The sequence below is a fragment of the Anguilla rostrata genome, chromosome 13 (genome assembly GCF_018555375.3).
Source record: "Anguilla rostrata isolate EN2019 chromosome 13, ASM1855537v3, whole genome shotgun sequence".
Taxonomy (NCBI): Eukaryota; Metazoa; Chordata; class Actinopteri; order Anguilliformes; family Anguillidae; genus Anguilla; species Anguilla rostrata.
The window spans coordinates 36,109,758-36,219,228 of record NC_057945.1 but is presented as its reverse complement, the minus strand read 5'-3'; the positions used below and the strand labels follow the sequence as shown (position 1 = coordinate 36,219,228).

Sequence of the window (109,471 nt, the reverse complement as noted above, 5' to 3'; positions counted from 1 at the left end):
AAAAAAAATATTCTGTATTCTTGATTATTGACACATTTATGTAGAAAGCATTTGTATTGCTGTTTCAATGCAGGATTACCAATACTGCTTAATGGCACTAGGTTTTTCCAATTAAGTCCAGTTTAAGGGGTCCCCTTTCTCTTACTTTACCCATTTATGATGTAAGATGACACACATGTGTGATTGGAATGTTCTTAACCAAACATTCTAATGCTGATGTCACAGTCGCTACTGGAAACTGAAAGCAGTGGAGTTCTAGAACACTGACCTCTTCGAAACACAAAACTTCCTTTTTTTTTGCTGTCTAGCAAATGCCTTTTGCCATTTCTTTTCTGGAAGACCTTGTATCTGCTGTTCAGAGAAGACTGGCACACAGGGGGGGGGGCGAGTAAACTTTCGCGAGACCAACACCACGGCGTTCCCTTCGCCAGATGCGGAATGTCTGCAAGGTCAATGGAGGGTGACACATCTGTTCCCTCATCCTCTTCCCAATTTTTCATCCCGCATCGGAATGCACAGTCGTCACTGCCGGCTGATTCCCCCCACCCCGCTCCAGTGACCTGTTAAGGTCGACTTTACGAAGCTTGTCTCTACAGCTGTGCCACACGCAGGAAGCGCTCGTCCTGTCTAGCAGAGACTCTCTATCAAACAGCGCAGTCGCTCCGAAAACAAAGCGCTTTTCTGATGGGGGGAGGCAGTCGCACGTGATGTCATTAACGGCTATTGGGATCTCTTAGCAAGACAGAGAATGAAAATTGCACATTTAAGCCAACACCGTACATCCCCCCCCCCCGTTAACAAATATAGCTCACCACTGCACCTCCAGTGAGGATAAGACTGAGACTCCTCTAATTGCTCCTATTTTAAATGTGCCTGTAATATGCAGTGCTCCTGGCACATCCATCTTAGAGATGGAAAAAGGATCGTTTTATTGTACCTCCCAATGGGCTGCACACTTTAGCAATAAATGCATACGAGGTGAAAGACTGATGCTCGGGTCCACCTGACGCATAAAGATTCATGTTCTGCAACGTTGTAATTCTCATGTCAAAGTACAGTCAGATTGTCACTGTGCACAAAGGGTTTTCTCACACGAAACACACACGCACACACACTTTCACTTTAACAATGTTTTTTTCTCACAATATTTTGAGAAAATACCTACCCCCTCACCCCCCACCCAAAGACATATTAAGCAATCATACATTTTTCAGACGTTTTTATATACTTCTTTCCCCACATACAAAAGCCCAAACACAAGTCTGTAAACATGTGAGAAGTCTGAACACAGAGTACAGCTGCAGAACACAAAAATCAAACAAACAGAGGAATACAATGATACTTTTTTTGTCATGTTTGTTTTCAAACCGCAATGCAAAATGTGGGTTTTCAAAGTGATTCAAATGAATGGGAGGGAAGAGGATTTGAATGTATAATTAATACTGCTTTATCCAAAGAAACACTCCCAACTAAACCAGAATTTCCAGTGTTCAAATGTGCATTCACACTGCTTTACTTAATGTGAACTTTTACATACCAACTCTTAATGAGTAAAATCTCTAATAGGGAAGGGTATGTTTAATGTTATTGGACTATTTACCCATTTATATTTATGAAAACCAGTTAAAAATACATGTAATTTCCTATGTCAGGTATTGACTGAATTGTATAAATCTAAACCGTGAGAAAATAAGTCATTCTTACTGGGAGAGAAAATGTAATTTATAAAATTTATACTTTTTCAATCTAAAAAGTACTTTTCTTGGAAATATAAAAATCCTGATTTAATCAATAAAAACTGTAGTATAAACTTAATTAATTTGTGCATAGATTTCTTTTGCTGTAAGTATGGGGGATTGGGGGGGGGGGTAGTACAATTCTGTGAATCTAAATCACAGATAACACACACAAACATCAGTTTCAAAAATAAATTTCAAAACAAAACAGAATTCAAGACTTAAAAGATATGCACCGCACTGTCTAGTTACACAAGGAACCCCAATAGTCTTAAGTGCAAATATGTCACACTTTTGTAAACGGTTAAAAAAAAAGGAGCAATGTACAAGTTCAATAAGGCTACACTGTCAAAACGGTAACATCACAGAGGGAAAACAACTTCACATCTCACCATACACTTAAAACAACTTCAACTTACCACACTGTTTGGCCAAGTCCTCAAACAACTTATAGCAGACATACAGAACCGCAAAGAGCAGCGCTAAGTGTTCCTGCTGGTCTTTTACAGTCGTCAGTTAAGATCTGCAGGTATGCATAAAAATTTAAGTGAAGACAGGGACTTTAAAAAAAAACAACATTTTTTTAAAAGAACATTTTTGTAGCTAATCCTTTTTTTGGTCACATTTATGCGATCCTCTCATTTCAACTGCGAAATAAGGTGAAAGGAAAACAATTCTAGCTTGTGCATTCATTACGATGCAAATTGTTGTAGGGACGTTCAGGCACATAATAGTGAAGGAGTGTGTGCAGGAACTGTACATACACGCACACTCAAAACGGGAGCTATGGCTGCTATCGGAAATATTCCTGCAAGAAAGGGTTTCACTGGGGGTGCACCTGTGCCTGTGCAAAGCTTCCAGTGATACGCTGGCAGCTGCTGTTCAGCTTTACAGTACCTGACACTGGCAAGAGTCCACGAAAACGCAACACGGCACTTTAGCAACGACGGAACCCGCCTGAAGTACCTGGATGTTTTTTCAAAAATACGAGCCTACGGCTAACAACACCTAGCGTAACACTGGCAGCCTGGCCCGCGAGAAGACTGCATTCACAAATACAGAAGTCACAGGCGTTCTTTGAATCCGAGGAGCACGCCTGCATGATGTTGTAGCGTCGTTGACTTAACACAAGGGATCTCAAACTGAAATCCTGGAGGTTGTGTGTCTGCTGGTTTTCGACGTGTCCCTGGCTCTTGAGTGCTTAACGCGAGTCAGTGATTGGCTACAAGGGTCTGCACACCTCGTGCTGCCAACTGAAGGGAAGCCACGAAAACCAGCAGCCCTCCAAGGACTGGAGTTTGAGACCCCTGACTTTACACGACCATACCAGCCGAGTCCCCAGGTTGGCCTCATCAGTCCATTCTTCTCTGCGCTCGGGCCAGACCCCTCCAACAAACACCGAAAATGTTGGAATCTGCCGATACCCGTTCGGCGCGGTCAGGACTGGAATAAAGTTCTTGGAGAGCACGCAGAGCTGCGGCTCCTCGCTTCGCTTCATTGGCCTGTCGTGTCTAGTTTATGGCAGCAGACGTAAGGCATCATGCAATCATGGCTGTGTCGCTCACAATGCTGCTCTGAGGAGAACGATCAGTTATTTCCTCTGTGGGAAACGTAAAATCGATCCATATATCCACTGCGCTCATGAGCCTGTATTAAATTTCTTACTTCTATTTGGCAGCAAAAACGACTCTTAGAAGAATATAGCCCTACGGGGATATAAGTGCTTTTACCTGAGATATTGCACATTAATATATTAAGTGAGTTTTGTTTGCTTTTTTCCCCCCCATAAAATATAAATCACCACTTTAACATGAGTCATTACTGCCGGGCCTTGGCAAAAATAGTGAATTTAAAACAACAACAAAAAAAATAAATAAAATAAAAACGAATAGCGTGTAAGAGAGTCCCAGTCGCTGTCAGAAACATGGATTTCTGCATGAAGCGACCCCGAACGGACCAGAGTAACCCACCGCGCCCAGCAGACCACAGACAGGCCCTCAATTCCACCCGTGAAGACGGTGGGCCGTCGGTTAAAAAAATCCGGCCGGGTCACGAACGATGACTTCAACCAGTCCAATAGGAACAGCTCTTCGCTCAAGCAGACCCCAAACCACAATTCGCCCAGGGTTTAAAATTCCAGTTACCACGGGATACGAGTCTACTCCAGTTCGCCCCGATTGGTCAAACGACATGAGAGATAACTGCCATCACAGCGACTGAGTGATGTCATCTACGTCAAAGGCAAATTGGAGAAAATGAGTTTTCCTACCAGACCTCTTAATTCAGGAAAGGACTATTCTAAACAATATATCTACTCATTTAAACATTGACATTTCACCACCTTTTTCAGGTTATTCAAACAGGATAAGTGCTCTTCGAGAATTTTTTTCTTTCATTATGTGTCTATAAATAACCTGGTATATACACTACTTCACTTCCATAATGCCCATGGTTACGCACCACCAACCTGAGCTCCGTTTGGAAAAACAAACCCAAGTAAATGTAGCCATCGCCAGAAATGTGCAATACAGAGTACGGCAAAGCTTAATTTGGTTTAAAAAACAACAACAACAACAAAAAACAAAACATGGAGCGGCAAAAAAACTAAGTCAACACCAACAGAAGCTATAAACAAACTTGTGAAACTCAGTTGAGCAAGTGCAGCGAGACAAACTCGCATCTTCATTCGAACCCTTCCCGACTTTTAATTCCTCACAACACTGTGTCTGTGATGGAAGTTTTTTTTTCTTCTTGCCTATTCAGCTCACGAAAGTGATTTTGCTACGCACGCCACATGAACGTAATACACTGAACGGGATAAGCATCTGTTATGACGAAAAGTACATGACATAAGTTAATCATAACAAGCTGGATAACACCAAAGAACGTCACAACGGCATCCAAGTGGCGTATGAAAAAGCAAGCTAGGGTTGCCATTTACGTCACATTAAGACATTGCGAAGGAGGTTAAGGTAGCTGGTTAATTGCACAAAAACAATGCATATCTGTTAAAAACGATATACCTGCGTGGAAATAGCCATCGTAGTAAATGTAATGCCTTGATCAAGACAGGCTCCTTTTCCTACTTAGAAATTATGGCCGAATCAAAACTCAGCTCCTAACTGCCGGCAGTCAGCTTTCTTGTCTGATTGGCTGGCAGTGGACAGATCTGCGCACGGGCCATCTGCGATCGTACGATCAACATCACATTGGACCAAATCGACCCTTCCTGGATGTCCCACAGAGATCTAGTAGCATCAGAAACATCAGAAATTTCCTTCTGATTTGCATAAGGCCCGTGTGAAATTTTAAGAAAAACAGGAGGAGAGGTGGAGGTAAAGTAAATAATGATTCCAAACCCCCAGCCCCCAGACCCACCCAGATTTCACAGAATATTTTTGAGAGGTTTGAAGCTAAGATCAGCCGGACGCGACCTCTCAGTCTGAGCTCCCCACGGACGTCTCGGACAAATCTTCCCGGAGTGACATCACTGCGGCAGAGCATAACCAAATAACTGTTGTGACTCTCTGACTTTGATCCCTCCCCCCTTTTTTTTTTTTAGCCCAATCACAAGGCCCGATTTGGCGTACACACTGAGATTGGCGCACGTGTCCGTGACAGTGGGACGGGATGGACGGGAGGGACGCGGGTCAGCATTGGGGGGACCGTTCCTGGGGGCCGTTCCTGGTCTCCGGGCTCTTGCTCTAGGTCTTCTGCGGATCCGGGGAGAGGGGCCCGGGCGTGCTGGAGCCGTCCAGGCTGTGAATGGGCAGCTGGAACTGAGTGTTGAGGACAGAGGGGAACTGTAGAGCACAGAAGAGCGTTACTCCGTCAGTACCGACTCCTCCGCTATTTTCACCCCAGCTCCACCAATCACAGCAGCAAGGCGCTGTCACCAGGAATTATGGGCCCCGTGAAAACAACTCACTTTGGGCCCCACCACTCCAGGCCACCCCATCCCTGCACAATTACAGCGCATTTGTTTGAGGGGCCCTGCAGTGCATCAGTAAAATAGCTGGGCTTATTATGTAAAAATGAGAAAGTTGTGTAAGTTGCTCTGGGAAATCTAAATGCCTGCAATGTACTGTAATGTAATGTAATGACTTAGGCGCGGAGTTGTGTAAAACACAGAAACAGACAGTAATAGACAAGGTGTGATAGTGTGGTGTATGAGTATAGATGCCTGGCCTGTAACTTGAAAGCTTAACCCCTAGATTGGGTACTGCAACTGTACCATTGAATTGAAGGCCTCACCTTAGCCATTTACGAAAATATCCAGCTGGCCAACATGGATGACATGCATCACCCTGTAACAGTGCAGTTGTCCTTTAAGCCAATATACAATGATGTATTAATGAGAGGACTGAGGCACAGCACTGGCTGCACAGGTGAGACTCACCTGGAACAGGGTGTGTGAATGTGCAGGTGGGACTCACCTGGGACAGGGTGTGCAGCTGTACAGGCGGGACTCACCTGGAACAGGGTGTGTGAATGTGCAGGTGGGACTCACCTGGAACAGGGTGTGTGAATGTGCAGGTGGGACTCACCTGGAACAGGGTGTGAGTGTGACTCACCTGGAAAAGGGTGTGCGTGCGACTCACCTGGAACAGGGTGTGTGTGTGACTCACCTGGAACAGGGTGTGTGTGTGACTCACCTGGAACAGGGTGCGAGTGTGACTCACCTGGAACAGGGTGTGCGTGTGACTCACCTGGAACAGGGTGTGCGTGTGACTCACCTGGAACAGGGTGTGCGTGCGACTCACCTGGAACAGGGTCTGTGTGTGACTCACCTGGAACAGGGTGTGTGTGTGACTCACCTGGAACAGGGTGTGTGTGTGACTCACCTGGAACAGGGTGTGCCTCACCTGGAACGGGGTGTGCAGCTGTACAGGCGGGACTCACCTGGAACAGGGTGTGTGAATGTGCAGGTGGGACTCACCTGGAACAGGGTGTGTGAATGTGCAGGTGGGACTCACCTGGAACAGGGTGTGAGTGTGTGACTCACCTGGAACAGGGTGTGCGTGTGACTCACCTGGAACATAGTGTGTGTGTGTCACTCACCTGGAACAGGGTGTGAGTGTGTGACTCACCTGGAACAGGGTGTGAGTGTGACTCACCTGGAACAGGGTGTGCGTGTGACTCACCTGGAACAGGGTGTGCGTGTGACTCACCTGGAACAGGGTGTGAGTGTGACTCACCTGGAACAGGGTGTGTGTGTGACTCACCTGGAACAGGGTGTGTGTGTGACTCACCTGGAACAGGGTGTGCCTCACCTGGAACGGGGTGTGTGTGTGACTCACCTGGAACAGGGTGTGCGTGCCCTGGCGCCGGGCTGGACTCAGCGGGGCCACAGGACTGAGCGTGCTCCAGAAGTGGATGTTGGACAAGAGAGGGCTGGGAGTGAGCAGGAGGGTAGGTGTCTGTACGTGCACACACACACACACACACGCACGCATACACACACACACAAATGCACGCACGCACACACACACAAACGCACACGCACACACACAAACACACACACGCACACACACACACACACACACAATCGCACGCACACACACACACATACACACACACATGCATGCATACACACACACACAAATGCACGCACGCACACACAGACACACACACACATGCACGCATACACACACACAAATGCACGCACGCACACACACACAAACACACACACACAAACGCACACACACACACGCACCCACACATACACACATGAAAGAGAACATTTAATAAGCTTGTCAATACACTGGTGTAAGTTTGCTCAATTGACTCTTTCTATGCACAACAAAACAGGGGGGCTGAATGGGGGGGTACAAGAAATATCTCCCAATATTTTATATGGACACAATATACACTACTTTATTTATGAGGCATGTATTCAGAAATAATAATTTTAGTGACTGTGCTCATGGTTCAATTCTCATCAATTAGCAGACAGAGCAAAACAAGCCACCAAGTATTCCCTCTTATTTTTAAACTGAGGACTGCATGTCTTATGATAATGAAATCAGTGATGTATAATTAAAATGTCACTTTCTTTTAGTGTGCACATTCATTTGCACACTGTCAGTCAAGATGCAGGTTCTGAAGTAGCTGTGATGACACGTGGAATCTGTCTTCGTTAGTTTTGCTGATAAAGTTTTTAATTAGTATATCAGGGGAATATCGTCACGGGTGGGACACAAGCTGAAAAACGAGCTGCAGATATCAATTTTAATAAATCAGATCAGGCAATTTTATCACGGAAATTAAGCGCTATGTGGATATTACCCTTCGGCAAGGTACTTCATCCCAACTGCTTCAGTAAATATCCAGCAGTAGAAATGGATTGTATTAAAAGACTGTAGTCTGCCTGCAAGTGACTCTGAATAAAAGCATCGATTAAAAGCCCAATTGTAAATGGAGATGGGGATGCTCGTATTGACTACAGACACATTTTTCAACCACAATTTTTCAGTTGTACATTCGGGGGATATAACTCGTGTAACTATGTAATCCTAACTCAATTTACTTGCTGTAAGTACTTAGTCAAACAGTAATTTACATCATTAATTTGTTGCGACGTTATATTTTCTTCCCCAATAATATTCCCTGTGTTCTCTCTCTGGCAGCTCTCTGAGGCCCCCTTGTGGCCGACCAGGGGAAAGGGGAAATGTTTTGGGGAGTTTTGGGTTTTGGGACGCTTGTGTGCGTTCCCTCAGCATTACATTTACATTACATTACAGGAATTTAGCAGACACTCTTATCCAGAGCAACTTACACACCATTTTACATTGCATCCATTTATACAACTGGATATATAATGAAGCAATGCAGGTTAAGCACCTTGCTCAAGGGTACAACGGCAGTGTCCTACCCAGGAATCAAACCTTTGGGTTACAAGACCAGTTCCTTACCCATTATACCGCACTGCCTCAGCGGGACACTGACCTGCAGGATGGCGGGAGTGAGGGAGGCGGTCGGGAGGGAGGGGCTGGACAGGTTCATGGGGCTCAGGTCCGAGCCCGTCACCACCAGCGCGGGGGCAAGCTCCAGCCCCCTGGGCTTTTTCGACTTCCCGTGATGGGCGCCGCCTCCGGCGCTTCGGGGGAACACAGAGTTCCCCGCCTCGCGCTCCGACGATGTTGCATTCTGGGATGCGGGAGCCGGTTGAACCTAAAAGAGGAGGGGCAGGGGATTGCAATGTGTGAGTTGAGTGCATCACAGTGGCTAATCATCTGCTGGCTAAAGTACCAGGATGTTCATTACTTCCTAATTTTATTTATTTTCATCAGACACAAACCATACAAAGTTTGCGGCAGATTAAAAATAAATTTTTCATAAAAAGTAGGCAGAAGGCAGGAACGCTGCTCTAGGTGAATGGCCTTGTAAACTGAACTGGGCTCTACAAAGGTGCTCTTTGGAGGGGCTATTTAATGTTCAGAAGAAGAAAAAAATCCAAAGCACTCTTCTGATTGGTTAGAAGCTAAAAGCCTTATATGGCATGTCACTTTAGGACAATTAAAGATGTCTTCTAACACACCAACGCATTTCGGTATTTTCCTTCATCAGAGTGTGTCCAGTTTGTTAGTAGGCATTTTTAATTGTCCTAGAGTGTTCATACTCATGTTCAGGGGAAAAAAACTAACTTGTCCCAATGCATTTTCCTTGTAGACTTTAATCCTAGGTAGCTCGTATGAGAGTTTGAGAGCCAGGAAGAGAGAGACAGTGTCCTTCTCAACACAGCTGACCTGCAGCTGGATCTCAGAGGGCTGCGATGAGATGGACTCCATGTCGCTGTCAATCACCAGATCCTGGGAGGAGTCGGGCGCTGTGCTGGGGGTGGGGGAGCGGGAGGGGGAGGGCACGTGGGTGGAGATCCCCTCCAGGTGGAGGCCCGGTGACAGTCCCGCGGCGGACGTGTCCTCCCCAAAAGCACCGAAGGTTCGGGGCAGGCGGCACTGCTTCACCGCGGCGTCCTCCGAGGGGGGCGGGGCTTGAAGCGGGTGCGCTTGCTGTGGGCGTGGCTTCGCCTCGGAGGACTCCCGAGCAACAGATTCGGGAGCGACCGGCGGCGGTGGCGTGGTCCTCTTGGCCGGCGAGCTCCCGAACCTGATGACGGAGGGCGCCGGGTCTTGGCTGGCCCTCCTCTCGCCCGGGTGCTCTGCCTTGGCGGGCCTGAAGAGCTGGGCCCCGGCCTGCAGGGAGGTGAGGGTGAAGGTGGTGTACAGGCCCGAGTGGATGTAGTCGTTCCGGCTGGGGGGCTTCCCGGAGCCGTGCCCGCCCCCTGTGCCCGCTGTGCCCGCCGTGCCCGCCTCCTCGCCCCCGGCTCCGCCCTCCTTGTCCCGCTGAGTCGGGCCCCTCTCAGAGCCCAGCGGCTCCCCGCCCCCCTCCGCCCTCGCCGCGGCCTCTCCGCTCAGGACGTCTGGGTAGGACACAAAGCGGTACACAAACTTCTGCCCGTTTACCTTCCTGATGATGTTCTGTGGGCAAAACCAGGAGAAATAAACAGTGGTTAGATTAGCTGGCCGCTGTGCTTCACAACCAAAAAACACAGTGTAAATAAACCTAAAAACCGGTTTTAGGGCGTCTGAAGACACTTAATTTTCTTATGTCACAGAACTTTCATGCTTTGTCGCACAGTGTTGATTGGACAGCCAAATGGAACACCGAAATTCATTGTCATGGATACGCCATTAAGATGCGGCAACTTCCCTCTCCTGAGTGCAAACAGCAAAACAAGAATTTCCGTATCTTCGCTTCGACAGAGCTGAGCTCCAGCAAACCTACCATTACGCGTGCTGTTCACTGGGTTTGAGGTATGAGGGGAGAGCAGGAACGCGAAAAACCTCACAGCTCCAAAAGTGGGTCACGTCCAATACCACATCCTGAACACACCCTCGCCCTCGCCCCCGTCCCTGGCCTGCCCGGACACGCTTCCGCCACTGTGCCAAAATATCTGCCCATCGCAGGCGTGTGAATGACACACATCCTCTCCTGGCAGTGGGACCTGACGCAGATAAATCTGCACATTACAGGACGCTGTGTCAGACCCTGGAAGCCCTCATTCAAATGCCCTGCTGGCAGATAATCCTGGGATAAGCTCCTGCAGAGCCCATCAAATTTTTTTATGACCAGGGATAATAAAATGTGGGTAAGACAAATCACGACATCACCTTACACACAGAAGGCCGTGGATGTGGCCCTCGCTGAATCTGCCCGGCGACAGCTGATCGGCTGAGTCTGACATTGACGGATTGGTCAGAGCCTCTAAAGTAATTATGGATGACTCCTAGCCTGGGCTAACGGCTTATCTTTTCCAAATTCTCATACCATTATTCTTGCCCAAAAAAAACTGTTTTATTTTGTTCTACCAGGGGGGGGATGGGGTACTTACTTAAAATAAGCACCTTTTCCAGAATTGCCACGAGCCGATAATTAATTTAAACTGAAAGATAACGAGAGAGAATTGATACCTGTCTGGTCTGAGTCTGTCAGGCTTGCGCTAGTGTGGGGTGTGTTTTTCACAAAAGCGCGTTCTGGCTATGATTTCATGCTGCCTGCGCACATTTGCAGGACGTATTGTCCACCGTGCTCAGTTAACATTGTTCGATTAGCCATTACCAACAAATCCGCTGATTGGTGGAGCTCCCTTGCGTGAGGCCAAGCCGTTGGTTGTCACAGTGGCAGTACAGCTCACCTTGTCATAATAGTAGCGCAGGGCACAGCTCACCTCGTCATAATAGCAGCGCATGACACAGCTCACCTTGTTATTACAGTAGCGCACGACACAGCTCACCTCGTCATAATAGCAGCGCAGAGCACAACTCACCTCGTCATAATAGCAGCGCAGAGCACAACTCACCTTTTCATAATAGTAGCGCAGGGCGCGGCTGAGCTTGTTATTACAGTAGCGCACGACACAGCTCACCCCGTCATAATAGCAGCGCAGAGCACAGCTCACCTTGTCATAATAGTAGCGCAGGGCGCGGCTGAGCTTGTCGTAGTTCATGCTGGGCTTGTTCTTGCGAGCACCCCACAGCCTGGCCACCTCCTCAGCCTGCAGCAGCTTGAACTCGCCGTCTTCGCTGGTCCAGCAGATCAGCTGCTCGTTGCCGGGGTCCAGCAGGAGCTGCAGCAGGAACTGCCACAGAGTCACCGAGCTGTCCATGCCACTGGAGGGGGTGGGGAGAAGGGTTTTTATTACTCATTGATTCATTTAGTGTGGGTGGGGGCCAACCCTATTTTTACGTGTTTTTTTGATCCACAAGTTAGAAGAAATACTACAAAGTACTCCACTTTTTTACATGTGAGCAGCGATGTCTTATGGGGGGGGGGGGGGGGTGAGTGACAGGGGCCCTTTTTATCCATCAGTTATTTACAAAATATTTTATTTACAATGTACTAATAAAATGAATGGGTTGTTTTTTGTTTTCTTGGGGTGCCCTGGGGATGTGGGGGGCCCAATGTGAGATCTTTTCATGGGGCCCCAAATTCATGGCGGGGCCGCAGCATGTGATGCCTGGTTCCGCTCGTTACCACCACCACATTGTTGAAGTGACCCTCTGAATTTGCACTTGCTCTGAGGCCATTTTGCTTTCTGGAGCCTTCTAGAGATCATTCATGCAGCTGCTGTGTTTCTTCCCCAGAATAAATTTTAAAAAGTCAGTCTGTAATGTCCACAGAAGATTATAAACCTCAGGACAACAGCCTGGAACAGTGGCTCCCAAACTCAGAGGATTGCAAAACAAAATTGCTTCCTGACGGTTAAAAAAAACTTCCAATGCGTATAATTTACACCAGTCAAATTACACCCTGCGCTGGTTACTCCGTACTGCACTCGACAGGCATAAATTCTGCCGAAGAGCTCAGACCTGCCGCGCCGACTCCAGCTAAATGTGCGAATTAAAAACGAGCCTCAAAGCGGGCAAAAGTGAGCAGATCCACTGCAACGTGCAATTAACATCAGACCATGTCCGGAGCTACCACTTGGAAAAAGGTCAGAGCCGCGGCCATCGCGAACGTACCCCCATTGCGTACAAAACAAAGGATGGGCGGGAAATTAACCACAGTTATCTGTCCCCGTCACAAATAACCCAGGCAGCAGGCGATGTGAAAGCGACAGACTCTGGGATCTGTCTGACCCAAGCCCGTACTTTCCATTCTGTCTACGACAAGTCAGATTCATTCCGAGCGGGATAATGTGTGATATTATTTCAAAGCAGACTTAATTCAGACCAAATCTCACTTTTTTTTTTTTTGGTCCCATTAAAAATAAAGGCTAGTTTAGCTTAGCCCTGGACTAAATTGAGTTTTGAATGAAGAATATCCATTCAAAATTGTAATTAGTCTAGGACTAGTCTTAATCTGTGTCAGTGAAACTGGTCCAAAGATACAGTCAATAAACAGGTTTTGGCCTTATATAATGAACAGTGCACTGCACACCATTGAACAGTAGGACATTTCAGCTTTTAGCCCAGAATGCATGTTAAAATCGGAATGCGTCTCAAAAAGCCGTGGCGCTATATTGGGCTTTGGTGTGAACACTGATCCGTAGAAGGAGCCCTGCTTCCTGTTTCACTGCGGGTATATTGGTGTGTGTGTGTGTGTGTGTGTGCGCGTGTGTGTGTGTGTGTAAGAGGCTCGAATTAAAATAAATCTGCCTGACTCATCCCATATCCAGCTGGAATGCTGGGTGCAAAAAAACAGCCCCCACACACAATCTGACAGGGCATAATGCTGTCGCCACAGGAGCAGAACTGTCCATAATGCCTGTTCAATTAACTTTTTTTTTTCTTCCTTTTTTTTTTATGAAATCACTTCTGAAAAGGCATTGTATGAAGTGCATTATTATTCTCAGCTCAGGAGACTTAAGTTAAGGAATACAGCACTGAGTATATAGCTTGAGTATGCCTATAAAAATACATTGGCAATCTTTATCTCTGAGCTTCAGGGAAACCATGTTAACTCTACAACTCTACAAGAGCTGAATCTGTATTCTGAATTTGCTGTACAATTTTCTGTACATTTGCTGAATTTACAGTACAGTCAGCTTTGATAAGCAAACTAAGGTCCAATGTTTGTTCAAATGTTTCTTTTTATTTCTTTTTTTAAAACCGTCACAACAGAGCAAAGGCCTACGTGACTAATAAAAACATTTGTTCCCCAACTTTATTTGAACTTCATGAATTATGACTAATAAATTAATAACACTGCAAAATAATTGCGCGTGACGTTTGGATTGAGTTTTGGAACAATAATAAACCAGTGTTAAGATCTAAAGAAATTAAGAGCTAGATGTGCTATTAGTATAACATATTCTATTCTGACTCAAAATTCATTATGAAATCTACAGAATCTGGAATTCATGTCGGACTGTCGTTTGACTGTCTTCTAACCAACAATGATTGCAATATTTTAGATAACCTTTTACATGCATTATTGGTTGTTCTGTTATATCATACGTAGTTCTATAATCAGTGACTCTTCATAAAAACATACACAGTAGTTAGGTAGTTGAACGTTGCCCGAATAATTTAACAGCCACTTTCTCTCACAAAACTCCATTGTTTATTGCCAACCTGTAGGCTACAGTAACTTGACATGAAAATGGGCCACGAAGGTTGCGTACGAAACCAAATTTGCTTTTCCTGATGCCATTCAGATTGGAAGCTAGGTTTTTCTTTTTTTTTAATGTATCTTTAAGGGCATTTTAACAAACTGTTTTCCAGACAACAGTATTGCAACTGCTTTGACTGTTGTTCCATTCAAGTAAGGCTGACATTAGGCTATTCATTTGCATTCGAGAAATAATCGATACGAATCGATACGATTTTCTACAGTTCTGTCAGTCATTCTGGATTAGGGCGTTTGCTAAAGTGATTGCAGTTCCGTAAATGTAATGTAAATAGAAACAGTGCACACGTTGTGATACTCACCACACCAGCCTAGCCAAGATCCTTACTGAATATGGAATCCGGAGTTCCACTGCATAAATAAAAAGTCATGCTAAAATAACCGCGCAAAGCAATAGGCTACTGTAGACGTAAAGAGCACTTAAGATTGACAGCTAAAAATTAAAACGTTTTGTGTTGTCCTCTTAAAACAGAGAAAAATGACGTTTCAAACTGCAGGAAATTAAGGCCATATTGAGATCACTTCCTTTTTGTTTGCATCTCTGGGTGGGATTTCGTCGCTGGTTAGCTGGCTAGTTCCCGCTGTAGCCCTTCCAGGTCTAAAAAAAAAAAATCATAATCCTGGAATCGCCACTCGGCAGGCCTGCCCAGACGACTACATTTAAAAAACCGAATATTTCACATGGATAGCTGCAGTTACAAACGGTTGCAATAAGACTGCAAAATATAAGCTATCTTTCTAAATAGTTCTTAACAAAATGACACTAAACTAACTAGCTGCACGCAGACAAACTCGACACTCTCCAAGCATGCGTGCGTGGGAAGCGTTTAGTCTACTGTATGAAAGAGAAAAACAGCTAACAAGCTACGTTAGCTATGGTGTTTCATTTGCTCGCTAGTTGAATGTGTTATCATCGGAGCTAAAAACGTGAGGCGCGTTTGCTTTAATAATCGTGAAGCAAGTCCATATTTAATGTTTCATTAATATGCCTTTTTTCTTCAACTTTTACATTTCATTCTATCAGAGCGGTTCCGCCTGTTGTGAAGCCGTGGTCTCCCCCCGGGTCCTAAATTCTGACAAATTGAGCAGTGTATTTATTGTAAAATGCATAAATCCCGGATGGGTTTATCAGATTGGCTACTCATTCATTGTCAACATAACGTTTGTAAACAAGCTGTTGTGGTCATTTCCAGATTAAGTTAGATGCTTAGCGCATAGGGTTTCATGTCGATACGCAAGAAATATTCTGTCATGTGTTAAGTTATCAATTTAGGTTAACTTAACTGAAATATGAGGCCAAGTACTTAACGGGGCTAATTAAATAATCGAGACAGTGGCATGGATGCAGCCACACTCGAATGTGTCTGCTATCTGTTATGTTTGTCCACATGTTTTTAGTATGAAACAAAAAAAATTTCGGTCGCTTGTCGGCCTATATTTACAATTCTTGCTAAATATATGTATATATTTTGTCAGCCATTAACTACTGGTAATTCAGCCTTTGCAACTGACTTGGAGTTCCATATTGTCTCACGGTTTTTGTATCGTGGAATGACAGAACGTAATGTCAGATTGGAAAGAACACTTCCCCATAACGAAAAGTATTCCATAACAGAAAGAAAAATATTTTTGAGGGAAATAATTCTGATAATTCTAATACTGATATTTAAACTGCCACAGTATTGTACACTTTTGGAATATTTCCAGCAGATGGCGCTATTTGCTTGCATTTGTACTGATCTAAACTTTGTGTCTGTATAGTTCAAAGAAAAGTAAAACATTTTCTTAAATAACTACTGACGCATCGAAGCAGACATTCAAAAGCGTTTAAAACGGCTGAAGCCAGTAATATGTTCAGACCCTATAAACCCGGTGATTGTGATGGTGTCATCTGCTTCTTTTTGCGTTGATGTAAATCTAGATTACCTTCTTGATAACAGTATATGTGAAATAAGCATCATGTATCGTAATATAGAGCATCTACATGTAGGTAGTATGATAGGGATAGCAAAATAGGGATGTACTCCTGAATCATGACGTGCACACTGTCCTGTGTAGACTACGTAGGCAGTTCATGTCACGGTAACTAACCGTTTATCACACCAACCAGGCAGAACTGACGGATGTCTTGAAATGTCACGCCTGTTCCCGGGTACCGATGTCTCCGATGACATATAAGAACAAGAATTAAAACTTCTGCCTCTAATAGCGGGTGGAATTCATTATAGATAACAAGATAACCGCTTCCGTTGGCTTGAGGTATTCAGCAAGAGAGGCAAATTGTTTTGCAGCTGTGTATATTAGCAATGCAAACAGATATGGGAGTGAGGTATTCAATGTGGCAAACAGACTATCCCATTTTTTTGGCATTTGGCAGGCCCATTTATCCAGAGCAGTTCACACACTCACACACTTACAGTCTTTGCATACCATCCTTTTTATACAGCTGAAGCGTATTTACTGAAGCGGCTCACATGAAGTACTTTGCTGTAGGGCACAACGGCAGAACCCCACCTGGGTACAACTCTGGAATCACAAGGCCAGCTCCCTCAACGTTATACTGCAGAGGCGTCAATTTAAAGATGGAAACAGAAACAAGAGTATGTATGCATTATAAATAAATACATAAATAAATGACAAGACTGCAGATAAAATTACTAGAAGCAACCCCCTGGGAGATAAATAACCTAAATAACCCCCCCCCCACACACACACACACACACACCCAGTCAGGTGGTTAGATAATGGGTGGACTCCAATCTGAAGCAGGAGTTTTAATATTCAAAATCTTCTTAAATTGTGTTTAATGTTTCATGAAGTAGTCAGGATGACATTCTCAAAACATCCTTGTGCTTTACCCTTTAAGGAGTAGTATTTCTTGGAATGCTTCTTCTAAATTCTTTTAAAAAGTAAGTGTTCTAGAACTCCATTGTTTTCAGTTACCAGTAGTAATTGTAACATCAGCATTAGAATATTCAGGTAAGAACATTCTAATCACATTGTGATCTTACACCTTAAAGGGTTACCTGCTTTTTTTAAAAGAGGTTTTAAAATATACTTCTCTGGCCTAGAGAATCATCAGTGTCCTATTCTGGATACATAAACTATGAATAAAAACATGTATTTTGATTTGTTGACATTACATACAGGTGGTTAATTAAAAAAAATAATTACTTGGCCAATGTCGGGCAGTGCAGTGTTGTATTTCTTATATAGCAAACAGGACTTCATTCATTCATTCATTCACTGTAGATGATTATAGGTCAGTAATCCCATAGGCTGAAGCAGAATAATGTTCTTTTTGCCTTCTTTGTCTGTTTGCGCTCTTTCAACACACTTGTTCCTCCTGGTTATGGTTATACACTTTGTTGTACGTCGCTCTGGATAAGAGCGTCTGCTAAATGCCTGTAATGTAATGTAATGTTTGGTGGTTGGGGGGGGGGGGGGGTGGTATGTAATAGGCATGTAACCTCTAGATATTTAAGAACTAAGAAATAAATGCTTGTGTGAACATAAAAGACAACTGTCCCCCTTCCGTCTTATTGACCGCGAGTATTAAAGTGTAGTCTGTTAATGACTAGTTTTCAAACAATCCCTCCTAAGCACTGATCTGTGATAGAGGCAGTCTGAGAAGAACCGTTATTAATAGCCAAGTCATGCAAGATTGAATTACTGCACGACTCGTCAGAGAACTTTCCTTTACGCGGAACACGAGAGTTCCACACCTGATCTTTAGTTCCAAACTGAAAGCACGCGCTGCATGAGAACTGTGTTCCGCGTATCAGAGCTCGACTTTGGAACGGGGAAATGGGACGCATACCGTGTTCATTTAAAGAGTAACAAAGTGGAAAGCACATCTGGATCTTATCCAGAGCGATTTGCACAACTTTTTACACAGCGTTTTACACTGCATCCATTTATACAGCTGGATATATACTGAAGCAATTCAGTTGAACGACACTGAGTCGTTCTACTTTTATCATACACATTACTACATACAGGCATTGAGACGCTCTTATCCAGAGCGACTTGCACAACTTTTTACACAGCATTTTACATTGCATCCATTTATACAGCTGGATATGTACTGAAGCAATTCAGGTTAAGTACCTTGCTCAAGGGTACAACGGCAGTGTCCTATCCAGGAATCGAACCTTTGACCTTTCGGTTACAAGCCCAGTTCCTCACCCACTGTGCTACACATAGCAGACTCCGGTATTCCAGATTGTACATAGCTGGATGTTTACCAAAGCAATTCCAAGCTAAGAGCCTTGGATGGCGGTACAACTTAAGTGCAGTTCCAGGGAATCCAGCCTGCAATGTTTTGGTTTCAACTCTCCGAGCCACTATATGGCAGGCCTGGCTTTTTACTCGCTTTCTTACAATTGAAGACTTAACAGCACCGTATAGTAGGGTGACCAAGCCATTTATTAGATTTGAAAAGACGAAAAAGAGGGTGGGTGGACGTTATGAACATAATACTAGGTTATTTGTTTATATAAGGTCTACTGAATGAGTAAAACCTAACCAGACATTGTAGTAATTTAAAAATCCCACCTGGGCGAATATTTTCGGTCTCAAAATCAACGGAATGAAACGTCTGGGAAAAAGAGGATGTCTGGTCAGCCAACTGTGTAGCCGAGAAGGGTGATGTCAGAGGCGCGTAGCATCAGCAATTCAGGAAGTAATCTGAGTCCTACATGTACCTCTGCAGATTATCTCATGTTCATCACAGTAAGTCTAGATTTACAGCACTTTCCTGAAGACGTAAAGCTGACTGGGCAGCAGCCGATTGGCTGGAGGACCAAACTTTGACCTGCAAGCATGTTCAAAGCTGTTTTGCCACAATCTGACAATGCCTGCCTTTGCCTAAAACTCTGCCCTGTCCTTTTTCCACTACATGCACCTTGTTACTCATACCTCTGCAAAAGCATAAAAAAGGCAATGCTTGACAACCAAAGATCATCAATCCTGTTTTGAGGGTGGCTCGTCTGATGCTGAGCAGTCAAGTCTCCAAATAATTCTCCCACATTTATCATCGCGCCGCTTTGGCATATTTCAACAGCAGATTCAGTGTTCGAATATGCTCGCACTGGCAATGTGCAAGCCCACCACATTGCTGTACGGGCAGAATCATTTCCAAGACACCCAAATAGGTCAGAATACAATAGATCTGCTTCAGAGACCCCTTGGCGCTGTTGTCTGGCAGTGGAACAATAGTCTGAAGTTGTTCTATTGTTCCCAGGGTTCAGTCAGCCAAGACAGTGCAGAGAATTATTCAAGTTTCCCTCCCTAGGAAATACAGAATAGCTCTGGGAGAGATGTATTGGAAGAATCGCACTAACACAGTATCTTTGCCCACTTTCTAAGGGTGAAATGTTTAATGTTCAACGTATGCAAAGAATGCCACAGGCCCGTAATTTCAATGTTTGGTTTATTGTAATTTACCATCGTGTACATAGGAAAATAGTCTTTTTTTCTGTTATTCAAAAATATATAACCTATACTTCATTATGGTGATATTTTGGATGGCTTCACTGATGAAAATGACAATTCTTGGTTTCTTGTAAAGGCAATGTGATGCATTGACATGTGCCAGCCAAAGTGACAAAGCCAATATTTTTTTTAAAATAAATAAAAGGGGAAAAAAACATTGCAAAGTTCTGCCCTGCTTGGGGCAGGATGTTTATTCCTCACATCCTCCAGAATAATGGTAACTTTAAAATGGATGGTGGCTCAAGAGGTCCATGGAACCCTTATTCCGTTCTGTGACAATGTAGTAATGCTGGGTTAAAGAGATAATATACTCTATCTCTGCATGAAGTTAGGATTACATGATACTGACTAGGAAACTAATTGCCATTGACCGGTATTCTCAGCACTTTGGGGCTGAAATCCATTGTTTTTAAAAAAGAAATGGCAATTTGTAGCTTAAAAATGGCAAGACAAGGTAGATTCCAATACCTGCAGAAAAACAAAAAACAAACAAACAAAAAAACCCCACATTTTTTAGCCTGACTACCCCAACCCCGAAGAAATAATTAATAATTTTTACATACATAACAGTGATTTCATTTTCTCAGGAGATTTTTTAGAATGACCTAAAAATAGCGATAACAGCATATATTTCAAACACATTCTGTGTGTTAGACACATATTCTTTCCTTTAGGAAAAAACCAAACTGATGATATTTTTCTTCAGATGAAATCTTACTGAAATATACTTTACCCTTCAGTGTAACCAACAGGTTTTGGCTTTTTCATTCATAAAGCACGTTATTAGCATACGGATCAGTGAAACTGACCAAACACTGTTTGAAATTGTAAATCAAAGTTGAGGGGGAAGAAAACATATAAGCATATATTGCTTTGACTGTGTCTGAGCCATAGCCAAGGAAGGCCTATGAAAAGTTTGTAAAATAGCTTTATACTTGGTAAAACAACAATGGGATAGCTTCATATCAAAAGGAGACAATCAGCTGCCTTTTTCAAGTATAAATGCATAGCTCTTTACACATGCTTTGGCTATGCCTCAGGATGTTACAAATGACATGGTAGCAAACAGAATTAGCACAAAGACTCGAATAGCTGCATTCACATAATGTAGCTTACTCAACTTTTAGGGATTTAGGGTACAATAACCTACGCCCCTTATATGAGCAATAGGGTCTCATCTCGGGGTTACAATGGCCAGAACGAACAGCTGTCGTGCTCATTCACAAGGCTGCTTAAGAGAGTACTGGGAACCAGGTAAAAAATCACAGCTGACTGCCCTGCCCTAGCTAATAACAGGCAGGAACAGGCAGACCGAAAGCACCAAGAATAGCCAAAAAAAAAGAAAAAAAAACCCCCAAAAAACTGGACAATCTGCTCTTGGGTAAAATTGAAGGCACTGAGGAAACTCAGCAGAAATGTATGGGTCGGTAGTGCTCTTCGTGGCCGGGCTGGGCCAGGGTGGTGGGGGAGGGGCCGGGGGAGGGGCCAAGGGAGAGGGGGAGGGGGGTGGGTGGGTGTGGGTGGGGTAGGGGGCTGTCAGCAGCTGGCCCGGACCAGCCTTCCAGGCCTCGGGCTCCGGTGCACCTTGGTGTGTTTGGACAGGTGGTCGCTCCGAGCGAACTTCTTGTCGCACATGGGACAGGTGTAGGGCTTGACCCCCGAGTGGGACCGGCGGTGGCGGGACAGCTCGTCGGAGCGGGAGAACCTGCGGAGGGGGGAGAGGAACCGCGAAATGTCAACACCCGCGGTGCGCACACAGCGCTCCACATCAGCCTCCATGTCCACTCAGCTCATCCGCTTAAAAAAAAAAACACCAAAGTGCCCCCAATGAGAAAATAACTTCATAACTTGTGTGTTTTACAGCTCGATAAAAGATACTAACTTCAATGACCCGATTCAACAATATTCTTCTATATATTTATTTGAAAATATTGGAGGTCATTTTTAGATTAATATAACGATAGCAGGTAGGATTATTGCTTATTTTATTTGCAGAAACAGTATACGTTTGGCTCCAGCATGCATTTACAATTCGGCTGATTTAGGGCGACCTACCAGTAGTGTCCTAAATACAACTAAAACCTTTTCCAGAGGCTCGTTTTAAAAAACAAATGATTTACATTTCAAACAAAAATTGGGAAGCACGCCACCAATTACTTTTTCAGCAGACCCACATTGTTATACAACAACACCGCATCCTATAGAAGTCGGCTTGCTGTAAATCAGCTCATACTGTAAGTGCAGTGTTAGATAGAGCACACCACACACGTTAATATGAGATCATATTCCTGCTTGCCTTTTTACTTACTTACTTACTTACTTACAGCCTGGGCTGGCTAGGTCTTCTGGTTCTCTAGAGTACCACTGTAACCCTGCACCCAGACCCAGACATGGTTCTATATATAGGGGAAATAGTCATATAGCACGTATAATGCTGGCATATATATGATATCTGGTCGCAGAGGTTACAGTGTAGGTGCCTGCTGGGTGAGTCAGGCTGGTAGGGCACTGTGCTAGTGCATGGTTGGGGCCCAGATTGTGGAGACCTACTGGGCCCCGGAATTCAGACCACGGGCCCCAAATCTGGGCCGTGCCAGTGCTGACCATGGCGCTGCCTGCAGGGCAGTACCCAGCTGGTGCGAACGTCGACCAGGAAAAAATGGAGGGGGGAGGGGTCATTGGGATCGAGCAGTGGCAACCCCCTACCGGTCGACCGGATGCCCACAGTCTGTCCTGTCAGGCTGTAAGTGAAGCGTCCTGCTCTTGCTTGTGTCTGTGCGAGGCTGACTTGCGGACGATGGTGCCACGGCTAGAAGGGGCAGCTGGCATCACGTGCTTCAGAGGAGAGCACACGCTGGTCTGTGCTCTCCCAGATCGATAGCGGACCTCAGCAGTTCAGCGCTGAAGACGATTGGGACTGCGCGCTCCAAATTTGGGGAATGACAGGGAATAGCATTCAAAGGTTAAGCAACGGAAAGGGCACAATATGAAGTTGTGCAACTTTGAGCTGGTGCTCTGCAGTTGGGACTGTCTGGCCTCTGCCTTTTTAAAAATTTCTAATTCATCAGAGATTTGGAGTTTAGCTCCCCCCCCTTTTTTTTCTTCATATCTACCCGACGGTTTGCATTTGCTCTTCATTTCAGTGAAAATATGCAAAAATTATTTTGAAATACTATTTGCAAATAAAATACAAAATGGTGCCTTTAGCAGCCTGTGCAGCAGTGTCATGTGTGCCAGCATGACGTACACCAGTGGTACATGCGCCAGCGTCACGTGCACCAGCGGCACGTGCGCCAGCGCCACGTGCACCAGTGTCAAATGCGCCTGCGTTACATGCGCCAGCATCACGTGCACAAGCGTCAGCAATATGTGCACCAGCATCACAAGCACCAGCGTCACGTGCACCTGCGGTACATGCACCTGTGGTACATGCACCAGCGTCACATGCGCCTGCGTTACGTGCGCCAGCGTCACGTGCACAAGCGTCAGCAATATGTGCACCAGGATCATGTGCGCCAGCAGTACATGCACCAGCGGGACGTGCGCCAGCATCACAAGCACCAGCGGTACGTGCGCCAGCGACTCACCTCCAGCCGCAGTCAGGCCAGGCGCAGGTGTAGGGCTTCTCCCCGGTGTGTCGGCGGAAGTGGGCCTTCAGGTGGCTGCTCTTGGTGTACATCTTCTCACAGCCAGGGTGGGAGCACTTGTGGATGCGCTGGGTCTCCGACGGCGCCTTGGCGGTGCGCGGCGGAATGGCTTTGACCAGACCGCCGCCGCCGGCGCCCGCGCCGCCGGGCACCCCCAGCGTCCGCACCGCGATGGGCAGGGGCGCTATCTTCACATACTTTTGGTCCGGACCGCCAGGCTCGCCGGCCAACGGTACGAGCGTGGCGGGGGACATCTGCTGCAGCAGGGTAAAGTTCTGGCTCCCGCCCACGCCCAGCACCAAGTGCGCCACCCTGAACCCGCCGCCGCTGCCGCCGCCGCCCGTCTGAGGGGGGGGCTGGGGGGGCGGGGGGCTCAGCTGCAGGGGCTGAATCTGCAGCACCACGGGAGCTCCCACGAGCACTTGGGGCGCTGAGGTAGCGGGCGGGGTAGCGCTCTGCTGCGAAGCGGGGGCTTCTGGGACAGAACCCGCCTCCGGCTGTTCGAGTCCGTCGGGCGCGGCGGGAGCGGCCGCGGGGGCGGCTTCCGGCCCGTCGTCCGGGTCCGAAAGACCGTCGTCCGTGACCTGCTCCATCTTCTCCCTCAGGAACTCCTCGATCTCCTCCAGCGTCGGGGAGAAGTTGCTGGGGAGCCGGGATCTGAAGTCCGGCAGCCTGACGGTCGCCCCCCCGCTGGGCCTGTCCTCGCCCCCCGCTCCCGTGGACGTGAGATAGAGGCGCAGGAGGCTCCCATCCTCCCCCGGGCCAGGGCTGACGCTGGACCCCGCGTCCTGGGACACGGGACTGGGACAGGAGCCCGAGCTGGACCCCGAGCTGCACTCGCTCTCCTCCCCCTCCAAAAAGGCCAGCGCCCCCAGCCCACTGTCCTTAAAGGGCAGCACCGCGCTCCTGTAGGTACATGCCAGCGGCGCTCTTGCCAGGGTCCTCATCGAGTCATTGCCATTGGTCAGGACTTCTCGGCCACTTACTGAGACCATTGGCATCCAGTCGGGAGTCCACTACGTGGTGGTGGGGGGGGGGGGGGGTCAGGCCTTGTATATTTTAAGAGGCAAAACTCCACCCCCCTCAAAAAAACAAAAACAAAAAAGGAAGCAGATATGACACAGCAGATTACCTGCAAAGGAGAGCGCATCATTAGTCATTGCACAAAACTTTTGTAACTCATGATGATTTACTTATTTATTTGCACTCGTTTTTTCCTATTTGGTCACAGCATTACAATTTAATAATGGGCTACACCAGGACACAAACTGCATAGAACTCTTACTTACACAGCAAAGGTATAGCACATAAAGAGATTTGGCGATAAACAAAAACTCATGATAAAAAGAAAAACGGAATTCCTAAATAAACGCTTGGAGAACCACGAGCGCGGACCAGACCGCGTGAAAACACCACCACCTTTGCAACGTGACAAAACTATGTGTATTTACTTCGACCCGCCCCTCTCCTCGTGTCATTGGTCCGTATAATGACCAGTACCGATTTACAAGTCTCTAATTGGTGCCTCGTGCTGCCAGTCGTCGGTCAACTTTAAATACTGTCAGTCTTTAAAAAAATACGAGCATATGTCTTCGATACAGTTCGAGTTTAAATAACTCATAGATAGAAATGTTTTTTTTTTAAACTGGTTGTGAGACTACTGAAGTTGGATAACGCAAGCCATCAAGACAAGTGTACGGTCCCACACGAGGAAAATCGAAAACGCATAGATAAAATATTTGTTTGGGGTTGATTCGTTCTCAGTTTCATTTTGAATACATATTAGCAGGTTATTCCAGTGAATCGGGTTGCTAATTTATGCAGCGATGCACTGTGCACTACGGTCGCTGAAATGACAGTGAACAAATAAACAAAGGTATTTCATTTTTGAAGCTACGTCTCAGTAATTGTTGATTACAGTATATTTCAAACACAATTCTAATAAAGACTGAGTCACGAATTTGCTAAGCTATGGAACTAACAAGCCAGTATCCAATTCCACACTACTGTCACAAGTAGCGAGATACATTACAAAGCTTCGCATGATCAAGACTCGCGCCGCTAGGACGCTTGCCAACTAGTTGGCTGGCTTGCAACGTCTGCACAGTTATGACACGATAGCTAGCAGATGTTTGCTAGCTACCAGGCTACATGGCCCAAGTATCGTGCGGACCTCTTTTCGTAGTTTGGGAGGTACACAATTAGCTAGCTAATTTTGTGAAAGTAAAAACATAAAATATTTCACAATTGGTCATCAACATTGGCTAACTGACGTATACTGCATGTGCGAAGCAACGACCAATTTCAGATATGCACATGGGTAAAGTACAGAGTTGCATACACAAACTAGCAAGCTGGCGAACTTGACATAGTAGGCTGGCTAGCTAGGTAACATAAATTAATGTTGTACCATTTTGTCGGACCAGTAAACTAGCTAAGTAGCCATCAGGAAAAGACAATGTCGACTTACCTTAATAAGGCTTTCTTAATCATATCTTTCGATGTTTTCTGTTTTCTGTTATTGTTATTGAAAAGGAAACGTCGTTCCACAGTTCTATGTTGGCATTCTATCACGATGCAGGGCCCATCACATGACTGCAATACATTGTGGCCAGGGGCTCGGATCCAATTGCACCCTTATGATTGGTCATTGAAGGGGAGGCTCGACCTGCTGTGTGAGGTCCTATTGGTTTTCTTCAAAAAGGCACGCAAAATGGCTTATGACTACGTCACCTGTTCTGTTTTCTCTTTCCCTCGCGTGCTACTTGTATTATTATTTCGCTTAATAATTGCGGCCATCAGATGCGCGCGAGAGAAGGCATCAAGCCGGAATACACCTTAAAAGAAATGAAACCGGCAAGTACCGTGGCCAGGGAAATGATACAATAGGCCTTTACGGCGCACCTTTCTATATTTATTTATTTACTTATTTACTTACTTACTAACTTGTTTCAACCTCGGGGAGTCAAGAGTATTTTTATGAGAAAGGAAAAATATGTAATTTCCCACTGTTTTGTGTTCTACTGCGCGTCATCTCCTTCATACACGTAGAATTAAAGTATGCAAAATGTGCATTTAACCATTTTTGTAAATTTGTAACTTTTTTTTATTCTAAATTTTAAAGCATATTCAAATCTTTCAAGCATCCATACATCCTATGATTTCACAAATCAGTAAAAAAAATAATCGACAAAACAATATAATGTACTGCAGAAACTGCAGTGGCGAGTATGTCCATGAAACAGTGAATTTTAATAAACTGTGTAAGCCAAGAAGAACAACCATGCCAAATACAGGCCATGTAATCCATTTCAAGCCTTCGCCTGCGTTTAATGGGCCTACAATTCCGACAAAACAGATGGAACCGATAAATTGCTGCCGGGAGTTGGGAAGCCTTTGGCCGCAATTCGATCCACATGTCCTTAAATTTGACTAACCATTAAAAGCAACAGTCTGGCCAGTTTAGTGATCATTAAAACTAATACCGCTCTGAGTTTGGAAAGGAAAATGTAATGATTGTTTTTTTTTTTTGTTTGTTTTTTTTTTAACTTATAAGTCAAAGTTAAGGACAAATATTTATTTAATCATGGCCAGAGGCTCGCGAGTTTCCTGCAACACTTTATTGGTTACATCTGTTTTGTAGGGCTTGTCATGTCGGCGTGGAATAATGGTAAGGAAACTGAAACTTCCCAAGGTAGGCAACTACTGCTGTACCAGTGAGCAAGGTACGTAACCTGAAAAGCTTCAGTAGCCTACACATCCTGCTGTACAGATGGATGCGCAAAAATGCTAAAGTTGCGCAATTTGCTCTGGGCAAAGAGTGCGTCGAAGTGCCTGTAATGCAAATGTAACACGCGACTTTGATCTGAGCTGGGTTGAAAGCGTATAGATGTTAAATAAACTTGCAATAAATCCCAGTGTGCCGAAGTTAATCCAAATTGTTTACACGTAGTTTCCTTCGTTGTTTTTGGGCCCACTGTAGGCCTACTATCAGATGTGCAGATGATCTCTTTACTGGAATTCTAAAGCCCCCCCCCCCCCCCCCCCCCGAGTCATTATTTCCCCTTCAGACGTTTTTTTTCTTCTTCAATTTTTTTTTTCATCGCAGAGCCAACTGTAGTTTTGTCTTTGAACTAGCCACCCTCCAGCCTCAAGTCCAGGCCCCATAGATATAGTCAGTGTAACAATATAGTCAGTTTATTGTAAAAATAAGAGTACGATAGCTATATGCATCATCTTTCCTCACTCCAATCCGCAATATTGCCAGCTCACTAAGAAAACAGTGTGGATTTACCCTGTAAAGAACCTGCTCTGAAGGAATTCTTTATAGATTTAATGTCAATAAACGGATCATTAAAGTAAATGCATTTTGTTTGCAGTGCTGGTCTGTCTCATGCTACTTGTCAGCTGGTTACTTGTATTATTTAGCCGCAAAGTAAACACCATCATCCAAGATGATATATATATATATAGCTCTGTTCATAAGAAAATAAAAATTAGCTGCAAGTTCCAAAAATAAGCAATAAGCACATGAAAGCAATTAAATCTGAAGGCCTTATTTAAAAGAGCCCGGAGCATTAACTCTCATGTGGCCAAGAACTGAATTATAAAAGCTCTTGGCCCAAACAAACATGTTTTATCATGACCCTACTATTATTGTGAAGAATGTTGGGCTGCATTTAATTGTATTTGCAACAATATTTTTTTTCCCACCACCTTTGATACAATAGGGTTTTAAACACGGCCTATAGTTTCCCATTTCTTCCGGGGAGAGCCTGATTAACTTCACTCTGATTTGCTTGCTAGAATTCCACAATCTAAGTTAGGACGACCCGGGCCAAAGCACTTCCTCTGTACTCTGGGTAGCCAGAGCATCTGGCCTGCAGGCAAAAGAGTTCACTCTTAACAGTGTTGAATTAGGCAAAGTACTCTGCTCAGTGATACAACAACCAGGCCCATCTGGATTTTATACAGCAACGAATCTCCTGACCTCAGGTCCACTTAACCAGCGCATCACACCTCATCCGGTCACTAGGGAGTCCCTCCACAATATGGCATATCTGTATGGAAGATTCTGATCAGTATTTCGCCTATAGGACTTGCATTACTTTAAAGTCTTATCCAGAGAAACTTATGCAACTTTTTACTTAGCATTTACATTATCCAGTATCCAGTTATACGGCTGGATTAATACTGAAGCAATGCAGGTTAAGTACATTGCTCAAGGGTACAACGACAGTGTTCTACTGGGGAATTGAACCTGCGACCTTTAAGTTACAAAACCAACTCCTTACCCATTTCACTATGCTGGTATATTTGGTATTTTGGTATTTTGCACACAGGTATTTTGCAGTGGGCTCAGGGCTTTCTGAAATGGCGAGATTTGCAGCGCAGCAACGCATACGTGTGTGTCTTCGAGACGGGCCCCACTGTATGCCTTCGCACTTCGGCCTGTCCTTCTTCCCCCCTCCGTGACATCACACTTTTTCAGATCCAGGAGAGGCGGAGCTTAAAGCTCTGAAGCCAGGCTTTGAGGAGGGCACAACTGCGAGCAGTCTCTGAAGATGTGAATCACCTCCACGTCACACCTGTTCCAGTTTGAAAAATTACAGCCTGCAACAAATTCTCATTAAAATACCACCTTCTGATTTAATCTATGGCTCAACAAGGTACGCAAACATGTGCAGCATGCAAATAATAGCCAAGCTGCTCCTACAAATGAAGATTATATTTATTTTCTCTCAACATATTACACCTATTACAAGGGCTGTGGAATGTGTGTGCATTACTAACGCACGTATTCACAGGTACAACATACCGAGAGATAAATGGATAACGTATAAATGAACACATGTGGCAAACATTTTTTCCACTCAAAACAGTGTCCTAGAAATGCTAAGCAAATAAAGCTAGCGCTGACCCAGAAAGTCAAGAGCCCTGCTTTGAGCGCCATCTGGTGGCCAAAGTGTCACTGGCGGCCAAAAACACTGAGATGTTCTCCGTGACAGCAATGAAAACACAACTGACCACCCATAAACTTCTGCTTGACTGAATATGAAATTAATAGATTTCACATGTTAATAGATCATAAAACACAGATTTGGTAAATATGCCCAAATAAATACAGAAGCAGCCTTAAAACAATACAAAAATAAAATCATAAATAAAAAAGTTTGCAAGAAACTTTTCCCAGACTGTCAGTGTTAAACATATATGGGGCATTGTGGCACATTCACAAACTGGATATAAACAGATCTTTTGCTCACAAACACAGTCTTTGAAGACCCAAGTGGCTTTGGTTTTTATATGTCATATTGACCCTGATGAGGCACATTCAGAAATGTTAATGAATATTCCTTCCTCTTCACAGTTGACCATTATGTTAATATATTATTATTATTTTTTAATAATCTTTAAGCATTAATTTGAAACATAAACTACATTGAAATATAAACGTTTTTCAGAAGAGCAAAGAACAATAAACAAAGTCCCTGATTTTATTAGACATAAGTAATGAAAATGATTGATTAAAAAAATGCAATTCTGCAACTGTGCAAACGGAGTTCAGCTACGTGAAGAAAGGCGAGCTACTGAGCACGTCTCAGAATAGATTTAATTAATATTCAAATGACTCTACATGGAATGAGGGGCCGTGTGCACCATGAGCAGTGGCCACCTCTTCCTGTTACGCCATTTTCACAGAATCATTGAGTGTTTATGGCTCACAGGCAATATTACTCCACTTGCAAACAACTGCCAGTACATTTGGTCCAAATGTCCTTCGTGTTGAGATTGTACAAAAAGGTTATTTTAAAAATAGTGGCAAGGACAAAAAGTCATGGAGCTGTTTAAAAGCATTTGATAACTTGAAATTGTTTGAATTTTTTTCCCTTATGTACCTCTGACACTGAGAACATTCTCTTAAACAGTAGCTCCTTATTTAAAAAAAAAATAAGCAGTCAAAAGTTCACTTTGACCCATTCGATGAGAAATCTTCACAAAAAGATTGAGCACTTTCAGATAAGTCATAAAATACTACAGTTGACTTTTACGAACTACATGCATGCACTTCTTAGAACCAGTGACATCTCATCATCAATACACAGTTTTGCACATTTCATACCCTAGCTGCCACATACAACACACACACAAATAACAAATAATCTTCATCATTCAATAATTTTATGAGCTATCTACCCTTTCAGATGGTTTGGTTAACTTTGTTTGATTGCCAGGCTTGACTAGGCCTTGTTGTTTCAAACAGCAGTCATACTATATAAGGCATTACGTCACCTGAACAGCTGAAATATCATATGATTGCATCACCACATTTGGCTAGCAGCAGTATAAAATTTTCAGCCTCTCCAATGACCTCATCATTTATTGCTTATGGATCACTTTGGCACTTTGACTTTGGTTGTATTTCCTTCTACAGTAATCCTTTCATTTGTTTATAATTTTAAAAGCCTGCTTCGATGCAGTAGTTAGTTTCTTACCTCAGTCTATAAAAAAAGATGCATAATGATAATACCCTTCTCTGAGATTTACCAAAGGCACTCCTGAGACAGTAAAGCCATTACACCCACAACAGCGCATTCATAACTGCATTTACAGACCAATGAAAATTCAGAGGAAGCCAGTCGAGGGAGAGGTTGCAGACGTTAAACTTTCGCTGCGTTATTAATAAATAACCAGACGAGGAACGTGAGCGGGCGAAAGCGCTTCTCGTGCTGTATTAATTTGTACGAAATTCAGGAACATTTCCGTCAGTGTACCGCGATCGCCATCTGAAGCAGATATGTTCAGATGCAGCTGTGGGCTATGATGAGAGGCACACTGGCTTCTACGTGTAAAACATTTTACTGCATATACAAATATTGTGTGTGTGTGTGTGTGATAATGGACTGGCCCCCTTATCAAGCTCGCCAGTTGTGAGTCTGATGACTTATCGTCAGCGCTGTTTGTTAGCTAAACCTGTATGGGCGCGCTTACGTAAGTCACTCTGCACAAGAGCGTTGGCTATATTCCTAAATGTAAATCGTAATGTAAATGTTGATGGATTGTGCTACAGCACATGTATTCACTTCACCCTACCCCTCAATCAATCGTAACGGACCTCTCTCTCTCTCTCTTACAAATAGGAGAGTTCATGATAGGAGAGTTCATGATCATTGAGAAAAGCAGCATAACTAAAGATAAATTAAAAAAAAAAAAAAAAACACACGACCACTCTTATTGAACCCTGGTCCTGTCAGTCAGGCAGAAACCCTCTCAATGGAGAAATGTACAGCAGTGTTCAGCAGCGCTTACCGTTTCACCTTTCATTGTACATCATGAGCTCGGCAGACCGACACCCTTTACAGTAAGATTTAGGCCTACATGTCTTTCATTTTACGCATCATCTTTTTGTGCAACTGGATAGTTCCTGAGGCAGTTATTGGCTGCATTCAATACACTAAACAATTTTTGGCAAGCATTGTAAAGGATAACTACACAGACTTCAACGGAAAGCTACAAAATGCACACAATATTGCAGAGAGCGTACCTGGCTTCGGTGAAACTTATGAAAGACTAGATCTAGCTGAGGGTGTAAGATCACAAATATGTCATTTGAATGTTTGTTACAGAACATTCTAATGCTGATGTCTCACAATCACTGCTGGTAACGGAAAGCGATGGGGTTCTAGAACACTGACTCAGAATTTTGAAAAGCATTCAAAAGGGCCTGCTCTTCCGTGGGTTAAGACCAGCATCCATTTAACCACTCATCAGCGATGGTCACCTCAAAATGAGTCATGCAGCTTTTTGGGGAAACCAGAAAGTTGCAAAAAAAAGTTGGTGATAGTGAACTGCTCGTACAAGCAGAAAATACGTGCCATTTCCTGCTGTCACAGTCCCTGAGAGCAAATATTTTAGCTTTATCCTGCCCCACGACCCTCCCTCCAACACGATGATGTCTCCAAATTTGGAGAGATTAATGTGTCATATTCCACATTTTTAAAATGATATAGTGCTCCTATAACGTCCAAACATCGCACTTGCTTTACTGCCAAAAAAAAGTTATATCTATGAGGGCATGTTTTTTTAAGCAGGCTTCTGCAATGGCGTGTAGACAGTGTAGTACGCTCCGAACTCCAGGTTCCGGATGGGTTCGAACCAGAGGTGTCGCCATGATGTCATATCCCTGAGAGAAAGATATTTCCTAACGGAGAGAGAGCCCAGCTCTGTCCGAGATCCCTGAATAAGGCTGCGCACCAGGCAAACCCATCCCACTGGCTTCTGCTTTTCCACACCCTTTTCCTTATCTGTTACACAAAAGAATTTCAGCTTTGTAATGTAAACACTGCACAGTCAACTAAATCCACTTCTTTTCTTCCTTTCTTTTTTTTTTAAATCAAAAAAGGAAATATAGTTCGGTGCTGGACTGGGCGATAGTGGACTGACTCCCCGCTGCCGTATCAAGTTCTTTCGTCCAGAAAGCCTTTCCGGGCCCGGGCCTGGGCCTGGGTCTGGTCCGGTCCGACCCCACGGCGCTCCAGGTCGGCCCTGTCGAAGATGACCCTGCTGGAGATGCAGATGGCCAGCAGGCTGAAGGCGGAGGCGCAGGCCATGTAGGTGGCCACGCTGCGGGTGACCTGCACCACGTAGCCCAGGAGCAGCGAGGGCAGCAGCTGCGACAGCAGGTAGGCGCTGTCCAGGATGGCCAGGTCCAGGCCCATCCCGCGCGGAGGCTCCGACGGTAACCCGCGGGGGGGCGTGGCCAGCGGGACGTCCAGAGGCAGCGACACGTACAGGCCCAGCGTGGGGGCGGCGGCCAGCCCCGAAGCCGGAGACCCCAACCCCGGCATCCCGCCGGGATGCCCATTGCTGCAGTGCTGCTTGATGCCACCAGGGGGCAGCATCAACGTCCTCTCTGCTATTTCTAGGTCCTCGGTCGCTTGTGAATTGGAACGAGGGAAAAATGCCTGGAAGAAGGAAAAGCAGCAAACATGTTTTGTTTGTCAAATAAACTGGACCATTCCACACTTCCGCGTGCTTTAAATAAGACCTCGGGCTGGTCTCTGACAAAATTATCCCAGTTTTTAAAAACAATTAAGAATTTAATAAGAATTAAATAACACGCATACCTAAAAATGCAATAGACAATGTAGTCTCATTACAATTTCTGGTTAAAAAAAATGCATAGTAATAAAATGTGGTTAAAGGACTTTAGATTTACATACCCAACACAACAAAACTTAAACCTTAATGATGAAAGTCAAAAACTCCTCAAAAATAACACCCCTCTTGTGATGTTTAAACAAAGTTGCAAAGTATGCAGAATAAGGGTGAATCTGAATTTTAATCAAATTCTTACCCAAATTCTTGGCCAAAACAGGTCAAACCTGGCAGGCGCAAAAAAAAAACTGCATACTTTAACAGCTCCCCACCCACAGCCCAGAGTGACTCACTGAGCTTTGTTCACTAACCCCCCACCCCCACCCCCACCCCCACCCCACCCCTCCTAACTGTCCACATATACAGCTGGAAATTCACTGACAAAATGACTGGATATGTACCTCATTCAATACAACTATAACTGTACTATAATTGTATATAGTACAGGCCCACCCAGAGTTTCATACTGCAATACTCTGCAGACAAGCCCCAGTCTCCTGACCACAGCCGGAAAGTCCAGAGGTCGAAAAGCAGAAGTCCTGCGTCCTCGTGTTTCTCCCACCCATGAACTCAGCCAGCTGATTTCAATGCTTAGTTCTACGTCCCCGGCTGAAGAACCGCGCCAATTAGCAAATCCAGACGATCGTAACAAAACACAGGAGAGGACTTTTACTTTGCAAAACCTGGATTTTTTCACCCGACCAGTACTCCACAGCTCGACGTCGCCGCCGGCAACTAACGGCTCGGTCAAAAGTCAGCCGCTTCCCCGTCGCCTGGCAACGGGAGCGGGAGCAGGAGTACCCACCTGCATGTCGGCGTGGTAGAGGCAGGTGAGGGTGTAGGGCAGGATCTGCAGGGTGCTGAAGGTGTAGCCGGTGGCGGCGGCCATGACGGTGACGAGCGGGAGGCTGCGGGTGAGGCTCATCACCAGGGTGGCCAGCGCCAGGACGGCCATGCTGCTCAGGTACACCGCCCTCATGCCCACCGACCGCACCAGCCGGTCCATCAGCAGGGAGAAGACCACCGAGGTGGAGCACTGCAGGAACAGGCCCAGGCTCCCCATCCGTATCCCTGGCGACAGGCACGTCACTCAAAAACGTCAGGTTCAGGCTGAGCATCTGCGTTCACACTGAGCGTGCACCTGCACGTCTGCTGGTACCTACTGGTTCTGGTTCAACAGCCTGTGCCTAATTTTGAGAGTACTTAAAGTTTCTTTCACTAAAGAAAAGTATGACTGCAGTTTGACCTGTAATTTTATTGCATCAGGGACTCTAAAGATGTTGACTGCGTGCGTGTCTTCTACATGAGAACACATTTTCAAAATGTCAGATTTAATTTAACAGATTATAACAGACATGCCCAATTTACAGAACCACACCCTAAAAATCACAGTCAGTCCTTTTCACACAGTCACACCTGATTTTAACAGCCACACTGGATACACAGAACCAAACCCCGTCCACAAGACCACACCCGACACACAGAACCACATTAACAGACTTGCACGCCCCAACAAAGCACTAAACCCTATCCATAGGACCACAGCCCACACACACAGAGCTAAACCCTATCCATAGGACCACAGAGCTAAATCCTATCCATAGGACTACAGCCGACACACAAAGCTAAACCCTATAGGTCTATAGGACCCCAGCCTGCACACAGAGCTAAACCCTATCCATAGGACCACAGCCCACACACACAGAGCTAAACCCTATCCATAGGACCCGAGCCCACACACAGAGCTAAACCCTATCCATAGGACCCGAGCCCACACACAGAGCTAAACCCTATCCATAGGACCCGAGCCCACACACAGAGCTAAACCCTATGCATAGGACCCAAGCCCGCACACAGCGCCAGGCCTAATTTTAAGGGTCTTACCCTCTTCGTAGCGCAGCCTCTCCATAGAGCCCGGGGCGGCGGTGGGCACCCCCTGGTAGAGCCCCTCGCCCACGAAGTCCGTGTAGAAGAGCAGGAAGGTCATGAGCGCCATCCAGCTGCACACCTCGGCCAGGAAGAGGCGCCAGATGACCAGGGGCAGCTGGCGGTACGCGCGGTACAGCCGGGGCAGTGCGGAGAGGCACCCCCCCAGGGCCAGGCGCAGGTGCTTGGCATGGGGCGGGGCGGGGCGGAGGCAGCACGCGGCGGGGGGGCCCACGGCGGCGGCGGCCGGCCGCTTCTTGGACACGTCCCCTCCTCCCCGCTCTTCGGAGATGAAGGCGGTGCTCAGCATGCAGAGGAGGAAGATGAGGGTGAGCAGGGCGTAGATGAAGGCCTGCTGGCCGCCCGCGTAGTCGGCCAGGGCGCCGGCGTTCCAGTCGACGGCGGGCAGCAGGTAGCCCACGCAGCCGCCGAGGCTGACCATCAGCGCGTAGACGGAGAAGGCCCGGCGGCTCTCCTCCTCGCCGGGGAACAGGTCCGACAGCAGGGCCTCCAGCGGCGTGAAGCAGGCCTGGCCGCAGAACTCGATCAGGCTAACGCCCGCCACCAGCAGCAGCACCTCCAGGCAGCGGCGGCGCGGCGCCACCAGGGCGGCCAGGCTGGACGCGCGGGGGATCAGCCACAGGCTGAGCAGCACGCCCGCGCCCAGCGCCCAGATGAAGGGCCGTCGCCGCCCGAAGCGCCCGCTCCACCGGTCGCTGGCGCTGCCGATCATGGGCACGAACACCAGCCCCAGCACCGGGCCCAGACCTGCCGCCAAAACACAAGGAGATCAGGGCTCAGGAGCTGGCCGTTCATGACCCCAAACGCCATTTTACATCACATCACATTACGTTACAGACAGACTCTCATCCAGAGGGACTTACACAGGTTTTGCTTCTTTTTTCTTTTGACACAGTATCCATTTTATAGAGCTGGATACATACTAAAGCAACACAGGTTACTGTAAGTACCTTGCTCAAGGGTACAAAGCCACAAAGCACTCCTCTGTTTAAACTCACCCAGGACCAAAGCCACAAAGCTGGTTAAACTCACCCAGGACCAAAGCCACAAAGCTGGCTAAACTTACCCAGGACCAAAGCCACGAAGCTGGTTAAACTCACCCAGGACCAAAGTCACAAAGCTGGTTAAACCTACCCAGGACCAAAGCCACAAAGCTGGTTAAACTCACCCAGGACCAAAGTCACAAAGCTGGTTAAACTCACCCAGGACCAAAGTCACAAAGCTGGTTAAACTCACCCAGGACCAAAGCCACGAAGCTGGTTAAACTCACCCAGGACCAAAGCCACGAAGCTGGTTAAACTCACCCAGGACCAAAGCCACGAAGCTGCTTAAACTCACCCAGGACCAAAGTCACAAAGCTGGTAAAACTCACCCAGGACCAAAGTCACAAAGCTGGATAAACTCACCCAGGACCAAGGTCACAAAGCTGGTTAAACTCACCCAGGACCAAAGCCGAGCTGGTTAAACTCACCAGGACCAAGTCACAAGCTGCTTAAACTCACCCAGGACCAAAGTCACAAAGCTGGTAAAACTCACCCAGGACCAAAGTCACAAAGCTGGATAAACTCACCCAGGACCAAGGTCACAAAGCTGGTTAAACTCACCCAGGACCAAAGCCACAAAGCTGGTTAAACTCACCCAGGACCAAAGCCACGAAGCTGGTTAAACTCACCCAGGACCAAGGTCACGAAGCTGGTTAAACTCACCCAGGACCAAAGTCACAAAGCTGGTTAAACTCACCCAGGACCATGGTCATGAAGCGCTCCTCCATCCCGGCTTCCAGCAGCAGCGGTGGTATGTAGATAGTCCCGGTGGACATGCATATCTCCAGGCCACAGGACAGAGCGTTGACCAGAAACAGCTGAGCAACCCTGGTCCACATGACCAAAGGCGCTCCTTCTGTGTTTCCGACTCTCCGCCTCTCTCTCTCCACACTCCCCACCACCCCCAAGCTCACAGTGTCCGAAAGGCCGATTGTCCACTCTCCGGAATGCACTCCCACGGCTTCTCCTCAACTTCAACGGCCAGCTGAAGAAATAATGAGAAAAAATTATTACTTTGCACGAAGCGCTTTTTTCCGGCCAGGTCAGATCGTTCTGTCGACGGAGAGTCAAAGTGCTTCCTGTGTGCAGAGAGCTGGAGCCCACTCTCTTGCCCCTGTGATTTGTTTCTTTCTTCTGGGTTCCTATGGTTACCTTACCAGCTTCCTAAGGATAATTCTGTACAGCATAAATGCAAGTGTGCAAAGGAAAACATGGGAAAACGACACCATTAAGACTACAAACTTGACAAGATAGCCCATACTAATAAAGCGTATACATACCCCTGTATGAATTATATGCATAACCAGTACTTACGATAAGTCTATCATTTGACTGAGTCCAGCAGATTTACGGATGTGGTGTTGCATTTCATTATGAAGAACAAAATGAAACAAGTGTGTTCGTTGCACAGAACACTAAAAAATATCAGCTCAGTTAATGTTCCGTTTTTAAATCTTACATTGGTTTATAGTCCAACTTTACAGGCTGCAAAAATGGTTTTACAAGCCCCTAAACTTCTAAAACCACAATGCGCTTCATATGCACCGGGAACGTGATTAGCTTTTAAAATTTCCCTTGTGAATAAATTACAAGTACCACTCAGCAATATTGCATGAAAATTGCAATTTCATAAATCTATTAATACTTCACACAAAATAACCATCCATTTCCACATCCAGAGGAAAAAGCTTAACAGACACAAAAAAAAGTTTTGTGTGTGTAATCTTCACTTCCTTTAAAGATCTTCCACAAGTTTGCTTTCACTTGCAAGGCTTGTGAGTTTCATGAGCATTTTAAAAATGACACGACAGTACCATGAGAACTCACTGCAGCTTGCGTAAGTACAACGGCACATTTGAGACGATCGCAGTGTGAGTTCAATCTCATTAAACCAGACATTTCTGAGAAGGAATAAAAATGCAGTTTTGAAATTGAATGTCAAATTAGATATTTAAATACACATTTCTTTTTAGGATAAGTCCTTTTTTTAGTACCCGGCCGGAACCAACTGTTAACAATAAAATCACATTGAAATTTTAATGATTAAGACATCTTTGACATTTATGTGAAATGTAAAAAAAAAAACATTTCCTTATATAACTGTAGTCCACTGCACATTGTTCAGTGATTTTTCCAATTTATTGTTCAACGATTCTTTTTTTCCATTTACGCTCACAATAGAGGGGGTAACTTGTTTTTCAGTCCACCTCCTAGAGCTCTTCTCTTTTTACAGTGACAGCAGAAATGGTAATGAGGGAAAGAAAACCAGAAAGACCACAATTTAACAAAAAGATGTAGATCACCGGAGAACGCATTTGAAATGGCTTTCCAGCTACAGAATGTGAAAAGGTTGTCGGGGTCAGTATCTGGCAGAACCGGATACTGAAATTCCCACAACGCAGAGTCCACACCAACGCAGACTCATTAAATCCTGCTCTGACTCACTATTTCAATACATGGGGTGGGGGGAATGGGATGGGGGATGGGATGCATTCTGCACAAACTTGAAATCAGACGCAGGCTCCCTAGAGCAAGACGAAGACGTCAATATCGAAAAGACTTATATCACCAGTTCCAGAAAATCAGGACAAAAACAGCTTTCGCTGCGAGTACCTTGTGACCCCAAACTCCACCTTTTTTTTTTAAAGGTTAACCATAGAACATCCTGGAACAGTGAAAGTTTCCGTCCCGATCTCTGTCGCCGTTTCTACAACACAGGGCTTAAGACCCATCCAGAAATTGAGAGTCGCCATGATATGACAACCAGAAAAAATTAGACAGGATCTACGAAACACTTACTCAAACAATTGGATCACCCTAACATAAATCACATACATTTTTATAAACTAGAGGACCTGCTGACAATTAATCAACCTGCTAGCACCTTAGTTTCGCTAGCTGCTTGGATAGAATCAGTCATTTGGCACGCTCGCTGCCCTTGTCAAGCGCCTGGGGCTATGCAATCAGATTTAACAGGCTTGATTTGAGGTAGATACAAGGCAGGCTCCAACTTGTATGGTCCAGTGACAGGAGTTAACCATTACAGGGCTGAATATATTGACTCCAGCAAACATAAAACATACGGTAATTTTTTTTCCAAATAGTGGTAGTGGTAGAGGTAATTTTTTGCAAGGAAGTGCTTCCTGGAAAGAGTCTATTTCTGTACGAAACAGCTGCGGTGAACTTTCACCTTACAACACGCAAACCTAGGTGTGCCCTCTTATCTTACCTTAGGCTGTACCTCAAAGTAATAAGACACACATTCACTTGGAAATTGCATATAAAGTAGTTAATCTGTTTGTCAGCTGTACTCCATCTGTTCACATGCACTCAAAAGACTGCATGCAGGCAAAACACTAAAACTAACAGGCAGCGCACAAGAACCAAAATGGAATACACTACACATATTTTAAAGTCCATTATCAATATGGCAACACTTCTTAATAATACACAAATTAGTACCACTTTCAGACACAGCAATGTATTTTAAACAATAAAGTGTATCAATACTGAGACATAAGATTGGTAGGAAATTACTGTAAATTCAGTTACCGGTATTTTGCCGTACAACTTAACGGCAGCCCAAAGAGTGCTTCTCGGATACACAAATAAGTGGCAAATTTACCTTCTTCTGCCCTTGAAAACATGGTCTGTAAGATAAGAGTTCCTTATTTATCTTCAAAAAAAATTGTCGAATGTCATTAATATCACGATTAATAAATTCATATGTTTCAAACTACCTGTTGTACATTTTACAACAGTTCTGACATAGCATCCCTGGAATGAAGGAAATTGAAAGGAATAACCAACTGGTCAGTTTGGATGCTTTCTGCATTCCTTTTTTTAAAAATAACCTTTAACTTCCTGTCTTTATTGTGCACCCTTTTCTATTATTTGAGTTAAAATTATTCTTTAGCACTGCTGAAGGAGCAAATTGCAGTAAGTGCTGGTGATAATTTACAGAATCTAAGGTGTAAGATCACACATATGAGATTAGAATGTTAACTGAATGTCAACTTTACATTCTAATGCCGATGTCACAATCATTACTGGCAGTTGAAAGCAATGACGTTATAGAACACTGACTTGGAATTTTGAAAAAAAAAAGAAATTCCACTCTTCAGAGGGTCACATAGAGGTCACCAAATTACCTTTACTGGAGTTGGATGCAACTTCTCATGCAGTTATGACACTGCTATCCCCTTACTTCTCTGAACAATTTATCTTGGCTGCATGTCATGGTGGAAACAACATTAATATAATTGAATGATTGATCTCTGAACGATGGGCAGTTGTTTGTATGTGGGCATAACAAACAATTTATGATTGTTTTTTTCCATGTTTTTGCGCTAAGGTAAGGTATCTAGTTGAAGACTGTTTAGACCTATTACATCTGTAACATACTACACCCACCCATCGCCAACACTAAAAAGCATGAATGAAAATTGCAACTTATAGTTAATTTTATCCACTTTCACCTATCCAAAATACTATTTGCATTTTAAAAAGTATAAATGGATACTATGGAAAAAAATGAAAAGAAAAGAAAAAGCTATGTAACTCACTCTGAATATGAGTGCCTTCTAAAATGTAGGCCTAATCTATGAAGGTAACATTCACTCCAAAAAGATTTATCAAGTGCCAGTCCCACAATTCAAATAGTAGACTTTTGTATGAATTCCAACACGTGAATTAATTATACTTTCATTATACAAAATGTTTATTTTCGCTCAATTCTGCAGCCCAGTTTTATCAGATTGCAAGGGTGCTTTTATTTGTTACCTGGTTACCTTGTTACCTGGTTACAGGCCGAGAAGACTATACGACAGAAGCCTCTTTGGCTTCCTAGGACTTTGCTATTCCATAAAAATGGAGTAAAAATATTAATAAATAATTGTAGGAATTTGGTCTTTCTTTTTGTATAGTAAAACTTTGGGTCAATAGCAATTTATTAACAAAGCAAAAAAATTTTAAAAACTTCCTTCGCAGTACTGGGTGAAAGCGAGGCAGGTCAATGAGTTGTTCGGGCTCCAGCATTTTCCCCCTTTCCCCGAACAAAATGCAAATAACGGTGACGGGAAACCAAATGGTCACGGTTATCTCTGTATGCATGCATGCTTGTTCCCATCTGACACTCTCACACCCCCCTCTCTGGTGGGTCTATCCTAAATCAACAGCCACGTACACTGAGGCCGATTACCTTAACCAAATGATCACGGTCACCTCTACGTGTGACGTAAGTCTGCCGCCCATTTGGTTCTGGTAGGCCCCCAACCACTCCCATTTGAATTCAATTCACACCTCACAGCAAGAAGGTCCGGGTTTGAATCCTGGCCCGGGCCTTTGTGTGTGGAGTTTGCATGTTCTCCACGCGTCCGCGTGAGTTCCCTCCGGGTACTCCGGTTTCCTCCCACAGTCCAAAAACATGCAGGTAGGCTAACTGGAGACTCTAAATTGCCCATAGGTATGAGTGTGTGAGTGAATGGTGTGTGTGCCCTGCGATAGATTGGCGGTCTGTCCAGGGTGTATTCCTGCCTCTCGCCCAATGCACGCTGGGATAGGCTCCAGCACCCCCTGCGACCCTGCCCAGGATAAGCGGGTATAGACAATTGATGGATGGCTCTCCAGCAAGTTTCTCAGTCCTGGTCAACGTCCAGGCTTGCTGAGGCAGATTAGATCAACCTAAATATTCAGTTGTACGGATGAATACTGTGTGAAGTGTAGGCACTATCACCAGGGGTATTTCTATCTACAAAGCAAGTAGCAAACCCCTTGTCCTGTGGAGACATCATGGTAATTTGTACTTCTTGATGATTTCATGATTTAAACCTTTACACAAAGAAACTACATACAAACATTTAATGCCTACAGTCTTGTTGATTTTACCGTTTATTTTAACGTATGTACATAGTAGTAGGCAGGCTCAATTACACCAGGCAAGATCAATAGAGCACAGAAAAATATTTGTATCCAAAACAAATACGTATTTGACCCAGGTCTGGTTGGTTATTTAGCCATCGCTACACAGCGATGCCAGAAAGGTTCAGGCAACTCAGTTGACACCCTGACTACATACGCACAACGATAGAATTCAGAGAAGATGAGACTTCCTCTGTTCTTTTTTAGACTCAAGCGTGATTCACAAGCAGAAGCAGAAATCTGCGTGGTATTGTACAGAGTGTTCAGCACTGTTCAAGAAGCAGGGACACCACAATGTGGTGACGTACGTGATAACAGACAGCGTATGCAAAATGAAGAACTTGCTTAAGATCCCTTTCTTAAGCACCCTCCGCCCTTTCAAATGTGACGCAGATCGCCAAGAGGCCCAGTGAACATTTTCACGAATCCCTGAAAGCAAAACACCCTATTGGCTCAAAGTTGGCCGTCCCCTCCGTGAATCCGAAACACGCGTGCCCTCAGTTCACTCGAAGAATGGCAGAATTCAGATTCGAGATTAAATGCCTCGAACTTCCTTTTTCATACCAGACAGCCTGTCACCACAAGACTGCAAACCCTCCTTTTTTGACAGCGACGGTGATCATTTCGCACACGTCTACTTGAATTACAACGACACTCTTAAAAAATATTGCTCAGTGAACTTAAAGAAAGTGCAATCAAGAGCAGAGGGGACAATAGGTCTCACACAAAGTAGGCACGGATAAAAAAACGGTATCCAGGCCGTATTGGTGCCAGTCGATAATAAGGTTAAAATAGACTGGTATCAGACTCACGCTGAGAGCGTAGTGAACCCACAAAAAACTCCCACTGCAATTCCCACTGCAATATCCATTTTAAACAAGGACAAATAAGACTGTCACTACATTTTTAATGTACCTTTGCACAACTATTATTCATTTATGGAATTGTTTGTGTTTTTAATGTAATTTTATGTGAGCCCTTCACGGGCGTATGTTTTTATGTTGTTTGTGAGCCCCTAACCCGAGACAATTTTCTAACACTGTGTGATAGACAATAAAGTTTTTAAAAAAATAAAATAAAATAAATCCGCCAGACAGGTAACACAGCGAATGCAGGTCTGCCCAACCATGGAGATCTGCTGTCCGAAGCAGCTCAAGGAGATCTCTATCTTTTGAATGAGGAGTGCTTTGTTAGGGTCGGAGTGGAAACCTACAGGGCTGTAGATCTCCAGGAACAGGGTTGGGAAGCCCTGCTGTAAATTAATTGAAAATGTCATGGTAAAAAAAAGTATCCTAATCACATTGATCTGAACGTCTTATTTATCATTTTTTAATTTATCACTTTTACCATTTTGCAGACTTGGTAGGTCTCTGGGTTCAATTCTTTGCTTAACAATAAAGTAAGCAAACTGAGGTATTTTATTATACAAATAAAAATGTAAATTTTTCCTTCAAAAGTTGACATTTATGTCCGTCTTCTATGAACGTGGGAATTTGGTTGCCATTTGTACGTGTTAAAATGTAAAACATACGCCATATTCGTCACCACAAACACAAACTATTTAAAGCATTACCAGTCTCACGTATACAGCGAAGGACCTTTAATCTGCCCAGTGGCTATAACTGCTATTTTGAGAATCATTTAAATTTCACGTAAGTAGTAAGTATGCTAATTTCAGTTGTATAGCAGACACTTGAGCTGCCATGGCTATGAAATTTGGATTGATGAGTAATAGCTGGGCAAATCGCTGAGTGAAAAAAAACAATTACTACAAAAATACCAGCCTATTTAATCCACAGCTTTCTTTAAACTTTTCCAGTGTGATTACACATGACACTAGTTGGCAAGGTGGCAGTCTTACCCTCTGTCTTGTTGTGATACTCCTGACCTGACTCCACGAATCAACAAATCGTGGTCTTTCGGTGTTAGTGCTGGGATAAAACAAAAACCTGCACCCTTTTGGTTGAAAGAGGACACTCCTGGTTGAGAATAAGGAATTTCTACTGACACGCAACATATTAAATTGAACGCGTAAAACCGAATTGTACCTCGACTGAACTGAACTGAGGGGGAGCCAAATTGAACTAAATCAGAGGTGAATTCGAATCATATTGAGTCGGAGCCAAACCAAATCGAATCAATGCATTTGTAAGTGTATCTTTCCTGTATTGTATCGCAGACCACATGTCGGGATGCGTACTGAATCTTCTGAGAGGAAAAGATTCACACCTCTAATATAATACTGTGGTGTGGGGGATGGCTGGTTTAAGCAGCCACACCTGCCCTGGGTCAAGCTAATTAGACCTGGCTAATTAGATAATTGGTTAGGAATTAGATAATTGGCCAGGCTAATTGGACCCGGGAACAGGGGTGGCTGCACCAGTGCGTAGTGAGGCAATCAGTGCGCACAGGTTAAATCTGCCATCCCCACCCACACAAAGGAGCCTCTCTGTCATGACAGTGTTTTACATCTGCTCCTTGGCTGAGACATCTTGCTACCCTTGTGAATAAACGTGGACTGGTTTTAACATCGTCTCCCTGTGTCTCTGTGCTGGAGGGCCCCTTGGAAAGCCACTTCGGTGGCCCGTGGCAGGCTTGTTTGCCACAAATACGCTTTTTTTTTTTTTTTTTCATTGTAAAATGTGCTGCTGACAGTACATGTCACAGTAGATTTTATTCAAACAACTATTCCAGTAAAAAAACAAAAACATTTTCAGTCAATTTGACAGCAGAACATCAGGAATGTAACAATCATAAATTTCATTCATTGTGATTGTCACATTTCACATTAACAAATACATTGACTTATAAATTTTACATTTCAAGAACCGCCACACCCCCCCTAATGCTTAATTAAAAAGTAGGTAACTAAATTATTCTGAGATAAAAAATAAATAAATAAATACACATAGACCTGTCCTAACCTTTAGACCAGTGGTCTCCAACCCTGGTCCTGGAGAGCCACAGGGCCTGCTGGTTTTCATAGTGACTCTGCACCTCATGAATCAATTGGAGCAGTCGATTACACAGTTAACTCAACTCACCTGGTCTCGTCTTGTGTCTCAACCGGGTGCTGATTTTAAGGTGAAAACAAAAAACCAGCAGACCCCTGTAGCTCTCCCGGACCAGGGTTGGCTGGAGCGGAGGCCGCTGCTTCAGACGCTCTCAGTTCCGTTGCGCAGAGCGCCTCTCAGGAGCGTGCCTTCCTTTCCCGCAGACGCGCAGTCCTGACTGCAGAGGAAACCGGCGGTGACTCAGTGCTCCCGCCGTTTGGAAAGGCAGAAAGGCGGCCCCAGGGCTGGCTTAAAGACGCTGCGCGGAGCTGTGAGAACACAGGTGGGGAGCCAGCACCAGGGCTCAGCCAATGGGGAGCCGGCACTGACGACAGACTCTGACGTTCGGAACTTGAATTTCGACATTCTCGCTCCCACGCCCTCACGCAGCGTCCCGTTGTGGATTTGGCCGACGCAGGAGCGCAAAGCTGCCCATTAAGCCTGCAGGTAGAAAGGTGGTGCCTGTTTTGTCCTTTTTTTTTCCTTCTTTTTTTATTTTTAAACACTTAGTGCACATTTAATCTTAGTATCACCTTCCGAGATCAACAGGGTCAACAGCCTGAATCTGTCCGTCAGGAAATTCCAGCTCATTCTTCTTTGATATACAGTGTTCGCCACCCAATATCTTAAACAGCGCCAATAACGGTGTCAGCTGGAAACACTATTCTTCAGCTCTCGAGCCCATAAATACGCAAAATATGATAGATTTTTGGTTGTTGTTCTTTCATTTTTTTAAATTTTATTTCAGATAATCAGAGACTTTCCAAGGGCAGCTTTCAGTAGGACCCTCCAGTTTTCAAAAACCTCCAGGGCAAAACAAGCTGCCTGGCGGGGTCAGTGTTTACTACCGACAGCAGGAGCCTTCAATTGAGAAATCTAGACCCTAATCCCTTGTGTAATGTCATGTCGACACTGGATTTAGCATTGCCACATATCACCGAGAGCATATAAATAACCGACTGGGATACTTCGTGCACTTCCAGATCAAATGATCGAAAGGAACGCTGGCGGATTACAGCTCATAACACCGTGCGTGAAACAGCAAAAGAGCAGCTAACCAAAACAACACTGACACTGATCTGAGAAGAAGTGGCCTCTCGAGCCGATTTCCACTCACAACCACCGAGAGATTCATTGTCATAACGGGGAGAAACACTCGTAACGTGCGTGATAAGTACGCGCGCTACAAACATTAACGCTCCCAGCCTGTACATGAACTATATGAACTGCAAATTTAAAAACAAAACAAAAAAAACATTTAAATTCTTAAAGGAGACTCACAGGAAGCTGCACTCGGTTGCACGGAAACAGGCTTCACACCAACACGATATGGCACTGACATCTCGTTTCCTTTCAGTACCCACAACTCCTCCCCCCCCCCCACCCCCCTACAGTGCGATTGTGGCAACCCAAACACCAGCACTTACTCCACAAACACATCATTCTTTTTTTTTCAGTTTTTTACAACTGATTAATTTTCTTAATTTTCATAACCACCTGTGCATTTATCTGACCAGGTTAGACAGGGAGAAAGCCTCAGTGTGTCAACATAAGCACACGGTCAGTGAAAATGCTCTAAGCAAATAGCCTCAATAATAATTTCGCCAACGGACACAGAACATAGTTTAGGCTTGATGTGATTATGGCTCAGAACTGGCCCGACCCAATAAATGACATAAGCAGCTGTTTAGAACCCCACAGCTGCCAGGGGGCCCCCCTAATTTATATATATATATATATATATATTATAGTGGGTGGTTAGATTGGGGGGCCCCCAAAATCAAATTCTGTTTCGGGCCCCTCCTAGGCCTGACACTGTCAAGGCTATAAAAACAGCAAATGCAATGGGACCGAACTCTACCCCCTATTTTGATCCTTAGTAATGAATTTAATTTAATTCCTAGAGACACTGAAGAATACAAACGGCACTTTGTATCCAAGTAAAAACAACAGGCAGGGACTTGTGATAATACTGCTATCATGTTTCAGAAATGCTGAATTAATTGTATGTGTTATATGGGCACCCTCAGCGAAGATATCTGTGTAAAATATCTGAAAGATGGTTGTCCTCTTTTCACAACAATAACTGCAAAAAACTGACCTGGCCTTCTTTGCATTCTGGCTGAATCAAGGCAGCAAACTAGTACAGTTGAGGAAGTATTAAATGTCTTCCGAGAGTCACATGACTGATTCCCACAAGCATAAAGCAGCCAATCGATAAGCCTTTGGAAATATCAGTGGCTCTTTTGTTTACTCAGACAGCTGTAAACCCGAGAACCCATATCCAGGTAGGACACCTGTTGAGACTGGGTTACCATGGCAGCGACAAAGACTGTTTTTGAAAATGAGAGGAAAACACTGCAGATGAGTTGGTCACAGCATGAATGAATATGTGTTAAACAGACAAAAGAGGCATTTGATTTCCAAAAAAACAAAAAAAAAAAACAGCTGCTTCGTTGTACACAACATTTCACGGGCAGATTTAGACAGACAGGCTGGCGTATTGTGCTGGAAAGTCCCGCCGGACCGGATCAAGCTGGAGCCAGCTTGAAGCCAGGCTCCAGATCACACTGACTGGGCTAGCTTCAGCACAGCATTAGCTCAAGCTAATTTAGCAGGGCTGGTTTCACACATCCAACAGCTCTCGATCCAACTTAAAGACGGACACTGAGCATAAGGAACTAACAAGTTACAGTCGTCATAAACACACCAAAGGGTGTGCGTGTGGACGGCTGTTTCTGAGAGTGCAAGTGACAGGCAGAATGCAGCCCAACGGTTTTCGTTCAGCGCGTATGAGCAAGGCAAGAGTAAGCTCAGGAGGCTTTCCACTTTCATCCATCCATCCATCCATCCATTATCTAACCTGCTTATTCCTGGTCAGGGTCGAGGGGAGGCTGGAACCTATCCCAGCATGCATTGGACAAGAGTTAGGAACACACCATTGGAGGGGCACACACACCATTCCCTCGTGCACTCACACCTACGGGCAATTTAGAGTCTCCAATTGGCCTAACTTGCATGTCTTTGGACTGTGGGAGGAAACCGGAGTACCCAGAGGAAACCCACACTGACACATGCAAACTCCACACAGAAAGGTTTGAATCTTGCTCTGAGGCAGTTAGGCTTGCTCATTCCTTAGAACCTAATATACAGAAGCAAACAGCCCAATATTACATTCATAACACCTGCCCACCTCAACATCTTTTTTGAACACCAAAATATGGTCACCCTACTTAACATTTATTCTCTTATATTTATTTGTGTTGGTAAGACACACAGGCCAACCGAGACAAGAAAAGGCTCAGATGATGAAGAAGTACATTGTTTGTGAAAGGCTGTACATATGTAAACATTTATGCACATTGTGTGTGTGTGTGTGTGTGTGTGTGTGTTTGTGGTTTGTGAGTGCCTGAGTGTGTGTGTGTGTGAGTGTGTGTGTTTATGTATTTGTGTGTATGTGCGTGTGTGTATGTGTATGTGTGCGTGCGAGTGTGTGTATGTGCGTGTGTGTATGCGTGCGTGCGTGTGTGTGTGTGTGTGCCTCCCTGTGAGTAAGATGTATAACTCTCAGGCAAATCATCCTACTGTAGCAGAACTCCAGTCTATTATTTCCGTTCTAAGGAAATAATTATGAGCCTACATCAAGCTGTTTAACAGGTTTTATACAGTTACTCAGTCAACAGACATTGTGTGAGTCAGCAATGACATTAGCCAGTTCATCACAGAATGGATTAAAATGACTGTGGCACAACTGTAACTAAGTGCTGGGCTTGGTTTGGCTACGCCTGTGGTACACGAGAACGTATGCAATAGCTTACAGAGATTAGATCAGCAGTTTTCTGAATCAGCTGATAGCAAACATAACCAAAGCTCAGGTGGCTACTGGATTACATGTGATGTTCAGTTTCACACATTCTCTGTGTGAGGCTGACCGGTCTCCTTTCTGCCTGTCTGGGACTGGGTACAGTCCACTGTGAGTGTGTGTGTGAGCATGTGAGTGAGTGAGTGAGGGAGTGAGAGAGAAAGAGTGAGTGAGTGAGCATGTGAGTGAGTGAGTGAGAGAGAGAGTGAGTGAGTCAGTGAGTGAATAAGTGAGCATGTGAGTGAGTGCGAGTGAGCATGTGAGTGTGAGTGAGTGAGTGAGTGAATAAGTATGTGAGAGAGTGAATGGGTGAATGGATGAGTGAGTAGGGGAGTGATTGAGTGAGTGAGTGAATGAGTGAGTGAAAGTGAGTGAGTGAATGGATGAGTGAGTAGGTGAGTGATTGAGTGAATGAGTGAGTGAGAGTGAGTTTGTCAGAGTGAGTGAGTAAGTGAATGAGTGATTTTCTTAGAGTGCGTGAGTTAAAGTGAGTTAGATCTTCAGAGAGAGTGAGCTTGTAAGAGTGAGTGAGTGAGTTTTTTAGAGTGCCTGGGTGTGCGCGAATGGCCGTTTGGATGCAGGATTTTAGGAATTTTAACTTGTGAGAAATGATCACAACTTGGGTTTCCAATCAAACGTGATTTGATGTTAACCAGAGTAAATGATGATCACGATGCGTAAGTACTCCGGTTAAAGCAAGGCAGGGCAAACACCCAGAAGAGTTACAGCTGTTGCTGTCTGTATAATGAATCAGCTGATGCAATGGTTGAGAGATCGCACGCTGTTATTTGTAGGCCACACCAACATACAAGAACCTTCCGGGAGACTTCCGAGAGATGTAATCAAATTAATCAATATTCCCTGGCCTACAGAAGCGTGGTTCAGCAAGCGACTGAGTTGATTTAAAGTATTTTCAGGGTTTATTTAGGTTTCAGCATGCTAAAGACTTTTAAAAACTTCCTTAATACCACTTCTCATTATTTAATAACAAGTTCACTGTAAAAAAAAAATCAGAGCAAAGAAAACCGATTTCCAAAAAAGTTTTCAAAAACAAAAATGAAATGAATTTTTTTTGTGGTTCTTGTTACAAGAGCTACTGTTGCATATTCATATTTGAGTTTCTAGTTTTCCAACAGAAGACGTGGCATAGGAGACTAGTAAGCAATACTATTTATCTCACCAGAGAGTAAACAGCCCACCTAGTACTAGAAACCTAACAAATTTAGGTCTGCTAGCTAATGTTAGCAACCAGTGAGTCGACAATGGCATTACAGCCACACTGTTTAACCAAAAAATTATAACTTCATGGGTTTACTGAACAAAGCATGTATATAACTAGGTGGACAGATAGGTAGATAAAAACCATAAAGCATTAATTTTTTTTGTTTGCTGTCAAACCCTAACCCCACAGCTGCCGTTTCCATATACTGATCTCTTGCAAGGCGAGGGAACGCTCTCTGACATAATTCTACATTCACCTGCCTCTCAAAAGTCTCATGTGACCGCTTGCGTAGATGTTGCGTCGTGTTTTGTGAGTTTGTCAGTGTCGGAACTTGCCTCGGAGGCAGATTAAAATGTAACCATGAGCTTCACCCTAACACCGTGGGACTACTTTTGAAAACGTAGGATAACATGGAAATGAGGGGTAAATGTGAAGTAGCCTACGTAGCTTAGCTTTCAGAATAGACTGTATTTAGTTTTACATGTCTGTATTGGGCTATGGGGAAATATTAACCCGATAATATAAAATGTTATGTGAACTTCACCATCAGTTTATTTATACTGTGAAACCGATCGACCGGAATCACGTTGATATTATTAGGTTAATATCCACTGGGGGGCAAATAAAATAACTTGTATGTATAACAATAACATTAACATGGCAGCTTTAACTTGTCCTAAATTAATTTTGCTACTATATAAAGAAAAAAAGCAACATGTTTTTTTTAAAATGGTAAATAAATATAAAAATGGTACAATAGGAGCAATGTCCGATTCTTCAACTACTCGCCTTTGAACTTGGGCCACCTCTGATTCTAGTGCTGGACTTCTCTTGCCTCCCGAGAAGGGTGTAGAGGGTCTCAAATCACGCTCTTAAAAATAAATTAAAAAATAACACAGATAAAATGTACGGTATAAATAATAGGTGAAATTCTGATTTACAATGCAGCCATAAGAAAGTAATTTTATACAGCGACATCGGTGGAAATCAATTGAGCATGCGTCTCCAAAGCCACTTTTCGATGGTAGCTTCGTTTACACCACAAATGATCCTGTTTCCCCCGAGAAATGGTCATTGCGCAGTAGTTTAAAAAAAAAAATTAATTAATTATTTTTTTAATCAAAGCAGCAAGCTCTTGAGGAACATTACAATTGACAGCTGAATGAGGAAAAAACCTCACCAGGTCTAAGGTGGACTGACGTTCAAGATGCAACATTTACCGTGCTCTATAGATCCTTAACGGACGGTTTTAAGTTTTTAACCGCATGGTTCGGATTAAGAAGAATTTCAGCAAACGACAGGACGATGGAGATGGTTCAGCTTTAAGAGAAAATGCTCATAGCGGCTGCGACTAAAAATGTAACGTGCCTGACACTTAGCAGCTTCACTTCTTCCGTGTTGACAACCGACATTGCAGAAGAGGCGTGCAGCGAAGCCAGACGAGGTGACGGTAGCGTAGCAGCTATTTAGGAACGGGGCTGAATTTCTGACTAAGTTTACTAGAAGTGACGCTGTAGATGCGCTTTCAAATATTTATAACTAGCCTACTCTGTCAAGTATACAGCTGGAGAATGGCACAATGTCGCGCCGGATATGGCAATATACTTCACAAAGGTACAGTAGACTAAATGCTTAATGAAAGTATATTAGAAAACATTTATAGCATAATCCAGATTAATGTACGTGCATAAAGATCGTCCTGTTACATTTAATTTGGGTCTATGACTTGCTTACCATACCATGGCAGATTTCCCAGCAGCACTACTTAAACTCATTGTGGGAATGTATCCAAGATGACAAAAAAACAAAAGCATGTGCTAAGCAACAGTGGTAGGCTACTGCTCTTACTCATCTCGGGATCTCATATTTACCATATTATATATAATTCATATTTACCGTTAAAACCTAAAAGTGAAACATTTAGAGCTGCTGAATGATAAAAAAGTTAGACGATAAGAGAGCTGTCAACAAGCTAGCAGACTATGACAGGGCAGCTCGTAAACTGTGGTTAAGCCAAAACAGCAGCACCTTGTGGTTCAGCTTGGTATAGCACACAGACTTACAACATGGAGAAACCACCTAGGTACAAGTGGAGAGGACGTTTATTTCAGCATCATAAAGCTTTGGAATGTTATTCTGTGAGGAACTGTAACACAGTGTGTGCTCTATTAACGGTCATGACATGACAGCTTAGATTACCAGAGAAAATTCACGGAGAGAGAAAACGCGTTCATCACAAAACAACTATGTTAAGCAGTATAAAAAGTAGGTTGCTTTTATTAGAAGCTGGGAAACCATTAATCATCATCAACATCACTGTCATCATTAATACCATGAACCACTGTATTGCCTTCCCCACATCTTCTCCAAAACATGCACCACAGTTCAGCAGTTAACTCCTTTTAGACATTGTTGACAAAAGGCTTCTTTTTCAGTACCCTTACCAGCAGGACGCACAATGGGCATAGTTACATTGCCAGCACACAAAGATTACTGTAATTTGTTCCACTTTTTCTTTCTTGTCAAAATGAAAACAACTGCCGTTTAGAAAGAAAAATCCCATACTAAGCACAATGTTTATGTTTTCACTTAAAAGCGGTATAAAACGTATTCCCTTAATCAAAACAAATGCCTCTTCACGACTCCCTGACCCGTTTTTCTTAAGGTTACTCTCAAGGACATTTAGCGATGATTTTTTTTTTTCCTTTTCCTTTTCTTGGGAAATAGTCAAGAGGTATCCCATGAACTAGCTTAGCGTCTACACAAAAGAAAACATTGACATTCATCACAACTGTGTACATGTCTTTACAATGAATTTACCCCACCAATTCTGAATCTGTCAGACTTGGGTGAAAGGAACTCTACATTTAAAAAGTGTTCATATACATCATCCCTCCATTTGATGATTGCAATCAGGGAAACTGTTTTCACTTGTAAATTTACTCACATGGTTTCACAAATCACCATTTTGCCCTAATTGGAAATTGATTTGACATCAACCATTTATCATCTTTTCGTGATATTTCATCACATTTCCAGACGGATAAAAAAAAGAAGAAAAAAAAAGACACTCGAGGCCAGGGACTGGTTTTGGTCTTTACCACTTTAACTTGTGGTCTTAAATCTCAAGTCTCGGTCTTGAAAAATTTAGTTTCGTTTCTTGGTTTTGAAAAAAAGCGTTTGGTCTCGGTCACATTCAGCGCTGAATAAAAACGTGCGTCCGATACGATGCGCCGCCTGTTAGTGTCAAAATCTAAAAGCAGCTCAGCGTCGGACTCAAAGTCACCGTGGTTCGGACACAGCGGCCTTCCTTCCCGCCAACGACGTGCGCCAAAGGCCATCTAATTCCCCCCATTTGATTGCAGCAGCAGCAGCAGCAGCTAAACGTCCGCGGACTGTCACGCGCCACCAATAAGCGAAGCGGTTCGTTGCGACCGAGCATTCGCCCCAAAGAGACCTCGCGCAGACTTCACGATCCCGGCACTAGACTAATCTATTTAAAGGACAGATTCTGCTGCGAGCTTCAGAATACACAAGGACTGGTTTTACACGTGGAAAACCAAAGGAAGTGCAATAGCGCGTGAGCGTCACGGTAAATGATGATAATGCTACACAACGTGCAGTGCTATTTTGCTGCAGCGCTCGACAAAATCAAATGGGCAAAAACTGGACACGGACGTTGCTGCTTTGGCGCACAATATAAAACATTGCACAAGCAAACTGAAAATAGCAGGCTCATCAACAGAGATCGCAGGATAGGGCCGGCACAGGACGTCCCATCAGTTACACTTGTGGGCTCAACTGACTAAAAAAGCAGGTACTTATTTTTTGGGTAAGGAGGCTAGGTCTTAAAGACAGCACCCCCCTCACCCTAAAAAAAAAAAGTCCATCATACATAGCCTATGCAACGCCTACAAGAAAAGCACACCGGCATGACTTTCAGTAAGAGGAAAGGGGGGGGGGGGCGCGCTACAAAATGCTTTTTATTGGACAGTCACTGGAACACTTATACCTCTGTAGCAAAGCAACTGTAGGAAAAGAACAGATCTAGGTATAAAGGAAACGCCTCTATTTCCAGTACAGCCTCACACAGTCCTCCCCCTCATCTTATAACCGTCTAACTGACACGCGCGAACGTACTAATGTACACACTGCCCATTTGAAATGGACGCAAATGTGAGCAATTGTTGTCCAGTTGCATGTCACATACAACTATGAAACACAAAAACCACAGGATACAATTTTTGGGTCATTTCATTTTAACAATAATTACAAGATTCTTGGTTGCTGCTGTTTTTTTTTGTTTTTTTTTTTGTAATTCCACACTTTGCGCTTTCTGTAATCAAGTAAACTTGACAGTGAAATTTGAATTCAAATATACCAATGCACAAAAAAAAAACAACTGTGTGACCGCAACTGACCATAGATGTACAGTACAGCAAACATGTACTGGATTGCAGCAAGTCATCTCGTCCTTGGCTAAAGCACAAATCTTCTCAGCGTTGAAAGAACATTGCGTTAGCCGAGTTCATCCCACAGGGGGCGCTAGACACAATCTCCGAGCTCTGAATCTTGCAGAAAGAGGTACAAACTGGCCAGCTCTTAGTTGCTGGCATCACTCTCCATGTAACATGAAGGATGGTTCTGCCACCACGCACCCGGTCCACCCCACACCTGGGTCTACCACCGCTTAAATCTCTCCAGGTCTCCACCACGTCGGCCAGGGTAGGTCATTCTTCTGTCACGTCGCCGTTTGCCAGACAAGACACAAATTAAGGCATTGACAATGAAACCGATCGTCAGAGAGAAGGAAAGAGAGGAAGAGAGAGAGAGAGAGAGAGAGAGAGAGACAGAAGCTTTTCAGAATTAGCAGCTTTTAACTAAGGACAATATACAGGCATAGTAAAACATTTTTACAAAGATAATTCCACTTCACACCACCATCTTGGAGATGCTTGTCGCGTGTGGAAAACATAACCAGAAGAAAAAAGGCGATAGTTGAACTCACAACACGCAGTAAGAGTAATTTAAAACATTCCCACAAAGGCTTTAAAATTGAGTTTTCCACCAGTGTGTCACCGAGACAGAGACCGGGGGAGAAAGCGTCAAAGGGGAGACCATTAGGGTGGGACAGAAGCGTGGGGCAGAACCTTTTATGACTGACCCGTTCAACCTCCCTTTCCAAATTCTTTAGTAAAGAGATATGATTTAGGTTTTTTTTTTCTTTAAAATCAAGATACATTTTATTTTTTTCATAAAAAACAAACATTACAAAAAATCTGAATTGAAGAAAATTGAAAACAAAAAACAAACAAAAAAAAAACAAAACAAAAGAAACCAAGCAAAACAAAAGGACTTTTGTGAAATCAAACAAAATAAACGATGCCTGGCACAAAGGCTTGAACCATGATAGATGCCTGCCATGTTTGGGACAGCACCAAAGGCCCCTCCTTATTTATTTTGTATTCATTAAATGATCCATTACCTTACAACTCTTTACTGTGTGCATGCGTGTGTGTGTGTGTGTGTGAGTGTGTGTACACAAACACACAGTCCGTTTTAAACAATTATCCGGAGCAAGAATGAAAGTCTGAAAAAATCGGCAGTATGAAATTAAACACGAGGAATTACATTTGGATGTTGGGATGTCGGATACTGGAAGCACACAAACCGAATGGGCGGTTTGTTAATGCTCAGCACGTCCCAACAAAACCCCTCCCTCAGAGAAAGCGCCCAGAGGGGCCTTTCAATGCACCCGTGCCCCTCAACTCGATTGGCCATGATCGACACACAGAACATCAGCAGGCTGGCTTAAGCAAGTCCCCTGCAAAGCCTCCACCATCTTTGTCTGGAAACGTAAGCAGCTACAACAGTCCAAAATCATTTACTGAAAAAATAAAAGAAGAAAAATGTTTTTTTTTTTTTTTTTTAAATGGCAGCACTGCCCCCTTGTGGATAAACATGATATTTCGTGCCATAAGGCCACTGCTCGAGCAGGCCTGTACAGTGGACTGTTATGGTAACCCATACTTAATCACCACACATTACAGGTCGAGTACAGGTCATTCTAACAGCTCTTTCCTCTCCCTCACAATAACACTAAAATACTGCACTGTGTACACGTGCACAGGCATGTCCCCTGCGCAATGACGCGATATGAGCTCTCAAATACAGGAATGTAGCTTCAGCTTAACAACACAGGTGAGTAAAGGTGAGTATTCAATTTAATTCCATGATGTGTGGACAATTCATAAATGTTTAAATAAAGTTATGATTTCTTTCTGATATTGAAGCAGGATTTTCACCCCTTTGAAAGGGCAAAAACCAAGTACCGTCAGCCGCACTAGTAGAACAGCCAAACAAAAACTCTCATGCATGCAGATGCATACACACACACACACACACACACACACACACAGCATCGTCTGAAAACATATCTGTTCGTCCACAGTGAATTAGGGGAACCGACTGAAGGTGGATAGTGTTTTACAAAAGATAAACAAACAGCTTCACGATGGAATAGTTTTTCTCCACCGCTCAATTTCTACCGAGGCGTCCGTCGGGACCGCGAACAGCACTGAATCATTTTTCCATGGATAACGCTGCTCAAGCTTCTCTCTGACACTCGAGCCAGCTTAACAGTGTCGTTACAATCACTGGGGCGGCCGCCAGGGCTTTTCGACACGTGGCCTTTTCCCTAATCAACCTGCTAGTAGGACGGCTGCAGCTTAAAAAAAGAAAAAAGAAAAAAGAAGTCAGTCATCAGCCTTCGACTGGGAGATTTACTGAAGCTCCTTGCCAGCCCTAACTGAGGCGAAGACTGACACCAGCTAGCGTTGGTCTTAATATTGGACCGCCTACTGGAAATTTGTTCTAATCCATTCACTCATCTTTTTATACAAATTGGGCTACAACTTCAAAATCACTGTGGAGAGGGGGAAAGAAGAAAAAAAAACTAAAATCTGAGACCTCAGATAAGCAGCTGCCCTTGTCAGACACAGGTGTGCTTGTGATCCTACATCTGTAAAATAGGCTCTGTTCTTATTTTCTGTTCACCATTTACTCGTTCTACCACACACACACGCATGCACACACACAAGCACGCAAGCACGCCACACACGCATGGATGCATGCGCACAAACACACGCACACACTCAAAAGTCCTTAAAGAAAGGCTATATAAAAGCAAAAAAATGAAGTAAAATGTCCAAACCATTGAGCCAGGCCAACACGGAAACTGAAATCTTCTAACGCTAAAGAAAAAAAAAAGGAAAAAAAAAAAAAGAAGAGGAGAAGGGAGGAAAAAAAAAAAAAGACCTAAAGACTAAAAGGTAAAACAGAGCGAGGGGTTTTGCTGCCTGGGACCGGCTAGTCTTCCCCAGAGGGTGCTTCCTCTTCCGATACGTCGTCCTCTTCCTCGGGCGCCTCCTCTGTCTTCTTGGGGGGAGGGGTCTCTCTCTTCTCCACCTCGTCCTCCTCCTCTTCCTCGGGGGCGCTGTCGGGGTCCCCCTCCTCTTTGGGCGAGGACTTCTCCAGGGCCTTGGCCGCACTGGGGCGGCCCTTTCCCTTGCCTTTCATGGGGCTGGGGGTCACTGCAGAAGAAGGGGGGGGGGGGCGGAAAGATATCCGTTTTACACAAATGGTGGATTTCGGGAGCTGGAGTTATGCTTTACCCCTCTAAAGCCAGGGGTTTCAACAAGGGGGTGCGCAGGTGGGGATGGGGGGTGATTGGTAGGTTACTAATTTACATTCGATATATATATTCTTGAAAGTGTGTTTTCATGGATGATTTGAATGTTAGTCGATTGGGGGAAAAGAACATTGGGATCTTGTTATTTAAAAGCCTTTAATATGTGTGAAATTTACTTCCCCCCCCCACTGCCTTTTTCCCCCAATGTGAATCAAGAACAAAAAAGTATTCATCTACCACAATGAATCCCAACCCTGTTCCTGGAGATCTGCCATCCTGAAGCTTTTCATTTTAACGGTAATTTGGCACACCTGATCCTACTAATTACCAGCTCAACAAGATCTTTAGCCCAGGGCAGCCCAACCCCGATTCTCAAGACCAACCGTCCTGTAGGTTTTCACTCCGACCCTAAAAAAGCACACCTCATTCAACAGCTAGAGATCTACCGTCCTGTAGGTTTTCACTCCAACCCTAACAAAGCTCACCTCATTCAACAGCTAGAGATCTACCGTCCTGTAGGTTTTCACTCCAACCCTAACAAAGCACACCTCATTCAACAGCTAGAGATCTACCGTCCTGTAGGTTTTCACTCCAACCCTAACAAAGCACACCTCATTCAACAGCTAGAGATCTACCGTCCTGTAGGTTTTCACTCCGACCCTAACAAAGCACACCTCATTCAACAGCTAGAGATCTACCGTCCTGTAGGTTTTCACTCCAACCCTAACAAAGCACACCTCATTCAACAGCTAGAGATCTACCGTCCTGTAGGTTTTCACTCCGACCCTAACAAAGCACACCTCATTCAACAGCTAGAGATCTACCATCCTGTAGGTTTTCACTCCAACCCTAACAAAGCACACCTCATTCAACAGCTAGAGATCTACCGTCCTGTAGGTTTTCACTCCAACCCTAAAAAAGCTCACCTCATTCAGCAGCTAGAGATCTACCGTCCTGTAGGTTTTCACTCCAACCCTAACAAAGCACACCTCATTCAACAGCTAGAGATCTACCGTCCTGTAGGTTTTCACTCCAACCCTAACAAAGCCACACCTCATTCAACAGCTAGAGATCTACCGTCCTGTAGGTTTTCACTCCAACCCTAAAAAAGCACACCTCATTCAACAGTTAGAGATCTACCGTCCTGTAGGTTTTCACTCCAACCCTAAAAAAGCACACCTCATTCAACAGCTAGAGATCTACCGTCCTGTAGGTTTTCACTCCAACCCTAACAAAGCACACCTCATTCTACAGCTAGAGATCTACCGTCCTGTAGGTTTTCACTCCAACCCTAACAAAGCACACCTCATTCAACAGCTAGAGATCTACCATCCTGTAGGTTTTCACTCCAACCCTAACAAAGCACACCTCATTCAACAGCTAGAGATCTACCGTCCTGTAGGTTTTCACTCCAACCCTAACAAAGCACACCTCATTCAACAGCTAGAGATCTACCGTCCTGTAGGTTTTCACTCCAACCCTAACAAAGCACACCTCATTCAACAGCAAGAGATCTACCGTCCTGTAGGTTTTCACTCCAACCCTAACAAAGCACACCTCATTCAACAGCAAGAGATCTACCGTCCTGTAGGTTTTCACTCCAACCCTAACAAAGCACACCTCATTCAACAGCAAGAGATCTACCGTCCTGTAGGTTTTCACTCCAACCCTAACAAAGCACACCTCATTCAACAGCTAGAGATCTACCGTCCTGTAGGTTTTCACTCCAACCCTAAAAAAGCACACCTCATTCAACAGCAAGAGATCTACCGTCCTGTAGGTTTTCACTCCAACCCTAACAAAGCACACCTCATTCAACGCATTACATTACATTACAGGCATTTAGCAGACGCTCTTATCCAGAGTGACTTACACAAATTTTTTTTTTTTTCTGACCCATGATACTACACTGCTGCCCCTAGAGCAAGGCCAAGAGCAGAGCTGCCCAACCCTGTTCCAGGACATCTGCACTCCTGTAGGTTTTGAACCCACCAACCCTAATCGATCACTACACAGGAGAAGCCTCCTGGTCAGGCAGAGGTAAGCCTGGTCAGAAACGGGCAGTACCTGTGGCCTTTAGTCTGGGCTTGGGGGACTTCTTCTCCTTCCTCTCGGGCCTACTTCTCCTGATCACCTTCTTGCTCCTCTTCTTGGAGTGGCCGTAGTCGCTGTCATCGTCGTCGTCCACCATGAAGTCCTCGTCGCTGCCCTCCGACTCTGCAGAAGAGAGCGGAGACTCTGTGCAGCTCGTCTAGGCCACGCCCCTTTAAAGCGGAACTGAAGCCACCATTTTGAATTTGACAATTCCCTGTGCGCCCGTTCTAAATCTCTCATGCAGTCATACATACATACATGCTGTGCATTTTGCCATTAAGAGACCACCAATGTTGTGCAAACAAACCAAACTTCATGAATTTCTCTCTCCCCCCCCCCCCCATTTTGCAGATTCACACTTCCTCCTGAACATTACCATAATGCGACTTTGCGTTGCGAAACTCAACTGTCCCGTGTACCACACAGACCCAAGTTAACCTTGACCGCAGATAAACCGCATTGCGCAACGCTAGCTCAGCGATGCCGTTTCCCTCCTGTTCAGAACCGATCACGGTCTTTGAAATTCCCCCCCCCCTACGGTAGCAAAGGAAGGGTTTTGGAAAAAAAGAAAAAAAGACGTTGTCAAAGCAGAGGGGGCGGGGCTTACGGTCCAGGAGGGCCTGCTCGTCATCCTCGCGGTCCTCGTCCTCGCTGCCCCCGTCCCCCAGCAGCATCTCCCTCTGTTTGGACACGGCCTTGGAGGCGGCCTGCCGGACCTGCCGCACCTTCTTGCTCACCTCGCGATCGTCGTCGCTGTCGTCTGCAGGAGAGCCCGTACGCAAAATAAACACCAGCTAGGAGAGACCAGTCTAGAGTGCACACACCCCTGCCAAGACGCAAAATAAACACCCGCTAGGAGAGACCAGTCTAGAGTGCACACACCCCTGCCAAGACGCAAAATAAACACCAGCTAGGAGAGACTAGTCTAGAGTGCACACACCCTCCCGTCAAGATGCAAAATAAACACCTGCTAGGAGAGACCAGTCTACAGTTCAGAACCCCCCCCCCAGCTAAGATGTAAAATAAACACTTGCTAGGACAGACTAGTCTAGCGTTCAGACACACGGCCACCCCTTGGCCAAAAAAAAGGCCAAGAATTCTTCTACCATAATGCTCAGATAATATAGATCCATTTGAAAGGAGTCACGTTGTGTTCATTGAGATATTCTCCACACTAGACTCCCATTGACATACACCTGAGATTTGATCCAGTGAAACACATTGCGTAATACGCTGCAGGGCCAGCATGATTCAGAGCCAAAACTGCAGAGGCGAACACAGTAGCCACACAGGTGATAAAGCCACACAGGTGATAAAGCCCAGCTGTGGGTATGAGGCACCTGTGCGAGGGACGAGCGAACAGTACCTGCATCTCGTTTCCTCTTCAGTGACCTCCTGCTCACTTTCTTCCCCTTCTTGCCCCTTTTGGTGTCGTAGTCGCTGCCCCCTTCCTCCTCTTCCTCCTCGCCAAAGTCATTGTCTTCATCACTACCGAAGTCATCTGAAACGAGAGGAACGGGAGACGGTGAGCCGCGAATCTCGTCTTTTCTGCGCGCTCAACGTGGAGAAACGGTTTCCTGTCAGAAAGGGGTACGCTCTTGTCTACAAGCCCGGGTCTTTTTGACACACTTGCTTCGGGCAAGCCAAATTAAAACTCCACACACCACACATTTACTTTGACAATTTAGGCACGAAGCAGATTATCCTATCCTGAGTAGGGCAGGGCGATATATCACAACAGTAATTATCAAATTAAATGACGGTCTTCGCCACCATATGGTGTGTTACCATTCTTTTCCTCAAGATCAGGGCTGCAACCAGTTGTATCTGCAATGATTTCTCATTGAAGACCACCAGTAACTTCTAAGTGCCTGGTGATTAGCAAGGCTCACCCAATCCCTTGATCAGACAGAGGTGATTGCACTCCAGCGCCGTAGACTCTTGTCATGGTCAACAAAGAGCATCACTCTTAAGACAAATAATTCCAAGGCATGAGAAAATGCACAACTTACCAGCAGAATCATTTTTGGATTTTGAAAGTTTGTCATCAGAATCATCGCTGAAAAAAAGAGAAACACAAAGTCTGTATGTGCAATAATCTGCTTTAGTGCTAGTCAAAAATAAATACATTTTTTAAAATTCTCTCAAAATTTCATACATTTATACTTACTCAAATTAACAGCCAGGTACTGTTAGTATAAATGAACGCTGGTGATACTGATGCAATAAACTGCCCAATAGGACATTAAATGATGAAGTCATTCAATAATGTTGAAATAAAAGGCCATGATGCAAGACCTTCATATCTGTTAAAGGAACATGAAGTGTAACGTTTTAGACCACAAATGCCCCAAATTCACCTATACTAGTCCTTTAAAGATTCAGGTAGCCGTAAACATCTGCAAATGTCCCAAATTTAAAAAAATAATAATAATCCAATACCACAGAAAGTTGACTATTCAGAGACTTGAGCTGTACAGCAACAAGAGCTGTTCCCCTCACAAACACTCAAGACTGTTGAATTTCCTCCGAGTTTTGCCCTTGGGTGCTACTCACACTGAAGCCATTATTCAGACTGTTCGTTCCCTTTACCTCCTTCCTCAAAAAAAAGAAAAAAAAAAAAAAAAAAACATGCTGCAAACAGCCCGAGAAGGACGTGGAACACAGAAACACATGAGGGGGAGAACAGGCCATTCAACTCCCATGCACTCTCACCCGTTTACATATAATACCTATAAGCTAGAGTGTCTCACGCAGCATCATAATTCTGGACTTAAAAACCTTGAGTTTTTTGCCCCCATTACTTAACCAGGCAGGCTATATTACACACAATGACAGCTCTCTCTTCTGTGCAAAGAAATACGTCACAACAGGCCTGCTGAGTTTACCTTATGCCAAGTCGGTAATAATACTGAACCGAGACTGTTTTGTAGGCGTTGACATTACTAAGCTTATTTTTCTAATACTTGTTGTCGATGTGTTTTACCCAGACCAGGGTCAAATACGTATTTGTTTTGGATTCAAACACTTTTATGTGCCCTATTGATCTTGCCCGGTGTAAGTGAGCCTGCCAATATGAACAGAAGGTAGGGTTTGCACTTTTTGAGAGCATTTCATTGGTTCCAATACACCACACAAGATAAGTAAAGCGTAGAAAAGTATTTGAATCCAAAACAAATATGTATTTGACCCAGGGTCTGGTTTTACTACACATTTACTACCATCCTGGCTCGGCCTTTTCTTACTGCAACACAGCAGAGGAGACACGACCGCTCCGAGATCTCAAATAGCAGTCCTGCCTAAAATTAATTATTTTAATTTCAATTCCCACATGCAGACCCCATTATGTTCAACTACACTGAATCATTAATGTAAATAAGGAAGAGGGGTCCTGACTCCAATTATTGCAGGACTACACTTCCCACAGTCCCTCGATCCCTGCCGTTATTGTGTTCTACCCTCCCTGAGGCAATTCCGAATCCACTCTTGAAATACCTTGGCTGCACTGCTACTTGCAACTTCTACATCAAGTCTCTCACATGCTGCTTTATCATCAGATATCTTTTGTCCAAATACTGTATATATATTATCACAAGCCTTGTTAGAATAAAAATACAATTTTTCTGTATGGGTTGAAATAATCCACTGTGTAGGGATCATCAGCTTGCAAAATTAAACACCAGCCACCAGCCAAATGCAGGTCATTTTTATTTGTGGCTGGTAAGCTTGTCTACTCTACCAGCCACTTTGGCAGGTAACCCACCCACCACTCTGAAGCCCTGTTCTAGTCTAAATATCTAGTTGTCTACTAAACAGTTCAAATTGGTTAGTGAATTTTGGGATGCACCAGCCACTGTGGCCAGTGGATGAAAGAGTCGGTGTCCTGCCCTGACTGAGGGGAAGCCTCCCGTTGCGTCCCGACGTCCCGCCCCCTCACCTGTCCTCCTGAGAGTTCTTCCCCGGCCTCTTCTTGTGCTTCACTTCTCGCGGGGTCGCGCGCATCTTTTTGGCTCTCTCCGAGTCTCTGCCATACTCCTCGTCTGCAGAGCGAGACACACACACAAAGTCTGACGGCCGGGCCGTAAACTTACAGCGCTCCTTGCCCCGCCAGAGACGGAACAAGGACGGCAGGACCGCACGCAAACGCAGCGCTCTGGTTACCGCTCTGGTTACGCTCACCGCCGCTACGCTAGCTCGTGGGCTCCGTCGGGTCTCGCGAGACGCGAGAAAGGGCAGCCGAAAATAACACTCAGAATCAAAGCGGCGTGAGCGCCCGCTAAGGGACTGATCCGAGGGCAGAGGAGCGCACAGCAAGAGGAGAAATCTTTTTTAAAAAAATAAAACACCAGATATGGGAGTAGAGGAAGGAAATGTAACTGGTTCTAAATCAACCGCTTCATTTTGAAGTTTACCTTGTTGCACAATGGCATCAAAATATCATATATTCTCTAAAATATTCACATTTTGAACCATCATTTAAAGCAGTGCATTTTTCAAATATGGCTGCTGAGACAATATGAACTTTTTTCATTTGAATTTAATTTTTTTTTTAAACACACAGACACATTGAAATATAAACTTTCAAAGTGCTGGAAATAACACTACAACGTCAAGTATTAGATAACCATTTAAGCACCGTGAGTTTTGTAGCCAATACCGTTACACCCCTAAAATTTGTATTTGCACAGGCAACCCAATTAATGACACACTGCGAAGTGGACCTTGGCTCACCTGCATCGTCGGACTCATTGAACTGCGAGTAATTCACCACCTTCCTGTTCCTGTAGAAACACAAAAAGAAATCCGCCATCAGGAGAAGGAAAAAAAAAAAAATAAATAATAATAATAATAATAATAATTTTAAAAAAAGACTGCACCAAAACACCTTTTTGAGGGCCGAGGATTTATTTTTTTTGCCACAGCTTTCGCCGTGTGCAGTACAACTCATCTGATGACAACTGAACCCAGGTAACGTTTGCAGAAGATTGTATGACATAGCCACGACACTGTAGCCTATATAAAATAATGCTTAGGGAACTGGGCTTGTTAGGACTGCAGGTTCTAGTCCCCGCCTACACACACCGTCACTGCATCTGTGCAGCACCAGTAAAATACCCACCTGCACAAATGAATTTTATGTTTTTTAAAAAAGGAATCTGCGTCGGTCGCCCTGGATAAGAGTGCCCCCAAATTGCTAAAATGCAATATAATGAAATGCACACCTATGGTTCACCATGACAACAAAACAAGATGCACACGGTCTAGTCGCTGAATGACTGTAATGTGGCTAACAGCAGAACTGACAGGATATCCCCTGGCCTGGCGTGTGCACACCGGACATGCAGGACCAATTCAGCAGAAACGTATTATTTGCCTGCCCGTGTTGCCCCCTCTTCATTTCCATCATTCTTGCATCACGTTTGCAGCTGCATCGTGCGCAGACAGGTAATGCGGCTATGAAAGATGGATTCGTGACCCGCTGCCAGCTGTGCGCTCAGATTTCCCTTGATTATACAGACAGGCAGTTCCCCCCCCTGAGAATTGCTCTTTTAGACTCCAGACTTGGAAAGTGTTACGTCCTTTTGAACTGTCATATCACATGCGCTTTCCCTGAGGATCTGGAAGGATTTTATTTATTTATTTTGTAATACGGGTCTTGGATCATACACCTGTTCTTAGAAAAACAAGCGCTGTCGCCTGGAAACAATTTTATTTATTGAGCCAATCAGATTGGTGAAAAGATAACAATCGCCCCTGGCAGCTGCCTGACCAGTGATGGCTGCACTTGTTGAGATGAATGAGAAGCAAAAAAAAAAAAGCCAAATCAGCACTGAAATAAACAGCATGTAGGGTCACTTAAAAATGATTTCAGAAGCGGAACCAAAAAGCCAGTAGGCCTAATCTGGCTAAAAGACACCCTCCAAAATTGCCATGTTGAGAATTATTATTATTATAGTTATTATTATCGTTATGATTATTCAAAACATTTCAAAGTCATTCATGCATCAGCAGAGCAGCATTACTGAAAAAGAAATGCTAAGTTATCAGGGTGCATTAACCTTATTTTTTCAGATACTGTCAAGGGATGAAAATAAGAAATAATTTTGCATTCAGACACTCATTTTTTCTACTCAAATAATATCCAGAAACACAATTTACAACACTTGTACCGGCATCAAATAAAAGGCAAACCAACCAAAAGCAGTTTGTGATTCATCGGCCCAATCAGCGCACACCAGACGTTTCTCATTACAGAATGGACAAGCAACTAACAAGCAAAACCGATCCTCTGCATTTCGGGGAATAATAATATATACGGATGCTCATCAAGCCCACAACGCGCCCAGGAATACGCCTGGCGACACAAATCAGGTTCGACTCGGAGCGCCAGAGTTCCTCGTGGCAACAACGCGGGGGAGTTTAGACCTCACGGGCACTTTGGAGAGGTACAGGTGAACAGCCAGGCTGACTGAAACACGTACTGTTACTTTATTAAAGGGCTGCGCGATATACCGCAACGGTCATTTTCGAACGCAATAAAGGTCGTTGCCACCATTACTGTTCTTTTCTTTATAATTACACCTGATGCGGTACTATAAACACATATCGATGCACCTTAGGCGATACAGTGTTATATATATACATATATATAATAATATATATATTATATATAGCTATATATATATATATATATATATATATATATATATACATAATATAAAATATTTTTTATACCCGTTGCAGAAGAGGAAAAGTAAGGTAATACACCATATCATGGGGAAGACCGTTATTGCATTCAATAATTATCATGTCACCCACGTTATTATTATATTAAACCGGGACCGAGCCCATCACAATCACCACTTGGCTCCGGTTCGTTTTCATCTGCAGTCCCCAAGCAAGAAAAAACATTAAAGTACCAATCACAACACAAATAATTCTTGACAATAAAACAAGAAAAAAATAATTACAAAAAAAAGACAACCCATTTGATAATATTACAATAACCACACACAGATAAAATACTAATGGCTGCATGTCTAATTTGCCTGGAGCCATTTTTTTCATTTGTGCAGCAAACTTTACTTCTGGGGTTTTCAACCTTTCTGGCCCAGGAACCCCACCCCCCCCCCACCCCGATTCAAAGGCATGGAGGGGACCCCCATCAAAAGTCAAGTGTTTTAATATTTAAAATAATTTCCCCTGATGAAGGACTGGAGACAAAAATGGCATGTATTTTATGCTGGAAACTAGAAACAGATTTTCCGTGCGAGTGCTGTGTCTCTCTTTACACTTATTATTTGCTGTATTTAAGGTGGCATCTCATGGATTTGTCGCCCCCCCACCAACGTGTTCAAAATTTATATATATTCGCTACATATAAAGTCTGGTACCTTCATGGAACCCCTGCTGAAAACCCAAGGTACAGTTCATTAATTCACCACTATTTATAGAACCACGTCTGAGATGACATGGCACTCTATAACCACAAAGAAACCCATAAAATTACACAGAATAGGCAAACAAAGGAAATGAAACAACACACAGCACTTGATGAAGAGTTTTTTCTTTGTTTTTTTTTTTTTTAATGAAGGGCAATGCAATTAAAGTGATTGTAATCATACCCTGAGAGTTGATTACACACAGAAATGTGTTTGGAGCGTACATGAATGTATTATGAATTCATTGTGTGTTAGGTCTGAAATCCTAAAATCAGGTTGCTTAAAGGTGGTGACACAGGGTGTGATGAATGTATGCGTTAGACGCATTTATGAGTTTGCTCTGTAGTCCACCACATGACAAACTCATGACATTGTATGTTAAACATTCCTAACACTACTTAATTGTATCATTAAGAAAAGGTGAAGCAAATTTTAAGTGAATAATTATGACACAACAATCAAATCCCATCAGACCTCTTGTGTTAGATATAACGGTCTTCACACCAAAAGGAAATGCTTTCCATTCACAAATTCAGAACCAGCCAGTATTCCCCTTTATCTTGTGGCTTAAGCAATTTAATGTTGAAATAAAAAGTGCTTTCACAGGATCTGTGAATGAGTAGAAATGATTTCTTTTTAACATTTTCAGACTGCTGGCTATGGGGGAAAAAAAGAAATCTGTTCTAGAGAATCCCCTTTCTCTGCCCCAGTGTATGAGAAAATCCAGCTTTCAGTATACGCTTTATTATTTCCATTCTACCCGAAACTACAACGGGGTGATAACTGAACCAATTACATTCATATTCTTCATTCAATAAAATGGTTCATTTTTAAAAATATTTTCACCAGCACTGCAGCTAGCCAACTAGCCAACAGCAAGGCAAGCTCACTGCCATTGGCTCAAAAACACGATGCATCCAAAATTCCTTACAGATGTCCGCAGCGTTCGTAAAACGGAAGAACACTGCTGCCAAATTAAGCCCCCCCCACAAGATGGTCTGTAAGGAGTTAGACACTCAGAGGGGACTGGCGCAGTGTGGCCATCTGATTCATCTCGTTTCAGCGAAGGCCTCATAATCAGGACTCTGGATGACGATGAAGGATAACAGACTTCAGAAGGACGAAGGTCCAGCCAGAGTGACCCACAGCTGCAATGCTTCCTCAAACGATTTATACAGTCTGAATACAACAATGAATGAATTATTTTATTAATTTAAAAACATCACCGATTAGGTCATTTTTTTTGCGACGACAGAATTCAAGATGGCGGACACTGCAGGCCCAATTCTGACAAAGCAGAAAGCCAGTTATTAGTGCAAGTTGAGCCGTCACACACCCAGACAAAGCGTAATGGCGTTGGGGCACAGGTAATGTTCTGCCTGTATGTGGTATACAACAGGGCAAACTGCAGGGCCTTCACAATCTTTTACACCCCCTCAGCACTTACTGCACACGGCGCTACTGAACGCACGCCGGCCGTAAAAAACGAACGGGACGAGTCGCAGACGACATCCGGGGCGAGAAGCTGCCGCTTACGTACCGGCTCGTTTCCACATAACGGCTCTCTATGGGGTACACCAGCAACAAGCTCGCTCTCCCTCGATGAGCGCAAGCTTTGCATTTTTTCGCACTGGGAGCTGAGCGGAATACTTTCCGCATCCTGCTGGGGTCCGTTTTGATAAAGGTTCAGGACGACATAGGGGCGACATAGCTCAGGAGGTAAGAGCGGTTGTCTGACAGTCGGAGGGTTGCCGGTTCAAACCCCGCCCTGGGCATGTCGAAGTGTCCTTGAGCAAGACACCTAACCCCTAACTGCTCTGGCGAATGAGAGGCATCAATTGTAAAGCGCTTTGGATAAAAGCGCTATATAAATGCAGTCCATTTACCATTTACCATCTAAAGGTCACGGGGCGCACAAATTGGTCGCCCAGATGCCAATATTCTGGCCCAGACATCCAAAAAACGCAACTTATCGATGCCCCCCAGACTGCCAGAGCCATTCTCTCGTCCGTGGTTTTTGAAGCAAACCTGCCGGACTGCAATTGTTGGTCATTAATCTAGAGTGACCTTCACTTGGTTCTCATTTGATTAAATAGGCAGGCAAAAACCGCTGACTGAACAACGCACCAATTAGCATTTTTACAGAAGAGAAGGGCTGAAATTTCTGATATTCCCCTTTCAAACCGACGCTACGTCAGGCGTGACAGCAGCCGTCCACTCACCTAAATTATTATCATTAGCATTAAGAGAAACCCTTGTAAAGAAATATCTCACTGCGTTAATATTTTCAAATGTGCCATTCATCCGGACTAATCTTTGCCAATGTAAGCTAGATAACACAATGGTTGTTCAAAAGCATTATAAGACTGCTAGGTAGCATTTTAGAAACAGAATGTAATGTTACTTAAGTAGTTCTCCATGTTTCCCCTGCTGAAAATTCCAGCTAAGACCACCAGGGATTCTTAGCTGGTCACAGCTGGTCAAAGCTGGTTAAACCAGCTTAGGCTGGTTTAAGATGGAATTTTCAGCAGGGTTTGTAAAACATTATCTAACTTGCCTAAGCTTACAGTGTAGGCCTACCTTGCCAATGGCTGGAGGAATTGCTCTTGTGAAAACAAAAAGCTTAACAGCTCCTTGTATGTTAATTTCAGTTGATGGAAATTCTAGCTAAGAAATTTACATGCCAATTGATCTCTCATTTACTCAAGATGCCCGACAATCGCACACTGAATAGTGGAGAGCAACCAAAGTGAAGTTTATCAAAATGTTTTTTGTAAGTGCTCATAAAATAAAGAGCATGTTTATGAAGTTGCAAGTAAAACCCAAGTTTGTCATGCCACTGTTTCACAAAAGCAAAAAACTATATTTTCAATTAAATAATTGAATTTATGATTTTATAAAATCAAACTGCTGCACAATTCCTTTTAATACAGAACAACACTCACTCAGCACATAAAAGACTTGGCAAGTTTGTAACACATTTTTGTAGAAATGGCACACAGATAAACACATATAATTCCTGTATACCCGGGCTAGCAAAAATTTGGCTGGACTACCAGATGTGATTGCATGGAAGCACAAAATACGAGCACACTGACTTCTGGTCTGCCCACCCATGGCTCATAAAATGTAAAGACCTAGCCTACAATTTACCAGTTTCCATGATATCAAGGTCCCATCCTGAGAAGCCACATTCGCCCTCAAGATGCAGTAAAGGTGTGAGATCAAAAATATGCGATTAGAATGTTGTTCTTAACTGAACATTCTAATGTTCTAATGCTGATGTAACAACCGAAAGCAATGGAGTTCTAGAACACTGATAAACAAAAAACATTCCAGAAGGCATATTCTTCAAAGGGTTAAATAATAGCGTTTAGGGCTCCACCCAGGATTTCCTTACAGCAGTGAACAAGCGGGAAATTCAATTTCTTTTTTGTCACAAAAAATTTGGCAATTCCAACACAATTCCATTTTAGAAAGTACTGTTCCAGTGCGGGAACAAATGAAGCAACAGACAAGCACAAGAGTACAACGAGGACAGTTTTCCAGACAAGTACACAGACAGGTAATTAGATAACCAGCAATTATGTACATCTACTCCTTGGATCATTTGCATAATGACAATCAAACTCGCAATGTGCAATCTTACACAATTTTAAGTTAATGAAGGCTGAGCTGATGACAAGTCACCTGTTTTAAATTTACAGAAGTTTCATAAATTGAAAATGACAAATAAATAAAAGGAAATGTACCAATGGTTCACCTTACAGACATCATCCTCAGCTACCTGAAAGGTAATGCAACACAACAGCAGTAGAAATACAGCCACAGGACGGCCAGGGGACGTGTGAAAACCAAGTGTGAGATGAGCCGTTTCAGCGTTGGCGAGGCCTGATCTCAACCATTTCTTTCTGTATACGGGATTTTCATTCTAATCCGGAGCAAATGGCACACGTTGCAAAGCAGGTCCAAAAACAACATCTGATACACGACATGCCAAAGAGCTTGTACCCCCTACTAAGGTACCTAGTGATAGCCAGTGAATGAGCTCGAATTTCCTGAACTCACCCGGAACTGTGTGAACGGAGGACGTGCCGAGTGAAACAGATCGCGGCTTCATGTGACGGTCAACTAACTTAATCGGGGGCATGGTTACAAGCGGCTGCGTCTTTACTGTAATTTGAACCTTGAGATCTCTGATAAATTGATCCATTAGCTGGTAATTGGGCCGTGAAGAACGTTTAAAAAAAGGAAGAAGAAAAAAAGAAAATTAGAATCCGAGTCATAAAATGTTCCAATATTATTATTTTTTTTTAAATGTCACGGCAGTGCTTTAAAAAAGATAGTCATTTTAAAGACTGCACCTTCAGGTAATACGTGCGTGGTTAGAGGATGTAATTAAAGACGAACAAATGCAGTTTTATCAAAGGAAGTATTGGGGACGAATAAAACAAAATCTGGGAACGTACACAAGGGTCCCAGATTTGGAATGTTGGATCCCGTTTCCCCTGTCCAGAGACTCGACTAAGCTATGACGTAAAGCTGATCATAGAGAGCTCCAACCAGTCCGCTAGCTGCAACGCCAATTAAATGCCTTAGGTAAGCATCCCACACATTTCAAAACTTTAGTAGGGTGGCGGTATGTGTGCTAAAGTTAGTTATAACCGGTTAATGTACTTTGAACATACGCAAACAGACTTGACAATTGAGCATTGTTGCAGCAAAACAATGCTTTGTGTACCTAGTTAGCCAACTAAATTGTCAGTTGAAAAGCGTGGCTACCTATGCATCTAACTACGCAATTTACCACTGGTACTTAATGATATCACATTTGTCACATAGCTTGAGCTAATAGGCAACCATCGTTGTTGACTGTAATGAATCCAATTAACAACGTCAGACTTTAAACATATACCACCGCAGCGCCAAGCCAGCAGATAATTCCGAGCATTTCTCTTACAAACGCAGCCCACATAGGATAGAGCAAGGAGGGGGTGTGGTAATTTCACAGATCCCCGCCCCCCTCTGACATCATTCCAATACTGTGTTAGCCTGCTAATTTACTGCTTCCAACGTGAAAGGTCTGCTGCTTACCCACCACCCCCCACATTAGCCAGCTAGCGAGCTACCTGGTTATTCACCAATATTTTATTGTTCCAATCTTCCAAATCAAACGCGTACCAACAAGTAAAACCTGAAAGCGTGTTAAAGGTTAAAACAAACGTTAACGTTGCATCCACTAAAAGGCAAACGGGCACAGCACAACCCCATCGCTGAACCAATGACGACCATATCCAGTCTGGGATTTTATTACTGCTTCTTGGAGGCTGCCTAGGATGAATGGGTAGCCATATTTTTTTTTATTTTAGTTCGCCACTGCTTATGAAAGTAAGCTTCGTTTTTTGTAATTGCCAGATACCGCTAAACAGAAATGAAACCCAGACGCAGCAGCCCATATGATGCCCATGTATTAGCCAGTCTGCAAATGGATGCACGTTCGAAGCGCGCGCGAAAGGACGTGCAGCTAGCCAGAAAGCTAGCCTTCGATAGCAAGCTAACCATCACACTGCAAAGATCACTGTTAGCAAACGGGTGTAGTAAAAACACGAAATTACAACCTTTTCACTCTGCTAAAACTATGTTACCCAAGAGCAGAATATGGCAGCAGTACGGTGCGTTTTGTTGATTCACAGCGTGCATGCAGTTGCAGCTACCAAGAAAACATTCAGCAAACATACCTTACTGGTCTTGACATTTTGCAGAAATACTGTAGAGGTTAAAAAATGTAAAAAGGGAAAAATCCAAGGAAAATAAAAATTAAAACGTTCAATTTTGCTATTATGGACGTGATGCAACGTCACATAAAATCGCCCAATTCCACGCGTAAAACAAAAAAAATAAAAGGAAGAAATGTGCTTTAAAAGGAATTTTAGTTTAATTTTACCCTCAGCTACACAAAATGGTGAATAAAACAAACTGAAACTGCAGGTTCTGCACAACCTACCCGCTTGGCATTGGGCGGACGTTCTGCTGGAAGGACCGCCCACACTCCTAACTCATTGGACAGCCGTGTAACGAGAACAAAGCGATTGGATAGTTCGAATCATCATGTGCCTTTACATTGGCGTCAGCGTTTGCTTGTCAGACGCACTGGTTCCACCCACAATCACCCTCCCCCTACGCGGATAGGTTGAGTTTACACTGCTAAGAAAACAAAAAGAGGCCCATATTGGATTCAGGCTGCAGCAGTTTTATGTTCAAAATGAACAAATTGTTTAAGTTTCACCTATACTGTAAACATGGCATTTTTACCACGGACAGTTCTGCTGTGCTTGAATGAATTTGCATTTATAGCCATTTAATCTGTGGAGCATTTTGGTATGGGAGGGGTTGCTAAGTAATTCTCCCCCCCCAAAAAAAACACTACATTACCTGTGTTGACAACCAGCTGCATACACTTTCAGGTATTTTGTGTTTCAAGAAGACATCATTGTAACATTCTCAAGTACAGAATAATTTTGCTGTGTTTAGCCCTGCCATACTAAGGCCTGCTATAAAATGAAAATCATTTAGAAAATCTAGCTGCCTATAGATCCATTACCTTATTGGTTATTTGTGTTTATATGCTATTCAGTATGTTGAATCCACATGCATTGGAAAGACACATTTGAACAAAATAAGTTGGGAGTAGTTTCCATCTCCCTTTTTTCCTGACAGAATAAAATGTATTAAAAAAGGCAAACAATCTACTCCTCTGATTATAACATACAGCATGCACAATATTGTACATTTCATTCTTTTGCGCATAGCACAGCTGTTGCTGGAAAATTTGAGAGTTTGAGATAAGTAGTACTCACATAATTACTAACAGACCAATGATTTTATCACCCTGTTTATTTTGCATCCTTTTAAAACAGCAATTGTTACAGTAGCAGTTAAGCATTTGAACTGTAAATTGGAAGATGGCCAATTTTGAGATTATTGGCAAAACGGCATGCAACACTGAAATGCAGAGTAATAATCCCAATAAAACTGTCAGACTTCCTCTTCAGAAAACATGTTCAAAGTCGGTAGCTAACTTATTGTGATTTTATTTCTCAAGAGGCAGAGTCAAATGTCAGAGAGTGTTGGGCTTTATTCTAATATTAGCTTTGATTGTCCTACAGTGAAACAGAAGGGAATTTCAGGTATGTTGCCAAACTTTATTTATCCAAGCCTGAATTTATGGCTGAGCAGTTGCAGCGGACAGAGGCCGAGAGGTCGAAGAAAGTATTCTGACACATCCTGTCTCAGACAGCTAGCCACATTTTAAACAGATCTGGTTTGTCCAAAGGTGGTTTGGTGAAAGTGACAAGAAGGCCATTTTTGTCATTTTGTCATCCTGTTCCAGCGAATCCCAGAGGTCACATTAACACAGGTCAGAGCATTTTTCGCGAGAGTTCTGAATCTGTGAAAATGTACATTGATCGATTCAGTCCTGAGTTAAGATATGTCTATATTGATCTGAAAAAACCTGTGCAGATATGTAATACTCTGAGAGCACAATCACCTGGGAAAACAGATCGATTGACGTGGCTTGTATTAATCTACCCTAAATACAGAACACACAAAATGTAGAATCTCGGGCTATCTGCAGCAACAGTATTTATTGATTAGCTGATTTCACACACAGAAGTTGCACACCTTTTGGTTTTAATTCTGAACGTTATTACAAATACAAAACAAGCACACCCAATCAGGTGAAGGCTGAACATTCGGGGACAGTTGTGGCAACGTGATTCTGCAATGTGATGCATTCAACACATGTGCAACAGTTGGCTAGCTACTTCATTACATAATACTTGGCAAATTTTCCAACGTGCAACTTAATGACCAAAAATGTAGACGCCTACATCACCGGCATTATGCTAATCCCACACGGCTATCTTCACTCCTCATATTCCTGTCTGATATCACATACTGAATGTTGATGTAAAAATCTGTGCCAGGATTTCATTGAATGCAGAAAATGTAATAAAAAAAATGTAAAAAATAGAATAATCAGGTAATATATACTGTACTGGAGGCAGAACACTAATAACATCACTGTACAAGCTGCTGTTTTTTATTTTTATTTTTAGACCACAAGCGTCTATACGTCCCTATACCAGCCCTCATATAAAGTTGTAAGCACGCCAGAAACTTCTGTAAATATCTAAAATATCTTCTCACAAAAAAAAAGTCCAATCCAAAATGCACACTTTAATTGAAATTATATTTAAAAATTTACAGAAAGTGAACTATCAATTTCAGCTGGTTGGGACAGTGCCACCAAGTTAACAGTTGGTGCCAAAATCACCCATTGGCCATTTGAAATACCCCTCTGACAGTGTGCCAAGTTCTGCAAAGTTTTGCCAGGCATTTATGCCTGAACTCGAGTAAAAAAAAAAAGGTCGCAAAAGACAGAATAATGTATTAATAAAACCAGCAAATACAAAAAGTCTGCATACCTGTGTTGCTTAGTACTCTTATGAACAAAGAAGGCACTTCCCAAGACAGCTATGATATGAACAGGCACAGGGCTAAAATAATTTTAGGTTCATTAACTCAAGTGTGAATTCAATGAAAATAACAATACGGTTTAGCTAAGCTGAAAAGTGTGCTTTTATCTTGTGACAAATAACTTTTAAATGGACAGTGGAAATAAAGGAAATTAAAATTCCATCCTGTCAGGTTGTGTACACTGCCTCTGTTTGCTGTGTGAAAAACTGCCAGGCAGTCTGAGGCAGATAGAATTGTATTTGGCAAGAGCTCAGATACCTGCGATTGGCAGTTGTGAAGCTGTCACTTTTAATCTTGCAGCAGGCATGCAGTCTATATATATGAACCCTCACTGGTGAAGTGAAGGGCACGGTAGCCGCCGTGGTGAAACACTGTGGGATGAATGAATGAATGAATGAATGAATGAATTAATTAATCATTGCATTTATACAGCACTTTTCCAGATGCTCAAAGTGCTTCACAGAGATGAGTGGAAACTCACCTCACCCACCACCAATGTGGTCAATTACAATCAAGTACTAACCAAGCCCACACTTCCTCAGCTTCAGCCATTCGGTGGGAGCAGGGTGCATGATGGGATGGCTGCTGGCGAATGGGTAAGGGCTTTCTTGACTGAAATTTGAATTTTGATGGGAAATGTGTATACCATTAAATTGAGGAATCTCCGTGGATATGTTCATATAGCAAGAAAACCTGAAGTGGGTAATTAGTGGATAATTATGGGTAATTATTATTACAAGAAACCACCTAAATATTCTGTTTTTACTGCTTAACTGTATCTTACTGCAGCATAATGCAGACTGAGCCTTTCACTCTTTTACTGTATTTGGTCTGCAATTTTCCTTCAAACTGTGTGTGCATTGCCTGAGTATAAATGCCACAGAAATCATACACTCTTAGAAGAAAGGGTTTCAAAAGGCTCCCCTGTGTCTCCACAGTGGAACCCTATCTAGCTCAAGGGTTCTTTAGTGGGCAAAATGATTCAATATGGGAGATTTCACACTTTTCACACCTACCACAGAGGGGTCCTTAAAGAACTAAAAAGGCTTCCTCTATGGAGACAAGCCAAAGAAACTATTTTTTCAGAGAGTGTGTATTGGGTTATGGCAAAATATCAAAGAATAGGCCACGTAATAAAAGGAAATATCACAATTATTTATTATGACTTTTGAGTAAAAAAGATGCACCAACGTACAGTGGATCTTGTTTGTAAGCACAGGAATAACTTCTGTACAGATAAACAGTTACCTTTTCAACTTGTAAATGTTATAATTACAGTTAACTAAATGCTTTCAATAGTTTTTGTTTTTTTCTTTCGGGTTGGCAGTATTTAATGCATGTATTTCATGCATATGTAATTGAATAACTTGGATCTACAAATGAAATTCTGCAAAAATGCCAATAGTTTACATGCAATAATGAATACCTCAATTCCTCTGAATATTCTTTGGCACAGACAAAAAATTGCAGAATGTGCCACAGGCAATTATTTGACCTTTTCTTTTATTATAATAAATGTCATAATACAATCAGTTTTCATTTTAACTCTGTGTACCTTCCTGTACAGCCAATATCTCTATACCTCACTAGCTCACAAAAGAGTGTTCAGATAAGCAAGATTTCAGTATGCAAGTATCTATTCTTCAACATCGCAGTTCTGCTGAAGGAAAACATCGCCTGCCTAAACTGTCTGAAAATGAACCTAATTAAAGCCAGGTCTGGGAACACCCCCCATTCTACACTCCAAAACTTCATAGGGATAAAATCAGGTGCCAATTATTGAGATAGAAAACAAATGTGCGTGAAAAACATGAAGGCTTTTGTCCTTAAAACTGGACAGGTGTCAGAGAGTAATTTACGTTATGCGATTGCTACATAATCACACAATAGCTCGAGTGAAATGGTTCATTAGCTGTATGCGTCCACAGTTTGGCTGCAGACGCAATTTTTCGGCCATATGGTTAGAATAAGCGGGCAATCCAGCAAGCATAACTTCAATTCCTATCAACTGCGGTTAAAATAAGATGCGCTCATTTAACGCTTTGGTTCAGAGGACTGCGCCACCATGTGGCCGGTTCAGACAGCCAAAGTTCAGACGAGGCGTCGCTTAGTGGTTCTTTGTGGCGCTGTGACGTCAGCCATCTTCGAATCAGTTTTATTTGTAAAGCATTTTTTTTTTTTTTTTTTACAGAAAACTGTCACGAAGACGAGCAAAAACCAGGCCTGAACTCCCGAATACCAAGCACATGAGGTAAAAAAACAAAAAAAAAAACCTCCCCAGTGAGGAGAAAAACCTGGTGAGAAAAAAACTCCCCAATTGGAAGAAATCTCGGAAGGAGCCCAGCTATAGAATGGGAGCCCATCCTCCACTGACTGTCCTGGTGATCTTCTGACACAGACTAAAGACCCACCTGCACAGACTGCACCTGAGCAACTCCATCTCAACCCTCAGCACTTTTACCAGCCATAGCACAAAGTTATGTCTAACGTTTCACATTTTTTTGTTTTGTTTTCAGAGCCTGTGGGGCTTCGCTGTTGTTCAAGCAATGCTCAAGTTTTCAGTTAATTCTGCACTTGTTGAACTTGTTGGACTCTAAAGCCAAAACTTCCTAATTATAACTAGATTTTTTTTTTATCCACCAAATCTTGGTCTTCCATCTTGTCTCCTTTACTACCCTCTAACCAATAGGATCAGTTGTACCAAAGTTGGGTGCTCTTTATATGGTACACATGATTCCATTGGCGCTCCCTCTTGTCTAGCCTCCAGCCAATAGGATCACTCGTATCAAATTAATAGTGAACTATTTTTATCCTGTAGCATCGCTGGTATTTTTATACACCCCAGGCCAGTACAGGGAATTACCAGATATAAGCCCAGCTCTACTCGCTTGGGTCATATTTTGGCACAACAGTCTAAAGACAGAAGTTCACAACTTAGCACATGGTCACTGAACAGATGACACCCCGTGGCGTTAGCACCTCAACGTGAGCCAGGCGCAGTGCTCGCCGCACAATGTGCTATTTTTCCGAGTTGCTCCAGGGAGATGCTTCTTATTAGCAGGCTATGGTCGGTAGAGTCAGAGTCATCATCCTGACAAATGATGCATGAAATTTGCTTCAAAAAAAAAAAAAAAAAAGCTATTAAGTTTGAAGAACAAGTACTGGCCACCACACGCAGTCAGACTTGAGCGCCAAGGTCAATACACCTTAAGTCCTTGTTCATTTGAGCTTTGTTTTAACCGCAAGTATAGAACTCAGTGAAAAAAACTAGCGCTGCATGGAAAAACCTGGGCCAGGTGTATTTATCTCACCTGACCCAAATACCTCCGTTGAAACTTTCCCTAGTATGAAAATTTGCAATGAATTTGCATTTTGCTTGACAAAAAACCTTCGATTTGCACCTTCAATTTCACTCATTCTTGACCGTAAAAATGAGTGCAGTGGTAGACTGTGACTGTAAAAGAAAGATTGAACACATACTCTATCACATAAACGAACCAAAACGAATCCTGTCTGAAACTGAGCATTTCAGTAAAAGCACACCCTGTGAAAACTAATCCTGTGTTGATCTCAGTCTAACTTTCTTCAGCCAGGATAGGCATGCTCATGGGAAGTGTAGTCCACTTTCACCATACTTGCAGTATAATTAAATAAACGTTAAAGGTATTTTAAGTATGCGGTAGTATACTACACATGGGGGTGGGCTTAGAGGGGAAGTGCAATTGGTCGGGTTGAATCTGGGCATGAGTTGTCGTGGTAGTTATTCCCCCCCTCTGCTTTTGTGCGCAGTGACAATGTACACACAGCACAAAGTAAATATTTTGGGAAATGCCTTCTCAGCCAACATTCGACATGCATGGCCTGACAGTAGTAAAAAAACCGTTTTCTGATCTTGAGACCCCGACCCAGGCTCCATCCATCATGAGTTAAAAAGGGTCATATATACATATTTTTAAGTTGGTATATCTACTATATATAGTACTATGTCTCCTACAGAGACCCCCTATAGATCCTTTAAGGAACTCTCTGCTGAAAACCCAGGGTTTAGAACATTGAATCAGACAGGCAAAAAAAAAAAAAAAAAAACCAGCAAGATACTTCCCATGATGCAATGGGTAGTGCGTGAGGTTCCCACTGGACATAATAAATCCTACCCACCTTCCCACTCAGGCTAATACCCACCTCTTCCACCTGCATCATGGTTCCCCTGACCCTCTTCAGCTATCCGCTTTCTTTCGTTCAGGATTTCCCTTTGGAATAACTTACGTATTACAGGTATAGCTGTAGAGCGATATATATATGCTTCTGTTTACAATACTAATTGTTCATTTGTTAGGCTAACTGTTTGGCTAACACTTTTTTAGTTTTGTTCATAACGGGCTAAATCCCTTTTAGTATTAATTACTTATTAGGGTTTAAACGTTGGGCTACGCTTCACAGATACATTGCATCATTCGCTTATTTGGAAATCTGCAGCCTTTTAGGCACCTGGACGAAAACCCCCGGGCTTAGCCTAACACGTTCTCCACGTTTGCTGAACATCTGCTCAGTCACTACAGTGTAATATAATGCAATTGAGTTTAATCAAATCATGACTGCAGTTGAGAACACTCATTCAGTAATTCAAATTTCAGGATTATTTATTTATCCATCTATCCATCGCCTATACCCGCTTATTCCTGGTCAGGGTTCAGGGTTGTGGGAGGTGCTGGAGCCCATCCCAGCATTTATTTACTTATATATCACATATTATATATACATATATTATACTTTATATACCTATTTCTCCATGGGGCACATAAACAACCTCTAGGGGGATAAATTGCAAATGAACATTTTGAACGCCAGCCTCTCCTTAGCCCCTTACCACTAGGGTTGCCAGATGTCAGGTTTTTGACCAGAGTGTCTGGTTTTCAAATAATTTGTACAGGTCCAGTTTGTGCTCCTGACTGGACAATATAATGTCTGATCTGAGTTAGTGATCCTTTCTGAGAGCCATCGCCCGTGCTGCCACCCCCCCCACCCCCCCACCCCGCCATTGGCCCCGGCTGCACCCCGTTTTCCCCTCCTTGCGTCATTAGCTTACAGCTGTGTGCCTGCTGTCTGGTTTTCACAAATTCTAAATCTGGCAACCCTAATTATCACTGTCATCAGCCTGCAAAGCCCCATCAGTCCGATATTCTTGTTTTAGAAAGCGGATGCGGTTTCTACAGGATGGACACAACGTTAAGACAAGGCTCTTTGAGGTCACAAAGCTTTATTGGCTTTGATTGACGTGATTAAATGGGGATCGTATTTCTTTCTCACGCAAGATCTCCTCTGAAGCCAAGGCACCACTAATTCCCCCCCCCCCCCGTTTCTTTTTAAGCATGTAGACATGTTAGTATGGCTTTAAGGTTTGTTAAACTAAATCCTAATTTCAAAAAAAAATGAAATTGTTTGAATTGCACATGTCTTTAAATAAAAAAAGTGCACTTGATTGAATCTATAGGAATGACTCAAACTGAGTAAAATGAAGAAGAGGCTGGCTGGCAGATTGGGTGTAGTTGCACACGATGAAATTCAGTCACAGACATGATTGACATTTGCTATTTTCAGCCTAGGAAAGCAGGAGATCAGTCAGCAGAGGGACATGGCGCTCCAGACAATATATTTTCTTTCTCCTAGGAAGCATAACTTACGTAACTGAGCAATAAGGGGAATAAATATCATTTGTTTTTTGTCACTGCCCAACATAAAAGCTAGTTTCTTCAATCTGCTTCCTCTGAAAATGAATTCTTAAATAAAACAAATTGTTAAAAAAAAAAAGAAAAAAGCTATAATATTGAAATATTTGCTTTGGACAATTTTGCACATGTGTATTAAAAGCTATAACAAATATTATAAAATGGTGTGGTACAGCTCCCATTTACACATTTTCAGCTCAATGGCAATACATTGCACGAGGTTGTATAGGGTCTGATGGAAAATTGTTCTTTGTTTTTATTTTTTTATTATTTAAAAATCTGTCCATGATAATATAAAGAATTCTTTCTCCAGTCAGCATAACCATGAAATGCTGGCCCGCAGTTGAGGTCAGTAGTATGATAGTGTCTGTTTGATCTGCAGAACAGTCCACTTGATACTCAGAGTCTGACACTGGATTACACATTAACATTTCTTTTTTAAAAGTAAAAAAAAAACAAAAAAAAAACTATGTCAATCGACAACCACAAAGGGACCCATGTGAGTTTAATACAAATGAAAACCCGACTGAGATCAGTGAGACCAGCCATTTCAAGAGAAAGACAGTCAGTCAACCCAGGAAGGTCCAGACTACAAAAGAACACCATCAGGCCTCTGGTGGGCAAGATGAAGGACCGACAGTCAGCCAATCAGAGCAGAGTCTGCAGTCAACTCATACCCAACTCTTGCAGTGGCATATTACTGTGTGGGTATGTGAGGTGACAGTGTAGTATAATGAGTAAGGAGCTGGTCTTGTAACCTAAAGGTTGCAGGTTTGATTCTCCGTTAAGGCACTGCCATTGTACCCTTAAGCAAGGTATTTAACTTCATTGCTGCAGTATATATCCAGCTGCATAACTGGATACAATGTAAATGGTATGAAAAAATTGTGTAAGTTGCGCTGAATAAGAATGTCTGCTAAATGTAATGTAATGTAAAATGCCCAGTGTTAATTCAGCTCTACTGCGGATAACTGAAACACGTCGGTTTATAGTCTTGCCTGATATAGTGTCACTTCTGTCTCATCGAAAGTACTTTGATCTGTAGAATAATTTTGAGGTCAAGGTCTCTATCTTCTGTGCAAGCACAGCTACGATTCAAGCTGGAAAGTCAGGGTTTAGGACTTACCTGCTGCTTGCTCACAAGGTGTAGAGGGCATGGGAAATTCATGTTTTACTTAAATTCACTCAATTTACTCGAGCAAACCTCTGTGTTGAGGACACAGAGGGGGAATAATGTGATCAGTTTGATATGTTCCTCTCTCAAGCTTTGCTATAATTATACAAGGGAAGGAAGCATTACATTTACAGCGATGGCGTTGTGAGAAATGTTCACTCTGCATAATAAATGTATTTAGATCCCTTGGTAGAACACAGTTTACAGTTTGGATTACAAGCAAATAATTTAACACCATCGCTCGCCTTTCAGACAAAGAATGTCTTCTCTGATGTGTCTGGTAATGCTAAAATACCTTCCTTCTTAAAAACAAATGTAACTTCCTTCTTTCAAAAATGAATGATTATGACGTTTGCTTTACCATACACTGTTTTTTTCCCCACTTTTCCACTGTTTAATCGTATATGATTTGTTTATAAGTTTGTAATTATGACCATGTGTATAAACATTACATATTTTTAATTCCATTATGAAATCAATTTGGCGCCAAAGTTAAGGAGAAATATTGACTGGATTAATAGAACTGGATCTAACAGTGAGATAGACCAGTCAATCAACCAATTTTTGTACTGTTGTTTGAGCACAGTTGTCAAAGATTTGACTCAATAAGAGTGAATACAATTTTGAGAATTAAAAAAAATGTATACTTTCAAAAAATGTATTAATATAAAATGTAAAATATTACTTAATTATTTTAAATTCACAAAAAGCATTTAACTGCACTAGTGTACAAGTCGAATTGTTTGTTGTGTCCTCCAAATTAAAACAATAATTATTTTGCCCACATGAGGGCAGTGTAGTACTTTCAGCTGCAGCACCACCTCTCCTTGCAGGAACTTGAGAATACCTCAAGAAAGATTATTACAAAAACAACAATCAAGTCTTGGCATCCTGTGATAGAACTGATTTTCAGACAGCCAGCGGAGTTCAACGAACCTTAGCGTGCAATCAAGGGGCGGAGCAAAGGAGGGAAAACATTGGAAGGGGCGGAGCTACAACAGGGGTACAACAGGGAACACTTTCCTGAGTACTGGTGAGCCCAGGGGACCCCTTTAGAGGTGGGGAGTGTATGTGTGCATACACATACATGCACAAATGTGGCCCTTAAAAAAAATAAAAATAAATTCATGAATAAACAATTTCTAGATTCATCCCTGCCTCAAATGTTTCAGACAGCCCTCAGACTGTACACACAGCCGTGAATGATGCCATTAAATCACTGCACACTCATGCACTTGAAACCTCTTCTTTACATTGCATCGCATTACATTACATTACAGGCATTTAGCCGACACTCTAATCCAGAGCGACTCACACAACTTTTTACTTAGCATTTACCTTGCATCGATTTATACAGCTGAATATATACTGAATCAATGCATGTACCTTGCTCAAGGGTATGGCGGCAGCGTCCTTCCTTACCCACTGTGCTACGCTACCGCTCTTCTTACACCACAGGGTCACGTTATGGCGCTCCGGACTCGCAGAAGCTTGACAACGAAACATCGAAACCACATTACATTCGCAGGGTTTTGGGACATTTGATCATTGGGTGCAGAGCCGGGCCGACCCACTAAGTGACAGGAAGTGGTTGTTTGGTGCCCCGTGACCACTAGGGGGCCCCATAATCATTCTTTAAAAACGTACGTGTGTATGAGTGTGCGTGTGTGTGTGCTCGTGTGCGCGCATGTGTATGCACAAATTACAAAATAATTACTTGTGAAATAAATAAAAAATGTGCTGCTACTCTGCTGTTTGCTAATTAAATTGTAATTGCAATTTATTTCATTAAAATGAGCTCATTACATTTTCTCTTGGTAAATCTCTAAACATTTTAATAAAGATATTCATACATTTGGAGCACACATCGGTTCTGTGGTTATCTGCTTTACTGAGCAGTGGAATTAGCCGAGGCAGTTCGTGTGCTGCAACCTTACAGTAACACAAGACATAATTATACAACTAGATATGCAGTCTCCGGACAAAACTTTAATTTACCAAAAACAAAAACAAACTGCGGGAAGCGAACATTTATGCATTGCGCTGTAAAGTTGTAGCAGGGGTTATCACAAGAAGTACAACTAATTAGGGATATGCAAGTTTTCAAAAGACAAGCCAAGATGTAAGTGTAGCAAACTCTACTGTCATTCTTTGAATCCAAGTTAAAATTCTTTTTAATTTGTATTTTTTTCATTTTTTAAAATTCTTTTAATTTTCTTTTATTAATATTTGTATTGTACCTTTATGCAATTATTATGTGCTACTTAGATTTGTTTGTATCTGTGGCGTATTTGTGTATGGACCCAGAAAGAATAGTTCAATTGAAGTAATGGGTTTCTAAATAAATAAAAAATATAAAATAAACAAAAACAATTAAAGTAACTGGACCACTTTATATAATAATAATAATAATAATAATAATAATTATTTTATATATAGATAAACACAACAACAATAATATAATAATATAAATCAAATTAAACTTATTTTATCATGTATATATAAGCCAGAAGAGGCTTCAGAAATCAAGAGGTGAAGTGGAGCATAAAAAATTAGTGTGGGAGAAAGCTGCGAACTCATTTTGACTCGATGTACTTGAGGTGACTTTCTATTTATTTTCACTTTTACAAACACAAAAACCAACACTACCGAATTACCTTCAACACATTTAAAGACTCTGCCTACCATCCAGCAGTGAGTTGTTAAGAAACAAATGCAAATTAAAGTTGCTATAATAATTTGAATGGGGTCATTGATTTAAAGAAAAAAAGTAAACTTTGTATATTCATGCAGGAATCTTAAAAGCATTTTATTAATTTCATAATTCCTGGATTAAAATATATTTGTTATTGAGTCATGCAAAACATGGAGCATATTCTTGAGCCACTTAAAAAAAAATAAAATCATGTTACTTTGAATAATTCATTATTTACCGGGTGCTTATTTCCTGGACCACTTGCTAAGCAAAGATATGGGTTGATACATCAGGTATCTAATATAATATAAGTAAATATGACAATATAAGACTATCACAAAAAGAAAGGTACTCAAACCAAAACTGATAATACTGTATGTTTAATATGTTGAGAATTTTTATACTAACTGGAAGTGATACAACAATAATTTAGTATTTCTATTTCAGATACTCACCTGGAATATAATCTTAACTTCAAAACAACAAATTTAAAATAAAAAAATAAAAAATAAAAAGATTTTACATTTCTATCCAATTGTGACACTGCATAGTGTCATTCTGAATGTCTGCAGTGACTTTTGGAATGCATTAAAAATATCTCTGCATATTTCAGCGTGAACATGCTTTTATTAACACATATTAACATGCATTAAATATTAACACTACTTAAATAACATCTCTGAGATAACTTATTGTGGTGTCATACAAATTTCACTTTTTTGGGTGCTCTTCAAAAAACTACTAATTTGCATTTCATTTATTTTATTTATCATTTACATGGAGAGAAGAGGAGGAAACAATGCTCAAACCGGCTGTGAGCCGGTGCAGCCTGAAAATATATAAAGAATTGATCAATGAACACGTGCAAGTCTTGCTCTCAGTAAAAATTATGCAAAAGACGCAATAAAATGAAGGCCTGACAATATGGCTGAAACGACAATGGTTTTTATAGAAATTGATTAAATAAAATCTAAATATTTTTTACCTGAGAGCAAAAGTTGCACATTGAGAAAAAAAAAAAAAATAGAGCTATTTTTGGAGCTACTGCTTTGACATTCAGCTGCATTGTGCTGTTCTATGAGAGTGACTAAGCGCAGAGGTCAAAGTTCAGATAATATAAAGATCATTTCACCACAAAATTCTAATACTGCAGAGCTTTTGAGAACATTTAATATCACTTTTTAAAACTGAAAGCATGAAAACGTGGTGTGTGAGACACCTGGAGTTTGGAGTCCACTCAATAAAACAAGCCCTTAGAAAAGTTCATTAATCAGCTAACTTCAAAAAAGTCACGCAAACTATAATATTCTCCAAAACTTTTTTTTTTTTTGGTTCAAAATAGTTACATACAGTTTTAATAGTGATTCATGTAGGGCAGAAAACAATCAGAAACCAAGATCCGAAAGACTTTTCTGTGAATCATTCTATCAACTCGACGTTGAAACAAAGAGGGAAAAGGAAGAAAGGAAGAAAGAAAAGTTCGATAAAATTTTTTTTTTCGGAATTCATTTTATTACCAAAGTTCACCGAAGACAGTGGGCAACTTCATAATGTTTTACATACTAACCCTGAAGGTTATCCCACTTACTCAAACAACAGAAAAGATGGACAGGATACAATTAGCCCCTCTCTGTTGCAACGCCTTTGTGGTCATGTTTACTATCTTTGAGGACGATTTCTACTGGCGTTCCGAGCAAAGCAAAGTTACGGACTGCCGGAAGTCGGAACGAGTCGCGCCTGTGGGGCGAGAGACGGGAAAGATCTTTCGGCATGCCGCGGCACCTGTGACACCCCCACGCCTAACCGACCCGCCGCGGACGCTTGCGATCGCTCATCCGAGATTGGGGAATCCTCCGACACCCCATCCCATAAATCAAACGTCCCGCAGCCACGGTAATAACGTTAGCATCACTTCGGCTCCAGTAATGAGAAAGAAAGAAAGAAAGAAAAAAAAACCTTCTGCAAGGCTTTGTAAACTGACATTATTCCGTAAATGCCACTTTGGTTGTCATTTTGGTTTCTGCTTAAGCACCTAAATTGAATTACCACACTAATGTTCGCGCACTTCATTGAATGTTTTTGTATTTATTTATTTATTTATTTATTTATTGCAATGTTCTTTCTCCAGATCATAAAAGCAATTTTTCTTTGTGATTTATCCAAATTATTCTCTTTACGGAATCCAGTGTTGTGATATAATTGCGCACTTATCTAACAATTCAAAGTAAAAAATGACTTGAAACAAGGTAATGGAAAAGAGCAAGTGTGATTTTTTTAAAAGTTCAATATTGTCAGCAAGTGAAGGTGATGATGTCACACAGGATGCACTGAACTGTGGGACTCCGGAGAAACTCTAACAGAGGGACCCGAAAAAAGGACGGCCCCCTCGGCGTCAAATGAGCATAATTCCACAAATCAATCCGAAAAGCCTGCGTCTGCTTATTCAGTGTCTGCGCGCTCTTGCCAATTTGAATACGCTCCCTGAGGAGGAGTGTGAAAACGCAGCATCGCGAGTTCAGTTAGGGGACACGGCGTTCGGATCAGTGTGTGTCTGCATTGTTTTATATCCCATTTTCTGGGGGGGGGGGGGGTGGTTAAGAGAGGCGGTTGGGGTGGGGTGGTGGGGGTTGGGGGGGGGGTTGACTGGGGACTCTTCACCGCCGTAGCCATCATGTGACTTGCTTCCTTTCAGAAAATCTGCCTTATGCATCCAAATCGTATAGGCTACCACGTGTGCTGGCTCCCTTACCTGGACACCCACCTGCCCCCCACCTGCCCTGTATAACATTCACTGCAATGTCTGTCGCATCTATTTACATGGTCTGAACCCTTCCCCACCCCCCCAACCCCTCCAGCACATAAGCATATAATTGGTAATAGTTCACCTCATTGCCGACAGCCCACAAAACAACAGGAGGCGGCTCCGACTGAAAAAGGTTCGCTCGCATTATCTTCGCCGACGCGTTGCCAGGCCCCAAGTCTGTTACCCACACGGTAATGGAGGGCATTAATGCAGAGGCATGCTGGATAATGGGATTTATAAAAGGCCAGGACAGCCAGCGTCGAGCGCTAATCTCCCCGAGCCTCTCTTCTCGGGGCTGGTTTTAGATTATGCCTTCGCAAGCCGTCCGGGCTCTCTCTGCGCCCCCGCAGCACGCACAATAGACAATATTGCACGCGCCCCTGCGCGCCAAATCTCCAGACCCGACGCGGCGGATTCCGTGACGGCCCCCGACTCGAATCGGCACCGCCGCCCACCTGCTGGAATCGACGTGGCGTCGCGCGATGCCGCGTCCCTTGATCTCTCTCCAAAAAAAAAAAAAATAAAATAAAATAAAATCAGTGATTTTTTTTTTCTTTCTCCCCGTCGTTTTTTTTTAAAGCTTATCGGCGTCAACTGGTCGTGTCTAAGCCACCACTAAGTGAGACCGAAGGGGGGGTGGGGGGCTCACAAAAGGAGAGAGCTTTTGCGAGATTTCGGCATTTTTTCACCCGGCTCAGTCTGTTTGATGCCATCCGTGACATCCGTCGACAGGAATTTCAAAAAGTTTCCCCTTTTCTGTTTTTTTTTTTTCCCTCCCCTCTTCGTGCAGCATGTCGCTGAAGAGCTGTCATCTTCTCCGCGCGACTGCAGAGGCGGATGAAAGGGGGAGAGGGGGCGGGCGGGGAGCGTTTTTCGGGGTGAACGAGAGGACGCCGAGGTTTAGACAGCAGGGTAACCCACTCGCGCAGAAATTCAATGAGGTGCCTCCGCTCATAGATACGTTCAATTATACCTTAGGAGAAAAAAAAAAAAAAAAAACACTCCAACCTATTTATGAGAAGTTGGCGCAGGGTTGACTGTGGGAAAAATAATTTCTGACTGAGACACAGAAAAAAATCATGATCGTGAGAAGAGCATTTAAACTGAAATACCTCTGCTCTTTCAAAATCCAAAAATGCATCTGGCATTTGACACACACGTGCTCTCCACCCTTTACATTAGCTAAAACAGTGTAAGGAGAGAACATGTCTACAGCGTGACTCTGCCGTGCTGTGATGTACACGTGCCCACGGATTCACCCGAAAACTTTCTCCTCCATAATTTCCAGTAAGCACCGCCAGTCGGGGGGGAAAACGTCGCCTTCGGTGACACGTCGGTCTCCCCCCCCGCGCGGTCCCGTCCGTGTCGGTTTTAATGCGGATGAGCCGACGCTTCCGCGGGCGCCGTCTGGAAGCCGAGGGGAGCAGCCGAGGGGTGCAGCCGATTCCGACAGGCGCGGCATTTCGTTCTCGCGCAGCCGAGACTGGGACCAGCCCGGCGGATGATGAGGTCAGCCGGTCCATGCAGTGTGTGTTTTTGCAAATTGTGAATGCTTGGGGGAGTGGAGTGGAGTGGGGGGAGGATTGGGGAGGGGAGTGAGGGGGGGTATTGGGGGCTTATGACTTCTCCTCGTTTCCCCCGTTCAGACTTGACGTCGCTTTCTGAAAAGGCCACCGATGGTTTTTTTTCTCTCTCTCTCTCTCTCTCTCTCTCTCTCTCTCTCTCTCTCTCACTGGCCCGTGAGCCTCTCTGTGACAGGTAGCGGTGTAGCTAACAAGCTTTACCGGCTTCTCTTGTCGTTTCTCATCGTCCCCCGCTTTGCCTGGGCTGACAGAGAGAGCATCTTCCTGCTTGTGTCCAACGGCGCGGCCCTGTTTTTGCGGGACTCTGTTCCTGTCACGCTCGGGGGGGCGGGGGTGGGGGGGGGGGGCGTCCTCTCCGACAGGAAGACTGAGACCTGCTGCGAAAGACATGAAGTGGCCGTGTGGTTGTGGTTAACCCTTTCAGGTGCACGATCACAAATGTGTGATTAGAGTCTTCTTAACTGAACATTCTAATGATGATGTCACAGTCATTACTGGTAAGTGAAAGCACTGGGGTTCTAGAACACTGACTTAGAATTTTGAGAAAACATTCCAAAAAACCTGCTCTTCTAAGGGTTAAGGAACGGGGCTTGAGACCAGGGGGTGCTGTATGGGGTGGCGGGTGTGGCGGTTAGGATGATTCCAAGGGTCCTGACTGACTGACAGGAGCCCTCGACAAATTTGTGCTGTATTTGTGCATGGATGGGGGGTGGCCTGCGCTGGAGGGGCCCAATGTGAGATCATTTCATGGGGCCCAAAATCCATGGTCAGTGGAGTGGTTTCCCAAGTCAGGCTGTGCCACTGGCCAGTTGAGCAAGGTCAGTGACCAGAGCATCCAAAGTCAATGTCTTTACTATGCTTAATTAATGGAAACTACGTGACAGTACTTCAGCATTGCAAATTTCTTCAAACAATGTCTGTTAAGCTAAAACAACATTCCACACAATTAGTTCACTGGTTAATGTTTTTTCACCGAAACAAGCAGTGACAAATTCTAGCATAACAATACATTTATTTATCATTTTAATAGCAGGCCAGGAGGAAGAGAAAACATATGATTGAATAACTTTGAATACCATTCACAGCGTTTACAGATTGGAAAAGGTTCCCATTGGTGCAGTTTAATTTTGAAAACAGTCGCTGCTCCTTTACATGCCGCACAGAGCAGTGTAAGGAAAGATGCAATACCTGCTTCAGCGTTCGTGGATGGTCACCTAATACAATCAACCTAACCCGATTATCCAGGGGGGGGTTCAGACACAAAACCCCATGTAGATGGCATCGCCAGGGTGAGGCCAGTGTGATTAATGGGGGTGATAGGGTTTAACTAGCATACCTTGGTGACAATGGCCATTTGGCTACCACCCATTACATTACATTGCAGGCATTTAGCAGACGCTCTTATCCAGAGCGACTTACACAACTTTTTTTACATACACTTTACATAGTATCCATTTATACAGCTGGATATATACTGAAGCAATGCAGGTACCTTGCTCAAGGGTACAACGGGAGTGTCCTTACACGGGAATCGAACCTGCAACCTTTCGGTTACAAGCGCAGTTCCTTACCCACTGTGCCACACTCCGTCCCTACATACACATACATTTGTGACCAATGTCCAGTCGTTCACCTGCCACCCACTGAGGTACAGGAACCTGCATTTTATTTCAGGTGTGGGGTATAAAAGCATGTAACCACACAACACTATTTTGTAATTGACGTGCCAGCATGTTTCATACTGTAGATAGATGCTATTTTTTTTGCTTTGTTATTAAATTGCTATTAACCTGCACTTTGGAACAACGAGTCTTACTTACAAGAAGGGAACAATTCCTACAGTAGGCAGTGCGCGCTCATGTCTCAGGAAAGGTTAAAATAAAACGGGGGGGCAGAAATGGTCCCCAATTTGCTTCCTGGCGCGACGGAAAAATGACCCCCACACCGTTCTCCCGAAGACCCGCCCAGGACGAGACTCGCGGGGTCGCCATCTTGGGCGTTTCACCCATCGCTCCTCCGCCCCCGCGCGGCCCTCTGAGCCGCGAGCGCCCGCTGAGACGAGCTCGCGCGCAAACGTCCCGCAGCAAAGCCGCGGAGACAGGCTGAAATATCACCCTCCCCTCCTTCCTCGCGGGAGGGATCACTACCTTCATTAGCGAGGAAAAACCGTGGCGTCATTCAAACGCGTTCCCTCGCAACGGCGGCGAGAAAGTCCGATTCATTTTCCGTCCGCTTGTACAAAGCAGAAGGCAGGCTAATCGCATGCAGAGCAGCAAGCAATTAAATAAACAAAAACAACCGTACATATCGCCCTTTGCCTTTATCTGAACATAATATGTATCATTTCGTTGGGAACTAATGGGTGAGCAGAATTTTAGAGACATTTACTTAGTGTTTGTTCAGAACAGCGCAACATGTCCGACAGTGAGCGTTCTTTGGATTTGGGAGAGTGACTGTTCATTTGTTGGACATGAAAAGAAAATGTAATTTATGTGAAACACCGTTCATGCTCAACATTCTTGTGGGGTAGCCACTAGATGTCACCTCTGTGTAAGATAACCTCCACATCTCATCCACCCCGAAGCTGAATTTAAACCATGAACTACATCTTACCGGCTCTCTCAAACACCAGAATACATTTTCCCGTATTGCAACAGTAAAATATGAACTGAGACTACTAGCGATGTTCAAAAATGATTTCCCACAATCCTCAAATATGGGTTTACCTTGTCAACAAATTTGCTGATTTATTTTTTGCATATATTCAAAAACAGAATCCTAAAAAGGAGATTGCTAACAAGCGGGGTTTCATAAAATTTTATTTTTGCCCTTTTTACTGGTGAGGTCTGTCGTGCCAGTAGCCACCTCCAATAATTACCTACCGTCATGTAGTCATGGCTGAATACCAACAGAGGCCTGGATTCAGTCAACAGTCGTACCTAATGTTGATTTACACAACACTGAGTTCAGTTCGGTGATTGTTGAATCTCACTCAACTGAAGACAAAGAACACTTGCCTTTAATTTTGAGTCAAAGTTATGTATGACCATCAATTGAGTTCCCGTCAACAGTCTCAATTACTATGAGGGTCCCCCAGCATAACATAATTCCCATCGCACTGTCCTGGAGGAATAAGTCTATTGTTCTTACCAGTGATTGGCTGCCTAGCTTCTTTAAAAAAAAAATGCTTTTATATTATCCAGCAGTACTCTGCATGGACATGCCAAGACAAACACATCCTGCCTTCCACCTGGATGCCAGATTATGAGGTTTCGTATGTACTGCTACAGAGACAGTCATTTTTCATATTCATACCCAGTTAATTTACGACGCGACAAAAGCCATTAGTCTGCATTTTATGTATAATTAAGAATGGCATATTTGAGAATATGCTGGCTGGCTTTACAGACGTTTACATCCTCTTTTGTGACAAAACATTCAAATATTTGCAGGCGCGCACGCTCCTTATCTACTCTATTGTAAGACTTCAAACGTGTTGATGCGTTCGCTTCAAATCGCGCCCTACAACGGCGAGGACGACGGAGGCGGAAAAGTGGACATCGTCGGGTTTTTTTGTAGTGTTTCTCTCTCGAAAAGCTGTTCATTTGCTGTGGCTTTGAAGTACTTTCAGTCGTGATTACCCCCGAAGAACAAAGAGAATCTCGGAGAGGAATGTTTTAGGATACATTGCAGTGGCAGCCATTTTCCCTGTGGTGAAGATGAGGTGGAAACTGGTGAAATGGCCCATTTAAACCGCAGGGTCACCGGCGGCAATGCGAAACTGAAAAGAAAAAAAACAAAAAAAAAAAAACACTAAGATTTGGGCTGCAAACCACTGCTTTAGAACGATCTCTTGAGACGCAGTACGGCTGTGGGCTTTCCCTGGGTATTAGTTTGACCTTTCCTGCTGAAGATGACACTTCAAAGGACACTTTGGCTTTTCAGGAAAATAACTCTGGGAAGCTGAAGATATTCAGCCTTTGTGAGAAAACAAAACTAAAGTAAAGATGATGTACAAAGGTGTTCTGCAGCTACAAGCTTCATCTGCAAACACATTTTAAAGGTGCTCGCTGCATGTATAAACTACCCACACACTGCTAGTACATGTGCAATATTTCAGTATGGGCTCAATATTTCCATTTTCCCTAACTTTACATTGGGCTCCATATTTGTGTTTTTAATAACTCGTGCATTATATTGATTTACATATTCAGATTATACCTCCCCCCCCTTTTTTCAGTGCCATGAGAGACCCTGAATCACGGTGTTTACATGCTCAGCCCCACGCCTCAAGCGCTCCTCACACAGAAAGCACAGACCCAGCTGTCTCTGCTCGGTCTGGCTAGTTTATTAAAAGCATCGTTCTCTTTCACACCTTATGTCTTTGCACCTTCTTTTAAATGTGTCTGCTGTTCTCCCTCTAGGTCCTACTGAAGTAACTCCCAGCAGTCTTTTTATTTATCTTATTTTTTGGCTTCTGTATCTAAATGGCTGGTTGCAGGTTTTTCAGCAATGACATTACATTACATTACAGGCATCTAGCAGCTGCTCGTATCCAGAGCGACTTACACAACAGCTGGATTTATCTTAGCCAGAACGACTTACACAACAGCTGGATATATACTGAATCAATGCAGGTTAAGTACCTTGCTCAAGGGTACAACGGCAGTGTCCTGCCTGGGAATCGAACCCGTGACCGTTAGGTTACAAGACCAGGTCCTTACCCAATATACTACACTGCTGCCCAATAATGACCTATCCACAGAAATGAGCGTTCATGATTTCCACTGGTGACCTATTGTCTTTTACAGTTTTATGTGCCTGGTATAAACACACTAATCATGTATTGCGAGGAGCAGATTCTGTCACCTCAGAACCATCATATACTGAACAGCCTACTCTTAGTAACTATCAGGCCAGCTAGCTAGCCAACTAGCCCAAAACGAATAGTAAAAACTTTGGCCAAACAGCTTTGCTGACCCTAGCCAATTAAGCCAAACATGCGATGAACCCAAAGGGAAAATATGGCATATCCATTCCAGAATGCAAGCAAATTCCACAAATAAACACGAAACAAAACTATTTTCGCAACGCGAGGAGACCTGAGCCGAAGTTTGTCTTCCCGCTTTCTCAAATGTACGATAAACGCAGGTAGCAGCAAATGATGGTAGTTTTTAGACAGTAATTCACCACTCAAGGAACACTGTATAGCTACACGATAACTCTAAAAGTAAAAAAGAAAAAAAAACTGCAGTTGCCTACTGACCTATAAACATGGGCATGTCTGTTTTCTCAGTTCACGTGAGCTGATTAATTAATTTATCATTACAAAATTACATGTAAATGACTTACAAAAGAACTAGTTAAAGTCACCGCGACAGACACAGGTAGCTATGATTGGGCGCTTTTAAAAATGCGCTTTACAATATTATTATTGTGTGTGTGTATGTGTGTGTGTGTGTGTCTGACAGAGGAAGAGTTTAAACTGACTGCCCTACCATCCCCCAGCAGTGCCCCCCAATGTAATTATTTCAGGGCCACCCGACCCTTTGCCCCTCCGAACCTGGCACCAACTTGTCCAGCAGTCAGTTTTTAATGATGAGTAGGTCAGTGTTACCCTTTCCTCCTCATGGACCCTGCATAAGACAGTTCAGAAAGGTCCCCCCAGTCCGATGCTTGGATTTTACAGTATATCACACAGATTAATTTTCTTTGCTTAACTTTCTCATTTACGCCAACGAGACACACGCTGCTGCCGGTGTTTTAAAATTCCAGTATTACTGATTAACATTAACAAACAAACTTTATATTGCGCATTTACTTTTATTACATCATATTGGACCTGAGTATGCGTATGCTCGTGTTTCGTGATTTAGTTGGAGAATTTTTGTAAAGGGGCAAAAATATACATGCTGCCATCTCGGTTTCAGCGAGTTAGTGACATAGCAATGGCAAGAGGAAGAAGCTAACAAAACATTTTATTTTCCTCAATGACTAATGAAGAAGAAAACAACGTTTGGGACAAAACTCTCTGGGTATGTGTCGCTCTGTGGCTGTTTAAGAAAGCAGGTGCTTGTCCTGGAGGAGCAACCATGCCCGCCGTTAGTACAAAACCAAAACCAAAAAAAAAAAAAAAAGTGTAAAAACAGTTCGGCTTTTAGTACTTGTGTTGAGCGGCACGTTCTCGACCTTGACGTTCGCTCGGTGAAGGTCGCGCCTGAGACAAACACACTGTGGGGTGCCCGTGAGAACAGGGGCTTCTCGCTGGCTCATCGACTGTTCCGGCCGCCCGGAGGATCTGAGCGTTTGTCGATCCGAGCCAGCGTGACACCGTCGCGGCGGCGAGTCCCTCAGTAACCGCGGTCGGATTCAATCAAACGCCCTTTACCGCCGGAACCAAATTTTACGGCACGTGTGCGGCGTGCGATTGAAACGAGGTTAAGCACAAGTCTTTCTATTTCTGATGAAATCGAACCAAATCTCCTCAGGCTCTGCTTTATGGTTAACCGCTAAACCTCGTGCCCGTAACGACATAAAATCCAGGGAGAGGTAAAGCCGGGGCCTGAAATCTTGATGAACACCGAGTGTGGAACAAAATGTCGATGTGGTTTTTGGTTAAACTGTGATAAATAGTTTAGAAATAATAATAAATTATCGATTTAGGGCAGAGGTTTTCAGATTTGGTTCTGGTTAACCTCTGTGAAGTTTGGATTGTTACACCTGATCTCTCAATCAATAAATGCATAAGAAAGAGAGTTTCATGTTTTTTTAAAGCTCTGTGGATGTATATCAATTGCAGTTTAAGTATTTGACCATGATTATTTTCATGTAATTTCCCATGCCAAAGCATTTTCTTTGAACGCGAATCAAGCACGCATGAAATCATCAGCTACATTTGATTTACAAATCACTTGTGTGCCCAATCAAGCAAGTTGTATTTATAACATAACCGGAGTAAAAATGAACACTTGCTTATTGCTTATTCTGCACATCCAAGGAACTGGATGACACTCTTTGACTTAACACTTAACTGAATAAATGCTCCATATGAATTTTGAGTGAGCGCTTTCATTCCTGTCCTTTTTTTTCCCCTCTCAAGCGTCATAATATGCAGCAAAGGACCGCTGATTGAAATCAATGACTAAACACCCCCTCCCCCCTCAACAAAGAAAAGAGAGAGAGAGAGAGAGAGAGAGGGGGAGAGAGAGAGAGAGAGGGAAAGAGAGAGAGAGAGAGAGAGGGACAGAGAGAGAGAGAGAGAGAGAGAGAGAGAGAGCAACAACCTGCAGTGTTTCTAATTGCGCACGGCTTCCGCTACCAATTCCAGGCATTCCCACTCGAGTCACGGCAGGACGCCGTGGGCCAGGCAGGGTCAAGGTGAACCTGGAGAGAGAGAGAGAGAGAGAGGCGCCATCGGAATGTGGTACCATCAGCATTCCGGCTTCCAATGAAGAGACAATTTCAGAGACGGCGGTGTCGCCTCGTGAGCTAATTGCTTCTCTAGTCAAACAAGACAACAATGCAATCGCTGTCAGATGGAATGGGGGGTGGGGACATCGCTAACCGTCGCGTGTCGTGCCACATCGAGCTATTTTAGCCGTTTACGGAGGCAATTAAACCGTCATTACCAACGGAGGGATAAAACGATGCCTTTGAGTTCTTTGTAGTATCGTCAATGCGTTCTTAAAAGGGTTCTATTTTCAGGTGGTAAGCCTTAGATATGTACATATGCCGTTGCTCATCCCAGATGCATTTGGTATTTACACCCTTCATGTCTTTCTGCTGGAATAAGCGTGATCAACAAAAATATGTAACATATAAAGTCATATATGAATTATGTAGCTATTTGTTTGGCAGATCGCCTTATCTGTAGTGAATTACGAAGTTATGGCAAGAGCCATCACGTGAGACGGCAAGAGCCCTTAAAAATTATGATGGTGAATTTGCAGAATTCAGAAAGAACTGCTCAAATTTGAGCACGCCCCCCCCCCCCCCGGGGAGTTGTTTCTCAGCACCTGCGACGAACATCGGATGCGGATGACATCATCAAAGCGGCAGTTGGTTTTCGAAAGCCGAGCTGCGCCGCGCGCTGTTTCGACGACTCTTTCGCGTAACGAGCCAATGGGGGCGCGAGCCTCCTCCGCGTCCGGGGGACGGGCCGTTACGGGCCTTCTGCGTTTGGGTTTCTAACGGCGTCACTCCGGGGCCAGGGGGCAGGAAGTCCAAGAGACGCATGCGATTGATGTCAGGGGTGGGGTGGGGGAGATGGGGGGGGGGGGGGTCGGGTGATGTCACTGTCACAATGCTCGCTGACCCCCCTGTCACGGCTGCTGCCATTTAAATGTCAAGATGCATATCTTTTGTCGGCGCACCATCTCCGCCCGTCCATTTGCGTTCGTCAAACCCCGCCTCCCCCGGATTCATGTCATCTGTGGGCCAGATCAAAAACATCGCTGTGGGGGGCGGCGACCGAACGCTGTCACGTTCGTCTGATTTTACGTGGCGCCTCAATCTCTGAGAGAACTCACAGCAATTGCAATTAAGGTCCACTGCGAAAGACACTCACTCAATGAGATAACTGGAATAAACTAACGGACACGAGAGAGAGAGAGAGAGAGAAAAAAATACAGGAAACATGGAGGAGAGAGAGAAAGATGGCCGCCGCCTGAAACAGATGAATGTTTCCCTTTCCAGGTGATGCATTGCAGTTTGACTGAATAAATGGGCTTTGCGGCCGCGTGGCAACGCTCCGCCCGCGCGATCAATGCTAAAAAGGCTTGTCAGAATCTGCGTCAGTCGTGTTACCTGTTGTGAATTAAGATAGGATTATGAAATATGAGGCAGAGAAAAGACGGTAATCCCTGGGGGGAGGAGAGACTCAAGCGCTGCGGAATATTCATCACTGTCAACTGGGTTGAGAAGGTGTGCATTAAAAAATAAATAAATTTCTAAAAAAGACAACGGTTTCAGCTACAGGACCCGACAATTTGGAACGGAGTAAAGTTATGGCACAGTGAGATACTGCAGAGATGGGCCTGATGGGCTTAAATGAAGGTTTGCAATTTACAATTTAATCATTTGGCCGAGAGCGACTCACAAAAGTGTTTTTCACACGATAAGCGAACGCCACACACGCGGGAGATATGTACAGTCACAATCATATAAGTTCCACCTTCAAAGTGTTTGCCTTAAGACTCGGGAGATGAAAGGATAGGAGGGGGTTTTTTTTCTGAGTCCTTTTCTCATAGATAGAAACAGTGAGTTTAATAGAAACCTTTGAGGTATAATTTGAAAAGGTGTGTTTTTTTTTTGCGGAACACAGCCAGTGAGTTGGCCTTTCCTGACTGATCGGGGAAAGTTTGTTCCACTGTCGTGAGGATGAGGACAGTGTGAAGTGGGGGTGGGTGGGGGGGGCTGTGAGGAGAGGATGCTGGGAGCTGGAGGAGAGAGATGGGACAGCCAGCTGGTGGGAGGATGCTGAATGGAGAGATCTGGTTGGACAGCATGCCGTAATTGCTGTCTGGAGGTAGGAAGGGGCGGTACCATTCACAGCTTGGTGTGCCAGTGTGACAGAGCATAACTGAATGCTGACAACATGTCGGACGCCAGCGAAGGGAGTTTCAAAGGTGGTTTGGCGGGCGTGAATTTAGGCAGGTTGGCACAGGACAGAAAGCCAGTGGGCAGGAAGTTACACTAGTCAAGATGAGAGGTTTGTACACAGCTTATAAAGGTGTACATAAGGGGTACATAAGCAGCCTGGTAGTGTAGTATAGTAGTTAGGGAGCTGGGCTTGTTACGCATAGGTTGCAGGTTATATTCTCAGGTAGATCACTGGCGTCATACCCTTGAGCAAGGTGCTTAACCTGTATTGCTTCTATGTAAAAGAAAATGCTAAAAAAAAAAAAGAAAAAAGTAAATCGCTCTGGATAAGAGTGTCTGCTAAATGCCTGTGATGTTCGAAATGCTAAATGGCTGTAATGAATATGTGTAATGAATGAACGTAACGAATGTAATGATGTGTTCCTGTAATTACGCGCATACAATAAGTCAATGATTGACCAATGAGTCTGCACACCTTGTTTCCTAATTTGGCTTAAATTGCCTGCTGATTGAAAGCAAATCCCAAAAACCCAGCAGAGGCTGTGGCCCTCCAGGGCTGGAGTCTGAGACCCCTGGTGTAGGTTCCCCTGATGGTGTTCAGGGAGAATCTGTAGGGCTGGCTGATTGCTAAAATGTGTGGAATAGCTCAGTTCGCCATTGAGGACCACAGCAAGTTTTGTACTTCGGATCAAGTCGGACCTTAATTTAAGCAACATTTGCTGAAAACTTAAATAAATAAAATCAAGTGCCCAGTTTAGAGACTTCATTGGTCACCTTTGACTTTTGGCAAATAAAACCGTTACCAAACTGTTTTTGTGAAGAAAAAGTACTTTTCACTAGTCACAATTAATGACAAATGTTAATTGAATCCAGTCCTCCGTTTTGTCGCTTGCTGCTTCTGTGGAATCAAGTCATACAGGACAGATTTGTAGTTAAATATCCAGTGATATAAATTCAAAATTTTATTTATTTATTTTTATTTAAGCTTTATTTAACCAGGATAAAACCCAAAAAATCTCATTTGCAAGGAGGACCTGACATAAAAATAATCTATGTTAAATCGCTGGTAATTAAGGAATGATTTCCTTAATCACAGATTTATGTGCTAGCAGACCGGAGCATGGTTTTCATGACATTCTCTAATGTTGCCTGTAAAAGAAGGCGACATAGAGAAGTGTTTCTTGAACTTGAACCGCTTTCATTTTTGTCAGAACCAACAAGTCTGAGCGCACAGAAGCCACAGGAGCAAGTACCAGCCTTCCAAACCTCAGAGACACCCCAGTGAAGTAAATAAACTCTGTAAAAGCCATGCCATTATATTCCATATGACAGTATTTACATTCACAGCCTTTCCTTTAATAGCGTCTGTGACAGGGATGATATCACACCTGCAGCACGGTAATAAAATCAAACGCCTTGTGTCGTATGCGGGGAGACAGGGAAGGCCTGTTTCTTTGGCAAACTTATTAAAGCAGGATATGACTCTGCAGTGTAATTCATTAAGGGAGGGCAATGAAAAGCAGCGCTTGAAAAGTGATACATGGTCCATCTCACAAACCGACATCGCATCCATCATTTTTTGATTGCGGCTCTTTTGCCCTGTCAAGTCGAGAAGGTACCCCCCCAAGAATAAAGGATGGCTTTTTACGGAAGACTTACTGACATAAGGTTTATTTCTCCACTTTAAAATAGAAGTCTGATATCTTCCTGTTTCTAAGGAAAAATGATGTATATATGTTTGTTTTTCGAAGGACATGCTTGTTGGATAGGATCATTTGTGTATCACTGTTGCAGAAGATCCTTCCCCGGCTCAGGAGCATGGGACTCTATGCCATTAGTCAGCCTGAGGGGTTCATCCATAACTTTGACTCATGAATTTATTCAAGTGTTTGGCCATTTAGTTATTTACACAATATAATGGGGTTTGGCTATTACTGGAACCAAAAGGGAAAGGGTGCATAAATAATGAGAAAACAAAATCTAGAAAGCTGGCCCAAATTTGTTTCTAAAAAGCCTATTTGTCAGAGTATCGAACAAGGCCTCTAAAGGCCTATTTAAATTGCAACAGAGCTCCGCATTCCAACAACACTGTCAGTAGTAAAAAAAACTTTTCCCTGCATACTAGTTCGATCTTTACTTTCACTCTACCTGGATTGTTACCTCCTCTTACCCATCCACGGTGCAGTAGCTGGTGATTTCATTGTTTGCGTGCTGGTTAATAATGTTACTGGTTAATATTAATATTCATATTGTACTATATTACTGTATCGTTTCAAGCTGCTCCCCAGGCTCTGCCATGTCAACCACCCCCCGATGTTAGCATTAACTTTTTAATACTAACTAAACCTTGGCCACGTTTGGCTGTGTTTGAAGAGAAAGGGGAATACACCACCTGATCTTATGCTGGCTTTACACTAGACATGGGATATTTTAAGTGATTTCACAGTCTGAAAATGACAAAATTACAGTACCTGACCCAGTGAACTGTTCAGTGATCTGACCTCCCCGAGCGAAACTAATCCCTGCTGGACAGGGGTTTAGTCTGACATCAGCACACTGGTGGTGAGTTTCCGACAGGAAGAGGACGGCTAAAAAAAAAAAAAAAAATCTCCAAAATAATCCTGTCAGAATCTTATGATGTGTGAAGCTGCATAATTCTCAATGTTCTCAAAATCTTACGATGCACCATTAAGACTAAAAACCCATGATTTAGGACAGATTGTTGTTAAATGTAAGAGTTCGTCGACTTTAGTTGTCTAGAAGTCGTCTTGCGTATGGGAGGCATTACGCAGGTCGATCAATCCCAGCATGCAGTGCGACGGCCAGCCCCTGCCAGACGAGCTCCGGCGGCAGCGCCCGGGCTAACGAATCGAATGCGCTCGCGTGCCCCTCAGCGTCCAATCGAACGGGCCGATTCATCGACGGAAGAAGGAAAAAAAAAGAGAGAAGACGCGTGTCTGTCTGGGCAGCTCTAAAACGTGCGTGCCCACGGTAACGAGCGGCGTGCATGCGCTCGCATGGGGGGGGGGGGGGGGATTGGGGGGGGGGGGGGGGGGGGGGCGCTATAAATACACGCCGGAGTGAATAATTGCAGCCTTGGGGGACAGGCAGAGTGCTGAGTGATATTGAGCACGATAGAAACACACACAGCTGTCCTGGTCCAGAGACATGCAGGGCTCCCGGAGAACAGACCTCTCTCTCCCCAACCCCCCACCCCCCCCCCCCCCCCCCCCCCCTGCGGCACGCCAGCCTCTGCACACGCACGCCAATTAGGTCGTCTCCTTTAGCCGCCCCCCTCCAGGGGCACAAAATTAAAGGCGCTGGACTATCAAAGCGCTCCGCAGCGCTTTGTTAACGGCAGACGTCAGGGACGGCGGTGGGGGTAAAGTGGACGTTTTGTTTTTGTCTTGCGGCTGCTGCTGATGGTGCTGCTGCTGTTGGCGCGTTTGCCCCCCCCCCCCCCTTCAGCAGGGGTGAAATGGATTAAGGAGGTGTCAGATGTTGCTGGGAGGGAAGCTGTCCTGTTCTTCTCGCAAACTGCTGCACAACAAAAGGATGATCAGGATTTTCAGTTATTTATTTTCATTTTTTGTTGTGTAGAATTAACCAGAGTTACAGAGGACACTGAGGTTTGGGATGTATTCATAAAGAAAGAGTCACAGAGGACAGTGAGGTTTGGGATATATTCATAAAGAAAGAGTCACAGAGGACAGTGAGGTTTGGGATATATTCATAAAGAAAGAGTCACAGAGGACAGTGAGATTTGGGATATATTCATAAAGAAAGAGTCACAGGGCACAATGAGGTTTGGGATATATTCATAAAGAAAGAGTCACAGGGGACAGTGTGGTTTGGGATATATTCATAAAGAAAGAGTCACAGGGCATAGTGAGGTCTGGGATATATTCATTAAAGGTGCCTGTACACTGGCAGATTTTCCTCACACAAATGAAGACTGCACAGTATTGGACATGAGCTGTAGGACATGAGAAACTCCACACCTTTTTTACTTGCTCACTGCAAGAACAAAAATCATTGAGAGTAATTTTATAAACAGCCCGGAGCAGTACAATGGCTTTATAAAATTGCTATTGTGAATTCTAGTACTTAATTAATTTTGTGCCAAGAATGTGTATTTCAAGGTACACCAATGATAAATAATTACATTTTTAAAAATATAATACAATTATTAATAATGTATCTAAACAAAATGGAGAAAATTAAAAACCAGCAGTAAACAGCAAACTAAATATGGGCGATATTAGCAATGTAACTCGCTAGCTAACAAAAAAAAAACTTCCAGGTCACATTTATTCCAAGGAATTACTGCCATTAACTGCCTTTGGTAATATAAACAATGCAGCTTTCCCCAATTATCGTCAAACCCTTTGATATTTTTTGGTAAAATATGTTTTTTTTTAAAAAGTGTTACATTTTTAAATTGTCACCCAATTCTGCCCTTCAAACAGACTGGGATTTGACTCTTATTTTCAGCCCTTTGGGTAAAAAAAACAGAGGTTTAAAGATAGATCTAAAGAATTCAGTAACTGCATTCAGGAAAGATGTGTACTCAGCGTTTTTAAGCTAAGATGAGTTTGAAAAATTCAAGCACGGTGATGCAAGCTAATGGCTGCCATATATACCCAACTCTACAGCCTCACCATTGGTCTACAAGCTAATTAGTGAGGAACAACCAATCAGATCCAACCAGTCAATTTTCAGTTGGGCTATTAATAAGCACTTATCTTGTGTCTGCAGTAAAAAGTTATATATTACTCTTATTTCAGAGGTTACATCCACACTACATTTAATTAAGATGAGGCTGAAAGATCCTGAATATTTCAGAAATATACCTTCATCAGTGAAATGGTGTATATTGATAGCAGTCTTATATACCCAGGTGGTGCCAAAATGTTTGAATCCTTTCGCCCCACCTTAAGTTAAAAAAGTGGGTCTTACTTGAATGTAGTCACCCAATTTTTTCAGATCTACACTAAAAAAGTAAAACTTAAAAAAAAAAAAAATCTTCTTCGAGTGGTCGCATCCGAGAATTTTAATTTGACTCAACCAAGTTAAATCTAATTAAATGAACCTATTTATTTTAATTTTATCTTGGTTTTTTAAAATTATTTTTACCTACAGGGTTTAAGAAAGAGCCCGATGCCTTCCGTTCTTTGACCGGTCGTTCTCTGACTGCTGTTCTCTGCTGTATCGCCTTTCGGCTGTTCAGCCTGGCAGGGCGTGCAGAGATAATTATGTTTCAAAATTCATGTGTCCTGGAAGGCTGTCAATGAAGTCAATTGAGGAGAGTATGCGCACCACCGCCAAGGCATTCTGGAATATCCATAGATGTCCACAGACGTTCATGGCAGTGAACAGACAGCAGTGGAGGCTTCAAAAAAATATCCCAGAATGCGCTTTCTACACATCTTCGGAAAAAAAAAAAAAAACGTTGTCAGTGCATGGCTTTGGGTGCTATATTGGCTAGACTTCCATCAAAAGCGCAATCTCAAGTCTCTACTAGGTGAGTAACTGAAAAAAAAAAACGAAAAAAAAAACTGAAGAAGCTGAAGCTGTTCACTGAATCTGCTGCGTTGACAAAGTGCGAAACGCTGGATGTGAACTTTTTACATCCGTCAAAAAAAACCTCTTTTCAGCAGACTCCGCTCTGAATGATGCCTAACTTACCTTTAGTTGACCTCATATTGTGGCCCAGGAGTGTAAATGTGAGACATGATTTGGATTGAGCTGGATGAAGCTCTGAGATACGCTGTTTTCCCTGGGAGATAATGTACGGTAATACAGGGATTAGACGAAGACACACACACACACACACACACACACATACACACACACACACACTCATAGTAGACACACACACACAAACACACAAACACACACACACATGCACACACATACATACACACGTACACGCACATCTACATGCACACACACACACACATAGTAGACACACACAAACACACATGCCCACACACAGGCACGTACACGCACACACACACAACCAAACACATACACACACACACACATACACGGAGTGAGAATGAGTGTGAGTGTGTGTGTGAACGAGAGAGAGAGAAAGAGAGAGAAAGAGAGAAAAGTGCCAGCATCTTCTTCACTCCTCCAGTTTATTTTAAGTACTTAGAGCAATTAGCATGAGAAGCCTTTCCTGACAAGACCAGCTGAGCAATTGATTGCAGTTATTTATAACAGTGATAGCACTGGAGTGTGGGAATACTTTACTCTCAGTCTGTCTCTAATAGGAGGTCAGGCCCATTTCCTTACCCAAATTAATTCAAGAAACAAAAAAAAAGCTCTCTGAGATGGGAATAGCTCAAGATGTAACCAGGTACCGGTTCTGTACCATTTCACGAGACAGTTTAAAAGTCCCATTCAGGAAAGATTACAGCGCCCTGTAGCCTCTCTGCGAGACAGCTGCGGCTTCCTGCCCCCCCGTCCCCCCGCCCCCCCGTCAGCAGCAGCAGCCGCGGCTTCAAGGGAAGATATCAGGAAACACAGGCAGGCAGCGCGTGAACACCTCAGCACTCATTACCAGAGCTTACAAAGCGGGCTGAAGGAAAAAGCGCTGCGTCGGGTAAAACCCAAGGCCGACGCGGAGAGGGCCGGGCCTGCTGTCCGCCCCGGCTTCGGCTCCTTGAGTTTGGGTCATTACCCGTGACCTAGAGCATCAATTTACCCAGACAATCCCCCCCACCACGGCCACGAGGCGGGCATTAGTATCGACAGCGGTAAGCGCCGGGTGCTCTGGCAGGGGCGGCGGAGCTCCAGGACGGAGTGGGGCGACTGCCGAAAATGTATCAATTTCAATTAACTGCGGATTATTGGCTGGAAGCGCGTCAGGCGACCCGCGCCTGGAATCAATGAGGAAGTGTCCTTGTGTTGACAGCGGGGTCTGGAGGAGAGCGGGAGATAAACTGAGCGGGCCTTCACCCCTGGCCGCATGCATTCCACTTTGTCGACGGGCCTTGTGAATCTTCTTCTTCTTTTTTCTTTTCTTTTTTTTCAGTTGGAGGACCGCAGAAGTCAGTTCCCATTTCAGCGTGTGCCACTGGCAGAGTCTTGACATCATTTAACTGTTCTTATGTCATGATTCACCATGACGATGCATTACCCCAGCAGTCATTCACCCAAGTTCAGACCCAAAGCTAATTACTTTCTTTATTCACTGCTTTCCTAGGAATATTAATAAATAAGTAAATAAATAAATAAATAAATGTTTTTTTCTAGCTCTACCAACACTTCATATTAAAACTTAGCATGGCTACCGTTGTATTTGATGTTGATCCGTTGCCACGGTTACCTGCCTCTCACACGGAATCTCCAATTACAAAACGCGTCTTGCGTAACCACTGCCCTAAACGCACCCAATGAGGGAGCACTGCGTCTGAGGACATGCGCTGCTCTGATTGGCCCACACACAAGCCCCAGAGGCTAATAATACGCTTTGAGATTATTATTACATTGTATGGTTTCATTTCTGAGCCCCATGTTCTGCTTTCATAATGATGCTCTACATCGTCTTGCCTGTTCCCAACTCAGACAGGCCACAAGATGAATTGCATCTGAAGACTTGTGTGTACAAAGACCTCTGTTCTCCTAATTGTGGCATTCCCCCCCCCCCTCCCCCACCCCCTTACAAGACCGAATCCAAATCCTAAACAACGAACAGCTACATCAAAGAATACGGATGCAAAGTATCCCTCAACAAAAAAAAAAAAAAAATGGATCAGTTTCCTTCGTAGTAGTTCACTAATACTCCCACTGCACATCAGCATTGCTATTAACCCAGAAAACCATAGCAAAAACCGAGGCACGTTAAAACAATAGGCTCCTTAGACCCAGGTTTGGACTCTTGGAGGATTATCTTGCACGCAGGCATTCTCAGCCCCCTCTGTCCGCACGGAGGGCAAAAAAAAAAAAAAAAAGCTTTTAATTGATTCCCAGGGTTCTGGGCCCGGAGACCCAACATAGGCGGGACATTATACGGTTACCGCGGCGATGCCCTTGGGTACGGTTCAAAGGGGCTCTGCAGGGGGAAAGCTTTCCAGCCCAGGAGCCGGGAGCGTCACCCAAAACCTCTGTGAACCCGAGAGCGCCGGTTTTCGATAGGGCAGGTGGGGGGAAATGCTCACTGACTTTCAACCGCTGCAAATGGACGCTCGTCGTCCCAAAAACAGGGCGGCACGGTAACCGCAGAGGGAAGGCCAGAGGACCACAGGGGCCACCGAAATGAATGGCACCACTGATGAGCCATGAGAGGATAAAAACTGAAGAGGTGTTGTGCAGACACCACACCTGTGGGTTAGTTTTCCTGGGTCTTTGAAACAGAATTATTGCACCTAGAGATGATATGATTTATTTATTTATCACACAGGAAAAAGTTAAAAAGAATCAAGTGCAGAGATGATGAAAAGTATGAGAAGGTAAAATTAACTAGAAAATGCATTCTTTCCTGTTCCTGTACCGAGAGGATTCAATCTCAATATGCGTGTAAAAAAAATGGACAGGGTTTTGCATGACATGACACTTACAATATTATTTTTAATGCAATCTGCCACAGCATTCAATATGCAGAAATACCATGAAAATGGCCGTCTCTGGCAAACAGCTTATGCCCACTGTGTGCGGGGTGTCCTAGGCACACCCAGGGTTTGACTGGTACACCGAAAAATGAGGTTCCCCCCCAGTCCACCATCTCAATCTCTCAAACTCCCTCAAATCTCTCAAATTGCAAATACACATAATGTGGACTATACACAATAATTTTACCAGGAATTAATGACATCACCAGGTCAGATTAATGCTCCACATGGAAAGAAAAGGATGGTGGAGTTTGACTGGCCAGGCAGTTCCTTGCTTGAAGCCCAAACAACACATAATCATTTTTCAGAGGTTTCACTCACAGTGATACATCTACCTCATGAAACCAGACCTGCAATAACCAAGCATGAATGGGGTACCTGCATGGGCCACCTGCTGCCTGTCATTGTGAAGTTTGACTTATGGGCCCTGTGGTATCCTTCTCAGCTCATTCCCTGGTCATTCCCAGCACCCCTGGGCAGTTATGCAGTGGCATTCCTGCATTAAAAAAAAAAAAGTTGAAGCGAATAATCAGAATGACATTAAACTCATTTTTAAAACATTAGGCTTTAAAATAAAATTTTACAACATTCTGAGTTAGTGTTCTAGAACTCCGTTACTTTCAGTTACCAGTAGTGATTGTTACATCAGCATTAGAATGTTCAGTTAAGAACATTCTAATCACATATTTTTTAAGGTGATTTAAGGTGATCTTACACCTTAAATGGTTGAGCACTCAATTAGTCATGATAATTTCATAATGCAAAAAGACAGCCCCCCCCCCCCCA

General features: G+C 43.6%; 4 protein-coding genes across 9 annotated transcripts; all 4 read right to left on the bottom strand.

The window, feature by feature from the left end:
• Positions 1-1,202: 1,202 nt before the first annotated feature.
• Positions 1,203-15,434, bottom strand: elk4 (ETS transcription factor ELK4). 2 transcript variants are annotated; one of them, XM_064305000.1, is made up of 6 exons: positions 14,672-15,433; positions 11,698-11,908; positions 9,485-10,216; positions 8,685-8,909; positions 7,037-7,156; positions 1,203-5,539 (listed from the first exon to the last, which is right to left on the bottom strand). In XM_064305000.1, exons 2-6 carry the CDS (start codon positions 11,902-11,904, stop codon positions 5,441-5,443), a joined length of 1,383 nt encoding a protein of 460 aa, XP_064161070.1. In that variant the 5' UTR covers positions 11,905-11,908; positions 14,672-15,433; the 3' UTR covers positions 1,203-5,440. The 2 variants fall into 2 exon arrangements, with proteins under 2 accessions (XP_064161070.1, XP_064161069.1); XM_064304999.1 differs by lacking the exon at positions 1,203-5,539 and adding an exon at positions 6,596-6,907 and having other exon boundaries at positions 14,672-15,434.
• Positions 15,435-19,786: 4,352 nt separating this feature from the next.
• si:ch211-117k10.3 (Krueppel-like factor 15) lies at positions 19,787-26,449 on the bottom strand. The gene is made up of 3 exons (XM_064303961.1): positions 25,983-26,449; positions 23,453-24,644; positions 19,787-21,570 (listed from the first exon to the last, which is right to left on the bottom strand). Exons 2-3 carry the CDS (start codon positions 24,511-24,513, stop codon positions 21,402-21,404), a joined length of 1,230 nt encoding a protein of 409 aa, XP_064160031.1. The 5' UTR covers positions 24,514-24,644; positions 25,983-26,449; the 3' UTR covers positions 19,787-21,401.
• Positions 26,450-29,222: 2,773 nt separating this feature from the next.
• Positions 29,223-52,848, bottom strand: slc45a3 (solute carrier family 45 member 3). Of its 5 annotated transcripts, none has more exons than XM_064303958.1 (7): positions 51,897-52,848; positions 51,502-51,587; positions 45,624-45,806; positions 37,358-37,645; positions 35,555-36,364; positions 34,476-34,741; positions 29,223-33,477 (listed from the first exon to the last, which is right to left on the bottom strand). In XM_064303958.1, exons 4-7 carry the CDS (start codon positions 37,497-37,499, stop codon positions 32,971-32,973), a joined length of 1,725 nt encoding a protein of 574 aa, XP_064160028.1. In that variant the 5' UTR covers positions 37,500-37,645; positions 45,624-45,806; positions 51,502-51,587; positions 51,897-52,848; the 3' UTR covers positions 29,223-32,970. The 5 variants fall into 5 exon arrangements, with proteins under 5 accessions (XP_064160028.1, XP_064160029.1, XP_064160027.1 ...); XM_064303959.1 differs by having other exon boundaries at positions 51,937-52,848; XM_064303957.1 differs by lacking the exons at positions 51,502-51,587; positions 51,897-52,848 and adding an exon at positions 46,914-47,167 and having other exon boundaries at positions 45,624-45,810.
• Positions 52,849-52,975: 127 nt separating this feature from the next.
• On the bottom strand, positions 52,976-73,946 carry nucks1a (nuclear casein kinase and cyclin-dependent kinase substrate 1a). The gene is made up of 8 exons (XM_064303962.1): positions 73,681-73,946; positions 65,232-65,281; positions 64,438-64,540; positions 62,513-62,559; positions 61,867-62,001; positions 61,108-61,260; positions 60,474-60,623; positions 52,976-58,308 (listed from the first exon to the last, which is right to left on the bottom strand). Exons 1-8 carry the CDS (start codon positions 73,695-73,697, stop codon positions 58,085-58,087), a joined length of 879 nt encoding a protein of 292 aa, XP_064160032.1. The 5' UTR covers positions 73,698-73,946; the 3' UTR covers positions 52,976-58,084.
• Between the last annotated feature and the right edge of the window lie 35,525 nt (positions 73,947-109,471).

Bases quoted from the DNA above. Each gene is read 5' to 3' on its own strand.
- slc45a3 (XM_064303958.1), bottom strand. From the start codon at position 37,499: ATGTGGACCAGGGTTGCTCAGCTGTTTCTGGTCAACGCTCTGTCCTGT. The intron at 34,742-35,554 runs GTAAGACCCTTA...GCCTGTCGCCAG, and splicing joins GAGGCTGCGCTACGAAGAGG to GGATACGGATGGGGAGCCTG. The intron at 33,478-34,475 runs GTGGGTACTCCT...TCCTTCTTCCAG, and splicing joins TCTACCACGCCGACATGCAG to GCATTTTTCCCTCGTTCCAA.
- si:ch211-117k10.3 (XM_064303961.1), bottom strand. From the start codon at position 24,513: ATGCCAATGGTCTCAGTAAGTGGCCGAGAAGTCCTGACCAATGGCAAT. The intron at 21,571-23,452 runs GTGAGTCGCTGG...CCCCCTCCGCAG, and splicing joins TGGCCTGACTGCGGCTGGAG to GTTCTCCCGCTCCGACGAGC.
- nucks1a (XM_064303962.1), bottom strand. The intron at 64,541-65,231 runs GTGAGCCAAGGT...CTCGCTCTGCAG, and splicing joins CAATGAGTCCGACGATGCAG to ACGAGGAGTATGGCAGAGAC. The intron at 62,560-64,437 runs GTGAGGGGGCGG...TCTTTTTTTCAG, and splicing joins AAGAACTCTCAGGAGGACAG to CGATGATTCTGATGACAAAC.
- elk4 (XM_064304999.1), bottom strand. From the start codon at position 11,904: ATGGACAGCTCGGTGACTCTGTGGCAGTTCCTGCTGCAGCTCCTGCTG. The intron at 7,157-8,684 runs GTCAGTGTCCCG...GTGCACGTACAG, and splicing joins TCACTCCCGCCATCCTGCAG to ACACCTACCCTCCTGCTCAC. The intron at 6,908-7,036 runs GTGAGTCACACA...ACCCTGTTCCAG, and splicing joins GCACGCACACCCTGTTCCAG to GTGAGTCACACGCACACCCT.